The 122,453-nt window shown below is 39.9% G+C and overlaps 1 protein-coding gene across 1 annotated transcript; it reads right to left on the bottom strand.

Moving 5' to 3' along the window:
- Positions 1 to 1,214: 1,214 nt before the first annotated feature.
- On the bottom strand, positions 1,215 to 79,754 carry tmeff2a (transmembrane protein with EGF-like and two follistatin-like domains 2a). The gene is made up of 10 exons (XM_073046963.1): positions 79,127 to 79,754; positions 77,697 to 77,806; positions 77,406 to 77,535; positions 76,905 to 76,931; positions 22,913 to 23,009; positions 12,454 to 12,602; positions 8,547 to 8,606; positions 3,696 to 3,822; positions 3,447 to 3,605; positions 1,215 to 2,276 (listed from the first exon to the last, which is right to left on the bottom strand). The coding sequence occupies exons 1-10, from the start codon at positions 79,275 to 79,277 to the stop codon at positions 2,180 to 2,182; spliced, it is 1,107 nt and encodes a 368-aa protein (XP_072903064.1). The 5' UTR covers positions 79,278 to 79,754; the 3' UTR covers positions 1,215 to 2,179.
- Positions 79,755 to 122,453: the final 42,699 nt, after the last annotated feature.

The following is a 122,453-nucleotide window of genomic DNA, read 5'->3' as shown; positions in this document are numbered from 1 at the left end:
TGTTTTGGAGCAGCACTAGTAGTTTTTGAGAGATGAGATAGTGCGGAATGGAACTCCCTATCTGTTAAAAGTTGATTTTCAGTCTCAAAGAAGTTAGTTGCCTGGCAGCAATGAGAACATTGCACTATTTAGTTATAAATTGAGTCCTAACTTATTTCAATGGTTATTGTTTTTCTGTCGCTCAGTACAGAAATGCTGACTGAATGCTGTCACTTAATATTGTAATAGCAGAGCTTCTGGAAGAGCAGAGTATTTTGGTCAAACACTTTCAACTTCTGTGTTGAACAATTTGTATTTGAATCCTGGAAATGGTTGTTTTTAATGTAAACATTAATATCTGAGAGCATCATGATCATGGCTTACAGCAAAATCCAGTCCAAAAGTTTTAGTTAATTTGGACAAACAAAAATATTTTAAATTAACAGTATATGATACATCTCTTAAAAATCCAGAAGTCTGCAATGTGATCAACTGAAACCAGTGAAATTTCCTTTTCTCCATATAACTGACATGGGAGATATTGTTTGGTTCCCATTACTAAAGAGAGTGATCTGACCCACAAAGTTTTTGAGATTGTGCAGGGATTGTTAGGAATACACTATAGTATGTGGTTAAATTCTGTTTATGCCAACCCCACATTACAGGTTAGTCTAGTTGGCATAGCAGTTCAGTAATGATTTGTAATCCAGACTGCTACCTCTAAACGACAGAGTCAGGACCAGATGACCCTTATAGTGTGAGTAGCCAGGAGTTCCCGCGAGGTGTAGAATGGTCAAGGGATCAGTGATTGTAGAGTTGATTTGTATGGTAAGGTCATGAGTAGGGGGAAGCATCATTGATGCAGTTTGTATGAACATTGACCATCTTAAACAGAGACAGGAAAATTGCTATGTACAAGAGAGCAGAGACCCTTTCATTAATATTTCACTGCCAATACTTGTGAGTTGTTGCTTGTTTATTGGGAGTGATCAACAATGGTTGTAGCCTGCACCCCAAAGCATCAGCTTATGTCATGACAGTATAAAATTATCAGGCACAATAAAGAGAACTGTATTTAGGAATATCCATGACAATTTTCTGATGGGCTCAATTATACCCCAGAATTATAACCACAGGAAAATACTTAGATGTTTGACTTGTGAATGAAAATTGTGTACAAATAGATCCAATTTCAAGACTAGAATGATAGTAAACAGAGACAAACAATTCAGAGCTATCTATTGCTGCTGTAATATTTTTATTTTTGTCATCTTATTATGAAACGTTAGCACTGGAAATGTATATTTCAAATGAGGATCCTTAGCAGAGCTAAACAACGCTCTAACTATCCTTTGCATTATCAAAAAGTATGTGTGTGATCCTCTAATTTCTACCACTTTGGTCAATGCATCACATTTAAACCATTGTTTTTTGTTACGAACCAGGCTAGGTGACCTATAACCAAGCGATAAAATTGTTCATAATGAATGCTCTTGTATTCATGTAAAAGATACATTGAGTTATGCAAGTGCATAAGCGCACACACAATATAAAATAGGATACTTCACTAATGACACTTATGAAGGTTATTTGTTTAAACCGAGAGAGCCTTGTTGACAGATTTTTTTATGGCGTATTATACTGTCATGTATACATTACCACTGAATCCAAGTAAACAGCACGGCCATTATCATATAATGGAAGCTGTTAAATCTCACTGGCCTTCATAACAAGCGAGTAAAAAATTAAGGTCAAACCTCTGGTCTTTAACTCAGCTTCCCAAAATTAATTTTCAATTAACAGCATCGTAGATCCTCATTTTCTTTAGTTAACAAAGGCAAAACCTGACTGAACAATACAAATTGCTTGCTTTTAAAAAAAATCAATAGCACATTTCATCTTTAAAAAATTAAGAAACATCACAGAAGTAATTATTTTTCATTAGTCCAGCTTTATAGTACTTCATGTGCAAACTAAAGTGATATAAATTGTTAACCATTTATTTATTACAGAAAAACACATCAAGACATTATATACTATTTGAAATATATCCAGACATAATCAAATATAACCGTAGTATATGTATTCATTGGTGTAGTATAACACAAATGCAAGGCAACATGTGTTGTTCCATTTTGTATGATAATCAATAGTCCGAGCTTTGTGTAATTATTTTTGCAGCTGTACAATCATGCTTGCTTTAAATTAATCTTGTTGATGCTCTTGTTGTGTTGTCAGAACTGTAATGTGTTGCATTTTGCTTCTGTCTTTGAATCCTGTTGCCCCTAGGACATTTTCTGCAGATAAAAATAAAAATATTATGAATTCATAGGAAAATGATCTCTCACATTGAAGCAGTCTACACATTATTGTAATATTTCCAATCGAGAATAAATGGTTAGGAGACATGATGTATTTTGAAGAAAAGTTTGAATATTTTAAACCCTTAGCCACTGCAATAGACTTTCAATCTTTCATCCAATGAACACGGTCTAAATGAACACACTAAAGTCATAAATTGAACAATTGAAGCCCAAGTGAACAATCAAGAGTCATAAATGTAGGACACCATTATTTAGCTCTGTGGACATACATAATTCTCTGGAGTACATGCAGATGTTGATCCTTAACGTGTGTGTGTCAATGCCAAGTTTTAGACAAGATAATCGAGAAGGCCAATTATATTATTATTATCTACACAAAAAAGGAATCACAGAATGGTGATCAGAAGCATAAATCCTAAGTAATTATTTTATCCTGTAAGTCTGTTATATAAACTGGCAAGTACAGATTCAAATCAAATAATGGTCTTTTTCAAAACGACTCAGATCAAGAACAGGAGTCAGAAAAGACTGGGCCTGACACATACTTCTTGGACTGAACTATCACCAGTTGATATTTTCCAAATTGCTTCAGCATACATTTCAAGTTGAATTTAAGTATCATAAAATGACATCTTAATTTTCAACATTTTTGTTTATTTTAGGAGCAAATCCGAGTAAAGTTCCAATTTTAATCAAAGAACTGAGTATAATCAGGTCATCTGACAGGACCTACAACTGGTAGTTTTTTTCTTACCATCAAATCAGCAGTTCAATTTTCCAGTGCTCTGAGAAAGTGAGGGGAACTGCATGATTTTAATGTATGCAAGCACTGCTGCCTAAACACTGATAACTCCCTCAGGGCCTTTTCTTACCCATTGCTGCCGCTCTTGCTCATACAGCATTCTCAATTAAGGAGCCTACATGCCAAACCCATCCTATCTCAAATTAAGTTTAGCACTCAGAGCACTTGCTCTCCATTTGAGCTGGGGCCTGTGAGAATGCTTGATGCTGATCCCAGGTGTCTGAAATGAGGCAGTTTATTTCAGTGACTGACATTTCCCACTTAGATGGCACAAGATAATACAGTGGAAATCAGAGAAATGCCTATCAAGTGCACTTGTGACATTGCTTAATTAACATTACCTTGTTATGCAAAGAACTACAATCAAAATGATGGCCACCTGCACAGCTCCGATGATGGATGCTATTAAGACATACTGAAGTTTCCCTGCTCCAGGAACTACATATAAAACATTGAACTCCTTTTGTTCACAGCGTGGCCCTTTAAAACCGGCTTCACAGCTGTAAAAAGGAGGAAAAAAGGACAGAAAAATTAATTGATGCACCTGATATTTATAAAGAGATCATGAAACATTATTATTCTGGTGTTACCTGCAAGATGGTTCCTGTTTATTAATCGAGTATTCACATTTTCCATGTAGACAATGGTCCTCAAAGAGAGTAGGACACGGGACAAAAAATCCTTGGGCGGGTTTTTCTAATTTATTGGCATTTTTTTCTGTAACACAAAATGTAAATAAAAGCAAACATTAGACTAGACCTGGGTTTCTCAACTGGGGTTCCGCGAGAGATGGTGATTAAAAAATATATTGTTTTTTGAACTTCATACAGTGCGCAATGTTATCGCTAGCAGTGGTGGGCAGTGACCCTGTTATCAATCTCGCTAGAGGTCTCTCAGCCCATTATGGCAGTGTGCAGCAGGACCATTGTTTATTTGGTTGAGCCCATTCTCAGTTTTTGATGCAAAATAGGGGAGGCCATTGATAATTGGTGAGTGCTGTATTGCATGAAGGGGAGGCTGGAAGGCTGATGAGGATCCTGAAATGTGTTCTCCGAGTATTGAATAGCATTGCTTAACTTGGGCTGTGACATCAGCCTCTACCTCCTGAATTACCTCCTCCAACTTCCTCTTACACACTGCCGACTGACTCGTGGGAGTGAACAAATTCTACCAGTTTAGTAGAAAATTGAAGAGAAATTTTCATTCTAAAGACAGTCGAATGTGGTGATTTTTGAAGAGGAAATGTGAGGTGGAACAAAAGGATTCTAGGCCTAGGCCTACGGACCATTCTGATCAGCTTAATTATGAAAAATTACAAACTTCTGAGTCGTACAACAAAGGACACAAAAAAAGTCTGTCTTTACAATGAAAGCTATTTATCAATAGGTTTTACATGGACCGGGGATCAAAGTCGCGCTACCTTGTGGCAACAACTTAAAAATGCAACAATGACTCCAGCAAAATTGAAAAGACACTGCCGTCTTCACAGAGAGGTGCTGATGTCAAAAGCTCTTGGAGATGAACTGAAAAAGAGTTCTGGATGATGCTCCAAAAACGTTTAACTTAATTAAACAAAGACCAGTTCACTTGAGAATGTTTAAAAGAAACTGAAAAACTGGACAGAGAGTGTACCAATCTTCTGCCAGTCTCTGGTGGCTTAGCAGAGGAAGAGTTCTCAATAGGGTGTTTTGAGCTGAAAGGTGAATTACAGGAGTACTTTCAAGAAAATAGTAGGCCAGATTTTGCTGAGTGCTTTGAAGATGAAGAATGGCTGCAGAAACTAGCCTACTTAGCAGACATTTTTCATCATATGAACCAGTTGAAGAAGTCTCTGCAAGGCCCTGGAGAAACTGTTCTGACTTCATGATGCACCATCAATAACTCTCTCTGAGACGTGAAGGCGAGATATTGGCTTTCATTGACTGGAAGAAAGAACAAGCAGTAGTTGACCACCATACTACATCCTGGAGACTGAGGGCCGGGCTCAGGCCTCAATCGCCTTTATACAGGGGTATGTGGGAGGAGCCATGGTCAGTGGGAGGGGCCACAGGAGCAGTCAGCAGGGGGCGTGTCCAGACAGGTATATGTAGTTCACCACACTTCAATTGACACGAGTCTTAGATTTAAACGGAAACGGAATCTTTGGAAAAATTATGTTGCAAAAGGAATCTTGAAATGTTTCCACTGCTGCTTGGGTTTGACAGTGAGGAAGGATATCAAAAAAACTCAAGTCTTATTGAAAACCACCTGAAAGAACTGCAGAAAAAAATTGAACACTACTTCTCCTCCCTTTCAACACAAATGTATGACATTGTGAGGGACCTTTCTCTGAATCTTCCGGTTAGCCTGAGAACTTGACTTTGAGAGAAGAGGAAGAGCTTTGTGAGCTGCACTCTGATCGTGCACTCGAGATGAGATTTACTGACCTGCCCCTGGACATGTTCTGGATTTCTGAGAAAGAAGAGTATCCTGCCATTCATAGGAAAGCAATGAACATTTTGCTTCAGTTTTCATCTTCTTACATGTGTGAGCAAGCTTTTTCTTGTTTAACAAGCATCAAGACAAGAGCAGAAATCATCTCATTTCAGCAGAAGGTGAAATCTCTGTGTGCTTATCCCAAGTTCGACCCAGAATTAAGTATTTGTGCAGCAAAACACAAGCACGGTTTTCACATGCTAGGCCTATATTTGTGCCTAATAATATCACTTAGTAAGAAAATGTTTCTTTCAAAGTCTTGTATAAAATTCTGACAGGCTATATTTGTATTCATATTGCTTTGGTTTATGGTTTCTAGTAACTTTACTATTTAACATAGTCAATAAATTTTCATGCTGTAAATAGCATTAATTGAAATCAACTTACAACCTTTATTTGAATTAAATCTAATGAGCCTACCTTTAGAAAAATTAAATCACATTTTAGCTTAAGTTAGCTATTTAACAGAAATTTGCAATGTTTGCCTTATGAGATTTTAACATTTATGAAAGGGAAAGTAGCAGATTTATTTCAAGAAAGGTAAGCCAAACTTTATTACCTGTTTTTCTTTCAAGAAAGTTTGACTAAAAATTGATTCTCTACTCAAAAGGGCATTGACAATTATTTTTGGATTATTACATCTACAACTTACTGATCGTGAGCTGTAGATATAACAACTTCTGAGCAGGGGTTCCCTGAGACCTGAAAATTATTTCAAGGGTTCCTTCAGGGCAAAAAGTTTGAGAAAGGCTGGACTACACTGCATATGCAGCAGTTAACGATGGGTTTTCTATGAATCCACAACTTTAAATGGATCAGATCAAAGGAGAAATTAATTGCAGTGAAAACCTGAGGATCATACCGTTGATGTTCGGATTCCTGCAGTCGCAGTGATTGGCTAACTTATTTAATATTTCCACTGATGTGTATAGTTGCTCCAATTTCCACCCTAAAATGTTTCTCCTTTTCTTACATGCTAAACCACAGTCTCTCTGAAGATGCCCCTGAGGGCCTTTGAAGTGCCTTCTTTCTTCATAAACTGTATCCTCCCTGTAACAGAGTGAACAGATCTCAAGTGCATTTCATCTGCTACCTGCACTTTTGCTTGCGCTCTCTCTCCTCTTCTGATTAGAGCATGGGTAAGGTTAACCTGGTTTTCACCATCCACCTTACCATGCTCCACATTCAATGGATCATAATTCTAAACATCCACCAGCACCAACATGATTCCACCAGCAGACACCTACCCTTTCGGTATTTTGGAAGGCAGCTCCTCTGTTTTCCCTGCCCACTGTCCTCTCCCTGGCCTTCAGGACTTCCCTGGGCAACCACAGAGGCTGAAACATCTATCCTGTTGCCTGTTCATTTCAACCATACGGGATCCCAAACGTTGCTTTCACATGAGGCCGAGATTCTGGCGTTCGATGTTCACATTGTGGTTTCTTTCACACTGGAGAAACCAAGTGTAGAACGAGTAGCTGCCTCGTGGAGCACCTGTGTTCACTCTGCAGGGAGAAGCCTGAGCTTCCTATTACTGGCTACATCAATTCCCATTTACACTTTCACTCTGATCCATTTGCAGTTTTCTGCAGTGTTATTCCAGTGGTGGGCTTGCTGAAATCTGTGCTCGAGGACCAAGCCCTCATGTTGTGGCATTGCCTGTTACAACCACTCAGGGGAGGAGATACCAGAGGCAGTGTTGGAGAGAACGGAGGCGTGATGGGCATGCTGGAGTCCATTTTGGGTTGGCAGCTGGTCCTGCAGGCTGGCTGTCTTGTCAGTGCTACGTTTTAGTGTTTGCTCCCCGGAAGACGAGCTGGATTGCCGTCGTCTGCGGCTGCAGGACATGAAGAATGCTGAGTGCTTGTTCTTGCAGGAACATGGTTCCAGGACATCATCCCATGCACCATCAATCTTCAGACCACGCATCTCAGCAATTTCTGCTAATAGTATTTTGTGACTGAATGAGCTACGAGCTATATGTGTTGTGATGTGTGTGACCGTATGTACTGTATTTTGCACCTTGGCCCTGGAAGAACCTGTTTCATTTAACTCTACACATATGTATGTTGGAATAACAATAAAACTTGAACATGAACTTATAATGAACATCAGGGCCCATTCTTCCATCTGGGCATACTGCAGTATTCTGGAGTCTCTATCAAGTTCTCAACTTTTAATAGCTCTTCTTGTATAGTAAAATTAGCCATCTTTCCTCCAAGTTCTTCATTTCAGATTTTTAGCTCAGTATTTTTCCCCAATACATCACACTCTTTATCACCCTCTAATTGCCACAGTAGCAACCCACTGTCACAGCAACTCCGGCCCATTGCCCTATCCATCCCTCCCCTCCTCTCTTTCTGATAAGGATCTTAAGTCTGAAGCTGTATTTCTATTTCCTCAGATGCTGCCTGGCCTGTTGAGTATTTGCAGCACCTTATTTTTTCCCCAATTTCTAGCATCAGGAGTTTGGGTTTTCCTTCAAGTAATTCATCCAAAAGGCTAATCTTAATGTGTCAAAGTGGGGAGATTTAGCTGATGATAGGTCATCACATCAGAGTCCACTTAAGCCTCAATCCTCTGAGCAGATGTCTTTCAGAAAGACAGTTCTCCATCTGGAGCACCTTGTGGCTAATTGTCATGCTCTATTACCACTTCGATAGTGTGTGACAACTTAGGATTAATTATTTTAACAGAAAAAAATCTGTTTGTTGCAGGCTGGGGAAAATAATCTCTTGACTAATACAACCAAAACTACAAAGTGCTGAGCCATGGAAAAGTAAGCAATAAATTTGACAACCTGTAATATTTTTCACACTAGAGACCTCGAGTTGATGAAATGTAGCAAACTCAGATGTTTCTTGTTCCTATTATTAGAAAAAAAACTCAAACTTTCTATCAAAAGTTATGCTGCTGAAACAAAAACAAGCAGGACTCTCAAAAATGTTTGAAAATGAATTACGTACCTGTGTAATCAGTTCTTGCAAAAAGTCCATCTTCTGCTTTTGTACCTACGGTCACATTCTCTATTTGAATAAAGTTAGAAATTTGACTTAGCAATCATACAGTTACTCCTGACTAAGAAATGCTGACTGTATTATAATACAATGCATTTCTGTGCTAGAATGTTCCATGGGTTGTATCCAGAAGTAAACAATTGGAAAACAAACTCTCTTTAAATCAACTAGGGATGATCAGCATTAACTTCATATATGAAGGTATTTTATGAAGAACCTATTCCTAAACTAATTACTCTGATATGCAATGCACTATCCTCTGGTCTAGGTGCTTATCAGTAAAGGTAAAGATGCTGGTTTATGGTGGTTAACTTCGCTGGGCACCTTTCCCTGATAATAATGTGTCCTTAACTACAAACAAAACATACTGTGTGAGTTTGGAGGCTTGCAGTAAAATAAGCATTTGTAAACATTGTTATTTATTTCATTTGCAGGTCAGTTTCCGATTATTTTGGGGGGAAAAGTTATTGAGACTCTGGCATCACCATGGAAATAGTCAATAACAGATCTGTCAAGCAGCCAGGTCCTTTGCTTTCTATTTCAAGCAACAGTAAAAAGATAAATGATGCTAGCATCCACAGAAACCTTATGCCAATTGCACTTTTTTTGAAATAGCTGTTTTTTCTTTTTAATAAACAACACAGATATTGTTGATTGTTTCCATTAATTAAGAAAGCCATTCAATGCAATGTATCACATTGTGGTGACCAGGATTAATTGAATCACTGAGCCATGTTATGTATACTGTGCCTTAATTTCTCCTAGGATTCTCTCAAGAAAATAATTAGAGATAATAGGGTTTTGTTATTGTGAAAAACCTATAAATATTACCTTTTAACAAAATAATTAAACAATAAAAATTTAGTTTTTTTTATTATTCCCTAATTTCATATATTCAGTTCATATTAATCACTTTAATGATTGTTACTGTACTGAATGTTGTCAGGATTAATAATTTTGACAGAACTTTAAATTCAGTAGTAATTACTTTTTCATCCTCAGCTAAAATAAATCCCTCAAATCCCTCGTATCCTTGTTGGTTTACAGAAGACATCACAAAATAAAGTACCATTACATTCCTCAGTTTAGCTAGTGAAAGAGGAAGCATCCTTTAGTCCAAGCTGTAAATTATTTCCAGCCAAAAACCTAGTGGGTCTTCTAATCAGTAGTGGCAAAGACATAGCTGAGCAACAGAAATTAATCCCACTACTTAAATATTTTCCATTTCCTGTGTGCTTTTTAACACAATCAATGATCTCAAATTATCCAATATCTGAAATGGGACTTAAACTCATTGGTTCTAACTCAGAAAAATAAGAGTTACTAACAAAGCCACCGCTGACAAGTAGCAGCACATTCTCACACCCTTTTTCCTTGTCTGTCATATAGACTTTACCATTGTTACTTATGTTGTGTTTAGCCACAGTATGTGAACCCAGAACATTTTAAATTGAAGTCAAATTTACCAACATGGTATCATCCCTATCTGTCAGTATACTGCAAGGCTAGTGTAAAACTGTAACCTCCTTAGTTGTTCCATAATTTAACAAATAGACTATATTCTCTCTTCTTGCCAGATAAGAAGACCACACACTGCATTTTCTGGTTTGGAAAAAACATAAACAAAACTGACTGCTATAATAAGTTCAGTTTATAAACTTCCTGCTATTATGTGGAAATGCATTGAAAAGCCATGAACATACAGGTGTCCCCGGCTTTACGAGTGTTCGCTTTACACCACTTCGCTTTTACAAAAAACCTACATTAGTAACCTGTTTTTGCATTACAAAGAGGATTTTTGCTTTTACAAAACTTTTTCCCATATAAATTAATGGTTCTTTGCTTTACGCCATTTCGGCTTAAGAAAGGTTTCATAGGAACGCTTTGCCTTTGTAAAGGGCGGGGCAATTGTATAGAGAATAAAACAAAAGGAATGAAATGTATCACCAACAAAATTGAACTGAATTATTTCAGAAATTGGGAAATCACAGCATGAGCATAGAACCTCTGTTCTATAGTTTTTTGGTACAGATTAATTTACGCATCATTGTAGTTTAAGTTGTTCACTGATCCTTGCATGTCACTACATTTTGTATTGGATCCATATCTATCTTCTAGCACAATCTAAGAGATCCAATAAACCTTACAGCTTTCAGCTCAGGAGGATATTGGAGTCCAATATGTAGTTCTGGTCATTGAGTATGTTGCTTATGTGGGAATCAGTCAATAGTAAGAGTTAATTACATTATAGAATAACCAATGCTGCATTACCGGTATTTGTATGAAATAAGCAGCTGATACAGAAGAGAAGGCAAAGTCATGGATAATCAACTTTTAAGAGGTGATTAAAATAAGTTGTGTTGACAAGGACTTACAAGTTTAAATAGAAATGAGAACTATATATGTACATCAATGCTGCCACTGAGGAATGGCACTTGTGGGTAGCACACTGTGGGAAATGTGTGCATCTAGCCTATTATTTTTCATCCATTAAAATAGATGAATAGAAAAATCACAAGCTGTGCCTCTACAATTTCACTCCATTCACTCCCTGTCAGTATCAGCCCCTGCTGGGAGTGTGGAATCAATCTGATCCCGTATGACACGATGCTTGGTAATATTCTCACTGTTACAAAAGTAAATAACAAGATATTTTGAAATCAAAGCCATCAATGTGACTGTTAAAATATGCTTGGCTTCCAACTATTTGTTCATTGTGATTATTTTTGTTTTATTTCACCTTTCCACTCTCATCTTTTCCCTGAACTCTTCTTATCCTCTTAATCATACCCATTTTTCAAATTCCTTGCTCTCCCTCTTAACCTATTCCCTCTTTTCTGCATTACCTTTGTTTCCTGTTGCTTTATCGTCATTTTACTTCTTTGCTGGTTATTCTTCTTCCTTCTAATGTCCCTTCTCACTTTCCATTCATTATCTCCCCAATACTCTTCTGCTCTATTCTCTTCTTCCATTTCCTATCTTCTCACCGGGAGCACCATTTCCTCTTCAGTATATTAGATACTACTGAATTTTGGATAATGCAGTTAATTCATGCTCTGGTGTCACTGTGCTTCCATGCAACAGAGAAACAATTTTAGGCACGAGTTTTGTCCATGCTTTTTGAGAAACTAGGTAGACTATTCCTGTTTCATCTTTGTCTGTGTCTTCCTTCTTATCCTCAGTATTCAAGGACCCATCACATGGTGCCATTCATTGGAATTAGAATAAGTGGCACGATTTTATTTCAGCTTAACAATGTCAATTTCTGTCTGGTTTTTACTGAATAGCTGATATTCTGCTGAAAGTCTGTAGTTTGGTGGTAAAGTCTCTGTGGCTTGCTGTTCACTAAAGTACATGGAATATAGATACAGTAATGCAGAACAACCTGTATGCACTGTTGACTGCCTCTGATTTAGGTGGTCTCTCAATGATTAATTCTGATTTATAAAACTATTCAGAAATGCTTATAATACTTCTGGACTGCTATATAGATATATAGACTATATCAGGTATAAATATAAACTAAATATGGAGCATCATCTCAAGATTTAAACATCAGATTCACTAGAATAAAAATGAAGTGCTGTACATGCAGAAGTCAAACAATTAGCATGTAAATTTACTGAACTTACAATTTAAGTGACTAAGGATTATAGATAAAACTGACACTGTGACCCCCAATCCTGCAACCCATATCCTGCTCAAACGGTTTTGTATAGGATCAGTGAATTTTGCCCCCATGAGTCATTAAAACAACATAAATTTTGACAGATATTTATAGTGTTGTAAAAATAAAATCATGACCAAAATTACACAGTTTCAATGCCTAGAGGAGCAGTAAATCTGTTCAAGTTACCTGGACATCTTCCCAAATGTGATACTTCTATGAATTCTTGATTCTGACAGGATGCCTCTTTAACCTGACAAGGGTTATCATAGGATTTACCATCAGAAGCACACACAGGGTTGAAACTGATGCGGGAACAGTCAATGTTGCACACACACCTAGGCAAGAGAAAATGGGCATTATTCAAGGTACTATTAACCTGAGCTTCTGTAGGTTAGCAGGGATGACAGGTGGAAGAATTGACATTAAGGTACTTTTGGCCCTAACTGGCCACATATTCATGACTCAGTAAAGGAGATCAGAATCCGAAAATAGTATGCAATGCCAGTTGCTCCACTGCAGGAAGGATTTGGAAAGGATGCAGTAGGATGTTGCCTTGATTAAAGGGTTTGAAATATAAGGAGAGGTTGAACAAACTTGTGATATTTCCTTTCTCTGAAGCATTGGAAACTGAGGGGTACCTGACAGTAGTTCATAAAATTGTGAGAAACAACTATCAGAATCATTTTCCCAGGGGAGAAATGGCAAGTACCAAAGGACATGGATTTGAGCCAAGAGGGGGAAGCTTAAAAGGAGGTGAGCGGGGCAAACCTTTTTTATGTGTTCAATTTTTTACACAATAGATTAGTGCCTGGAATATGTAGAACAGGCTGCTGGGGGGAGTGGTGGAAGCAGATATGACAGTGGTGCTTAAAAAGCAGAGAATAGAGGAGTATGGGTCATATTCAGGCAGAAGGGATTTTGTTTAATTCAGCACAGACATTAATGGGTCACTGGGCCTGTTCCTGTTCTATATGATTCTATGTTCCAAAATAATCTCTTACCCATGAGCTCCAGATACAAAGCACAACTAAAATATCGTGTGTCAGTCTTCACTTAAGAAGACATCAGCAGCATGTCAGAAAGCTGAGTTGTCAGGGGGCAGAAGTGAGTGTAGTCGCTATTACTGATGAGAAGGTGTTTGGGATGCTGCAAGGTCTGAAGGTAGATAAATCACCTGGACCCAATAGACTACACCCCAGAGTTCAGAAAGAGGAAACTGTAGAGGTTGTGGAGGCACTAGTGGTCATCTTTTAAGAATCACTAGATTTTGGAATGGTTCTGGAAGGCTAGAAAACTGCAAATGTCACTCCACTTTTTAAGAAGGGAGGAGGCAAGAGACAGGAAATTATAGGCCAGTTGGCTTGACTTCAGTGGTTGGCAAAATGCCATTACCAGGAATGAGAAGGCACATGATAAAACAAGCCAAAGTCAGCATGGTTTCTTTAAGGGGAAATCTTGCCCAACAAATCTGTTGGAATTCTTTGAAGAAATAACAGTCAGGATAGACAAAGGAGAGTTGGTGGATATTGTCTACTTGGATTTTCAGAAGGCCTTTAACAAGGTGCCATGTGATGCTGCTAAACAAGAGCCTACGGTATTACAGGAAAGGAACCAGCATGGGACAGACGATTGGCTGACTGACAGGAATAAAGAGGGCCTTTCTATTTTGCTGTGTTGACTAGTGATGTTCTGCAGGTATTGGGTTCACTACTTTTCACAGTATATACTGTTGATCTGGATGACGGAATTGATGGCTTTGTGGCTAGATTAGTGGAAGATATAAAGATAGCTGGATGGTCAGGTGGTATGAGGAAGCGGGGAGTTTGCAGAAGGTCTTGGACAGGTTAGGAGAATGGGAAAGGAATTGCCAGATGGAATACAGTGTTGGGAAGTGTATCATCACACTTTGGTAGAAGGAATGGAAGTGTAGACTATTTTCTAAACTGGGTGTGCATTCAGAAATCGCAGTGCAAAAGGACTTGAGAGCTCCAGTGCAGGATTCCCTAAAGCTGAACTTGCAGTTTGAGTAGGTAGTAAGGACAGCAAAATGAAATGTTAAGATTCCAAGATTGTTTAATGTAATTTCTAGTATATCAGTGTAAAGGAGTCAAAATAATTGTTACTTCAGATATAGCAGGAAAAAACACAAGATAAAGAACATAATAAATAAGAAATATTACACAAGATAGCTTATATAGATAGATTGATTCTGTGTCCATAAAGTTACACTGGATGCAGCAGTGTCTGTACATGAGATGACTGACTGGAAATGATACAGAAATGGTGGTTGGGGGTGTGGAAGGGTGGGTTAATGGGTGGACGAGCTGATCAGCCTTAATGCTTAGGGAAAGTAACTGTTTTTTAATCTGGTGGTCTTGTCATGGATGCTAAATAGGTTCCTCCCTGATGCAAGAGGGACAAAGAGTCCAGAGCAGGGTGGGTGGGATCCTTCATGATGTTACTGGCCCTTTTCTGTATATGTGTTCTTGATGGAAGGTAGGCTGGTGCTGGTGATGCATTGGACAGTTTTGACTACCCGTTGTAGAGAACATCCTGTCCACCATAATTTCTGTACCAGGCAGTGATGCAGCATGTTAGGATGCTCTTTACTGCACATCTGTAGAATGACGTATGGATGTTCATAGTCCACCTCTCTTCAGCCTCCTCAGAAAGTAGAGGCATTGGTGTGCTCTCCTGATTGTGTAGAATGTATTTTGGGACCATGAGAAGTTGTGCAAGATGAGCACTCCCAGGAATTTGAAACCGCTCCCAGTTTTCACTGAGTGCCACCAAGGTAAAGAGGGGTTTCAGTGGTGCAAGTTCTCATTAAATCAATAACCATCTTCTTTATCTTGTTGACATTGAGGAAGAAATTATCTGCCTGGCACCAGGCCTCGATCCCTTCCACCTCCTCTCTGTAGGCCGTCTTGTTGTTGGTGATGAGCCCCTCTACTGTCGTGTCATTGATGCACTTGACCCTGTGATTACTTGGGTATTTAGCCGTGCAGTCCTGTGTGAGCAGAGCATATAGCAGTGGGCTCAGCACACAGCACACACCCGTGTTTAGGATGATGGGGAGTGAGAAGCAGTTGTGTATCCTGGCTATCTGAGGTCTGTTGGTTAGGACACCCAACACCAAGTTGGACAGTATTTAGACCGAGGAGTAGGAGTTTGTTCACCAAGGTCTGTGGGGCAATAGTGTTGAGTGTTGAACTGAAATCCAGGAACAGCATTCTGACATAAGTCTCCTTGTTTTCTAAGTGTGTCAGGGCCAGGTGCATGACAGATAAACCTGCCGTGCACTCATTTTGAGAGGATTTGAATATAAAAGCAAAGATGTAATGTTGAGGTTTTATTGGTCAGACCTCATCTGGAGTATTATGAGCAGGGTTTGGTCTTGTAACTAAAAGTATATGCTGGCATTGGAGAGGGTCCAGAGGAGGTTTATGAAAATGATCCTGAGAATGGAAGAGTTAATATATGAGGAGCATTTGATGAGTCTGGGCCTGTACTCGGAGCTTAGAATAATGAAGGGACAGGAATCTCATTGAATCCTACTGAATATTGAAAAGCCTAGATAGAATAGATGTGGAGAGCATGCTCCCATTAGTGAAAGAGTCTAGGATCAGAAGGCACAGCGTCAGAATAGAAGGATGCCCCTGTAGAAAAGAGATGAAGTGGAACTTCTTTAGCAAGAGGGTAATGAATCTGTGGAATGTATTGCCACATATGGCTATGGAGGCCATGTTATTGGGTGTGTTTAAGTTGTTGATGGTTCTTGATTACTGGGGCATCAATAGTTATGGGGAGAAGGCAGGAAAATTCAGTTAAGAGGGAAAATAAGACATGATTGAACGGTGGAACAGATTCAATAGGTGGTATGGCCTTATTCTGCTCCTATGCCTTATGGTCTTATTGTCTTATGGGCACCCAGCTGTAAACAAACAAAATAAAATCACATATGCCAATCACAGCTGTGTTCTACTGTTATTAGTTATTATTAATAATAATAACATTTCATTTATGGTTATGAAAACCATAACAAAATTTCATTTATTGTGATAGCTATTTTATGGAATGACATGAATTAAACATGTTATATGGTGGTCAGTATCTGCAGAACTCAATTATCACAGAGCTGGTTTTAAATTGAGGTGAAACTCCTGTGCCAGAGTTACTCTCAGCTTCTTGGCAGACTTTAAGACATGCTTGATGGTGACATTCATGATTTAAAGTCTGAAACCATGGATGTTCGCCAAGTGTTATGAAGGTGGAAGGGGGTAGTGACAGGGAGATTCTAAGGTGAATTAGGTTATGGCTTTCCAGTGGAACGCCTCTACATATTATAAATTACTGCTTGGCTAATAATTCCCTTCACTTCCTGTATGTAATCCAGAAGCAATGCCTTGATAATCTACTGCTTTTTTTTCTTGAGAGCTAAACAGCACAGGATTGCTACAGATCAGTAAGCAAACAACAGATAGATTACAAAATGTAAGCCTTAAAATGTGAAGAGCACAATTATACAACCCTGTAGCTGACGAACAGGCTAGAAAGCCCAATCATACAACTGCTGGAGTACAATACCATAGGAAACAAAGTCTCAGCCCTTAACGTTGACTGTTTATCCCCCTCCAAAGATGCTGCATGACTTGCGAAGTTCCTCCAGCATTGTGTGTTGTGTTGCACCTGGAAAAGGGTTTGCACATTGCAATATATTTGTGTGCTATGTGAATCTATTTGAATAAACAAATTATCAGTTAAGGAACAAACTTTGAGGTCTAAATATACTCTTTGTTCCATCAAGTGCTGGTCGCTCATTTGCTTGGAGAAGTGGTATTCAATATGGTGACATCTAGATGCTAATACTATGACTTTGATCGACTCATGATAAGGGCCTTTAGAGTACTTGTGAAGGATGGTTCTGCAACATAAACATGACCTACTGACAGGTGACAAGTTATGGAATTTGCAGTTGGGACATGCCTTTTCTAAGAGCTGTGCAAAAAACAAAACTTAGTCACCAATGGGAAGTGCACTGCCCCTCTTTCCTTCCTAGGTTCATTTTTATCTAAGACTTGACTAATCTATTACTTCTTCAGGCCAATATTTGCACGAACTCTTGCTTCCTAACTTTCCTTCATTAACCTCCAGACTGCTGTCCTCTGAAATTAAGATTGTACCCTACCCTCCTCACTGTTCTCTAGTGGATTTGCAAGCCACTGTCTATACAGCAGTCAATGAGCTGACTTCTCTGTCACTCCTAGCAGCTGACTGCAGCCTTCCATCTGATGGCCCAGCCTCTGACATCCCAAACACTGCACCCTCTGCTACTCAACTTCTCTCTACCATTATCTAGTCTTGCCATTCACCACCATTTTTATATATCTTTACTGGCATCAGGCAACCTCTCGACCAGAAGGTTTATGCACTTCAAAATTTCACCTAAACTTACTTAGGCAAACTCAAGTAGGCTGACTAATGGAATAACTTTCCATATTCAGGCACTTATCATTGGAAAATAAAAGCCAGGGTTATTCCATATATTGGGGCAGTAACAGCATAAATAATCTTTTAAATGCTTTTGACCAGAATACCAATGATTAAATTGCCGTAAGTAATACTTCTAGGAAATTTGAATCTCATCAGATTTAAACCGCTTCTCAAGGGATCAAACACGAGGAAATCTGCAGATGCTGGGAATTCAAACAACAACACACACAAAATGCTGGTGGAACACAGCAGGCCAGGCAGCATCTATAGGGAGAAGCGCTGTCGACGTTTCGGTTGACAGTGCTTCTCCTTATGGATGCTGCTTGGCCTGCTGTGTTCCACCAGCATTTTGTGTCTCAAGGTATCAGTTAGTTTACCGGAGAGAATAGCACTCCTACGTGTGAGGTGAAAACACAGTAAAATGTAGATGTCTAAATATGTGTCCTCATTTTCACCAATAATGTGTCCATTAATGCAGTAATGATAGATATCAGATCGATGTACAAGGTTATTTGCATTAGCAAATTATTATTCAAATAAATGATTACTGCTAGTGGAGGAAAACTGTTGAATCAAAATGGGTCTAGTGAGGTCATTTATTTTAAGTATTTGTTCCAATGGTATGATTCAATCAAGGAAAATGTGCAGATGTATGTTTTCAAATTTGAGGTCTTAAATATAAACACAGTAACCAACACTAAGCATATTTTTATGAGGTCCACAAATTGTAATGTGGAAAATATTTATGTAATTCAGAAACTAAGTGCTGAGATGGAATAATTGATTTGCATTCTCAGGAATGAAATTACATGGTTTAGGCCTACTCAATCCCAAGTTTGAAGAACAAAGTACTTTTATATCTTTTAAAAACATCACTCATTGATGAGATCACCCTTCATGCAGAACAAAAAGGTGCTGTTATCCACCTTGGTCGCAAAAATAACAGGCATGTGGGAGGGATTTATGGACGGAAAACTCAGAGGTATCGGATTCTGGTCCAAAGGTATTTACCTGCCCTTTACCTCCCTTCTTTTTCAGCTTTTCCAATTTCTGGAATTCCAAACAACAGGTTTTAATAAGAAGAATTACTTTACAAGGGAAGGACTTTCTCTCTAATTTGTGTAATTTTTTTGACAGTGGATTAGTCATCTGCTTGAAAGCGATTTCTACTTAAACTGGAGTTGGATGGGATGGAAGCAAATTGCCCTTTTTAAAGAATAATTTAATCCTATTTGCCCTGGAAAATGGAGGATTGATGAATATGGTGAGGGAGGAGATAAAATTACTTTCATTGATGCTGTATATTTACAACAGTTAATCTCCACAGGCTACATTTACTATCTATCCTATAGATCTAAAAGCCTTTGTAAATGCTGCAATCTTGATCAGTTTCATAATTGTGTCGAACAGGCACTGGTGTGTGCAATGCATGGAGTGATTATTTATAGTAACAGAGTGGTTGGATCAAGTCAAGCCGAATTAAGTTGTTTCCAAATGCACATCCTTTTGGTCAGCTAAGCTAATCATATTACCAGTTTCAAGTGCTTTGTGGGTAAACTTCAAAATAAAATATCGGATGTCAATAGTCATACAGGTTTTATACAAGACTCTGATGTAGCATTTGGTTTTACTATGCAATTTTGCATTCAAATGAAGATATTTTCTGAAAGGTATTATTTTTTCAATGGATTATTAAATGCTGATTTAAAACCATAATGTTGAAAACATTTTACAATAATGAACTGCATCTTATTGCAGGAAGGCATATTATTTTCTTTTTCTCAACTGCTGCAGATCACTTTGACCTTACTGCACAAAGCTACAGCAGCAGTCTTTGTGACTAGAACATAGTATCAAGCCAGCCGTCAGTTAGCTTTATGCAGACTTTCAGTAAGATTGGGGCAAACTCATTAATCAACTTCCAATTGAACACAATCTCATATTGGTAGCAGCTTGCTATAAGGACATGCTATAATTGAACTCTTGATCAATGTATCACTGATCAAGGCAACAGATGTTGATACTCGAAACAAAAATAACAACAAAATTTCTGTAATAAATACTGTATGGTCAAGTGCATATCAGGCTAGAAGCAGGATGAGGTCTCTGCTGGGTCACTAACATTTCAGAAGAGCATGTTTAAATACCAAAATTATATTTCCATTTCCTGTTTCTATTCTGTCAAACTTTGGTTAAATGAACTAGGATGCAGCTTATGACTTACTTTTGTGTTGACTCAAGCCTCCAATGAAGAATCAGCAAGCTATGAATGCTGTGAGTGTCAGAGACCTGGGTCCTGTCTGTATGGAAGGTTTTATCTGTGATCGTCAGCTTCCTCTCATATCCCATAGTCCACAGACAGGTATGTTAGCTGGCCACTGAGTATTGTTCCTAGCAGGCGGGTGAGGGGTAGAATTTGCAGGGGCTGAGTAGTCGCTCCTGAGAATGCAGGGAGAATAATAAATGGGATTTGTGCCAGGGTTAGTGCAAATGGATGGCTGATCGTTGGCCAAGATTAGGCTGAACGGCCTTTTTCTGTGCTGCATTACTCTATGCACCTCAAATTTCCTGTCAGGTCTTTGAGTTAGAGGGTATGCATCCTATTGGTTTATGAGGAATAACAGGAGTATTCATATTGCATCCCTGACCGTCCTTCTGCCTGCCAATCTTGTTATCAGCAGGAGGAAAGAGGAAAGCTTGGTGGACACAATGATATTGATTTGATAAGTGAATACTGAGCTGATTTGGTGGAAGGACACAAAGAGAAATATGACTGGGCCGGATTTAAATGGCCCTGATGTTAAAAGCTCCTATAATTTATTTTTAATCGAAGGCATGTCAGGACAGCAAACTACACATCTAAAAACAAGGTTGCCAGACTGATGAGGTTTCACAGGTTTACATACAGACAACAACATAGTGTGCAATAGGCAAAGCTATGATCTCACAACAAATGGCAGCAATCACAGAAATAAAAAAAGATCTGGAGGAATTCAAGAGGATCTGCATTACTTGTTGGGGGGTGGGGGAACAACTGTTCACATTTTAGCCCAAAATCTTGCATCAGGACCCCCACCAATCCTTCCCAACACCCAACAGGTGCTGTTCGATCCAATAAACAGATTCAGTTCCTCCAGCAGATTGTTTGTGGCCCTGGATTCCAGTATTTGCAATCTTGTGTTGCTGATCAAATCAAAGATCTGCACTTCTGTCATATCCAGTTGAGAGTAGAGGCTGACACTTAAAAAAAAGATATTTGGGGGAGATGGCTCCAAGAACTTAGCAACTCCCAATGATAATGGGGTCCAGATTTTGAGTGTCAAAAGCCAAAAATGACCAGGGGTTAATTCACCTCAGTCTCCATCGCTAAAACCAACTCTCATCCAATTTTATCTCAAACAGCAGCTGAAGGCAAAGGCAAGGGCTCCAGACACCATTGAAGATGTAATACTGCTGGGTGTTTAATATTGAAGCAATATTTGCATAATATTGTAAATATATTATTTGATCACGCATTCTTTGGTTTACATAATTCATTATGTGTATATGTAAAAGTACGTGAATGGCATATGTCATTACACCACCATGTCATGAATCTGTGCCTCCCTAAAGTAAAAATGAAGCAGACGTGCATCTCCCGGTTCCTGTGTTTTTTCCAATTAGTTTCCAGATTACAAAACATGACACACACAAAGCCCTGCACCCCAGAACAAACTGCAGCAGCAGCCAAGTTGTTCCAGTGCAGTTATAGCATTGACATTGACCCAACAAACCGGCAAATTGCTCCAGTATGCTCCGAGTATAAAATACAGGACATATCCAACCCAGTTAACAGGTACCAATCATATCTCAGTCATCAGAAAAATCATGGAAAGTGTTACTGGCATGCTTCACATGGCAGTCAGTCACCAAAAACAAAATCACTGATGCTCAGTTTAAGCTTCAGCAGGATCTTTTGACTCCAGACCTCCTAACAACTCTGCTTTAAACATGGGCCAGAAAGCTGGAGACCAAGTGTGACTGTTCTTGATGTTGAGGATTTTGGTAAAGTGAAGATAACGGACATCAGCATTCCAATAGTTGGAGCTGAACCTTTCACAGAGGAAGATTGTTGTGGTTGTTGGGGATCAATCATCTCAGCTCTAGACATCCCTGCAGAATTCCACTAGGGCAATTTCCTAGGCCCAGCCATTTTCAGCTGCTTCATTAAAGGTCTCCGTCCCGGAATAAAACAGCATCTGGACGTTCACTACTCAAATCAATTGGCAGCTCCTCAGAATATGAGGCAGGCCTTGGCTGCATACACCATGGCCCAGACAAGTTTCATCAAGTGTTGATGAGTGTCAAGTAACAATTGTGCCAAATATGTATTAGTTAATGACCATCACCTACACTTGAACCTAATAATCTCTTACTGGCAAGTCCCTTGACAACTTCTTAAGGGTAGCATTGGTCAGAGATTTGCTAAGCAATTTACACTGTTAATATGCCTACAATATTTGGTCAGTTGTTGAGCATTTGGTGATTGACCCACCTCCTGCTACCCTGAAGCTTTTAACAAGGCATAAATCAAGAATGTTATCAAATACTCTGTACCTACCCAGTGATGGAAGCACCTGAGTTTAAGAAGCTCAACATCATCAACCACAAAAGAGCTCACATGACTGACATTGATTCCACATACTAATTCCCTCCCACTGCCACATCACTACTGCACCATCTTTAGAATTCTCTGAAGTAAATTCGGCTAGGCTATCCCTACAGCACCTCACAATCCTGTGCCCTCTATCTCTGAGAAGCACAAGGGTTTCAGAAGTTGTGAACATCACCAGAAAGCTATGTTCCCTTATAGGTCATAAAGCATCCTGACTTCCAAATATTTCACTGGTTCTGAATCCCAACCCAAACGCATTGTCAGAATACCTTCACCAGAAGGATTGTCCTGGTCCCAAGAAGGCAACTTGCCAGCACCTTCTGAAAAGCATTTAGAAAAAAGGCAATAATTGCTGGCTTGGCTAGGGATGACCACATGCTAAAAATGTGGAAGGGCCTCTAATTAAAGCTTTGCTTCAGTGAAGAAGTTAAATATAAAGTTGAAGTGAAGAGTAGTGAGAAATAACATTTGTTCTTAATTTAACACGGGAACATTTACCATACATCTTCAGCATCTTCATCGCATTCTGCTCCAAACTGGCAGATATCGCATGAAGAGGTTTTCTTCAGAGTAGTTTCTCCAGAACCTTCATTCCCTGCAAGTGAATGAATCAGAAATAAAAATCATGCACAATGCTGCCAAGGAAACTGTATTTATATTCTCTCTCTCTCTCTCTCTCTCTCACACATACACACACACACACACCAAAATCAATGAATCGAGATTTAAAAATTGCCACGTCATTTTAATAAGGAATTATAAATCCATTAACAAAACACAAAAACTAGTTTTTTTTTCTCTGTAGTTGGAAATTGGGTTAAATCAGAGTCCAGTGTTTCTTACACAATATGGTGCAAATTAACAGCAGCTAAGAACATATCTCTTCAATTTTCTACAGGAATTTAATTTTTCCTAACACTATCCTTCCCACGTTAAACTTCTCCAAATTATATCAGTGGTAGTGCATCATGTAAATTCATATGCAGTGAGAGTTTGAATCTCACTGGTCCAGAAATGACAAATCTTATTTACTCACAAAATAACCAGGCTTTACTCACATCGTTTCCTCTGTAACTGCTATTTAAAATCTCAAGCTTTTGCATTCATTGTTGTCTCTGAGATCTCTGACTTCCACTGGCTTACCCTTGCAAGTCAATGTCATGATCACCCAGCTTCCTGGCTTTAGGATCATTCCAGACTGTTGATGTTTATTCCAGCCACATCACAGCTGCAGCAGGGACTTATCCAAACTTTATATTCTTTTTGTCCACTCATGCAGGCAGATAGGTGTTGGGCAATTGCCTACATCAGTGAGACTTAGGAAGGCCTCTGTGACCCTTGTGCTCAACCCTACAGAAAGAGCATACTTCTTGTGATCAGTGATCTTCATTGGCCTGTCCAGGTCTCACCAAACCCCTTGGGTGCCAACTGCTATGCAACCTCCAGAAGCCTTAGGTCTCACTCTACCAGGTTCAGTAAGTTTATTACCATGTAGCCGTCAGGCTCCTGAAACAGCGTGGATAACTTTACTCACAATCTATCTGAACTGATTTTATGACCTACAAACACACTTCCAAGAACTTTTTAAAAACTCTTTACTTTTTATTTGCAGTTTGTCTTCTTTTGGTTGTTTATCAATCTTTGTTTCATAAGAGTTCATAAATTCTATTGCTTTTCTTTTTCCTATAAATGCCCGGAAAAAATGAATCTACATATGTAGTTTGATAATAAATTTACGTTGAACTTTGAGCGTTTGAAACAGCTGGACTTAAGCAGTAAGTATACGAGTAGGGAATATGTCAGTGGAAACCCAACAATATGTTCTGTGAACTTGCTTTTGAATTTCTCACTCTTTATGTAACTCTCACAGATAGTTTAGGATGACTCAGAAGGCTGTTTTAACACCAAAAACAACTACATACAGGCCAAAAAACTGTTATTTCTAATCAGTTGTCTTGGACATGATTCAGAAGTCAGTGATGAAACATTGATCCATTTAACAGCTATAAATGTTTCATAGTCATTCATACCTTATTCCCTGGCCAGAACATACACAGAAACCATTGTTTTTGTTTTCTTACTACACAACGTGACTATGTAGTTCAAAATCTCCTTAAACCTTTTCTTCCTGCATATTATTTTCATTTAAATAATGAAGATAATTTCGAACAAAGCAGCTTTTGGAGTTGCAAAATATTCCAACAATTCTCTGCAGCAATGAAAACTCTTAAATATGTGAGCAAAGGATATTCTGACAAGAATAAGAAATAGCTGAGTAGCAGTCACAGTAATTACCTGGAGACAGAATGAATGCACCGCACTGCAGTATATTACAGCAATTGAAGGGCAAGGGAGGAATATGTAATTTAAAACTGTGTGAAAAAGAACTTAAAATGGAAGTCTTTTAAACTAAGCAGATTGTTCCACCCAAAATTCTGTTCTTTGTCAAAAATATGCATAGTAAAATGACATAAAACCAAGAGTTAATTTGTAATTATCGAATTCATAAAGGGTGTTGGGACTTTAAGCATATAACTGCACCTGGGATGACACATTGCTGATCCAAACTGTTCCAACTCATGCTATTATTGTGTGAACGTATCTGTGTGAACATCACTTTCACTTTACCTGCAAGGGGTCATGGTTGCTTGGGTGCTCCTATTCTTTGATACCCAAGGCTATGTTCTGAATTAACTTCAAGGGACAAAGTAGAAGGGTGCAGAAACTGTGGGACCTGGGAGGATGTGTGCAGAAATCACTGAAAGCACCAAGGCAGGTTGAGATAACATTTAACAAAGCATACACTATTCTGGCCTGTAATCAATATAGACACAGAATATTAAAGCAGGGAAGCCACGAGGACTGATATAAACCACTGGTGCGGCATCAGCTGGAGTATTGTGTTCACTTCAGACTGGCTCATCTCAGAGTTGTTGGAGAGAGTCCAGAGATTTACAAGAATGGTTCCTAAGATGAGTACTGTATTGTAAGGATAGAATGGAGAGGCTGGGAGTGCTTCCTTTGGAGAGGAGAAGGCTGAATAGAGATCTGATAGAAGTAGATATAATAATGAGGGGTCGGGGCAGAATTGATAGTGGATTGAGGGGTTGAGGTTTAACAAGGAACAGAATTAATAGTAACGTGAGAAAAAACTTCTTTTAATGCAGTGCATGGTTGAATCCAGAATACATTGTCTACAGATGTAGAGTAGGCAGGTTGCATTGTGTCCTCCATGAGGGAAATGGATAAATATATGGCACGGAAAAAAATCTGTGCACAATTACAGAGAGAAGACTAGTGAACAGGATGAGCCAAATAGCTTTCAACTATGCCATTCTATGATGTCATGAGTTTTTGATGATCCTTTTTAAAAAAATACTTTAGTCAAGTCAAAGTCACTTCTGCCAAATATTAAGAGGAGGGCACAATGGCCCCTTTGATCATTTGCCTAAGAACAGGCTTATACCAGTGTAAACTTCCAAGAACGGACAAGGATGTGGCAAGCTGGGATGGGGATATTGTGGAAGAAGACTGCTCAGAGACTGGGTGGGCAGGGGGAGGTGGGGTGCGCAGTCATTGCAATGCAGAAGAAGTTCTCCACCGTCCAGTGGTGGGAGTCTGTCATGTGTCCCATTCTGGAACCATGGGAGTAATTCAAATTGACTTGGAAATGCACAAAATCAAATGCCACCAGATCAACATGGTCTTGCTTTCTTTGCAATGTTCCAAAGCTACAGGGCGTGTTGAAGTGCAGCATTTGTATACAACTGACATGGAAGATATGTTAGCAGCACAGAGTGAAACTCTCAAACTTACAGAGTTATGTTAATTGACCAAGAAATGTAATTTATTACATAAAACATCCATTTTATTTGCATAATATTGAAAATAGGAAGTGAATCCAATAGAATGACAACAAGCTTGGGAAAACTATTATCATGAAGAGAAATTTACTCTTTTGAAACTATTTCCCAAGGAATAAAGGCTAACACGATAAAAGTCTTCTTTTGTAAAGTGATATTTATGATGGAATTTAACAGTGAATCAAGAAATGCCATTTTTTATTGGTTGGGGAATTAGTAAGAGAGTGAGTAAAACACTTAGAAATTTCTTTAAAGGTATGTAGTCAGAGCATGGCATTATTGCCACAGGGAATAGTTAAGACAGCATACCACTATATCTTTGAAAGGATGAGCTGATAAATGCGTGAAGCAGAGGGGATAAAGCACTAGGAGTGAGTGAGTACTTCAGTTTGCATTGTTTTAACACACGACTGGTACTGATACCAAGTTTTATTTATTTGTGATGGAGAAGCACAATTATGACAATATATCTGATCAGCTCAAACTAAAATAAAGCACAAAGAAGGGGGAAGAAAAAGTGTAACAGCCTGGCCACTCAATCTTGATTACTATCCAGTGAGAGGATGCTGAGCAAGACAACTCACTGCCTTGAATACTGCCTAAAAAAGTAATGGCTGATGGTTGGCCCTATTTTGTTTTATGTTATTCCTTGATTCAATTCTTGGTGGCCAAGAGGCCAATGTGGGAACTGCAGATTTAATCATTGGCTGACAAGGTGAGAGGGTGGATAATTTGTGAGATGGTCTGCTTCTCATACAGGATTTCTGTGTGCCCCTGATGTGAGTTTGAGGTTCTCAGTACCACTCTGACTGTTCCTCTCCTCTGAGTCACCATCAGCTAGACACTCCCAAGAGTCAAGCATTTTTAATCTCTTGATGACAGGATACAAGCCAGGAAAAAAAAAACAGAATTAGAAGTTGGCCATTCTGACCCTTGGACTTGCTCGACTGTTGCACAAGATCATAGCTGATTTGTTATCTCAAATATAACAATAATATCCAAAAATCCATTAATTTGTATCTTGCACACATTTGACAAAACCTGGATAAAGAAATTTCCTATCTCAGTTCCTTATTTTGAAACTGTGAATTTGTGCTAGACATTGCAGTCAAATGAAGTGTCATGCATGCATTGGCCTTGCCAAACCACAAAAGAATTATTTGTCTCATGTGAGCCTCAATCCAACTCCCAAATAATAACAGGCTAGAAATATTTCTGTGCACAGAGAGTGATGCCAAATGACTAGTGCTAAACCTCCATTTTCTGTGAGAAGCCATGACTGCAAAATTCCCCACCAGGCCACAGGCATTATGGATTCAATTGTGACATGAGGAGAGAAGGCATCACAAATGGCTGTTGCAAGACGGTTAGTGTCATGATTGAGTGGTAGTTATGACAGGGTGGAATAGGAGAGTAAAAACCAAGTCTAGAATGTAGTGATAGTGAGTTTGGAGAGAGCAGCAGAGGCTTGGGATATGTTGGGGCAAATCTAAGTAAGGGCCATAGCAAGGAGTCATTTCATAAGGTGCAGCAATCCCTTGCCAGGGATGTGTTCAGGCAGGTTCTGTGACTAACACAATATTTGTTGAACACTAATTTTAATGTGCAATAGATTATCCATAGGCTAAGCACCAATTTCCTGAAGTGATGTCCAAGTTAAGTGTGGCAAGCTAATGGACACCATTGTGCTTGTTTGGTTGCCTTCATACATTAACATGGTCCTTACAAAGGCAGTTTTGTAAGTTTTGTTAAAGACATAATAAGTATTAGATTTCTTAGCTAACAATTGGGTAACTGTTATTCACCTGGTTATAATTTTGTTCACTCCTTTGCACCGCTAATGCAAATAAAGTTAAATAACTGCATTTTCTTTTCAAGGTCGATGTGAGTAGGCAGTGTAAAGACTAGATGGGCTGAAGAGCCTGTTTCTGTGCCGTACTTTTCTATGACTCTACAACTCATTCTCAGTATTATTTATCTACTCATTTATTTTTATTATTATTATTATTATTATTGTTGCTTTTGTACTTGCCCAATTTGTCTTTGGTACATTGGTTGTCAGTCTTTGTGTGCAGATTTTCACTGATTCTATTGTACTTCTTTGGTCTAGTGTGAATGTCTGCATGAATGTGAATATGTAACATGATAATAAATTTATTTTGAACTTTTTCCCCATTTTCTGCACTCCTGTGAGTTTACACTTCTGTGACTTAGGAAATGTCTTGAAAACTGCAGCCTGACTGCAAGTGTAAACTTACCTTACATTCAATGGTTACAAGCTTTGCTCTATGTAGGAATCTAGATCAAAATCCAAATCAAATTTGTCCTGATTTTATTCTTACTTGTTTCATAAATTCTTCAACCTCAAGTGAAAATACCTTTGTTTGCTTGCGAACACTGCCCAGGGCATATTGAAAATTCTCAAGTCCTGCTATTTATAAGCTATCCATTTGATGTGCATAAATCTACTCCCAACCACCCATTCCCCAAATCAGATGTTTAATATTTTTAACAGGAAAAAGAACTATCTCACAACCCAGCGATCACCTTGGTTTTGGCTACACTAAATGAGGAATCCATTTTCCTGTGTACAAATATCAACAGTGGTGAATATAGCCCAGCCCATCCTAGGAAAAGTTATTTCTACTATTCAGCACATCCATGAGGAGTGGTGCCACAAGAAAGCAGCATCTTATCATCAAGGAACTCTACCATCCATGCCATACTCTTCTTGCTGCTGCCACCGGGGGAGGGGGGAACGTACAGGTATCTTATGTGCCCTAACCCCAGTTTCAGGGGCAGTTATTATCCTTCAACCATTAGGCTCCTGAACCATTGTGAATAACTTCATTCACTTCAACAGTGAACTAATTCCACAACCAATGAAAATTTCACTTTTAAGGACTCTGAAACTCATGTTCTCACAAACATTTATTTATTTATTTATTTATTTATTTATTATTGTGGGGTTTTTTTTGTATTTGTACAGTTCATCTTCTTTTGCACATCAGTTGTTTGTCAGTCTTTGTATAATGACTTTCATTGATTCTATTGTATTTCTTTGTTCTACTGTGAATGCCTGCAAGAAAATGAATCTCAGTATATGAGGCATTTATGTACTAAATTTACTTTGAACTTTGAGATAATTTAAAATTACTCAGTCTACGTGATAGCAAAACTTCAAGTTTACCACTTACAACAAGAAGCATACTGTACAAATGTCAGCATTGGGAAAAACGCAGGAGGATAGGTAACTCATTTGTTCTAAACCTCAGTAGCTAATTATGATGATGTACAGAGGATGTATAAATGCTGATTTTCCTTGAGCACTTTCTAATGATCATTAATTTAATGTTGATTAATATGGATTCTAAACGTCTGCCCTAATTGACACCAGAGACCAACAAGACTAATTGACCTCGAGATAAGAGCCCTTGCAAGTTTCAAGTTTTCTAAAATGTCAACTAATGCTATTTGTCAGGATAGGTTTAATGTTACCCAAACTTTTTCCATAATACTGAAAATACAAAGATTACAGTTCCCTGGATTATTGAAAAGTTAGACAATAACTATCACTGATAAATGTAAATGCGCAGATAAAACACAAATCCTGCAGTTACTGCTTTTCCATGTGCACTGTTACATTTCTGTATAATAGACTTAGTCATTGTAATGGCAGCAATGAATTGAACTTACTACATATGCCCTCTTGTTTCAGACTAAAACATCTGAAAGTCATAAGGCTTTTGTATTCTGGAGATAGCAAGCTTTTAAAATGGTGGAACAAATGATAATTGCTGAACTCTTCCAGACCCATTGTTATTAATTCTGAAGATGTGGAGACTCATCCTTCAAATTGTAACAATGCCTTGCAGATTTAAAAACATGTATAATCTTATTGTACAATTCTTTCATCACCGTTCCAATTACAAAGGGAGCAAAAGGAAAGTTTGGAGCGATATGGCATTTTATAATAATTCAGAGGCTTTATGCAGTAATGATGAAGTAGGTTATAGACCTGAATCCACATCAGTGTCGGGTTATCGGGATAAGACACATTGAGTGGATATACTTCCTTGGATGAGCGTAGCTTTGACAACACTGAAGCTAGAAAGAATCCAGGACTTAGCAACTTATTTGAAGGTACCCCATCCACCACCATTCACTCACTCTATTATTGACACAGAATTCTTGTAGACAGTATCTTCCAAATGTAAGACCTCATAGATAAAAGGACAAGGGCGCCAAACAGATGGGATCTCCACCACCCCCTAGCCACACATCGCCGTGTCTTCACTATTGTTAGCTCACATTCTTGGCAGTCTCCCGTGGACAGCACTGTGTGTACCTACTCCTCAAGCTTAAGGCAGCTCACCACCACTTTCTCAAGGGCAATTAGGATGGGCAACTAAATGCTGGCTCAGCCTTTGAAGTGAAGTAAGAAATAAATAGTTCTCAGTGCTCATAAAGAGGTAGACAGAAGCAGTCAGGATTCACATCTGGTTAACTGGGGTCTGCCAGCCAGGAAATCTAGGAGCCAGTAGCACAGGTAGGCTCCAAGGCCCAGGTTTTGGAGCTTAGAACTGAATGGAGGGAATGATGGTGTTGAATGCTGAGCTATACTCAAGGAAGAGCATCCTGATGTATGTATCTTCATTGTCCAGCTGTCACAGAGCTGAGCGAAGAGCCAATGCAATGGCATCTGCTGTTGACCTGTTGTGACAGTAGACAAACTGGAATGGTCCTCAGGTAGGAATTGATATGCTTTATGGCCAACATCTCGAAGTACGTTATCACAGTAGATGTCAGTGGATGAGGATGATAGTCATTAGGGCAGTTTACCATGTTCTGCCACATTCAATTTCTTACAATGTGAAGTTAGTAAAATCTGGAGATTTGATTCAGATCAGTATCATCAGCTTAGCAGCCATCTGCTGACAGCACAGGACCACATATCTTTTTAGAAAGTGTTGCTTCCTCACAATTTTTTTTTGTTTATAGGAGACCATTTGAAGCTGAACACTAATATAATTTTAGACTACTTGTATCACATAGGAATTTGGAGAGAAGAATTAACGTTTAATTGCATAATGGTGCTGATGCTTTGCAAGAGTTCAACTAAGCTAAAAACATCTTGTTGATAATTTTCATTTGTACTCAGTGTCTGAGGCTTTTTGCTTAAGTGTCCAATAATAATCAGCCAACATTGATGGATTCCAGTTGCCCCGATACTGTTTCTCCATGACTGCAATTTCCTGGTGAAACCTTTCACCATGCTTGTCTCTGACAGAGCCAAGATTTGCAGGAAAGTCTAAATGGGAATGCAGAAAATGAATCTTTAGTGACATGTTGCACTTCATGGTTTTGTATGCTTGAAGCATGTTGTCAAAACAGCTACATGTAGTTTGGTGTTCTGTAATTACCAAGAAAATTTTCAGCAACATCTTTGAATGCCTTCCATGCAATTTTCTCCTGTCCCAGTAGAAGTTCTTTGGATTGCCTGTCATTGATGACCTGTTTGATTTGTGGCCCAACAAAAATGCCTTCCTTAACCTTGGCATCAGTAACTCTGACTCAAATTATGAATTGAAATAACAAATATAGGCGAGTTCAAAACAATGGTGTGTGATACAGAAGTCTCATGTGATTTTCATGCTCAGCAGCTGAATATCCATAAGGTGCACCCAGAAGTATTCAGAAAGTAAAAGCTTTGTTGTCTAGTGTTGCAACTATGAAGTCTGATGAACTCCTGAAGGTGTTTTTATGTACATTTGAGTTTATTTTTCCACTGCTTCTCTACACCTGTGGCCTCCAGTGGGCCAGTTCAACTATCTTCTGGGAATCCACTTGGAAAACATATACCCTTCCCCATTCACCAAACTGGGCACTTGCAGCAAGATTACAGACACCATGTTTGGATAATGATTTAGTTCCCTTTTCTTTCATTAAAAATAATCACATTAGTAAAAGATCAGAGCAAGGCCCAAGAACAGATGCTGAGTTGACCCTGCACATTATAAGTACGGTACTTATATCATAATGGAGTCTGTTGAACAATTGAAATATTGATTTTGAATTAATTACAATTTTAATCAAACACCAATGTAGTTTTTGAATTAATTGATTATAGGTAAATTTTAATTGACTTTTTTTAGCTGCTTGTAGTGATTTTGCTATTTTTAATGATTTGAATGTTTTTGATTGTTTCTGAATCAGATAGGTTTTAGATATTTGTCAAATCTATCAGTTTTATTCCTACATTTTTGTATCTGGTTATAACCTCAATCCCCAGAGAAATCCCATCCTAACATATCAACATCAAAAAAGTAATTTACCCAAAAAATATGAGCTGCTATTAAATAACTTTACACAGAAGGCTTACCAAATGACCAGAATATCTGGGCCAATTTTTAAAACTGCATTAATTTGCCTTTGCGTTAGTCATGCATATTGACTGTGATTAATTTACTCCTCATGTTACAACAAAAGGTGACATCATGAAGCAAGGACAGGGATACATTTTACTGCCTGAACCCATTAAGGCCTACCATGTAAAGCAAAAATATCGGTGCAGATAAAGTAAGCTAAGTAGCATATTATCAACTGAATTAAAGGAAAAAAAAACATTTATGTAATCCCTTTCACAGTCCTTTCAGAAACCTCCAAAGAAAGCAATTAAAAGTTTTATGAAATACTTTTTGCTGGTTTGATATAAGAAACACATACCTAATTTTTATACAGCAAGATTGGATGAGCAAGAATGTGGCAGTGTCTAAATCATCTGATTTGGCAAAATATAGACTGACAATTTCATTTTTGACTTTGCCTTTTGAAAGTGCTGGACTCACACTTCAGGATTGTAAAAATACTTTGAGGTTGCTCTGGAGAGATTGAACCAGGAGAGGAGAATGTTCTTTCAGCTGGGTACATTAACTCAGGTCATTCACATCATCATTACGCTCAATAACTTCTCAATCCGAGCAATTTCATAAATGCTCATTAATATTTACTCTGATTTATTTTGTCTACTGTAAATGTTACTTGAAATAAAGAATTTTTTGATGAATTCTACCATCCCCTGAATTTATGGATATTCTAAAACTGAAAGGATGGGCTTAAACCTAAGATGCTTTCTTTTGCTCATTTTTTAATGACACATGGAAAATTTACTACTTTTAACTTAAAAGTTGCAAAGCATATGGTCAAATAGAATGATAGAAATAGATAGGAATTAGAATTTAAAATATTAATCATTATTGTTCATGACAGCAAGAGGAAAGAAAAAGAGTATGCCTTTAAACATTCCAAGTCTGTTCTGCAACTCAGCTATATTATGGTATATTATAACCAAGCACCCCACTGTGCTTCTGTGCCCATTGCCAGTGCTAACAAAGATCTCAGAATTTCAGTTTGACACTTTAACTTGACCCAGCCCTATCAGATTTAAATGGCGATAGTTTCTAATGTCAACCAACATGTTTTCTGATATTAGTCCAGAGAGTCCAGCTCTAATTTTAATGTAAGCCCTACTGGTTTTATTCTCGATGTTACTTCAATTCCTTTGAACATCTCAAATACCACAGACGAATACAATCATTATTTTGCTAATTCCTGGGAAGGCTGACCTAGTTTATTGGACCTGTATGCATTGTTTAATCCTTTAGTGTCATAGTGATTTAAAAAAATGATAAGTGAGGTCACAAACAAGAGAAAATCTGCAGATGCTGGAAATCCAAGCAACACACACAAATATGGCGGAGGAACACAGAAGGCCAGGCAGCACCTATGGAAAGGAGTACAGTCGATGTTTTGTGCCAAAACCCTTTGGACTGAAACGTCGCCTGTTTACTCTTTCCCATAGATGCTGCCTGACTTGCTGAGTTGCTCCAGCGTTTTTTGTGTGTTGCTTGATAAGGAAGGTGCATGTTTTAAGACCTATGTCTTGAAAACAGATTTTAGCCACCTTTGATGTGCTCGATGAGTCCTGTTTATAGTGCTACTCCACAAAAAACGATCATGACATTTGGACAGCCTTGCTTTAAAAAATCTTACCTGCTTTCCAGTGTCATTCATGCACTGACTTCAGGGAAATGTGTCTGTGATACTCCCACCCTGGCAGCCTCAGCCATGGATAAGGAAACAAATCATGGAGAAATTTGTGGGAAAGAGGGAGTAGAAAAACTGGGGTGGCAGCTGCAACAGTTCATGGATCACTCCCGACAGATGGAGCAGACTAAACTTGCTGCGGTTGTGGAAGAAAGGGGCTTCCCTTTCTCCACTATCAATGCTGCTCTCAACCGCTTCTCTTCCACTTCATACATGTCTGCTCTCACCCCATCCTCCCGCCACCCTGCCAGGGATGGGGCTCCTCTTGTCGTCACCTACCACCCCACCAGCCTCCACGCCTAGCACGTAATTCATTGCAACTTTCACCATCTTCAACAGGATCCCATCAACAAGCACATCTTTCCCACTGCCCCCCCCCACTTGATACTTTCCACAGGGATCACTCCCTATGCGACTTCCTTGTCTATTCGTCCCTCCCCGCTGATCTCTCTCCTGGCAGAATAAGTGCTGCACCTGCCCCTACACCTTCTCCCTCACTACCATTCAGGGCCCAAAACAGTTCTTCCAAGAGAGGCGATACTTCACCTGTGAGTCTGTTGGGTTCATATACTGTGTCCAGTGTTCCCGTTGTGGCCTTCTGTATATCAATGAGACCCAATGAAGATTGAGAGACAGCTTCATCAAGCACCTACACTTCGTTTGCCAGAAAAAGCAGGATGTCCCAGTGGCCATCCATTTTAATTTTACTTCCATTCCCAGTCCAATATGTCTGTCCATGGCCTCCTCCACTGTTGTGATGAGGCTACACTCAGGTTGGTGGAACAACTTATATTCCATCTGGGTAGCTTCCAAATTGACGGCATGAACATTGATTTCTCAAAACTTCAGGTAATGCCCCCCCTTCACCATTCCCCATCCCCTTTTCCCTCTCTCACCTCATCTCCTTGCCTGCCCATTGCCTCCCTCTGGTGCTCCCCCCACCTTTTTCTCTTCTGTGGACTTCTGTCCTCTCCTATCAGATTCCCCTTTCTCCAGCCCCGTGTCTCTTCCACCAATCAACTTTCCAGCTCTTTACTTCACCCCTCCCCCTCCCAATTTCACCTATCATCTTGTGTTTCTCCCTCCCCTACCTTTTAACTCTACCCCTCATCTTTTCTCCCCCAGTCCTGCTGAAGGGTTGTGGCCTGAAACGTCGTCTGTACTTTTTTCCATAGATGCTGCCTGGCCTGCTGAGTTCCTCCAGCTTTTTGTGTGTGTTGCTTGGATTTCCAGCATCTGCAGATTTTCTCTCGTTTGTGGTTGTGAATGGTCCTGTTTCCTTGTCAGTGCCAGCATTAGGCTTACTGTTTAAGGTGCAATCACTCAAGCCTTTGATCTTTAAAAAATGCTGCTCTCTGTGATCTTATTCAATAGAAATTACAAGAGTCTTTTGCAGGCATAAAACAACATCCGAGCAGTTATTTTAATCTAGTACTCCAGCATGATACTCTTCACTTGGGTCTTCACCAAAGGTTACAAATTATTTACAATATCATGATCACTTAATCCAGTTTCAAATTATCAACTAAAGCAGGTCTTAGGTTATAAAGTTATCACATGCAAGAAATACAAAGAAATGAAACCTTATGTTAAGACAAATTGCAACAAGAAATGCTTATTTTCCAAGGAGCATGACTTCAATAGGAAATGAGTGCAAATACTTAAAAACCTGAGTGGAATACATCTTTTAAATTAATGACTCACTCATTAAACACACATACAGATGTGTCCAATTTCTAGCCAGTGGGACATGTAGGACGTGGAAAACCGGTCAAATGTTGGAAGGATTTAACCAAATTTAAGGCTTGTTTGATAAACAAAAGGTCAGAATGGAAGGAACATGGAATTCATAAAGAAGGGGTGAAAGATGCTAAAGAGTCGAGGATGAGTATTTGGGTGGGGGGGGGGGTTTGAGCATTGTATCTATCAACAGCTGTAGATTCAGAAAGTGTAGAGATTCAATCTTATTTTGCAGATTATTAGCTGCTAATTAATTCTAAGTGTCTGTTATTGCTTTTCTCAGTGCACTATAAAATAGATTTAAGAGGATAGAAATTAAAAGATATGTTAGAATACAAATGGGTACAAAAAGAAGAGGGTTGGCCTGAAGCGTGCAATAAATAATTTCTCAATGCATGGAAACAGGAAGAATATCAATCACAAAAGCACAATATAATGATTTTGACTCTTGCTAATTACACTTTTAGCCTTTGTTCTAAGTGTCTGTGCTTCTTTTGTATTTGACTGTCACTGTCAACAATACACAGCTTGCATACAACAGCTGCAAACTACTTCTTTCCTCGCAGAGCTGGTAAACATAATCGGCATTCATACAGGATTCATGTTCTTTTCATGCCTAAAGCCTTCAAAATCAGTGCCTTCAAAATGTTAACAGAAAATAATGATGATTTTCCTTCAAGAGACACATTCTAAAGTCGCATTATATATCAGAATTGGATCCTCCCCCTCCTTCATCCAAGATTAGAAAAAATACATTTTATATTTAAAAAAACAGTAATAATTTATGTATAAGGGTTAAGATGATCAAAGACAAGCTCATAACTCTTATGAAATGAAATGGCTCTAGTCATTATGCTGTTGTAGTGCTGTTGCTGTACAGAACTTTTCCCATCCTGTGTAGCAATATCACTATGTCATTAATTTTGATTAGAAATGATCAGCGCAGCTGACGTTTAATTTCTTGCTTTTTTTCCTCAAGACTATATCTCAAGTTGTCTTCTTTCTAAAAATAACTTTGTATGCTCAATGACATGCAGCATTTTGTGGCTGAAAGCGTCCAGAAAAATTTGATGGTATACTTTTAATCCAATATTCTCCATGGAAGGGACACACAGCTCCTGCATATATCTGTAAGACAGCCTGATGGAAAAGGTTATCAATGCCTACTCCTAGGCAGAATTTTACCATAGCACTTTGTACAGATGAGATTATTTTATTTAAATGTGCAAGACAGTTCTTTATTTTGCAATGGGAAAAACACCAAATCTTAATTTTGTTAATCTGTGTTATTGAAAATTAATCTATCCTTTAGTAGTGAGTACCCCTGTTTTACAGTGAATTGGACAAGCAGAAATGATTGAAAACTGACTGGCCAGCTGTTGATAAAACCACTATAAATGGAATGAGTAGAAGAATTCTAGGTTATAAATATTTAATGTCCTCTTCTACCATGTGAAGTTTCATGACTCCAGTGTCACAACAACACGGATGCTTGTATTTCTCCTTAAGGCAGTTCTTTCTCATCCTTTAGAATAGATAATGATCCTCATTAAAATGATACAATATTGTCTCAAAATACAGTTGTTACTGAAACTAGTTGCAATATTGTGCACATTTTCAAGGAACTTTCAAGTTTGTACTGTTGTAATATTTGCACAAAATTCACAAATATTGATTGTAAAATTTTGAATCCTGTTTAAATTATGACAGCTGGGATTTGTTGATATTTTCTTGTTCTAGAGGATGAAGATAACCAGTAAGAAATGAAATGTGAATTCTTCAGAGATGCTGAAATCAAGCACTCTAAACCTGTGTGGGAAGAAAATGTTCTGGGCATATATATCCAGTTTTGATAAATTAAAATTCTGCTAAGTATAAAGTGTGGTATTTTATATAAATTGACATTTAATATTCCATTCCTTTGTGTTTTTCCCCTAAGCCTTCCTTCAAACTGCTGTCAGCTGTGGCTTGTTTGCTAGTGATCCTACCTCTGAATAAGATGATTGTTGATGCTGCCTTAGAAATTTATACAAAAAAATACCAAGCTGATATTTGAAAGTAATAATGAGCAAGTGTTGCTCTAGTATAAGTGATGTCTTTCAGATTAGACGCACCCTTTGAAGTGAACATTTAAAGAAAGAATCCTCTTTCTGAAGAGGAGCAGGGATGTTAACCCTGGTTTCCTGGTCAACACTTAAATGTAAATCAGCATTTCTAAAACTATCACAACGCCACCTGTGGGATGTTGGTATGTGCAAATTGACTCCCATGACTTTTTACGACAGCTATTGTTTCAGTTGCAGTAAAGTACTTTGGGGTTGGAGCAACATAAAGCTCATAGAACACTACAGGACCGTAAACTTGATTTTCTTCTTTTCGAGATACAGGTTCTTAAGTAATTTACCGAAGTCACTATTCTCCATGAGGGTTGACAATCATCAAGTTATTAAATCACAGGAACACCTCATTGCTGATACTATTTTTAAAATCATCTGACATGGCTAGAGAGGTCAATACATATGAATCAGGAAAGCGACCAGTCCTTGATTTTTCCACTTCTCCTTCACCATTAATTCACCAATATTTCTAGTAAATCCCTAGATAAGATGAGCTCACTCAACATAAGACAGCAGATCAAGACTGGGACATGGCTGCAAAATCTAATTTTGCATTGTGTAGCAAGCTTTTGCCAAGTCTTCCAAAAAAAAGGAACTAGTAATCACTTCACTAACCGAAAGCTGTGCTGCCAATTGATACAAAGGGGAGTAACATGGTGAATGGACATGCTATATATCTGATAAAGTAAAATGCATTTTCACAAATTCAGCATGTCGTAAAATACTTTACAGCTAATTAATTACAAAGGGACTGTAGCCACATATAATGGACACCCCCTGATGATGCTTCATATCTTTGTGGTATTAGAATGCATGAATAACATCTAATAATTAATGAACCACAATTTTCTCCAACTGAAAATTATAAAAACTGAAGCTATTACCTTTGGGTTTCACCACACTGTATGCCTGTGCTTCCAACTCCATCACACACCCTGAATCACAACATATATTGTTTCCCTTTGATTTGATCTAAAGCCATGATTTTGAACCTGTTACCTGTATCTTTGCTTACAAGAACATAAGAATTAGAAACAGGAGTTGGCCTCTCATAATCTATTGACAAAGATCATGATGATCGTTTATCTGGGCACCACTTTCCAACATGAAGCACCTTGTCACTAAATTTCCTTAACATCAAAAGATCTATCTATTGACCTTAGTTTTGATTATATTCAGCAACTGAATCATTAACTGCCTCTTAGGCAGTGAATTTCAAAGAGTCACCAACCTTTGGGTTAAAAACATTCTTCTTGTATCTGACCTGATTCTAATCACCCAGAGAGGAAGCATCATCTCACTATTGTCCTTATCAAGCTATATAAAGGTTATCCCTCAATTGGATAATTTTTGTTTATCTTTCTCAACTCAATACAGACCTATTCTGTTTAATCTTTCTTAATAACGTGAACCTAGTCAAATCTGTGCATTCTGCAATGCAATCTTTGGTGATTTCAGAACCCAGAGAACTGGATGGGAAACTACAACGGAATGTGTGGTGACATTTGTAGGGTGCCCCCAGCAGATCCTTGATTGATAATACCATCGATGCATTTCACTGTAGGTTTCGATGTGTATGTTATAAATCTGAATCTTTGATGTGTTTTCCCTCTGGTGGAGGAGTTGAAGCAGTGAGAATTAGAGTTAAGCAAATTTGGAACAAAACTAGAAGGTACTTTTATTCAAAGGAATGTTGTAAAACTAGAGATGCTCTCCAAAAAACTTGGGTTGCTGAATTAATTAAAATCAAGATATTTTTGTTAGCTAATGGTATAATAGACGTCTAAGCAATGAGAGTTACATAAAGTTTAAGATAGAGATATGGACTCACCTTATGAGCTTGAGAGTTGACTAACCTCAGTTTATCCTTCTGTTCAGGAGAATGTTTAAAAATAAGTTTTCATTACTCTTTGAAGGGAAGAGGAATATTTCAGGGAGGTCTAGTTACTAAATCTATTTTATGCTGTAAAATTATGAACAAGTTATTCATCTTCTGGGATGAGGGTATGGCTGAAAAATCCACCTATATCCATTCTTATGTGCGATATACAACTGCAGACACTGGATGTTTTCCCGGTAAGTCAATGATTTCAGTACTGCCAACACTACTTGATAACACACTGTCAAAATGCCACCTTTATGGCAAGGTCAATGGTTTTTCTCACTGGTTTTTAGCTGACCTTGGCTGTGAAGAGAGCTGATGATGATTTGGGCATTGGTGAACAAGCTATTTGGAGAATACGTATCATTTAGTTGTATTTTTGGTAGAACGTTCATTACTTTGATAATAATTATATCATACTGATTAGTATTACAATGCCAAATTAGATTTGTCCTGCTTTTTGTGGACAGGGCATATCTAGACAATGTCAGCAATGTGCCAGTGTTTAACTGTGCTAAAGCAAGCCAGCCAGAGGCAAAGCTAGTTCTGGAAGCAGGTCTTCATTACCACAGCTGGGAATGCTGTCTGATCCCGTAATATCTCTGATTTCAATTATCTCAGCCATTTTTTGATATTATACTGAATGACTTGAATTTTCTGAATAATGGTCCCAGAATGAAGCAGAGACTGACTGACCACTTGCCATTTCTGACTGAACATGTTGCCAAATGATTTAGATAGTCCTCACTGGAAGGATAAGTGAGCCATCATTCCAAGCGTCAAGGCCCTCTTTACTCCCAGCTACATGTCATTCAGCATGCCCAACACACGATTCCTGAAACGCAGGGGTCACCAACCTTATTTGCACCGCAGACTGGTTTAATATTGACAATATTCTTGCAGACCGGGTTGGGGGGGGGGGGGGGTGTTAATCACGACCGGAACACAGGTGGTAAGTCAACTACGAGTCACTTATAAGTGGCTAATACACTCAATTTTGTTTCTAAATGGGTTTATCTAACGAATTTAATATTAAACACACAGTGCATATTTTCCTCGCAAGAATATAGTGATAAGTCACTTATAACTCACTTATAAGTCAATAGCATCATAACATTTTAAGTAACGTTTGGATATTAAACACACAGCGCATATTTTCCTCATACGAACATATAAAATCAGTGCAGCAGTGAGAAGAGAGGTCCCCATACCGGGGCCGCAGCGGTTGCAGTCCAGAGAGAGCAGCTGACAAAGGTTTGGCTCGAGGGATGACTTACAGTAGATTGCAGCGAAGTAGCTGCTCTGCTACTTACAAAACCCTGAGCCTGAATTAGGTCGTCTGCGAATAGTTTAGCACCGGGTTCCCCACGAACATTTGGTGTGCTAAACAGGTTTAGAGGCGGCGCCCATCTATCCGTGCTCCAGGCCAGTAGTAATGGCACTTCTCGCCGGCCGCGCAAGGCGGCCAGTTACCCGAGACCAACCAGTGATCCCTGGCACGAGGATATCACTGCGTTTAGGTGACTGATGACCTCGCGTGCATTCAAGTTCAACAGTGGGCGTGACAGGGAATGAGGAAAGGTGCAGCTGACTCATATTGTTTTATATCACTAAATCATATCATTTCATCGCGGCCCGGTGATTGGGGACCACTGCTGAAATGGACATTCCATTCTGAGTTCTGTCTGGGGAGGTTTGGATTAGGTACATAGATAGGAGCTGTTTAAAAGAATATGGCCTGGGAGCAGGTAGAAGGGATTTTTTTCTTGATGGGAAGGCCCCAATGGAGTACCTAGTACAGCTCTGAAAACCTGTGCCAACCAACTAGCGGGAGTATTCAAAGACATTTTCAACCTCTCACTGCTACAGGCCGAAGTTCCCACTTACTTCAAAAAGGCAACTATACCAGTGCCTATGAAGAATAATGTGGGTTGCTTTAATGACTATTGCCTGGTAGCATTCACATCAACAGTGATGAAATGCTTTGAGAGGATGGTCATGACTAGACTGAACTCCTGCCTCAGCAAGGACCTGGACCCATTGCAGTTTGCCTGTCGCCACAATAGGTCAACAGCAGATGCAATCTCAATGGCTCTCCACACGGCTTTAAACCACCTGGACAACACAAACACCCACGTCAGGATGTTGTTCATTGACTGTAGCTCAGCATTTAATACCATCATTCCCACAATCCTGATTGAGAAGTTGCAGAACCTGGGCCTCTGTACCTCCCCCTGTAATTGGATCCTTGACTTCCTAACTGGAAAACTGCAATCTGTGCGAAATGGTGATAACATATCGTCCTCACTGATGATCAACACTTCAGTGGTGTGTGCTTAGCCCACTGCTCTACTCTCTGTATACCCATGACTGTGTGGCTAGGCATAGCTCAAATACCATCTATAAATTTGCTGATGATACAACCATTGTTGGTAGAATCTCAGGTGGTGAGGAGAGGGTGTACAGGAGTGAGATATGTCAACCAGTGGAGTGGTGCTGCAGCAACAACCCAGCACTCAACGTCAGTAAGACGAAAGAGCTGATTGTGGACTTCAGGAATGGTAAGATGAAGGAACACATACCAATCCTCATAGAGGGATCAGAAGTTGAGAGAGTGAGCAGCTTCAAGTTCCTGGGTGTCAAGATCTCTGAGAGTCTAACCTGGTCCCAACATATTGATGTAGTTATAAAGAAGGCAGGACAGCGGCGATATTTTATTAGGAGTTTGAAGAGATTTGGCATGTCAACAAATACACTCAAAAACTTCTATGGTTGTATCATGGAGAGCATTCTGACAGGCTGCATCACTGTCTGGTATGGAGGGGCTACTGCACAGGACCAAAAGAAGCTGCAGAGGTTGTAATCTAGTCAGCTCCATCTTGGGTACTAGCCTACAAAGTACCCAGGACATCTTTAGTGAGTGGTTTCTCAGAAAGGCAGCGTCCATTATTATGGATCTCTAGCACCCAGGGCCCTTTTCTCACTGTTACCATCAGGTAGGAGGTACAGAAGCCAGAAGGCACACACTCAGTGATTCAGGAACAGCTTCTTCCCCTCTGCCATCTGATTCCTAAATGGATATTAAACACTTGGACACTAATTCACTTAAAAAATAAAATACAGTATTTCTGTTTTTGCGCTTTTTTAATCTCTTCAATACAAGTAATTGATTTACTTGTCTATTTGTTATTATTATTTTATTTATTATGTATTTATTTTCTCTGCTAGATTATGTATTACATTGAACTGCAGCTGCTGCTAAGTTAACAAATTTCATGTCACATGCCGGTGATAATAAACTTGATTCTGATTAGATAGAAGAGTGGGTCAGTATGGACTAGATGGGCCTAAAGTCCTATTTCCCTACTCTAGTGGTCTTTGCTTCTGAGTATTTGGAATGGGATTAAGAACATCAAGGCTTTCTATAGGAGTTGCCCACCTTCCTACCCTGTCAGTCACCTGATGTCCCACTTGTAGAGATGATCTTAATCCCCTCATTGGCCTCATTAGCCACTGAAGAACCCAGGACATCTTAGTGGAAACAAGTCATCCTGGATCCAGATGGACTGCATAATGGTCTGTTACTGCTGTTGATGGCTCTTGCCTTTCAGAGATGCCCAACATTTGATCTGCCAAATCTGTTTTGAGACCTTCAGACTGAGAATGAAGAGCTTCAGTGTGGAACACAAAGGGTAAATTGTGTAGGAGGGAAGGACTTTATAATGCAATGGCCACATCTACCAATGTAAAGATAGGTATATGGATTTCTGACAATTATATTCTCATGGACAAGGTCAAGTAGATTTATCCCTAGATGATGGACATTATTCCTCCACCTTGAGTAGATTCTATTTTCAATGGTTCAAAGTGCTGGTTAACATACAGGACCACTGGTTCATCACCCCTCTGTAATTTATGTCAATTAAATGTTTATGCATCTACTTGTAACATTTCAAAGAGTTATTACTTGAGTTCTAGTACAATACATAGAATTATAGATTGATATGATTCAGATAAGCCATTCAGCCCACTGTGACTGTTGAGCTCCTTGTCAGATCTATATAATGTGCCCCTGCTTTTTCCTCCATAGACATTGTTTTTGTATTTCCTTACTGTTACCAGAAAAGTCATTTTGGAAATGCCTTGTACCATGCCTTGAAAAAGTATTCAGTTGCCAAAACCACTTTCACATTTTACTGTCTCATTTTCTAAATTTAAAATGTGTTGAAGCCAGGTTTTTTGAGTTAGCCTACAAAACATTGTGCATCATTTCAAATTAAGAGAAAATTTCCAAATCCTGCCAACAAATTACTAAATAAAAACCAAAATGGTGCGGCTGAAGATATATTCATCCCCTTTGTAATTACTATACTAACCTTCCTACCTGACCAACTCATCAAATTTGTTGTTATAGAAAATTTGGAGGATCACCTGTTTTAAATGAATTCATAAGATTAAATACCTCCTGTTTCTATAAGGTCCAACAATATGGTAAATTTTCAACAGGCCAAACCAAAATCAAGACAAATGTGCATTCAGGTCAAGTTATAATAGAGAAGTCTGGGGAAGTTCATGGCTTCACAATCTCTTAAGGCCTTGCACACAAAGGGTACTTATGGAAAAGTGACAAGGAAGAGCTTGTAAAAACTTTGCAAAGCATCACTTAGAAGACACTAAAGATGTAGAAGAAAATTTCATGGTCAGGTGAGACCAAAATGGAACTTTATTGTCTCAATACTAAATGTACATGTGGCATAAATCGAATAATGAGCATTAGCCATGTAAAGTATGGTGGGGGGGGGGGTCGCATCAGGCTATGGGGATACTTTTCAGTAGCGGGGGGAAATCTAGTCAAGATTGATAGGAAGATGAATAATGATAAATACAGAGATCTTGGACAAAAACCTGCTAGCTGCTGCCAGGAAGTTTAAACTGGGGAGGAAGTGCTTCTTTCAGCAGTACAGCAACCCAAAGCACACTGCCAGAGCAGCAATGGAGCAGCTTTAGATGAAGAAAATTGATGTCCTTGAGTGCCCCAGTTGGAGTCCTGACCTTAACCTGACCAAACATCCCTGGCAAGATCTCATCATTGCTTTTCACCACTGCTCCCCAATTAATCTGGCACAGCTTGAGCAATCTTGCAAAGAGGAATGGGAAGATCTTCCCATCACATTGTGCAAAGCCAATAGAGACTTAACCAAAAGGACTACTGGCTGATGAAGGATCTCAGTCCAAAACATCAACTGTTTACTCTTTTCCATAGATGCTGCCTGACCTGCTGAGTTCCTCCAGCATTTTGTGTGTTGCTTAGATTTCTAGCATCTACAGATTTTCTTGTTTGTGATTGGACTACTGGCTGTAATAGTTGCAAGAGATGGCTCAACTAAGTACTGAGGAAAGGGGGATGAATATATGTGAACTGCTGACATTTTAGTTTTTGAAACTTTAGATATACATGCTTTACAATTTTCCCTCTTTTGGGTTCTACTGTGAAAAAAGGAGCATGTGATTCACAAATAGGAATTCTCAGTTAAATTGATCAAAATCCCTGGTTGTAATACTTATTTATGTGGAAAAACAGGGTTGAGCGCTGAATACTTTTTCAAGGCACTATACATTTACACTGAAGAAGTTTACATAGGAAATGGAAGCAATATCACAGCTGGTGAGTAGGAATCAAATTTTTAAAAAAGATATCCAGGAAGCAATCGCTGCCAAAGTTAATAAATATTGATGGGAATGGTTAGAGGGTCAGCAACATCAGTGGCCCAAAGAGGAGATCACGTGTGAATTATTTTTTCCTCTCAATATATAAAAGAAAATCACATTACATATTCTTAACCTTTGCAAGTTCATATAAGCAGTTTGGACAACATTCAGGTTTTACGCATTCACTGTTGGGTGATGAACAGGTATGAGAGCATGACTTTCCCAATGAAATTAGGTCTTTCCCCTCTGGGGTAGCAGTCCTTGCAAGCTTGAATTTAGACAAGTTAAAATAGTGGGTCAGGGATGCAGTGGGATTAGAACTCTCTTCTATGTTTAGCTCACTAGAAGCAGTTCTAACCTGGAGCTAGATTTCTATGTTTATCCCTTCCATTTATGATGTTTCATTATATTTTGCCTTGTTTTAATACAACCCTAGAATTCCCATGTTTATTGATCTATTCTGTCAGATTAGAAATTTACAAACTCAATTAGTTCTGTTAAAAAGTTCACTGAGCTGAAACATTAGCCACGCCCCGACTTCCTCTGAAATGTGCCAGGAGTTATGGAACGGTAGCATCTCTCCCCATCCCTCTACCTGAAAAAGGATCCAGTGCTTTCCTAGCATATCTGATGAATAAACTCTTCTTGGGCTTCCAGTCACGCACAGGTATCAATTTTATCCTATGTTTTGATGATAAACTCTACCATCTTCATCAGGCTGATAAAGATGGCAGAGTTTGTCATTGAAACGTCAGTTAAAATTGATACCTGTACCCAGCCAGAAGCCAGAGTTCATTTGTCCCTCTACCTGTTCCCTTTACCACCCCACCCCCACTCCCCCCAGAGCTCCAGCAGAAGTATGTCCAAACATAAAAGTTATAAAGTTGTGTGGTATTCTCTGCAGTTTCCTAACACTGCATTCTTATGGAATCCAGTGGCAAAACATAAATTTCTGGGCAAACACGAGGAAACCTGCAGATGCCGGAAATTCAAGCAACACACACAAAATGCTGGTGGAACGCAGCAGGCCAGGCAGCATCCATAGGGAGAAGTACAGTCGACGTTTTGGGCCGAGACCCTTCGTCAGGCCTGATGAAGTCCTATAGAGGCTGCCTGGCCTTGCTGCGTTCCATAAATTTCTGGGCTTCGTGTCTGCAAGCCTTATGTCATTTTGCTCTGCCATGTGATGCACTGAGGCTGAGGCTGTGGGCCTGCTCCGGGCTTCAAGTCAATGGACTCACTTCTGTTTTGAATGCTGTTTGCTTACTTTTGTTGTTTGCACAATGTGTTATTTTACCTCTATACATTGGGTGTTTGTTGGATTTTTCTAATGGGTTCTTTTGGGTTTCTTGTTTTGTGGCTGCTTGTATGACATGAATCTTGCAAAGGTTGCTATCCCAGAGGGGGAAAGACCTAACAAGGTTGTATAATGTATACGTACTTCGATAATACATATACTTTGAACAACTATACCAACAAACCAGCTGTTGAATTGGCATCATGTCGTACCAGTTAAAAGATCGGCAACTTCATTCATATCAAAGGAAAGGAATGGCTACAAGCAGCATAGGCAAGTTCCAGATAATTCACAATTTTAAATTAATTGAATTAACTTAAGTGTATTTAATAATGTTAATTGTTGAACTATTTTAATTTTGTAATTAATTCACAAATTTTAACATTTATTTCATTGTTAATAGCTTTTGACTTTCTGTGACTGCCAGAGGCACTTAAATATACTAATAGTTAGAAAGCTTCAAGAACTGATCAATTTTAGTGCCACAGTTTGGCTGGATATTAATGCAATTTTCTGGACAGACATGATAAAATGCCATCACTTGAAGCTATTTATATCAAAAGCGACCTGCGCTATATTAGGTCTTACCAAAGTTGAAGTCAAGAAATAAAATCAGAAAATACTGGTAACACTGCGCTGCACACCCCGCTTTGATGAGGGGTCTTTGGACAAGAAACATTAACTCTATTTCTCTTTCCACAGATATTGCCTGACTTCCTGAGCATCTCCAGCATTTATCTTATTATAATAATTAGTTCACTTGAGTGGATTGCTGAACCCCAAACCCACTTTACCACTTATAATAGGAGAAGGGATACAAGCCAACATAATAAACAGCATTAGCTGTTAAATTTTAGGGCCCACATCTACAGCTGCTTCAATGACCTTTCTTTCCTCACAAGGGCAGAAGTAGGGATGTTCACCGATGACTGCTCAAGATGCAGTTCCATTTGCACATTCAACAGTATTGCCGTTACTACTCAGAAACACAACTCTACCAGCCACTTAGATACTGTGCTACAAGAACGGGTTAGAGGTTAGGTGCAGGGGTGATGGACTCATCTGGTATTTCCCCTGAATCTTTCCACTACATAGAAAGCACAAATTAGGAGTATGACTAAACAATCTTCACATGAATACTTGCATTTACAAGAACATTCAAGGGGTTTGCACTATCCTCTGGATTGGTATTCCATCCACACCTAATAATTCACTTCCTCCATACTGCACCACCTACAGAATACACTGCATTTATTCACTTTGGCTACTCCAATAGCAAACTCAATAGTGGCAAGGACAGAAATTTCAAGTGCCTGGGAGCATCATCACCTGCAGTTTCCCCTTCAAGTCACACACAATCCTGACCAGAGAATATATTCATTACTTTCATCATTACTAAGTCCAAATCCTGAAACTCTAACTAAAATATCACTGAAGGAGTAGCTTCACCATAAGGGTTACAGCTGCTCAAGAAGAATGAGCAATGAGCAATAAATGCTGTTTTTTAAGTAACCACTAGATTTCAGAGAAAAAAAAGACAAAAAATTATCTGCCTCTACTAGCTTAGTAGCGTTTGAAAGTGATATGTAGTGTTCAAGATCTCTGCCATTGATTTGACTTTATTAAATGACAGATATATAAATGACCCCATTTGTCAAAATGTGTACACAGGGTTTTTCCAGCTAAAATTAGATTCATTGTTCTCAAGAATCATTGGAATTACAGGGGTATACCCAGACCTGGCCTGAATTTCTCTGTTATACTTAATTTATTAAAATTGCTAAATTTGGCATGGTTACAATACCACACAGAAAGATGCGGCATTTTTGGTTCATAAAATCAGAAATTACATATCTATTGTAAATGACTGGTGCTGTAGAGTAACTGAATATGAAAAATGGTTCTGTGTTCAATGTTATCAAATGAGCCACCACTTCACTATTTTAATAGCCAATCACTCAATCAAGTTCAATGTCTGGTACAAGCTGATTCCTCCTGGAAGCATGAACAGAGACTGCGACTCTGCTGCCAGTCTACAAAATCTTGATTCAACAATATTAGTACCTGGTGCCAAATTATAATCATTCATTCCCATGAATAAACTTAGTCTAATATTGAAGTAGCATGTGTTGACAATTAATACCAAACACTTTATTTTTGTAATTCCATTTTGTAGCTTTGGAAATAAAGTAATCTTATATTGGACTGATGTGAAAAATCGATCAGTTCATCAAGCCAATTCTTCCTAAAATTTTACCAAGAATAGTTTAATCTAGGAGATAATTATGGCTTATGGGAAAACAGGTATTATCAATTAAAATGATAATTTAAGTAATTACTGCTTTCAACTGATCTAGACCAGGATACCTGATGATGATCCAACAGAGCTCTTACAAGTATCTTTTTGAATGTACAAAATAATAGAAAATACTTCAGAGCAGACAAACAGAACCACTTACAACTGTGCATTCAAAGTAAATTGATCCAATCCAATTTCCTTAAATAATTGGATAGGCATTTCTCATGATCAGCGCTCGTGCAGCTGGCAGATCTACTGAAAAGCAACTTAGTTGTCAGGTCTGTTTGCAGGTTTACTGCTTGTTTATTGTTTTCAGGTCTACTTAGAAGCAACGTGGTTGTCAGTTTCCATTCATTACAAACTACAGGGCTCCAACTAGTAATTAAATCGAATTGAGTTATAATCTCACACCTAATCTTTAATACATCACTTTTGATTAACACTGTTATAGATAATAAGATTTTAAGGTTAACACACAATCTTGTGCATGAAAATTATTCCAATTCACACTTAAAAATTAAAACAAAATCCAGTGAGATATGACCTGAGCTAATATAAAGCAGGTAATGAAACAATAAATCCATTAATTATGCTAGGGCAGCAAATGTAATTCCTAGATTATAAACTGTGTTGATAAATATTCTCTCTTGATTGATTCTTTATTCTGTTAAAAATTGATCTGCAGCTGATAAACCCTTGTATTTGGTTTTCTTCATTAAATTTCTCATGCCCAACAGAACAGAACATTTTTGCTCAAATACTCTTTCATATTCCAAATACATTACATTTATTCAGTTCATATCTTGCCAGCTTTATTACTAAATTGGTGTGTATTCTTCAGGATTATGAATTATTCTGTTTTCATAAAAGTTGTATTTGTTTAATTTTTGATGAAGTTTGACACAATCCATTTCCTGCCTGCTACTGTCATTCTTCAAAGCACCTTCTACTATGCCCATAAACCCTAAAATTAAGCTGATTGATAGCTCTTCAAATCTGACAATTCTCAAGAGTGCAATCATATTAGAACAGTTACTTTATGCATGATCAAATGGTAAGACCAGTGAAACACTGATCCCATGAGTTCCTGTTTGCTAGTGTTGCAGGACTGAAGAGGAGAACGAAGATTTCTAGTCTCTTCATTGCTTGTTTGAAAACAAGTGTATGCAGTGCTGAACAGGATAAGAACAAGCTCAAGTACAGCCTTGAGACCACCTACAGTTAGAAGAAATACTCAACAAATATAAATCTAGCTCCCTATATAAATCTGGAAAATTTAATTAGTAAAATGCTTTCAGGGTGAATCGTGTGGCTGTTAAGACTCTACTCCATGTCTCACCTTATCTCCTTGCCTGCCCAACGCCTCCTTCTGGTGCTCCTCCCCCCTTTCCTTTCTTGCATGGCCTTCTGTGTTCTCCTATCAGACGTCCCCTCCTCCAGCCCTGTATCTCTTTCACCAATCAATTTTCCAGCTCTTTACTTCATCCCTTCTCCTCCCAGTTTCACCTATCACGTTGTGCTTCTCTCCTCCCCCCACCTTTTAAATCTACACCTCATCCTTTTCTCTCCAGTCCCGCCAAGGGGTCTCAGCCCGAAAAGTCAACTGTACTTTTTTCCATTGATACTGCCTGGCCTGCTGAGTTCCTCCAGCATTTTGTGTGTGTTAGATTTTAAATAGTGTTAGTTGTGTGTGTTTGTATTCAAAAAGGACTGATTTATCGCTAATAGTTGGTGAGAAATAAGCAGTAAGATGATTCAGAGCTGTTTTGCTCACTGTGGTTTCAAGCATTTAGGCTTAAGGATGCCGGAAATAACTGGGAGTGAAAATGAAACAATTTCACTACTTTAACAAGTTAGGAACTATGAAGAATTTGAAGGTATCAACAATCAACTTGAATTTATTTCTGGACCGCACCGGACATTTAGCTCTCAACTAAATGGTTATGTTATAGATATAAGACCTTAGTTAGATTTCACAGAGTACTGTGTTCAGTTCTGGTCATCTCATTACAGGAAGAATGTGGATACAATAGAAAGAGTGCAGAGGAGATTTACAAGGATGTTGTCTGGATTGGAGAGTCTGCCTTATGAAAATAGGTTGAATGAACTTGGCCTTTTCTCCTTGGAGCGACGGAGGATGAGAGGTGACCTGATAGAGGTGTATAAGATGATGAGAGGCATTGATCGTGTGGATAGTCAGAGGCTTTTTCCCAGGGCTGAAATGGCTAACACAAGGGGGCATAGTTTTAAGGTGCTTAGAAGTAGGTACTAGGGGGATGTCAGAGGTAAGTTTTTCCCAGAGTGGTGGGTGTGTGGCATGCACTGCCAGCAAGGGTGGTAGAGGCGGATACAATAAGGTCTTTTAAGAGTCTCTTAGATAGGTACATGAAGCTTAGAAAAATAGAGGGCTATGTGCTGGAGAAATTCTAGGCAGTTTCTAGAGTAGGTTACATGGTCGGCACAACATTGTGGGCCAAAGGACCTTTAATGTGCTGTAGATTTCTATGTTTCTTGTATTATTTCTTCCCGATATTACTGTCATTTGGGATTGCCACATCTATTACTATTGCTTTCTTCTGTTCCTTGTCCAGTAATACTACGTCTGGTTGGTACCTGCTTATCAGTCTGCATTTGGAAGTCCCACAGGATCGTAGCTCTGTCATTCTTCACTACCTTCCCATTTGGACTTCAGAGTGTCCAATCTATACTCAGTACAGATGTTCCTGTACACAATTCCTGCATCCTGATTGTGCCTTTCTATCCCTGCCTGTATCTTGCACCCTACTACGATGTGGTGGATAGTTTCAGCAGATTCCTTGCACAATCTGCATCTTGGGTCTTGTCTGGTGTGATAAACCCCTGCTTCTATTGCTCTCATGCTCAGCACCTGATCTTGTGCAGCCACGAGCAGCGTCTCTGTGCTGTCCCTCAGCCCTGCCATTGGTAGCACTTTCTTATGTTGGCTATCTCTGATATCTGGCGATGGTACATCCCATGCAGTAGCTTGTCCTGTTATGGCCTCTGGTACTCTGACTCTGCTTCACTCACTTCCATTTCCATGTCCCCTGCCTGCTGTCTGAGGTTTTCTCCCAGCAGGCCATCCTTGGGGGCCATCTTCCTGACATACTCATGAACATTTTGCATTTCTTCCAGGATTGTGGCCTTGACACTTCCAAGTCCCCATCCTCCTTTATTCCAGAGGGTGTACAGTTGCTCTATATTGGACTTTGGGTAGAATACTCCATGTTTTGTTAGCTGTTTCCGAGTCTTGATGTCAACAGCTTCCAGTTTGTTCTGTGGCAGTAGCATTCCATTAATTCCATGTTGTCCTGTCTCGCCTACTTTTGGTTTGTTCTGGTAGCCAGATGATCCTGGTTCCCCACCTGGTGTGGACCTTGTTAATCCAGGCCACATCCAAGCCAGTATGACTCTTCTTGCTCGTTTTCACTCTGATCTGGAGGCTTACGAGGACAGATGTAGCACAAGCGTGAGGTATCCAGCCCAAAACCCATACTGCCACCATCAGGATCCCAACCCCGGATCTCCGTGCTATGGAGGGCAGTGGGTTGGAGTCCGGATGGTTCCCTGTGTCAGCCTGAGTTCCCGGTGGCCTCAGGCTCAGCCCGAGAGCTGGTGCCATCCTGCTGATTTATACACACAGTAGTTCTCATAGCCGACTGCGCCACCTGCTACACACAGACGCACACAGTACCGTGCAAAAGTATTAGGTACACATATGGTGCCTATAAAAGGAATGAACTCCCTGTTGATCAGTGTCAATAAAAAACAAATTAAATCCACTGTGATTCAATGTTGTAAAAGAATAAAACATAAAAACTTCTGGGGGGGGGATGGTGAATACTTTTATAGGGACTGCATATAGCTAGGATGCCTTACCTTTGCCAAGCTCTGTAGTAATTTTGTGTATTGCACTGTACTGCTGCCGCAAAAAAAACTTCATGGCATATGTGAGTGATGATAAATCTTGACTCTGATATGGGTCTCTGTTGTGGACTGGAAGTGGAAAGAGAGCAGGGAGAGGGGAATCATGGCTGGGGAAAGGGGAAGGGAGAGGGAAGGGAGCAGGAAGCACCAGAGGGACATTCTATAATGATCAGCAAACCAGTTGTTTGGAATCAAATATCCCTGTCTGGTGTCTCAGGGCTGGGTGTGTCTCTGCACCCACACCACTCCCTGCTCCGGCACTCCATCTCTGCCACCTGTCCCACAACCCTTCTGCGGCACCCCACCCTCACCATTCCCAACCTCCATTTCTCCTTCCAGATTTACAAACTCGCTCTTTGCTCCACGTTGACAAGTACAGCACTGTCCAATAGTCTTCAGCACATATGTATAGCTAGCGTGCCCAAGACTTCTACACAGTACTGTATATCGGTTAAAATAGGAAGGTGGTTAGGAAAGAAATAAAAGAATACTTCGTTTGTATTGGCTCAGTAGCACTGTGTTCTTTAGTAACTGGATGAACATAATATACAGTCTGTGCAAAAGTCTTAGGCATCCTATCTATACATATATTGGCCTAAGATTTTGCACAGTACTATACATTAGTACTGTACACATGTGAGCGTACACACACATACACACGCAAATATAAAAACACATATATATGACTCAAAATCCATTCCTCACCACCTAGATGTTTGCTACATAATACTGAAAGAAGCAAGACCCTCACCTGTATGTGCTAATGCTTACAACAACTTTGCCCATGACAGGTCACATTTTCCACTAACTAGAAACTGAAATATTATTTTCCTAGTTGTGTGGGATTTGCAATACGTTGGATTGTTCTTCCTTATGCATGGAAAATTGGAATTAGATCTCTAGTTCAAATTAACATTATTAAATCGTCAGTTCAGATTGAATGTAAATTCTGCCCATTCTGCAGCAAACGCCACGAAGCACTTTATTCCATTACCCATTATAGACCCAGAGAAATATGCAAGTTTGACTGGCATGAAGAGAAAATAATGACAAATGAAGATGAATAAGCATTTCATATACAAAGATCAATACTACTAAATTTGACAGCTACAAAATAAGAGGGTTTATTCAAATTACAGCAATATTATCTATTTACATAGCATCTGTAACATAGTAGATACATCTTGAATCAATACATAGACACATTATGAAACTAGAAATTGACACTGAGGTTATTAAATGAAATATTCAGGTAATACATGACACAAATGTTGGTAATAGCATTGGTTTCAAGGAATGCTTTAATAGGAGTAAAGGCGGGAGGGATAGGTTCGCCTTTGAGGAAAGACTGAATTTTTTAAATTAATTAGTGCCTGGTTCAAAATAACAGTAAATAAAATCCACCTCATATATCTTTAATGAACCAATTCTTTTCCATCTAATTCATTGTTTGCTATTTCTAAGTTTAAAGTATCACAGGAGATTTAAAATTGTGAATTCATTCATTATAATTTTGGTATTGAGAGTGCTAAATTCTATTTAAATTTAGAGAATGAGGCCAAATAAAAAAAAAATTAACACAGTTAACTACCTGGTAATTATGGATAAATAATTGTATAGCAAAGTCAATCAATATGTTGTGAATGCCCTGGAATTTTATTAGTCGGTGTCTAAATTTGTCGATATTTTGAAGCATACATTAGATTGTGTTAATGAGATTCTAATACATGTCATTACCTTTTCACTGCATTTTCAAAATTGTTTGATAATCTTTTTGCTTGTTTACAAACATATTAAATCATGTTGAAATTATTTATGTCAATTATGTTGTGCTGCATGAGATCGGCAGATAAATGCAACACCTTTACCATAATAACAGATAATTGATTTTGTACATTAATATGCACAACCCACCCCACACATAACCAGCCCAAGGCAGCACACCAACAAGTGTGAATTAAGATTTTTCCAGATGTCCTCCCTTCTCAATATAAATTCCAAACATTTTTTTTAAAAAATATTCTAAAGCAGCTTCAAAATTAGAAAATCTCCCAAGAATGTCTCCTCAATTTCATTACAGTATAGGTAAAAATATTATTTTATAATTTCTCTTTACTGTGCAAATTTCCTGCTGCTAATGATTTCAGATGCTTGCTTCTTAACAGTTCGAATGATGCGCTTCTTGAAGATTTTTTTGTTGGTAATCTATAATTGTTCCCTTTTGGACACCAGAGTCCAAATATTTAACCCATCCTCAATTTTCCTTCTTAAACTGCATTAAATGATCATTAATATTATTAACACTCTGCTTAAATATGTTTACCAAAAAATTGGACAAGCACCGCGAATAGACAATTGGCAGTTTCAGTTTGCTCACCCAATAAGGTAACATCCAAAAACAAAAGGTCCTCTCGGGTTTTGTCATTTAAATTAACATGCACAGATTAAGTTAACATTTACTGTTCTCCATATTACTTGCCTCACAATCCACTACACTATCAATCTACTAGGCATACAATGGGTCTAAGGGATGTGATCATATTCTACAGAGTTACTCTAGTTCTTTGTTACGGAAAATAACACTCAATCATTCCAACAGCAAAATAGTGCAGTAGCCTGAAGTCTGAAAATTCTAGAAATAGAGCTACATGGTAGCGTTTAGTGCAACAGAGTAGTGTAGCTGTTAGCATCATCAATCGGTGTCCAAAACCCACAGCTGTCAGTAAAGGGTTTGTATGTTCTCCCCGCGACCGCATGGGATTCATCTGGGTGCTCTGGTTTCCTCCCACATTCCAAAGATGTACGGGTTAGGATTAGTAAATTGTAGAAATGCTTTGTTGGCACAGGAAGTGAGGCAACACTTGCGGGCCGCTGCGGGTATACTCTTGGATTGAGTTAGTTGTTAAGCAATTGACACACTTTAATGCACAAAATAAAGCTAATCCTTGCTCAGTTCGAACGGCATTTGTGCAAGGAGGAAGAGCTAATGTTGATGGTTTTCCATTAACTTAGTTGTGCAGAGAAAAACTAAATATTTCCAACATTATCCTGACGAAGGGTCTTGGCCCGAAATGTCGACAGCGCTTCTCCCTATAGATGCTGCCTGCCCTGCTGTGTTCCACCAGCATTTTGTGTGTGTTGTTGTTTGTATTTCCAACATTTTCTGTTTTGAATTAAGTTATATAATTGCTCTACTATGTGCAGAAAAAAAGTGAATGTGTATACAGAACACGTGCATGGGTAGTAGCTTTTCACAAGCTCAAAGTAAATGGATGACTAATAACTTTTCATGAGAATTTTCACTAATTCAGTGCAGTTTCTTGAAGAAATTGATTGCGTTTTCTAAACAATCTTAACCGAGATAATCTTGACATGCAATTGAAATTGTTGGAAATGCTACTTTAAATATCTGCCGTTTGAAAGTTATTCTTTTCAATATGTCCAAGATGATTTCTCAGCCACTGTGGGTGCCTTACATTGATCTAGTCAACTACTGTCTTGACTGTCCATTCACTGTAAATTTCAAACTGTCATCAGTTCTTTTTTAAACATCTTGCTGTCACTTTCATGGATAGTGTGCAGTGTATACTATTGATATGCTCTACTGTGATTTCCTCTACTGTACTGACAGTATTTAATGCATTTTGCTAATAGCATTCACATTTTACATCACCCTATCGTTTGCCTCTGTCACAGCATATGCCATTTGTGAACTGCCATCAGCAGCCATCTCAGATAGCCCACTCTTAACTCCATGGTTCCATCTTCAAACTTCATTTTTTTTAGGTTCTGGAATCAGTTGTTGAAAGCATTTTTTAAAATTTGAAACGTTAAACTGACATCTACACAGAGGTAATACTTTAAAAAAAAAAATCGCCAAACCTCTGGAATAGTTAGCTGGGGGACCGTGGATTGTAATTTTCCCCAAGATGATCCTTCCAAAAAAATGTATACGTGGTGTACACAAGCCCATAGCAAGCTGCCTCACAAAGAGGCCTCCACTTCTATTTGCTCCAGACCCTGCTATAGCTTAACGTAACACTGTTTTTGTTCCGACAACAGCACGAAGGTTAAATGGTCAAATAAAAAAAACACAAAACCTCCTGTTACAGATAGAATCGAACCCTTGAACCATCCTTCTTACTATTAGATTGCAATGTAATTCCATTCTCCTCGAGTACATTCACACACCATTTGCCTTATTAAATAGTAATAACAACATTGTTCTCACGTGGCTTTGCTCACACGTTTCCACATCGTATACGTCAGCAGTTCATCTGCGGCCTTCTCCTCTTCCGTCCATCTAAATCATGTAAACTCTCTAAATTGGGGTACACAACATCATAACTCGTGGTGATTCCTTCCAGCCCACTTGGAAAAAGTGAGCACGATCACTGGAGATATGAAATGTGTTAAATGCATACACACTGGCAGATGTGCGAAGGTAGGTATTTCATCAGCCTTCATTTTGGTAGGTCAAATATGATGGCAGAATATAGTATTAATGGTAAGACTCTTGGCAGTGTGGAGGATCAGAGGGATCTTGGGGTCCGAGTCCATAGGTCGCTCAAAGCAGCTGTACAGGTTGACTCTGTGGTTAAGAAGGCATACGGTGCATTGGCCTTCATTAATCATGGAAATGAATTTAGGAGCTGAGGGGTAATGTTGCAGCTATATAGGACCCTGGTCAGACTCCACTTGAAGTACTGTGGTCAGTTCTGGTCGCCTCACTACAGGAAGGATGTGGAAATCATAGAAAGGGTGCAGAGGAGATTTACAAGGATGTTGCCTGGATTCGGGAACATGCCTTATGAAAACAGGTTGAGTGAACTCGGCCTTTTCTCCTTGGAGTGATGGAAGATGAGAGGTGACCTGATAGAGGTGTATAAGATGATGAGAGGCATTGATCATGTGGATAGTCAGAGACTTTTTCCCCAGGGCTGAAATGGTTGCCGCAAGAGGACACAGGTTTAATGTGCTGGGGAGTAGATACAGAGGAGATGTCAGGGATAAGGTTTTTTATTCAGAGAGTGGTGAGTGCGTGGAATGGGCTGCTGGCAACAGTGGTGGAGGCAGATATGATAGTGTCTTTTAAGAGACTTTTGGATAGGTACCTGGAGCTTAGAAAAATAGAGGGCTATGGGTAAGCCTAGTAATTTCTAAGGTAGGGACATGTTCGGCACACCTTTGTGGGCCAAAGGGCCTGTATTGTGCTGTAGGTTTTCTATGTTTCTTATTAGAAGCTCTCACTGCCGGGCACCCATAGATGTCTGAAGATAAAACTACTTGCATTTTTCAACGGTGCATTGTGTTCCTTGTTTGATTTGCTCTAAGTAGTATCGAAGTAATTGGGTACAGAGTGTACTTGTTTTTGTTAAACCAAGTGCGGAGTTGATATTAGGAAATCCACTCATTTTCAATTTGCTGAAAAATGGTCCTGATCCCTGTCTAAAAGTGAGCACCCTGAAAGGAATTTATCAACAACTATCCAGAAGCAAGACAATGTCAAGATAGGTCATAGAGTCGTAAAGGAATACAGCACAGATGAGTCCTTTGGCCAACTGAATCCAGCCTGACCACAGTGCCAATCCCAGCAAACCAGAGGCAACTTCCTTCACTCAGCCCATATCCCTCTAAGCCCTGCCACTCCTACACCCAAGTGGTTTTTAAAAATGCATTATTGTACCTGCCCAACCACTTCCTTTGGCAGCTTGATCCATATACTCACCCACCCCCCCCCCCACCAGTGTGAAAAGCTTTTAAATCGTACCCCTCTCAGCCTAAATCTATAGCCTCTCATTTCACACTCCCCTACTCTGTCAGTGTCGACCTTATCTATGCCACTCATAATATAAACCCTCTCTATAGAGAGTCTGCATCTCATTCTCCTATGTTCTACAGAATAAAGACCTGGGCTTGCCAACCGCTTCCTATATCTCAAGCCCTCTAGTCCTGACAACGTCCTGGCCAATCTTTTCTGCAATCTTTTCAGTTTAACAACATCTTTCCTATAACAGGGTGACCAAAACTGTACACAGTGCAAATACATCAACTGTTTATACAACTAATATAATGTCCCAGCTCCTATTCTCAACATCCTGACTTATGAAAGCCAGCATGCTAAATGCCTTTTTCACCATCCTGTCTACCTGTTATGTTGCTTTCAATAGACCGTGCACTTGTAGTCCCAAGTCCCTCTATTGCATTACATTCCGTGGTACCCTACCATCCATAGTATAAGCCCTACGCTGGTCTGACTTTTCAAAGTGCATCACCTCACACTTAATTGTACTGAAATCCACTTCAGCCCTCTTTCCTAACTGACCACGATCCCTTTGTATTCTGCAATCGACTTCTTTACTGTTAACAACACTTCCTGATTTGTGTCAGCCACAAACTCACTGAGCAAGCCTTGTGCATTTACACCACTAGTCACCAGCCTCCATTCCAAGACACAACGTTCAACCATCAGCCTGTACTTCTTATCTCAAAAGCAATCTTGAACCCACCTAATTAGCTCTTCCTGGATTCCATGGGACCCAGCATTCTAGACCAGGCTGCCATGTATGACTGTGAAGATTGCGCAAGTCTGAACAGACAACATCTACTACTGGCCTGTCTTTGTTACCCTGGCTTGTCTTTGTTACCCTTCTTAGGGACATAGAGTCACAGAAAACTACCGCACAGAAACTGGCCCTTTGGCCCATCTAGTTCACGCCGAACCATTTAAACTGCCTGGTCCCATTGACCTGCATCCAAACCATAGTCCTCCATATACCCCCATCCATGTATCTATTCCAAGCTTCTCTTAAATGTTGAAATCAAAGTTGCATCTATCACTTGTGCTGCCAGCTTATTCCCAACTCTCACCACCCTCTGAGTGGAGATGTTTCCCCTCGTTTCCCTTAAACTTTCACCTTAACCCATGACCTCTAGTTGTAATCTCACCCAACCCCAGTGCTTGCATTTGTCCCATCTAAAGTATACCCCTCAATTTTGTATATCTCTATTGAATCTCCCCTCAATCTTCAACATTCTAGGGAATACAGCTCTAACCCACTCAATCTTTCCTTATAACTCAGATAACTCCAGTCTCAGCAACATCCTGATAAATTTCCACTGTACTCTTTCAAACTTATTTGCATCTTTCCTGCAAATAAGTGTCCAAAACGGCACACAATCCTCCAAATTAGGCCTCACTGATGTCTTGTACAACTTCAAAATAACACTCCAACCCCTGTACTCAACACTTTGATCTATGAAGGCCAACGTGCCAAAAGCTTCTTTATGATTCTATCTACCTGTGACTCTGCATTCAATGAATTCCCTGATCCTTTTGTTCTACCACAGTCCATTTTTCCAGCTGGTGCAAATCTCGATGCCAGCTTGGATAACCTTCCTTGCTGTCCACTAATCCCTAAACTTGGTGTCATCTGAAAATCTGCTGATCCAGTTAACCACATTATCATCCCATTCAATGACATAGATGACAAACAACAATGGACCCAGCACCAATCCCTGCGGCACACTACTAGTTACAGGCCTCCAGACAGAGAGGCAACCATCTACTATCACTCTGTCCTTCTCCCCCAAAGCTAATGTCTAATCCAGTTTATGACCTCATCTTGAATGCCAAGCGACTGAACCTTCTTGACTGACCTCCGATGCAGGACCTTGTCAACTGCCTTGCTGAAGCCTATGTAGACAACATCCACTGCCTTGCCTTCATCAACTTTCCTCGTAACATCCTCAAAAAAACTCTAAGATTGTTTGGACATTACCGACCATGCACAAAGCTGTTCTGACCATCTCTAATCAATCCCTGTCTACCCAAAATTCCAGTCCTTCAGAATACATTCCAATAACTTTGCCACTACTAATGTCAAACTCACTAGCCTATAATTTCCTGGTTTGATTCTTAAAGCCTTTCTTTAAACAGAATGTTGAACAGTGGAGCATTAGCTATCCTCCAATCCTCCAGTACCTCACCTATCACTAAGGATGATATAAATAAATCTGTTAGAGAACATCGTATCAGACTCATGTCCTCACTTCTATAGACTCTGTCTGTCTTCCCAAGACAATACAGATGTAAAATATCAAGATCTCCCCCATCTCTTTTGCCTCCACTCATGGATTACCAAGCTGAACTTCCAGAGGACCAATTTTGTCACTTGCAATCCTTTTATCCTTAACATATCTGTAGAAGCCCTTAGGATTCTCCTCCTTGTCTGCTAGAGCAACCTCATGCCTTATTTTAGCCCCCCCCCCCCCCCCGATTTCTTTCTTAGGTGCTGTCTTGCATTTCTTATACTCAATTACCTCTTTGTTTCTATCTGTCTATACCTGTTAAGCACCTTTTTTTTCCTTAACTAGGGCCCCAGTATCTCTTGAAAATCAAAGTTCCCTAAACCTGTTATCCTTTCCTTTTATTCTGACTGGCACATACAAGCTTTGTACTCCCAAAGTTTCACTTTTGAAGGCCTCCCACTCACCTAATACACCTTTGCCAGAAAACAGCCTCTCCCAGTCCACACTTGCCAGATCCGTTCTGATACCATCAAATGTCTTTTCTCCAGTTTAGAATCTCAATCCATGCACCAGACTGATCCTTTTCCATAATTGCCGTGAAAATGGCATTCTGATCATGAGATGTAAAGCGTCCCCATACACAAACTGCCATCACCAGCCCTGTCTCATTCCCTGACAGGAGATCAAGTATTGCCCACTCTCTCACTGGGACTTGTGTACTGATTAAGGAAACTTTCCTGAACATATCTCACAGATTCTATCCCACCTAGTCCTTTTACAGTAAAGGAGTCAAAATCACTTACTATCAGAACCTTTCGTTTCTTGCAATAGTCAGTGCTCTCTCTACAAATTTGTTCCTCTAAATCCCACAGACTGTTGGGTGGTCTATAAAAGAGCCCCATTAATGAGGTCATACATTTCTTATTCCTCAGTTCCACCCATAAAGCCTCACTAGATTAATGTGTTCTGTTTGAGCACTGCCATAATACTTTCCCTAATAACACCACCCCTCCCTTTTAATCCCTCCCATTTTGTTGTGTGTGAAACAATGGAAATCCAGAATATTGAGCCACCATTCCTGCCTCTCCTGCCACCAAGTCTCACTAATGGTGACAATAATTCCATGTGTTGATTACACCCTGAGCTCATCTTCCTTTGCTACAATACCTCTTGCATTGAAATATACGCAGCTCAGAATGTTAGACCCACTATGCTCAACCTTTAGCTTCCTGACTTTGTCTGGGGTTTTAACAATATCCGTCTCCATAACAACCACTATCTGTTCTAGCACTCTGTTCCCATCTCCTTTGCAATTCTAGTTTAAGCACTCCCTTACCCTCGTGCAGTACTAGCAAATCTACCTGTTAAGATATTAGTCCCCCTCTAGTTTAGGTGCAAACAGTCCCTTCTGTACAGGTCCTGTCTTTCCTGGAACAGAGCCCAATGATCCAGAAATCTGAAGCCCTTCCTCCTGCACCAAGTCCTTAGCCACGTATTACACTGTATAATCTTCATATTTCTGGCCTTACTAGCACACGGCATGAGATCACAACTCTGGAGGTCCTGTCCTTTAACTTCACACCTAACTCCCTGAACTCACTTGGTGGAACCTTATCCCTCTTCATTTTTATGTCAACGGTATCTATAGGGACCACAATCTCTGGCTGCTCACTGTCCCACTTAAGAATGCTGGCACCCAGACAGAATCATACCATTCAGGAATCTCGTTCTCATCCACAGAACCTCGTTTAGATCCCCTGACTAATGGATCCTCATCACCACAACTCGCCTCTTCTCACCTATTCCCTTCTGAGCCACAGAGGCAGACTCAGTGCCAAAGACCTGACTGCTGTGATCTTCCCCTGCTATATCATACCGCATAGTGGTATACCTGCTGTTGAGGGGGATGGCCACAGGGGCACTCTGCACTGGCTGTTTAACCCTTTTCATCCTCCTGACTGTCATCCATTTTCTGATGTCCTGAATTTTAGGTGTAAGTATCTCTCCATAGGTCCTGTCTATCTTCCCCTCATCCTCGTGAATGATCCAGAGTTCACCCATTTCCAGCTTCAACTCCTCAACGTGGAGTGTTAGAAGCTGCAGCTGGATCCACTTTTTGCAGCTGAAGTCATCACGGACAGTGGAGGTCCACACCCCACAAGAGGAGCATTCACCTGTCCTGCCTGGCATCCCTACTGCTCTAACTGTGTAATTATAAAGAAGGAAACAATAAACAAACTGAAAAAAAATCTACCTACAGCCTTTCACCTTCTCTCACTCAAGTCCCTCCTTGCTAAAGCCTCAAAGAGCTAAAATCTCAAAATCCCTACTCTAACACTGTCCGCTCCAACAAAGGCCACTGCCTTATTTTAATTTGCACTTGCTAATGAATCTCAGTCTCTGACTGGCCACTGCTCAAATGCTAAAACTCCGGCAAAGCGCTGCTTTTTAATGCACAGTCGCTGAGCTGAGTGAGACACTCCTTCTCTCACTCCTGATCTCTGATTAGCCGCTGTTCAAACACTGTTCTTAAACCACCGAATGACATTAGCCACCTTTCTGCCATCAGCAGTGGTTAATGATCAAACAAGTTTCTCCACAAGAGACTCTGCAATTTCCTCTCTAGCCTTCTAGAGTCCGAGAATGTTCTCAGTCATGCACTCAAGAGTTATTTGTCTTAATTCACTGTAAGGCTGCAAATACATTCTCCCTGGCAATATTTGGATGCCCTCCAAAACATCTCCACATGTTCCTTTATCTCTTGAGCAACCACGACTTTCACAATAAACACAGAGGAAAAATATTCATTAAAAATTCCACCCATTTCCTGCAGCTCAAGTCCTGCTGATCTCCAAGGGTACCTATTTTGTCCCTAGCCACTCTTTTATTAATACAGGACAGTTGGCCCTCCTTATCCACGAGGGACTGATTCCGGGACCCTTCGCAGATACCAAAATTCGCGGATGCTCAAGTCCCTTATTCAACCTGTCTCAATATGGTGGACATTAGGACCCGGCGTCGGAGCTCTGAATTCGCAGTATTTCTGTTCACAAAAATAATCACGATCACCATTGAAAATAAAGTGGAAATAATAAAGCGATTGGAAAGAGGTGAAACGCCATCGGTCATTGGAAAAGTGTTCGGCTACAGTCGGTCAACGATCCGAACAATTTTAAAGGATAAAGTGAGAAAGGCTCTGCCTCGATGAAAGTTACAATTATTACTAAGCAACACAGTGGTTTAATTATTGGGTTTTGGGTTTTTGATCCTCCACATCAACCCGGCACGGTGGAGAGCACACTCGGGTGCCGTCTGTCACTGGATCGAACTCGGGAACTTTTCCCCGAGCCTGGCGCTGAAGCAGATGTTCTTAAGCGTTTTATATGCATAGAAAGGTAAAGTATATACTATTTACTAAGACAAACATTTGACTAACTGACGCTAAATAATACCAGATGTACCTGTTCCAACTTATGAGAACTTCCGATCCACGATAACCCACGAACATTCTCCCGTATACTTTAAATCATCTCTAGATTACTTATAATACCTAATACAGTGTAAATGCCATGTAAAATAGTTGTTATACTGCATTGTTTAGTGACAAATAATGACAAGAAAAAAAAGTCTGTACATGCTCGAACGACAAATGCTGGAAGAGCACTTCTGGGTTTTCGCGATTGGTTGAATTCGCGCATGTGGAATTCGCGGATAAGGAGGGCCGACTGTACTGCACAAAAATCTTAGGCGTATATATATACTGTATATCCAGGGCATCTCAGTCTTTGCACAGTACTGTAATATGTTTTGTGTATTACACTGTACTGCTGCCACAAAAAAAATCATGACATATATGAGTGATGATAAACCTGATTCTGATATGGGTCTCTTCTGTGGACTGAGAGTGAGAAAGGGGGCAGGGAGAGGGGAGGGAGGGGGAAGTACCAGAGGAATGTTCTGTAATGATCAATAATGCAATTGTTTGGAATCAAATTGTAGTGCTTATCACACTCATGGCAAGCCTTTCTAACTCTTAAAAGTCTCCCACTTGCCATTCATTCATTCTAGTTTGAAAGTGAAGGAAAGACAAAGCAATTAAAAGGTATGTGGAGTCTGTAGTGAAAATTGTAGTTTTTAAATTGGATGAAACCTTTTAATAGCAAGCATTCATGTCTTGGTGATAGGGTGAAGCTAGCCTGCTACTCACAGGACCTTATTTTAACCACTGATGGGGAATTGTATGTATACCGAAAAACAAAAAGCCTGCTGTCTGCATCTAAAGAACTACCAGGATGCAAAGACATATTTATTGCAACGACACTTCAGTGCAACTTTCAAAACCAGGAAAAAGCACCAGAAGTTACTTGGTGTTATATCATATAGATGTGATTTTACTTTTAAACACATTAGTTGCAATTAATGAAGGAAATATTTGAGCCTGTCACCATAGTTACTCAATGGATAGGAGAACATTAAGCAGCTACAATATATCCTCACAGATATTTTCCTAGCCTTGTTGACTCTTGCTTTCTGTGGATCTGGTCTGCTCCCAGGATTCCCCATAGAATTATATCTTTTTCCTTCATTTTCCACATCACTAATTTCCTGTCTCACTAACGTGAAAATGATATTTAGTGTGTCTCATTTCTACCTTGATCTTTAGAAGATGATGCATCAAGGTTGAATTCCTGTAGTTTAAGTAACACAAACACATATCCAAACATATTAGCTATAAGCAAGTTTCTATCATATGTTAGATATGGAAACAACACACACGAAATGCTGGTGGAACACAGCAGGTCAGGCAGCATCTATAAGGAGAAGAAATGTAAAATGAAATTTCCCCCTCCCCACTACTTTCAAATCTCTTAGTATCTTTCCCTTCAGTTAGTCCTGACGAAGAGTCTTGGCCCGAAACGTCGACTGTGCTTCTCCGTATAGATGCTGCCTGACCTGCTGTGTTTCACCAGCATTTTGTGTGTGTTGCTTGAATTTCCAGCATCTGCAGATTTCCTCATGTTTGCTTGTTAGATATGGATGTTAAGTTTTCTTTCTTGGGGGAATGACTGCAAAACTGAAATGTGTTTGTATATCATGATGATACTGGAATCTCATACAGAATTGGGACCAATTCAACTCAGTAATGCTACAGCCTGATTATGTCTTTAATCAACACCATTTCTGAGCCTCGGCTATGAATGGAAACGAAGGGAATGTCAGCAATGAGTATTGAATATGATATAAACAAGATGCTGCCTTCTGCCCCATCGATTGGTAAATTTTTGAGATCTGGCTATAAACGATGACAAACACAAGTGTGGTAAATGGAATTGAGATACAGGTAAACCATGATATTGCAACAGATAGTTGAAAAGTCTAAAGGATTGAAGATGCTAGCTATTTTCAGGAAGGCAATCTTTCTTATGAAGATCATTTGTGAATTAAAGAAGACACCAAGGCTGTGGAGGATCAGGTATTGTTTGAGATAGTGATCAATTTGTGGCAAGTTTACAAGTCTTGTCTAAATAGACAGAGGTAATTGCAGCTTAGCCAAAAATTATTGTATCATGCAATCTTATCAGTAGAGTGGCTCCGGTAGGAAAAATCTAAAACGGAAACTAGTTGAGCAAATTTGGGCATTTATACATTTATTTATATAACTAAAAATCAGCATCTGTTTATGTACGAGTAGAAGAAAACCCATTTCATGCTTATGCCCACTGAAAGAGACTCAGATTTTCAATTTGTTCCTTTCCCACAAGAAGATTGTGTCACTGCTGCAAAATCACAACGAGGGTGAGAAAACAAAGTAATATTTTTATCACTCGTCGCGGCTGATGAAGTCTTTAGAAATGCTTCCTGAAGGGAAATTGAGGCAATGTACAGCCGTGACTTAATGTTCAAATTGTGGAATTCTTTGAAATTCATTGTTTTTCCACCATTCTCCTTACCTTTGAAAAGATGGTAATACACGTCTGGAAGCATTTCCTTAAAACATTAATTTTCACACTGATTGGACTTAAAATGAAACTACATGTTCTACAAACAGAATCACAAATGAGACAATAGTGTATTAACTTGTTTAGTAACTGTAAAATAATTATGCAATCCAAGATGAAAATAGTCATTATTATTTTCTCAAGCAGTAACCCAGACTTCTTAATGTGGCCATAATGATGCAGTTCATGTCTCTCAGAATCCAAACTGATGATCTTCCTGATTACTTATCTTCTAATGAATACAATTATGGGAATAACTAATCAGGAGCATAATCATTTGAAATCAGTATACTGATTATATGTTCCTTTCTTTAGATTTTTATTTTATTTTCATGACCTGATAAACATTAATTTTCAATTAAAGATATATTAACCCAAAATTCAATCAAATAGCATTGCTTCATTCAGAGGTAGCAATGAATGGAAGCAATCCTCACCCAGACTGTATCCAATTCCAAAGCGACTTGCACCATTCCATAAATTCAAGTCATAAATAGTCATGAATCCCTTGTGTCAATGGCATGATCACCATATATCAAACAATATCATTCCCTAAACCAATCTCCTTAGAAGTGCTGCTTGGAAAATTAGGTTACATCATTCTGAACACTCCTGCTGCAACTCTTACTCTAACCCCCACCTGTTAATATCCCCCAACATAATACTTCCCCATTTCGTGATCATCGGCAGACCAGATGGTAGTCCAAGCCCCAATCTATTTTGCCCTCCCAGCCCTGATCAAACTTATGATCCCCAATTGTCACACTCCGGCAAGTCCTCTCCCATCCATTACTTCAGCTCCTCTACTTACCCAAGATTTTTCTATGAAGAAGAAAGTGTGCAAGGGGCTTTTCAGCAGCTCCTTGGGCTTCATGCATAATTGAACTTTAACAGGTCTGGGACCAAAAAAAAATCAAAGGCATGAGCACAGCAACTCTTTATCATTCATCAGTGTGAATAAATTACATGTGTGTTGTTGACACAATCTATACATCAGTTCTGCATAGACAAATGTTATTGTGTTTTTAGGCTATATTTATGTCTGCTGATCTTTTAAAAAAAGTACATGTTCAAATAGTGCAGCAATATCAATTTAAAATGTGAATACATCATTCCTCTTTGTTTACAACTGATCACAATATCATTAAATTTGAAGTGGTTATGGAAAGGGACAAGAAACAAAAGTGAAGGCACTCAAATGAAGGAGGCTTATATTTCTGTGAATGATTGACAAGCCAAACAGTAACTGAGCAATAGGAAGCCTTCAAGAAGATAGATCAGGTACCTAACAAAAACGTTCATGGAGGAAGAAATGGAGGGCATTCAAAGCCACAGCTCTCTGAAGGAGTAAAATTAAAACATTGAAAAGCAAAGCTCGTGACAAATATGATATTCACATACAGTTGAGAATTGAAGGAAGCTTAACTGCCAAAATAAACTGTAAATAAAATGAGAAGCACATAAAGTCAAAGTAAAATTTATTATCAAAGTATGTATATGTTACATAAACTACCTTGACATTAATTTTCTTGCAGGCATTTACAAGAAAATACATATGATAGTATTTATGCATTAAGTCTATACATAAACAACTTTATTTTATGTCATTTTAGATTAGCGGGCAACAACGAATGCTACAAATCTTGTATAAACATTTCAGTAAGTGGGTGTGAGATAAAATGCATCAAAAGTGACACCAGGCTGGAAAACAAAAGTCAATCAAGTTTCTACATTTAAATGCCTGTCTTACTGCAGAAATCTGCACAGTAGAGGAGGACAGGAACTTTCAAAACCGTCACTGCTCATAACAAGCAACATTCATATAAGAATGGGAAACACAGGTTGCCAGAAGATGCCTGAGCTCGCTGCAAAAAGGAAAATTAAAGGAGTCAGGCTAGGAGTGGAATAGCACACCTGCCAATAAACACTCTGCCATCACAGCTAACTTCTGCACGAACCCGTGAAGGCGATTCTAACAGATGTGTGGGGAAATTGTTCAGGATACCTGAAAAATGATCACTTAAGGCTTTGCTAACTTTCCTAACCTAGAATGTGCTCTCTCATCCATTTGTTTTGAATTTTCAACAGCCGCACCAGCTTGGGTGCTCTTAGGTGCATCCACAATAAACAGCATCAAGAGCCTCTGAAAGGGCAGCAGTAATCTACACAGGGAGAGAGGAGATCAATAGAGAAGTGGAGCTCACCAGACGTTATATCTCCCTCACAGGTTGTACAAACATAGGATGACCTTAAACACAAGAGATTTTGCAGATGCTGGAAATCCTGACAACACTCACATAAAATGCTAGAGGAACTCAGCAAGTCAGGTAGCATCTGTCATGGGAAACAGACAGTTGACGTTTTAGGCAGAGACCTATCATCAGGATTGGATCTAGTTACCCTCTCACCTCTTCGCCTAACCTGCCTATTACTTCCCTTTGGTTCCCCTCCTTCCCTTCTTCCATGAACACTGTCCTCTCCTATCAGATTCTTTCTTCAGCCCTTTAGCTCGTTCACCTATCACCTCCCAGCTTCTTACTTCAACCCCCCTCCTCCCTCACCTAGTCTCACTCATCAGCTGCTAGCTTGTACTCCTTTCCCTCCCCGAACATTTTTATTCCAGCTTCTGCCCCCACTTCCTTTCCAGTCTTGATGAAGGGTCTCAGCCTGAAATGGCAATTATTTATTCCCGTCCATAGGTGCTGCCTGACTTGCCGAGTTTCTCCGGCATTCAGCATTCTGTCTTAGCCAGCTTCAGCGTGCTACATCAAGTTATATTTGCAGCACATTAGAACATGACATTGGCACATTAGATGGGCACCCTGGCTGGCATAGACATGTTCGGCTTGTATCTGGCTCTGGATTACCAGGGAAAGCCATCATCAAGGTGTGACACACAAGCCATCTCGAGATGACCCATGAGATTTCCAATACTTGCAAGAGATCCCACTCCATAAATATATAGATGTTAACGTGGGCAATGCTCATGAAGCATTCCTTTTACATCTGTTCACTTTCCCAAATCCTTTCACCCTTCCAAATTGAAATGTCAACTGGTTGTTTGGAGAAAAGTGATACACCTTAAAGCATGATCAAGAATACCAATGTGCAGACCAACTAACAAAAAAGTCAAACTACATGACAGCTGCAAATCTTAGTGTATAATCCACTGACGTGCTGCTGCATCCTTGACAGATCTGGAGGCGTCTTAGTCTGCAAATGTCATGGATGTTAAAACAGTAAGGCATGCTGCACTTGTGTAACAAAGTGCTTAAGCAGAGGTTAGACGTACAGGAGACAAAAAGGAGAGGACAGATCCTCTTCAGACACAGAGGAAGGACGAAGGTGATGTAGGCAATGAAAGATAAGCAGGGCACATTCCAGTTTGGGTTTTACTGTTCAATACGTGCTTCGCATAAGCTCCATCATCCAAATGCTTCTTTCTCCTCCCACTAGGAGGAACTAGACATGCAAACATTAACTTTGCCTCATCCACCCTTTAACTTTCAGCTGTGTTCTGCCTCCCCTTACAAAAAATTTGCAAGGCAGGAACATGGTGTCAGCAAATATCTTTGAGAGGCTAAAGTTAACAATTTGAAATTCCCATATAAAAATCCTTGTACAGGAACTGATCCTTACATTCCATCCAGTCACCTCAGCACAGGTAGAAGCTTATTGCTCCAATCTGATCTGAAGCACAAAAAGAACTTGAATGAATTCCTCTGAACTTGAGTTTCTGAAGGCCTGACCGGCTATATTCTGATTGTACTTGTGCATGCACAGACTCTCATATTTTCCTGCAAACTATACGCTGAGCATCTTGTTATAAATCACTGGATGGGCAGTATGTATTACATTCAAGATGCATTTATTGAGTGCAAATCCTCACTATCTGCACACATTTACTCATGTCACAAGGTACTTCCTATTAGTTGCACTCTCTTCAGATGAAGTGCCGTTGCAAAAGCCTGAGACATCATGTGACTCACACTGAGAGAAATCACTCTGATCATTCCAAACATCCACAATACATCTGTGACACAACAAGAGCATGCCTACTAGGAGGAGCTCAAAATGTTAAGCCCTCCAAAGCATACTTTCAGCAACCGTCCCCGCCTTTAACATCTGCTTTTGCTCATTTCTGATATACAAGGCACCAAACATTCAGAATGCAAAACACAAATAATCAAGTTCAAGTATATAAGCCAGGACAGGAAAAGCACATTCTGAAAAACACCTTCAAAAATGAGTGATCTCCTCCTTTAAAGAGAAGTCACATTGTCCTGCCGAACGCCCTTTGAGCAAGGTGAATGCCCTGAATGAGATTACAGACATAAATTCAAACTGTCCAGATGAGAATATTCAAGGTTTCTGCACCTTATTCTATTTAGATACATTTTCTGGTTTTTTTTTTTGCATTGAGCTGACATCTCCAAATTCTATTAAATGTCATGCTTCCTATCTGCTGTTAAACAGTGAAGCTGAAACTGAGTTGTGTGTATTGCCATCATGCTCTGTCTACTTGGCCAGGAAACCCGGAAACATGTTAACACTTTAACTGAGCAAGGGAAAGCACTTACACTTATAAAATGCCTTTGTTCTTTTTGGATTTTTCAAGAGCAACGCAACAACTCATTTGCACACAAATACTAAAGGTGATAATGACCACGTAATCTGTTTTTGTGATACTGAGCGAGAGGTAAATATTGGCCAGGAAAACTCCTCTGCTCTTCTCCAAAATGGCAACATATTGTATGTCCACCTGCTACAGCAGACATGGTTTTGGCTTAATGCAGCACTCATTTAGTAACGTACCAGATTGCCAGCTTTTGTGTTTGTGCGCAAGTTGCTGAAGAGGGGCTTGAACACAACCTTCAGATTCAGAGGCAACAGTGGCAAGAAATGATTCACAATTGATCAGAATAAAGTGGCTCTAAAATATACACCACAAGTTTTAAAAAAAATCAGGTCTACTGGACGCTGACAATTCAATCCCGCACCCACCACAACCGCACCCCATCTTCTCCTCAGTGTAGGCGGTGCCCCAGGAAATTAAAACATTTTCTCAAAGGTTAAAGTCAAAAGACAGAAAGCAACATTTCTGTGGGGGGACATGGGTTGAGGTAGGAAATAGATACCCGAATATCTGACTTTACAAATAATGTGAGCATGTCAAATGAAAGAGGTAAAAAAAAAACCCAGTAGGAAACAAATAGTTAGAGGATATACTTAAAATGTTGGCAGTGCTTAAAAGTTGAAAAATCACCTGGTCCAGATGCATCCCAGGATTTTGAGGTAAGCAAGGGTAGATCTGGCCACAATTCTTCATTCCTACTTGGATGGACATGGGAGTGGTGCAAGAAGGCTGGAGGGTTGCACATGTTACACTCCTGTTTGAGAAAGGGGAGAGGGATGAACTAGAGCTCAGTTTGCCTAATATTAGTGTTAGAGAAAAATTAATACCCATTTGGCTTAATTAACAGCAGCCAGTATGGTTGTATTAAATCAGGACCAAAATCCTGCCCGTGTACTTTGAAGTGTTAATGGGTTGGGTTGATGAGTGTTGTGCATGTACTTTCCAAAGGCAGTGATATTAAAATTGGTATCTATGGGGTTAAAGAAGTAATGGTGCTACGGATACAAAATTGGTTCAGAAACAGAAGACAAAGTAGTAGTTAACACCCTTGTTTCATTCTGGAGGGAGAACGAATTACCCAAAGTCATTAGGCTCATCACACTTTTTGATTTATATTTATGACGTTAGGTTTGCCACAGACCTCAGCTGATTATATTAGTGATCACATGTCCTGTGGCAGACTTGTGAAGTTGGAATAGTGAGCAATTAAGTAACAGATTTCAGGAAGACACATTTGGATGGTGAAATGGGCAGACATACAATATGCAGATGAAATTTAATGCAGAGATATGTGAAGTGATGCACATTTTAGACAAGAATGAGGAGTGGCTAGATAACAAACTATTCAACTTAAAAGGTTTGAGAAATTGCATACATAAATATTAATGTGGTAGAACATTAATAAACTTGTTAAAATTAAACCATAATATATCTTTGGTTTTTCAGCATACATGAGGTGACTGAGTGACTGGAAAAGCCTTGGCTAGAGAATTGTGGTAAATTTCTGGATCACATTTTAAGACTGCAAAGCATGCAGAGAGCATTTACCAGGATAATATCAAGAATGAAGGACTGCAGTTGTACGAAAAACTAAAGAATCAAAGACAGGATCACAACAACAAAACAAAAATGAAGATATAATTTGTATTTTCCGAAGGTAACCAAAGAATCTAAGGATTTAAGATAATCAACAGAAGCAGGTGGGGGTGGAATTCTTTCAGTGCAATAAATTATCTGGAACACAATATCTAAGAGGGTAGGCAGCACATCCGATAGCATTTTACAAACAGGAAATTGTACGCATATAATTTGAAAGGAAGAAAATTTAGAATTATGGAGAAATTGTACTAGTGGAACAATTTAGCTCTTTCAAAGAGCTGTCACAGACACAACTGGCCATGAGATTTTACCCCCCCCCCCCCCCACCCCGGCTTTGCAGGATTCCATGAAAGACTTACTTGGTGAATAAAAATCACAGATAAAAGTAGATAAAAACAAAACGTGGATACTGAACAACAAGTGAAATTATCTTGTTATTCTTTGGTATTAAAATTCACTTTTCTCAGAAATAAAGGAATGATACATTACAAGACATTTAATTTGTTTTATTTGGTGATACAACGCAATGTGCTTGTGTGTGGTGATTGAATTGTGTTCTTTTGCAAGGTGTACATAGCTACTCAAATCTTCCAGTCAGTAACAATGCAATAATGTCATAGACAGTTAATATCCCAATTTCAGGATTTAGGAGTACTGCTCTGATCCCATAGTTTGAGGCAGTCACACCAGATCATAGAATTATTATGGAAAGAAGGAGATTGCCTATATTAGTTCTCTGAATAAGTTACCAACACATTCACTATTCTGGCTGCCTTGCATTTGCAGCCTTCAAGCTTTCAAATACTTATCCAAGGTCCCTTTGAAAGTTATTACTGGAATTTGCTTCCACCATCTCAAGGAGGAAAAGATAGTACATAACTCAGTGTACAAACTACCCTCGTCTCCTTGTCCTTTATCCTAAAAATATTTCAGGTTTTACTCTCCCAATAAAACTGATCTTTTTCATCTTCAAAGGGCAAAGTGATGGCACAGAACTAAGATAAATATTTGTGTTCCTGCCTCAATATTTCAAATGCTGAAAGGGTACCAAATGAATTGAAGCAGGCTATGACTATTTTTTGTAGCGTGGATGAAAAAAGACATTTTATCAACATTCAATGCTTCACAGGTGCAGCAAGTATGGGTCAGTGTTATTTGTGCTTTACAAACACTTAACTGATAAATAAATAAATATAGTTTCAGGACGATTAGCAGATTTGAGCTTTGTCCAAACATCAAGCCTTACCATGAATCTAAGTAAGGGTACAATCCAGAGTGACAAGTTAGTGGCAAAATGTCTGTGTGGGTAGGATAGCAACAAGGGAAAGTAGACTAAAAGAGGTGGAAAACTATCATTTAGAACTGTTCTCAGGAACTGCAAAAAGTGAATGACATTTGGTTGTTTTCCGGGTAGGATCCCAATACAAGACTGGTGGCAGACTTCAAAAGATGTTATTCTGCAGTTTTCCTGTTTGCAAGTCATGAACGTCACAAGTCACAAAATAGATGTGTTGTTATGCACAATAAATCATCTCATGAAACTACATTTATGTTTCGGGGATTACATTTTGTTTCCTATTATGCGAAGCATGAAGCTTGCTCCTGGATAGGACCCTATCACCTAATTTACTCAGCTATTTCACAACTGAGTTATTAACCTTTTTAAACACTTAATGATGACTGTGCTTCAACAGCTGCTTGGGAACTGTTAAAGGATTATTACAATTGCTTTTGCAATTTACTGATTTTACTGTTTCCGCTAATGAAAGAAAGTTATAGGAAATTTACTAAGTATTCATTTTTACATGGCATTTATAGTACAGAAAGAGACAAGATGACATAACTGGTCTTTGCAAGTTCCTGTATTGCAGGCAAACCACCCAACTATCTTTCCACACAACCTTTTAATCCTTTCTCCATAATATACTTTGAGTTTCCTCATAAATGCTTTTTACCTTCTTACAGTACCATGATTCACACTTAAACTACTCTTGGGACAAAGATGTTTCTTTTCAATCCCTATTTAGTAATGAACCCTAGCTTTGATTTCACTTGCAAAGTAAAACATTTTCACCATATCTACTACATCAAAAACCATGAATATTATTCATGAACATTATCATAAACTATTAGATTACAGTCTCATCTATATCTGAGAAAAAATAATTGAATCATGCAAAACTTTTAAATTATAAGCCCTTTTAGTAAGAAATTATGGTCAATGTCAGAAGTCAAGTAATTAAGCTTGTGTCATAACTGAAATGCTTATACAAAAGGTTGAGTCAATCTCCACTGACCTTGGAATGAATGTGTTGAGCAGAATTTGTTTGTTGATATCTTCTATCTGAACCTCTATAACTGAGCTTAGAGATGCATTTCTCATTTCAAATGCACGTGGATCTGCCCAGAAGCAGATGCTCAAAGTTCACATGAAAAACAAAGAGTTTCCTCAATGTTTGAGCCTGCAGGATGCTAGAAGGTTTTAAGTGTCCGAAGATGAGTGTAGATTGGTATCATTATGCTCTATACTTCAGTTAAATAGGAACGTTATGTATGCTCAAGTTCAGTGAGTGCTCAAACCGCTTGTCTACAGTTATAACTAGGTTATGTATTATCATTCCTTCAGGGAGACAAATTGTTAAAATGCCAACAAAGGAACAATGGATCAAACAGCTTTCTTTTATGCTGAAGAGTTCTATGAATGCACAGTCATATCACCACGGCATTGTTGCAAAGTAACTGTAAATAGAGGATATATTCCAACAAAAACAAAACAATACCAGTCAAATCTGAAACCATACTGTTTAGTATATACAGCAAGAGCAGTTTTATGTAGGATTTTGTCCACTTACTTAATGAAAGAAATTCACTGGAGAGTGACAAGATTGGTGAATTCTCTTCACCTCAACTAAAAAGCCACAGGTTAAAGCTCCAGTGTCTCTATCATCTGCACATCCTTCCTCCACTTCATTCTGGGTGCCTGACACCCAAGCACTGACGGCTAATCCCTGCCTTTCCAGTCCATTCCGAGCCACACATTATACAGCACCATTGTTGCAGATGAAAAACTGTAGTCTAAAATGATTGCGCCCGACAGCTAAAGGAGGCTGCCAAGAAACAAACAGGCTCCGTAGGAAAACAAAGAGGAGACTGTGTGGGAGGGAAAAACAACTTGAGATGCCTATATGGTATCTGCAGATGACATGGCAGCTTCTATAACCACAGTACTATGATTTGATTAAAAATACATTTGCAAAAGGCACTTACCTCCATCTCCAGAACCTGATCCCATATCTGTAGAAAGACAAGATCTCATTAGAAGGAAAAGTGATTTCTTTTTTTTTTAAAAAAAACTTGTCATCTTCTCAACACTGGCTGTGGTCTGTTGCTAAAATCTACGGATGCAGTTACTATCATGTCCGGAGGGACAATCATCAGACTGATGAAAAAATGTACAAGTAGGGCTATGGCACGAAGTAACACGAACTTATTTTCATTCTGGCTGTAACGGTGATTAAGTGTCCAGTATAGGGTGAACGCCGTTCTCATTTCCGTTCAATATGCTTCAATAATAGCTTTGAAATGTGATAAGGAGCAGTGCCTGTTGTCTGAGGCTGGCTTGGTTATAAACGCTTGCACACACACTCTCACCAGATAGTCTGTTTTATTTTCTGATGTGACAGACACGAGGTTAAAGGCGCTTTCAGGCTCGCTCGCTCTCTTTCACACGCTCGCACATCGCTCTCAAATTGCAGAACATGTTCATACCGTTCGAACAGGATCCTTCTCCGAGCACCTTTATTTCGCTCTGCTGTTTGCACGCAGCCTGCCGCAGGTAACACTCATTCTGGTAGGTATTGCCGTTGGAGCCGCACACTGGCAAATAGTCAGTGCTGCACTAAAAAGAAACGGAATCATTTCAGACATTCCAGACTTTCTGCAAGATCCCTCCACACTCTGCGTATCCCGAGCAACCACAGCCAGCAGCCTGACCCAGTTTGGGGACCATCAGAGCGCTAGCGCTAAGGAAACAGCAGCCCGGGGTTGCGCGTCCCTTACCTTCAACTGACAGTCGCACGTTATCGTCTCCCCGATTCGCAAGCACTCCCCGCCGAACTGACAGGTATTGACGTCGCACAGAAACAAGTCGTGCCCTCTGTCTTCGAAACCTTCGAGGGAGTAAGAGAGAGGGGCAGGTAAAAGAGGGAACTTGGCGGTGACCGAGCTGCTCCCGTGTCCATAGCAAGCGGGTCAGATATTGCGAAAAAAAAAGCTGGGACACGTGGGGAGATCGGGGCCCTACTCGGTAACAGCCGCGTTACTTCGGCACCCTGACTCGGACAAGTGTTGCAAAAAGAAATCATCAAGCAGCCTTGTTAAAAAAAAAAGCTCGCCCTGCCTCGCTCCATTTCAATGCAAAATCCCACTTTCGCCTTTTAAATGAAATTTCGCTATTTCACATCTGCTCCGCAGCGTGTCTCGTAATAGGACATACATTTAAAATATACACACATATACATTCTATATATAGATTACACGCTCTTGCATGCGCGTACATGCACACGCACTTATACATATTTATAAGTAAATAAAATATAGAAAAATAGATTCATGGTTAGCAACTTGGAGAATGACATGAAGTTACAACTGAAATAAAGGAGCTGTATTTTAGATGCGAGCTTGTCTCCTTCCAGTGAAGATTGATGCCCTGAATCTTTCTGTTGGTTAATCGCAAATCTAAACCTTCAGACGGAAATTGAAGGCAGAGGTGTGTGTGTGTGTGTGTGTGTGTGTGTGTGTGTGTGTGTGTGTGTGTGTGTGTGTGTGTGTGTGTGTGTGTGTGTGTGTGTGTGTGTGTGTGTGTGTGTGTGTGTGTATTGCGACATGGAAAAGCGAGGAGGAGAGGAAGAGGGAAGAGGTGCGGAGGTGCATTCGTTTTGCTATTGCAACCTGCAGGGGTAGCCCCGCCACCCCGCCCTCCATCCAAGTCTGGCTTCTCCACGGCACGGAGACTGCTGAAGATCTGGTAAGAGAGTACATGCCCGCCAAGAGCTCAGAGTGTTCGCTTCTGCATCTTCTACAACTCCGGGATAACGGTCAGCAAACGGAGGAAGAGCACGCAAGCTGCGGCAGACATTTCCATCTCCGCCCCATCCCATCCCCAGAATAAATCAAATCGACTGAGCGCAAGTGTTAAAATAAAAACAGAAATTGTTGAAAACAGTTCAGGCAGCATTGATAGAGGAACACAATGCACTTTCCCGAATTCGATCAGAAATCCACCCTCTGATTTTTAAAGTGCCCATCTTTGCAACGCTACACTTGGACCCATCATCGCCAACTTTTAGCACGAGTATCAGCATTCAATTGCAACCGTAAAAGGGAAAATCTTCAGCGCCCCCCACCCCCCCCAACCCAACCTCTCCCATTTTTCCATTCTCTCTGTCTCATCAGATACCCCTCTCTCGCAATTCGGACTCCTGCCTTACCGGAGCAGTTCCAGCCGGTGGGAGTCTGGCAGTCACTCAGAGAGGTAGGGTAGGCTGATAGATTAACAGGTAGTGTGCAGAGAGTCAGCGTCGCCAGCAGAAAGTCCAGAGGAAGAGCAAGTGTCCAGCCTCGCGGGTGGGACTCCACCATGACGACAGGCGGTGGATCGTGGACCTCGGCTCAATCCCAGGTTCTCCGACCCCACCATCTTACACAGGGCACATCACGCATCCTGCGCGCAGCAACACAGCCACATGTGTCCGCCGTGAGCTCCCAAGTCTGGCCGGCGGCTGCAACCCCCTCTACCTCTCCCGCAAGCTCCTGCAGCCCTCTGCCTGACAGTGGGGCTTGGGGCGGGTTGCTCGCCCTCTTGCACCGGCCGGGCTGGGTACTCCTGCAGCTCTCTCGCTCTCTGCTTGGCGTGCGCCGCACTGACTGGGCGGCTCGCTCGTCCTCTCACGCTGGAGGGGCTGGGCGCTCCTGCAGCTCCCTCTCACGCACCGACACTGGGCTGGAGCGGCTGGCCGGGCTGAATGCCTCTCCCGCCGGCAGTGTAGCTGGGGCGGCTCGCTCGCCCTCTCGCGCAAGGGAAACTTGTTATTGATGAGGCGCCCAGTGCGCTCCGGCTTTTTCTGATACATCCCTAGGCTGCGATTGGAGCGGCAGGGGGTTCTGCTCCGTCACGTGGGCGGCAGGACCCGCCTCTGATTGGCCCAGCGCGATATTGGCGGCTGGGACGCAGACAAGTGACCAGGAGAAGCAGAGGTTGGGTTTTGAGGGACCAGCATCAGCACCGAGTCGGAATGAGCAAGGCTCGGCTCGGCTCGGCTCAGTTTAGCGCAGGGCTCGATCTCTGGAACCACGGCAGGGCAGGATGTTCCAGCAGCAGAATCAGTTCTTGTCTGGCTTGGGTTTGAGAACATACCCTGTGGGATCACTGATCGGGCTCAGCTCAGTTTAGGGTGGGCAGGATAGCACGAAAGACCCGCAACAGCAGCAACGACTCGGTTCGGCTCGGGCTTTGGGACGGGACAGAACGGCTTCAACGTCAGCATAGATCTGGGCTCAACTCATCTCAGAGCTTGGGGACGCATCGGAGGATCAGAACGCCAGCGCCGATCCGGGCTCCGCTCGGGGTTTGCTGTCCGGAAAGGACGCAAGATTCCAAGACCAGGATCCAACCTGGTTCGGCTTGGGGCTTTGGGGTAGCTCGGCACGGGACAATCTAGCACCGGCATCCACCCCAGGTCGGCTCGGTTCGTCGGGGGCTGAGGGGCAGGGGGAACTGATCTCAATAAAGGATCCGGGATCGGAGTGGCTGAGAGCCGAGGGAGTGGGTTAGTGAGGGGTGGCTGCCGAGGACAGTGGGAGCGCGGCGGCTGTTGACAGCAGCGGGATCGGTTCTCAGGAACTGGCCGCCGCTCCAGTTTCATCGTAAATCGCTGCCAACAGGAATGGCAGCAGATTCAAGCTTCTTCTACCCGCCGGCTCAGGGTCGGCGGAACTGCACCCATTGCATTGTACTGAATTGCCATCGAAAGTCTCCCAGCTGCAGCTCAAACACTGTCAACTTTCCATTTTCAATAGCAGAACTTAAAACAAATTATGTATTATTTCTATCGTACTAGCGAAGAGACCTGATGTAATAAAAGCACACTCAATCTCGCTCCCACCGACGGACCTAGTAAAATGTTATTCATCTCGACATTGGCACAGTTACAGTTTCTCGCCGATAGCACGCATCAAACCTGTACAGTTTGTTTTATATATCTCGGAAGCTGGATGCAATGTTTAGTGCTGTGAAATTGCATTATATGACCAGAAACTTGTCGTCAATGTAGGCACCGAGGTGCACACGGGATGGGGTCCTGGGCACAGAAAACACAGGAAGTTAGATTAGAAACGAAGGAATAGTTAACAACTCTGCTAACTGTTCCAGGTAAAGGCTGGAAAAGATCATTACCGACTCCAACAAGGAAGGATTAGAAACAAAGGGATCAGTAAATTCTCAGAACCCGCTTTGGACACCAAGAACTGTAAATTTCAAGGCTATCGGATCAGATACCAGCCAACAGTATATTCTGAAGACATGGAACTGGATAACAGGGACTGTAAATTCTGAAGGCATAGCATTATAAACCAAAGGAGAGCAAGTTCTCAGGACATGGGATCAGATACCAGTGAGCAGTAAATTCTGAGAAACTGAAGCAGGATGCCAGGAGACAGTAAATTCTATGTACATGGGATCAGATACCAGAAGCAGTAAATTCTGAGGAAATAGAACTTGATACTGGGGGCAATGCATTCCAAGGACAGAAGATTAGATATAAGGATGACGCAAAGGACGTTTTATGTAGTTAATAAAATCGCAGACCCTGCAGGCTACATTATCAAATGCGAAAATACAGGAAATTTAAGGAACCTCCGACTGGATGAAAGGAAAAGAATTCTGAGGATGATGAATGATCCTCAGGATGATGAAAGGATAAGAGATGGGGTACTCTGGACAACAAATTCCTAAACACATGTGATTGACATCAGGGGATAATGCATTCTGGGATGCACCTCAATCAGAAATCCTGGACAAAAGAAAACCTTTTGAGCCTTTAGCTTGTTCTTTCTAGAGACCGGTCATAAAGTAGGATTCTGCTCAACCACTTTTATTCCTTGATGAAAGGTTTTGCAATCCTTTTCTCTCCGTGCAAACATTAATCAAATAAAGCACAGGAAATCTAGCCTGCATTACCCATTTATTCAAGTTTCAAAGACAATATATTATAATTTTGAATTTTCCATCTAATTATCTATCCTTGAATTATTTTTAAATACATATTTTATTTATGCAGCTGCATACTTCTCTATTATCTGCTAGTATAGTTCACAGGTAGCTTTGTGAAAGTTTTATATGCTTCATGAACTGACTTGCAAACCTGTCTTGTAATTTCATAGTTGGGACCTTGATTTTAGAAACTCACATTTTGTTAATTCATCTCCAGGAGCTTTGTTTTTTGATATTTCAGTAATGGTTCTAGTACCTTTCACCTTGATTAATTACACATAACCATGCATTCAAACAGCAAGACAAATGATCCAGTGTTTGGTGTCTTTTGTTCTGTAGTGCCTTGAGAACATGACCAGCCAGTCCAACCTTTGAGTTAATATCTCATCTGATCACCACAGAACATGCAACTCTCGCTCATCTTTACTCCGAAGCATTTAACTTAAGTATGTGCTTAGGTCCTGGAGTGAAATTTAAGCCATGAACCTCTAACTAAAAATTAAGTATGCTAAATCAAACCTTTGTACAACATCATAAACGTAAATTCACTTTCTAATGGGTATCATTTTGGAAGACTAAAGGAATGTAAAATAACTATTTCCATTATAAACCACCATTAAATGCCTTAATCCACAATCCTGATTCTGAGAAGCTAAAGAATTTCTTTTGTGCCAAAGAGGAGTCTTCCTATTTAACTATCTTAGTGTTCCACTACTATGTATTTTATTAATATCTCTATTCATCCTTCACATAATCTCAAACTCCACAATAGGACTTCAAGAAATGCTCAGCAACAGACAAAAAATACAGGAGGAACTCAGCAGGTCAGGCAGCATCTATGGAAATGGATAAACAGCAGCCGTTTCAGGTTGAGCCCGTTCTTCAGGGCTGGAAAGGAAGTGGGGGGGGGGGGGGTGGGGGGGACAATGTCAGAATAAAAAGGTGGGAGGAGGGGAAGGAGGATAGCTAGAAAGTAAAAGGTGAAACTAGGTGGGTTGGAATGTTAGAGGGCTGGAGATGAAGGAATCAGCTAGGAGAGGGAGTGGCCTGCTGAGTTCCTCCAGCACTTTATGTGTATGTTGCTTTGGATTTACAGACTTTCTCGTATTTTAAAATAATGCTTGTGCTTATGATGTGCACCTCTATTTTCTGGTATTGTGTAGCAGAAACATGGTCAAGTATTCATCCTAATAATTTTCTGTCCATTAATATTGTAACAGAACTAGACAGACTAGATGAAAGGAGGATGTTTCCAATGGCTAGCAAGTCTAGATCAGGGAGTCACAGCTTCAGAATATGTGGTATGCCATTTAGAACCAAGATCATGAGAAATTTCTTTAACAGAGGGTTGTGAATCTGTAGAGTCCTCTACCAAAGTAGACAGTGGAGACCAAGTCACTAATTGTATTCAGAAAAGGTATGGATATATTAATGATAAAGGAGCCAGGAATTTGGGGGAGAAGACAGGAGCAGGGTACTGAAGTGGGTCAACATCCCTGATCATGTTGAATGGTGGAGCTGGACTAAAGTACCCTGATGCTCCTGTTTTCTGTGATTCATTGCTTCTAAAATCCTCAGAGGTAGGCTATCAAATACAGCATTTTATGCATATATTGCTCTAAAGTCTACCCATACTATTCATTTTCATTATGAGACTAACATTTCCCTGGCAGGCAACACTACCCAGCTTTTCTCTCCTTTCCCCTACTATCTCAGTACCTTCTAACTTGGCAATTGTTCACTAAATTACCCCTCCTCAGCCCAACACTCATCCACAGCAACGTATTTTCTTCCGCTTCCTTTTAGAACTATGCCTATATAATGTCATCAATCCCTTTAAATACTGCACTTTCTGCAATCCCATTCTCGTTTTCATTTATTACATCACTATATAACCATGACTATCCATGCCATCATTTCCTGCTTAAGTCTCTTCTGACTGGCTTTTTCCTCATGCATGGTATTGGGAACCTGTAACTAAAACTTGGTGATAATGTTGCTTTGAGTAGGCTATGATTCACATAGATCTTGTTCTATCTTGACAAAGGCAATGGATTTTCCTTAGTTACCCATCTGGTTAAGTCATTCCCTGGCCACATCACTTTATCCTATATATTGATCTCTCCGACTTTATATACAAGCTTTGGTTAATCTGGACATTAATAACACCTTCATTGGAGTTAACTCCATTATTTCCACCATGCAGCATCACATTAGGGTCAAGAAATCTTGAACAACTCAACAATATCAATACTGAAGCTTTGTTCATAAATTGTACTTTATACCCAGATGCTAATCTATTTTGTTGATACTTTCTCAAGCTCATCTAAATAATTTACCAATTAACTATGGTATATCATTTTACCTTAGCTGAGCTATAAATCTTTCATCTAATTCATCACCATTTCCAAATTATTATCAACTAGTCTTCCTACCCAACTTTAGTCATTATGAATTCATAATTGTGCTTCCTGGGGCAAAATGGATCGAGGGAGATCTAATAGATATTTTAAAGAAATAATGAAGAGCTTACTTTCAATGAATATGAATTAAACTTAGGGAGTTGATATCAAAATATCAAAAGGGATGAGCAATCAGAAAATGTAAGAAAAGTATGTACATATTTTATAAAGAGAAATGTACAAAGGTATATAAAATACTTGTTTTGATTGTTTTAGTGATGAGCAGACACAGATAAAATGGGATGAACAGCCTCTTTCTAAGCAATAATTTATTGTTAATTATTTCTAAATTAATCTGATTCTGTATTATCTGACTCAGGCATCATCCTTAAGATGAGTTATTTTCCTTCATTGCAATAATGCCAAAATTCTCATTCATTCTTCAAATCCCTCTACAGCTTTGTGCACCGTTAAATAAGCAAGTCCTTCGAGGTATATCATTACTTGAACCTTTTACACACCGATGTCCACAGCATTTTCCTATATTAGTTCAATAGTGGAGAAATCTTTTTAGCATTTCACCCAAACACTACAATTTCTTTCTTTAAAATCCTTTTTCTGTTGCATCCCTGAGTTTCTTCAAAAAATATTGTTTCAGTTATGCTTTTTCACATTTACAGTATTCTTATACTTTCATTTGGTTTCCCAGCTTTATATTTTGAGTTGTACTGAGCCTGATTCTAAATTGTCTAATCTGTTTGCATGTGTATTATTCTTTAGCACTTGTCAGTCAAGCAACACTCAAAATGCTGGAGGAACTTAGTAGACCAGGCAGCATCTATAGAAAAGAGTAAACAGTCAATGTTTTGGACTGAGACTCTTCATCACGACTGGGTAAAGAAAAGGGGAGAAGTTAGAGCAAGAAGGTGGGGGAGAAGAGGAGGAAGTACAAGGTGGTAGGTGAAAGCTAAAACCGGGAGAGGAAGGGTGAAGCAAAGAGCTGGGAAGTTGATTGGTGAAAGAGATAAAGGGCTGGAGAAGGGGGTATCTGAGAGAAGAGGGTAGAAGATGATGGAAGAAAGGGGAAGGAGCGCCAGAGGGAGGTGATGGGCAGGTAAAGAGATAAGGTGAGAGAGGGAAACAGGAATGGGAATCTTGAAGGTGGGGGGGGGGGAGCAATTTCCAGAAGTTTGAGAAATTGATGTTCATGCCATCAGGTTGGATGCTGCCCAGATGGAATATAAGGTGTTGCTCCTCATCATATTTTGTGAACTCTAACTATAAATAACATACCCCAATTTAACTTAGAGTTCTAACACATATGGAATTGTTGCACTACAAGTGTCAGCTCAAGGTTGTTTCAAGTGAAACAGAGCCGGCAGATCTAAGTCACGCCAAAGGTTCAGCATTATACGTTAGGACAGCTGGCTCCTTATTAACATGAAACAGTATAAGAATGAAATGTAGAATGCTCATAACTGGGGCCTTTGACTAGCTGCACACTTCACATCACATCCATTACCATGACATTATTGTGGCGTGTGTAGAGCTAAAACAATAGAACATTATCTGATCAAGATGATCTCAGTCATCTTTACAAATTTCAGTGGGAACATCTTCTCTTATAAGGAAGCCAATGCAAGTAAAATTGCACACACTATTCTTGTTACGTCTTGGGTTATTGTTACTGCACAGTTAGAATTTATTTTGAATTTTTGGATGATCCGAGGTTTTGTTGGCAACATCTTTACATTGACTTCAACAGGGATTATATTTACAAAAAGACAAAGGCCTGTACTTTAATAGTACCTTTCATGTTCTGCTTTGTAAATTCACAACATCTTTTGCAGCCAGAACACCACGATGGCGTATTACTGGATTAGTAATGCAGAGGCCTTGAACAACACTCCTGAGATTTGAGTTCAAATCACAGCCTATTAGCTGTGGGATATAAATTCAGTTAATAATTTGAATTAAAAAATGAACCCAACATTTTTAATGTGGGTTCAATAAACCTCAGGGGATGAAATCAGCCCTCTTCTTTTGATCTGCCACTCAATTTAGGGGAATTTAGGAACAAGTTGGCTTTCCAGTGACATCCAGGTCCTGAGAAATGAAATACATTAAAACATATAGTTATAGTTCTAATGAGAAATCACAGCCGCCAATCTCACAACACTTTCTTTCTGCTGTTTTCACTGCTCTAAATAGCCACAAAGAAGGATTCGTTATCTCCACTCCTCTGAAACTAGGATTTGCCTCATCAAACCACAGCTGCAAAGTAGAACTTATATTGCAGGAGCTACATGCTTGACAATTATTTGCTATCGATAAAACTTACACTCATCCACAATCACATTCATCAACGCTTTTCCCATGATGGTAAGTACAATGTGACAAAGGAATTAAATAGTCGACAAGGGTTGTTGGGAAGGTAGTGGGGTTGCCTGCTCCGAACCAGTCCATCGTTGAGGGCAGAGTCGAGCTCCACTCCATGCCCAGTGAATGGAGAGGAAAGAGGAAAAGCTAACATCTGGATGAAAAATCACGCTAGAGCTAAATCCTTTCTCATCTCATTGGCGTGAAAAACTCCCGACTCGGAGCAAAGGAAAACCGTTACTAGTTCTATTCATTGCCCGCGAGTAGGGATATCCGACAGCAACTTACTGAGACACTGCGAGAGTGTGTACGAAGACCACGCAGCGCCTGCCTGTTGCGGAGCAAGGTTCATACATTGTAGATGCGAAAGAGAGTATCAAATCGGAATTATCGGATACGATTTTCTCATTACAACGTGTCAGGGACATTTGAGATCTGTACAACTTACAAGACGAAAAGGGTATATTTAAAACAAACAAAAACACTGCCGCTGTTTGAAAATTTTAACAGACAGGTAAAATTGCTGAAAGCAGTCAATTTAGTCAGTATCTGTAGAAACGGCACCATTCATTATTAAAAATCTTTTGGATGCAAATCAAGTCACACAGTAAATGATTTGTGTAGGCCATGCTTTAGATGAGAAACAATAAGTCATTTAAAATCCAGATAAAATATAGCATTTTGAGGACTGTTGTCGGTATTATGGGGAAAATAAAACATTACTGTTCGAAGGGAATCCTGAAAGTCAAACTGCACTGTTCGACAGTGTTAACCATAAAAGTTACCAGCAAGAGCCAGTTTGCTTTTAACAACTACAAAACGGACAGGTAACTAATAAAGGAAAATCTTGCATTTATATTATGCATCTTATAGATCCCGCCGCGTTTTGCGCTGTTTTCGCATTAGAGTCGTAAAGCAGGGTAAACGAAAGGGACATTCTACGGACAGGGCACCGGAGATGACAATCATTGACTGAGGGATCTTAGGAAGATAAGAAATACCCCTAGGAATACACCCCAACCACTGCTATGTCATTATTTGAGTAGAATCAGAAATATTTTTGGGAATGAGATGGCATCTCAGTTGAACCTCGGACAGTGTAGCGCCAATTCAGAGCTGCAATGAAGTAACCCCCCCAGAGGTATGTTTCAGTATTGAAATAATACTTGAATCCAACTCCGTATTATGCAGAAGCGAAGTTAAAAACATTAGTTTAATACACCTTTCAAAATATTAATCGAAATCTGGGTGCCTAATAGGTCGAAATAAGCGAATGAATTCGGTGAAAAAACTCGGGAAGTGAGAGTGAACCCCCTTATAGCCCCAATCCTCGGGAACCCCCTTATAGCCCCAGTCCTCGGGAACCCTCTTATAGCCCAAATCCTCGAGAACCCTCTTATAGCCCCAGTCCTCGGGAACCCTCTTATAGCCCCAATCCTCGGGAACCCTCATAGCCCCAGTCCTCGGGAACCCTCTTATAGCCCCAGTCCTCGGGAACCCTCTTATAGCCCCAATCTTCGGGAACCCTCTTATAGCCCCAGTCCTCGGGAACCCTCTTATAGCCCCAATCCTCGGGAACCCTCTTATAGCCCCAGTCCTCGGGAACCCTCTTATAACCCCAATCCTCTCAGTCCAAGGAACGAATGCTACAGCCTTTCTCATTCGAAGGATATAATTACAAACACGTTATCCACTCAGCCATTCCACGAAAGATAGCGATTATTTTCGCCAGCCTATACTTTAATCCTGCTAATTGTAAAGACTCAAGCACCGGTTCTACCTCCAGACCCCGAAAAAGCATCAACTTCCTTTAACATTCAGTTTCAATGCTCCAAGGCATTCAGTGACCATATGTGCAGCAAATGAGCTTTGTTTTCAGTACCTCGACACTTTGAAACATATCCAATTACAGAAAAAGACCGGCAACAATAAAGCGCTACAGATGTGTTTGATTTTTTAATGACGGAATTAACTTTTTTTTTTCTGTAGCTGTCTCTAGAGTTTTACAAGCGTTATTTTGGCTGACCTCATCAGCGCAGGAAAACATCAATTTATTTTCCACGTCGTCTTAGTTCAGTATCCGAAAACGTCTTTGGAAATCGTGAAGCCGAGCATTAGGAACTGCAACATTGTATATACCCTAAATCCAGCGAGCTTTGACGTGACTATCTGGAATATTGTCTGAGTGCAGACCTTGAGCTAGCGAGCTCTATCACGATGGAAATTGCTAACAAGATGATCAGGTCTGAACGTCAAAAAAAAAAAGGACGTTAAGTGACTTTAAACTGGTTTGCAATGCATATCACACATAAATCTCTAAAAAGATTTGTTAATCGGTAACTGAAGAGGTTTCCGTATCATGAGGCAATGTAGTTAATATATACACATATATATCAAATTATGGTCCAGAGAATATAAATATTTATGAATGTATGTGTATATCCAGAGGATTTTATTTTACTCATCTGCACCCGTTCAGCAGTACTGTTCAGTTACCAGATTCTACTTCGCCTAGACTTTTTTTTCTTGAAGTTGTTGCGCCGAAGTTGAATGCACCTGTAAATGAAGAACCAGGTCCATTTCAATCTTTGCACGTATTGAGCACCGGTTATCCCTGGATGAAATGCTACCTGGCTCGCACTCTTCTGCTGCGGGAAGAATGAAACACGAGACAGCCAGTCTTTAAAGTGATGAGGCCTGTCTTTGATTTGGGCCACTGGTTGCTGCGAGGTATTATGAAGCGCACGATTGCATGGCCTACAGTATAAACGCTGTAGGACATCTTTGGTTTGAAGAAGGAATCTAATGGTCTTCCGGATATCGTGTTTCCAGACGGCGAAGAAAGGACAACGGATGCTTCATTTTAAAATTTCCATTACCAACGTCACTATAATCATGAAAAATACAACTAAGTTTTATTTAACAGATATAATGTGCTGGAGGAACTATTGCCGTGATGTTTTTGAATTGAAGTGACTTTATTTCTTACATCCTTCACATACACGAGGAGTAAAAATCTTTACGTCTCCATCTAAACATGCAATGTGCAATCATAATAAATAACCAAGGTTTATTATAGAGATGTTTTCATATAATAGTGGAAGGAGACACCGACAGAGATGGAGGAAGATTGAATAAAAGTTAGTTCACAAAGGCTGTTAAGAAAGAAGTAGAGTGGGGGGAAAATTCCTGACTACTAAAGGCTTAGCCGAAGTGAAAGTGGAGAAAGCACAGGAAAGCAGAATTGGGATAATGGTAAGCTCTGGAAGATGCGTTCTCTTCTTGGGCTAACGACAAAACGTCACATGTCGTGGTAATAATGCGGTAAAGCTGTCACTACTAACTGTTACACCGTGAAACACACAATACTTTCTGGAAAACTAAAAAAGAACTTTGGGTGCTCCTCGTTTCCCCACTGGGTGCGCTGTTTGCAAGTTTTTAAAGGCAAACTAAATCATTAATACAGGCTAACAAACTTTCGGAACATCAGAAACATTTTGATACAAGCTAATTGTAATTTTTGGTTTGCAATATTTTCAAATAAATATTTGAACTTAATTAATCAATCTAAGGTGAATTTGAAAATAAAAAATTCTTTTATTATGGAACTTGGCTATGATATTTCAGCTTTACATTAATATTATGTATATATGTTCTTATCTTCATTTCACACTATAATTTTTATTAAAAGAGTTTTAGTGCTTGCATTTAAATTCTTGGCTTGCTGACTTTCTTACAATTGACTGCCTAGCGAGCTCAATTGCATCACTATGACTGGACATTATAATTATACACTCTCCTATTTTCATCCTGTCTAACTGTGTGGAGAGGAGTGTGGAATGAGCTGCCAGCACAAGTGGTCCATGAGAGCTCAATTACAACTTTTAAGAGAAGTTTCGATAGCTACATGGATGGTAGGAATATGTGGGGTGATGGTCTTGGTGTATGTCATTGGAGGTCGGCAATTTAAATAGTTTTGGCATGGACTAGAAGGGCCAAAGGGCCTGTTTCTGTGCTGTACTTCATTACAACTCCATGACTAACTACAACAAAATGGTTCCTTGTCCCATCTGATTCCACCTCCCTTTATCTTTCTCTTAATATCTTCTAATTAGATTCCAGCAGTGACAGCTTTGTACCCACTTATCATCCTCTATCAGGTATCTCCTTCCTGCCCTCCCGTCCCACCACCTAGCTCCATCTGCTTTTTTCCCTCATCTGTTAAATCCACCTTTTCACATCTGGCTCCATCTGCTCATTATCCCCTTCTCTCCCTGGATCCGCTTAGCACCTACCAGTCCCATTCTCATCTCTCCTTCTCACTTTTTTACACTGGCTATCTTCTCCTTATACTCTCAGTCATGACGCAGGGACTTGATCAAACATATCGATGATTCTTTTGCCTCCACAGGGTTGCTGGACTCCCATAGTTCCTCTGATTGTTTTCATTTTGCTCCCGATTCCAACATCAGTAGACAGGAACATCTATTGTTACTGGATGGCTAGTTGTTAGGGCTCTTCCTTGGACTCAAGGAGAATGTAGATGCTGTAATCTGGAGCAACAAACAATTTGCTGGAGGAACTCAGAAGGTTGAGGAAAGGTATTGCTGACAATTCAGGTTGAAACCCTGAACTAGGACTGAGAATGGACTGTCTTCTCTGTCCTAATATATGAAACGTCACCAATTCCTTTTCATCCACAGATATAGCTTGATCTATTGAGTTTCTTTAGCAGTTTGTTTCTTGCATGTTATTGGTATCAAAGCGAGAACTTTGTGGCAGTTGCTTGGATTTGGACTGTGGCTAGTCACCGAGTGGGATTCATTAGAAAGGGCAAATAAAAATAACACATGCACAAGCGGAGTGGCCATTATCATGAGTGGGTCAGCGCTTGGAGTGGCTTAGGCTCATCAGGTTTGGGCAGGGTAAAGTACTTGGCAAATCTCTCTTTTTGTTCTTAGTTCATTAGGGTATAGTCGCATAGTGAGAATGGTTCCAGGGGCAGTGTTTTGTTCTGTGCGTGGGTTGTGGGAAGTCTGGGAGACCTCCATTCTCCCTGATAAACACATCTGCACCAGGTACACTGGGATGCAGCTTGTCAGAGAACGTATTAAGGAACTGGAGCTGCAGCTTGATGATCTTGGCTCATACGGGAGAATGAGGAGGTGATGGACAGGGGCTACAGGGAGATAGTCAACCCTAGGCTGCAGGAGACAGGTAACTGGGTGACTGTCAGGGGAAGGAAGGAGAATACACAGCCAGTATGGGGTACACCTTTGGTTATTCCCCTCAATAATAATGATAACACAAGATACTGTTGAGAGGAATTACCTGCTAGGGGGAGCCATAGTGACCAGGTCTCTGGCACACTGTCTGAGCTGTGGCTCAGAAGATTAGTGAGGTGAAGTGAACTGCAGATGTGGCAAGAAGTTCCACAGTCAGAGGAACAGAGAAGAGATTCTGTGAGTATGATAGAGACAACAGGACATCTGCCTCCCTGGTGCTAGGGTCTCGGATGTTTTGAATTGGGTCCATGGCATTGCCAAGGGGACATCCAAGGTAGTAATCTCTGGATTGTTGCCTGTGCCACACGTCAGTGAAGGTAAGAATAGGATGAATTGGCAGGCGACTGCATGGCTGAGGAACTGGTGTAGGGGGCAGCGGTTCAGATTTTTGGATCATTGGGATTTCTTCTGGGGTAGGTACAACCTGTAAAAAGGGAAGGGTTACACATAAAGCTGAGGGAGACCAATATCCTTGTGGGCAGGTTTGCGAGAGTTGATCGGGAAGGTTTAAACTAATTTGGCAGGGGGAGTGGAGCCAGAGTGATAGTGCTGAGGATGAAATAGTTGTTTTACAAACAGAGGCAATGTGTAATGAGACTCTTAGCAAGCAGAGGCTGAAGATAAGGCAAAACTGCGGTCAACAGGATGAGTTGCAATGTAAAAGACAGACAAAATCAAAAAGGGTGAATATAGGACTGAAGGTGTTATATTTGAATGCATGCAGTATACAGAATAAGGTAGATGAATTTGTAGCACAGTTACAGATTGGCACATATGATGTTGTGGGTGTCACTGAATCATGGCTGAAAGAAGATTATAGCTGGGAGTTTTACATGCAAGGATACACATTATATTGAAAGGACAGGCAGGGTGGTGTGGCTCTGTTGGTAAAAATAAAATCAGATCTTTAGAAGGAGGTTAACCCATTGTGGACTTACATTAATATCTATATCTTGTGTCCAAAATATAGGGTCGGAAGGCATTGAATCACTATAGTTAGAACTAAGGAATTGTAAGGGTAAAGAGACCCTGATTGGAGTTACATACTGATTCCCCCCCCCCCCCCCACAACAGTTGTAATTATGTGTTCTACAAATTACAAACGGGAAATAGAAAATGCATGCCAAAAGGACAATATTACAATAGTCATGGGGAATTTTAGTATTTCATTATGCAGGTAGATTGGGAAAATTAGGCTGGTGCTCGATTTCAAGAGGGGGAATTTCTAGAATGCCTAAGGATGGCTTGTGGTTGAACCACTGGAGGATTATCTATTCTGGATTGGATGTTATGTAATGAACCAGAATTGATTAGAGAGTCTAAGGTAAATGAACACTTAGGGGAAAGTGATCATAATAAGACAGAATTCACCATGCAATTTGAAAAGGAGAAGCTAAAGTCAGTGGAACAGTATTACAGTAGAGTAAAAGAATTACAGAGACATGAGAGAAGAGTCAGCCAAAATTAATTGGTAAAGATGATGGCAGAGCACCAAAGGCTGGAATTTCTGGAAGCAATTCAGAAGCCACAGGATATATACATGCCAAAGAGGAAGAAGTATTCTAAAGGCAAGATGACACAACCATGGCTAACAAGATAATTCAAAGCCAACGTAAAAGCCAAAGAAAAGGCATATGATAGAGCAAAAATTAGCAGGCAGGTTTAGGACTGGGAAGCTTTTAAAAACCAACAGAAGGTATGTAACTAAAAATGGCATTAAGAAAGAAAAGATGGAATGCAACATATTAAAGATGATACCAAAAGTTACTTCAGAGATATAAAGTGTAAATGTGAGGCGAAAGTGGACTGCTGGAAAATGATGCTGGAGAGGTAGAAATGGGGGCAAGGAAATGGCAGATGAACTGAATACTTGATCCTTCAAGCATCACTACATTCTGGAATGGTTCTGGAAGACTGGAAAATTAGAAATGTCACTTCACACTTCAGGAAGGGAGAGAGGCAGAAGAAATTAAATTACTGCCCAGTTTATCTGACCTCAGTGGTTGAGAAAATGTTGGAGTCTATTGTAAAGATGTGGTTTGGGGGTACCTGGAGGTACATAATAAAATAGGCCATTTTCAGCATGATTTCCTCAGAGGAAAACCTTACCTGACAAATCTGTTGGAATTCTTTGAAGAAATAACAAGCAGGATAGACAAAGGGGAGTCAGTTTATGTTGTGTGCTTGTAGTTTTAGAAGGCCTTTGATAAGGTGCCAATCATGAGGCTGCTTAACAAGTTAAGAGCCCTTGCTGTTACAGGAAAGATACTAGTATAGATAAAGCAGTGGCTGATTGGCAGGAGGCAAAGAGTGGGAATAAAGGGAACCTTTTCTGGTTGGCTGTCAGTGATTAGTGGTATTCCACAGGGGTCTATGTTAGGACTACTTCTGTTTATGTTACATGCCAGTGACTTCGATGATGGAATTGATTGCTTTGTTACAAAGTTTGTGTATGATATGAAGTTTGAGGAAGTAGAAAGGCTACAGGAAGACCTAGACAGATTAGAAGAATGGACAAGGAAGTGTCAGATGGAATTATAGTGTTGGGAAGTGTATAGTCATGAACTTGTTGAAAGAAATAAAATAATAGATTATTTTCTAAATGGAGAGAAAAATCAAAAAAATATGTGGTGTAAAGGGACTTGGGAGTCTTTGTGTAGAATTTCCCGAAGGTTATTTTGCAGGCTGAGTCAGTGGTGAGGAAGGCAATGTGATGTTAGCATTCATTTCAAGAGAACTAAAATATAAAAGCAAGGATGTAATGTTGAAGCTTTATAAAACACTGGTGAGGTCTGCTTTGGAATATTGTGAGCAGTTTTGGGCCCCTTATCTTAGAAAGGATTTGCTGACATTGGAGAGTTGTCAGATGAGATTCACGGAAATGATTTCGGCATTGAAAGGTTTATCATATGAACAGCATTTGATGGCTCTGGGTCTGTACTATTGGAATTCAGAAGAATGAGGGGTGGCCTAATTGAAACATATTGGAAGGCCTTGATAGAGTGGAGATGGAGAGCATGTTTCCTTTGACAGGACAGTCTAAGACTAGAGGATGCAGCCTCAGAATAGAGGGGTGTCCTTTCGGAATGGACATGAGGAGAAATTTCTTTAGCCAGAGAGTGGTGTATCTGTGGAATTTATTGCCACAGGCAGATGTGAAGGTCAAGTCTTCAGGTATACTTGAGGCAGACATTGATAAGTCAGGCGTGAAGCGATATGGGGAGAAGGCAGGAGATATAAGCCGAGAGGGAAAATGGATCAGCCATGATGAAATGGTGGAGCAGACTCAATGGGCTGAATGGCCTAATTCTGCACCTGCTTCTTATGGTCTTATTAATGTCAGATCTATATTAGATTTGGATAGATGCAAGAGGAGCTAGCCAGAGATATGGGGATGGCTATAACAGATGTTGCAAGATACATATAGGATCTTTTGTGAGCATAATTGGGGAAGAGGTTCTGTTCATGAGGGAGACTACTGAAGATGTAAGGAGGTGATGCTACAGCCTAACATGGAGGGGTATAACCTATTCAGAGGAGGCTGTTGCAGATACTGAGGAAGGCTTTTACATTTACAGGTATTAGTGCACATCTGCAGATACAGTCAGTGGGTGTGGCAGATGCCGGTGGATACGGCTGTCAATACATAAGGGAAGGCTGCTGCAGGTGGAAAGGAAAATACATTCCGATTCGAAGGATAAAGACACTTATGAAAAGATTAATTTACTTAGGGTCATCTCTTAGATGGTGCAAGTAGAGTAATTTTGTTAGCTTTGCTAACCGGTTTCCAGATTAGAGAAGCATCAAATGTACATTATGATTCTATGGGATATGGGGTTAGGATCGGAAAATGGTGTTGAGATGAAAGATCATTCATGATCTTACTGTGCGACAGACCAGGCACAAGGAGCCAGATGGCTTACTCCTGCCCGCATTTCTTATATTCAAAGACAGGCTGGTTGGCTTCCTGTGTTGAAGCACCTTAGTCTCAGTGTGAGCAGTAGATAATAATCTACATGGGGTTAAAGCCTGTGATCTGGTGATAGTCTCTATCCTTTCCTTTCTGTTCCATACACTCCCTGAGGACTATGCCAAAGCCGCTGGTTTTGAAGAGAAGCATGTTAATCACCTGCATGATGTAAAGAGGCACCACAGGTTCGCTAATGTCACTAATTCTACCTTCCACAGAACAGGATGACCTAAAAATAAATTTCCAGAGCATCAGCCAAAGACTAGTGTGACCTGGCACTGGGCCACGATTGCTGCTCAAACAGATGATGGAAGTATGTGACACCTCACTAGTAAAGCCAATCATATCGCATATAGTTCCTCAGCAAACTTCAGGTGATATTTTGGCCGGTGGTAAACTGCACGTTCCCCTCTTTGTGTCAGAGAATGTGAGAGAGTTAGTGGGATGATGAAATAAGTGCAAATGTTCTATTTATTCTAATAAAAATCTTAACTATCAATTAAACCCATAGCCACAATTCCAAAGCCCAGAATTATATATTGATGGTACCCATGTTAACATTATGAGATCAAAAGCTGTCTATGAATATATCACAACATTAAATGAAAGCTGATCTCAGTGTAGCTGCAAAGATTAACTCAGGGAATATATTAATGCAGGAGCCTATTGTCCATTTACATTTTTGTGCATTAATTAGTAAATCTTCAATTCTCTTTCTAAGAAACATTAAGAAATATATTTAGCCACCTAAAATGGAGGTTTCAGCAGACAGCTATCACCAACCAATAAATGACAGCACAAGCACATTAAAGATAATGTTAAGTGACATTGATTCCTGGCACAACTAACCAAGTTATATGAACAAATAAATGTATTTTTTTAAAGCTTTAAATGTGAAGGACACAGAAACCATTCATAATTTTGGGTATTCAAAGTTCAAAGAACATTTATTATCAAAGTATACATATATTATACAACCTTGAAATTTGTCTCCTAACTGGCAGCCACAAAACAAAGACACCCAAATGCACCCATTAAAAAAGAAGACTGTCAAATACCTAATATGCAGAGAGAGAAAAAAAACAAATTGTGCAAACAATGAAAGTAGGCAAATAGCAATCAGAAGAAACATGAGCCCATAGACACGAAGGCTGGAGCAGTTGGAGCAGGCCACAACCTCAGCCTCAGTTCAAGCAGAGCCAAGTAAACGTCATGGAGCCCAGAGTAGCCAGCAAGCCACAGGCTCACCCTCAGTTCACCCTCTGTTAAGCCGAGTAAACTACACGGAGTAGTTAGGAGAACCAGTCTGACCCTCATCCCTGGTCCCAACACCCTGCCTTTTTAAATCTATCTGGCCTGGTATTTAAATCAATTAATAATGGTAACATCTAGGCCAGGGTTTCTCAAATGAAGAAGTCACTAGGGGTTCTGCGAGAGATTGTGATTAAAAAAAACATCGATTTTGAACTTCACGTGGTGCATGATGTTAGCGCTAGCAGTGGTGGGCAGTGACCACATTAGCAATCTTGTTAGTGATCTCTCAGCCATGGATGGCAGTGTGCAGCAGGACTGTATTTGTTTGGTTGGGTCCATTCTCAGTTTTTGATGCGAGGTAGTCCGGGCCGTTGATAATTGGTGAGAGTTGTATTGCATGGAGGGGAGGATGGTAGGCTAATGAGGAGTGTGAAGTGCGTTTTCTGAGCAATAAATGGACTCACCCAACTTGGGCTGTGATGTCAGCCTCTCCCTCTCAAATTTCCTCCCCCAACTTCTCCTTATGTGCCGCTGACTGACTTACAGGAGTGAACAAACCGTGACGATGTAGTAGAAAATTGCAGGGAAATTTTCATTCTAAAGATGGTCCACTGTGCTGACTTTTGAAGAGGAGGTGTAAGTTGAACAATGAGGATTCCAGCTCTAGGCCTACGGACAATTCTGATAAGGGTATTGATGAAGAATTATAATCTTCTGAGTCATTTCACTGCTCTAGTGTAACAATGGACACAAAAAAGTCCATCTTTACAATGAAAGCTACTTATTGATGGGTTTTACATGGACCACTGATCCATGTTGTTTATTCCATTGTTTCTAGTCTGTGGCAAGGAACAAGCCCAGGTTTCACGTGACAGGCCTATATTTGAGACTGACCATGTCATATAGTAGGAAAATGTTAGGTCTTGTGTAAGATTGTGTCTTGGGCTACATTTTCATTCATATTGCTTTGGCTTATGGTTTTTAGTAACTTTATTATTCAACATTGTCAATAAATTTTCATGTTGTAAATAGCATTACTTAAAATCAATTTACAGCCTTTATTTAAATTAAATCTACCGAGTCTACCTTTAGAAAAATTAAATCCCATTTTGGCTTAAGCCAGTTATTTAACAGAAGTTTATAATGCTTGCCTTATGAGTTTTTAAAATTTATGAAAGGGCAAGAAAGAGATTAATTTCCAGTAAGGTAAGCTAAGCTTAATTACCTGTTCTTTTCAAGAAGGGTTGGCTATAAATTCACTCTCTACTCAAAAGAGCATTGACAATTATTTTTGGATTATTATATCGACAACACTCTGATCATGCTAGCATACCATGAACTGTAGATATAATAATTTTTATGCAGGGGTTTCTGAAGACCTGAAAATATTTCAAGGATTCCTCCTGGGCTAAAAAGTTAAGATAGGCAGGTCTAGGCTATCAGTATCTCATACACTAAAGATCTTGGTGTTTTATTTTAAGTTGGAGTGCTCCATCTGCTCTGGGCTGCATGTCTATGTATTCACCTTTGTCTTGATTGTTATTTACTTACTTTTATCACTGGTAAGGTCAGTATTTATTTTTTAATCCCCAAAAAATAAAGAAGACAAAAACATGCCCTATGTGCCAGAAAACCTGTATTTTAATTCTCAGGCCTCAGTGCAGGATAAATATCAACCGATTCATACATCATTTAAGATACCTAACAAGAGAAAATCTGCAGGTGCTGGAAGTCTGAGCAAGACACATAAAATGCTGGAGGAACTAAGCAGGCCAGGCAGCATCTATGGAAAAAAGTACTGTTGACGTTTTGGGCCAAAACCCTTCTGCAGGGCTAGTGGAACAACACCTTATATTCTGTTTGGGTAGCCTCAAACCTGATGGCATGGACATCAATTTCTCAAACTTCCAGTAGTGCCTCCACCATTTCCCATCCCCTTCTCTCTCTCTCATGTTATCTTCTTGCCCACCCATCGCCTCCCTCTGGTGCTTTTCTCCCCCTTTCTTCTTTCTTCCATGGCCTTCTGTCTCTTTCACCAAGCTCTTTGCTTCATCCCTGCCCCTCCAAATTTCACCAATCACATGGTGTTTTCTTTCTCCTCCCCCACCTTTCAAATCTACTCCTCAGCTTTTTTTCTCCAGTCCTGCCAAAGGATTTCGGCCTGAAATGTCGACTGCTCATTTAAGATACCTGCTATTTTCAGAGTCCAGAGTCTAGTAGGTTAACCAGAGATCCACCTGTAGTGAGATGTTCACTCCTTGAGTCAATGCTATATTCTATTCTGGCTAAATTCTTGCCTTTGTGGTGGTCACTCAATCAATACAAGTCACGAGAAAGTTCTCAGGATCTGTCTTGTTTACTCATTGAGAACTAACCCCAACAATGGCAATAAGCTGTCAACGATAGTGCTGAGAATTATGGTGGTGTAGAAGTCAGAGTGAGAAGAACGGTTTCTTTTTTGCCATCAGGGCAGATGGATCCTGAAAACAAGTTGGCTTGCTAGGTAAGGAGAGGGATTGGCGAGTTTACCTGCATGAGCACCACTAACCACTTTTCTTGGATGTGGTGTAAGAAGTAAGGCCAGCTGGAAAAATGGTGTGGAAAAACAGCAGGACAGATGTAACCAAAGATCAACCCTTCCCTGTTCCAAATGTGGCCAAGACATACAAACTAAAAGAAAGAACTTAATAAGTTTGCCATTGTGTTTTTAAGAACTGTGTTCATGTGATGATCTGTCCTACTGTGGAATCACACACCATTGTTCAGCCAGCAGTGAAGTGTACATGGGCAGGTATTTCATATCACAACACAGAGAAGATAGAAGTCACAAGGCCCAGGGGAGCAGAAGGCACAGGAGACAGACTAATTACAGAGAAAAACACTGAAGAAATAGATTGACTTCATCGGAGTTTTCTAATCTGTTGTGATGGAGGGTCAATAAACAATGAAGCTTTGGCTGAGTAGCGAAGATTGACTGAGTTATACTGTCTGGCTCCTTTACCAACACAGATTTACACTGGACTAAAGCTGGCTGTGAACAGTCCAGAAACCCACAATCTTCTTATCCTTGAATCCCTATGTGTAGTTTGAAAAGGTATTCTATTTACTCACATTATATTAAATTCCTAAGTCAGTAATGCACTTTTTAGTGAAGTCACTAATACAGGTAAATCTTAATTGCCTCTATTCTTCATCATCAACAATAAAGAATAGAGGTAATTAATGTTTATTTGCATTGGTGATTTCAAGAAACAGTGAATCATTGATTTAGAAATAATGTATAACCTTTCCTTTATTTCTGATATCTTTCTTTGACAAACCACAAATGAATTGAATATTTATGTGGATAAAGCACAATCTTATTCCTTCAACATACAAATTGCATTCAACTTCCACCAGAAAATAATATGCATCAACACCTGCTTCCCAGGTAATTTAGTTTGAGATAATCAAACATGACGTGATTCTTTGAAGGAGAAAGAATGACAGATGGCAGACCCTCTGGAGATAAGGAATACGTGGTGAAACCACTGTAGATGACAAATCTTCGCAACAAAGAGCAACTACCACCAAGGATCACATTGAATGAAAGGAAGAGGATATCCATCGCTGTTTGACCCCATCTCCCAATGCTGGGATGATACTGAGCTTTCCTTTTGCTGCCTTGTCCCTCTTGTCCATCCCTTTGCCAGGTGTTTTCAGCGCATTCTGTCAACACTTTCTCTTCTCTTCAGAGTTTCCAATTAAACTGGGACCTTCCTAGTCTTCTACCGCCTGAGAGCTGACTCTTCCATCTCCATTTTCCCTCCTTGCTTATCTTTCTAATTTATTTCCCTCCAAACATATAGTGATCTAACCCCAACATTGTCACCAAACCTGCTGACAAGGGCAGTGCTATTCTTACATGACATACCATGGTTTCAAGCAAGTAGGGGCTCAGTGACACTTCCTTGTACCTCTCATTGGATTGTGAACTCACAATGAAACATATACCTTTTGTTTCTCACATCGTTGCTCATCTAATTTCCTATGGAGATTTTCTCTCCACAGTCTCCAATCTTATGATCCATCAACCACACAGAACCAACCCTACTTTTCCTCTAAAGTCTACTAGCAGTATTCTTCCACTAGACCCATCTTTTCAGTCTATTCTTGTCCCACCAAAATAGTTTCTTCACATTTTGATTGTATTCTTACACCTCCCACCCAGTCTCTTTGCACCTTCACCTATTAAACTTCTGATGCTCTTTGTCCCTTTAACAATCCCCAATGTTGAGGCTCCCACTGTTTCTTTTACACTATGGACATCCAATCCTTCTATATCTGCAACCTTCAAGATGCTAGCCTGTGAGAATTTTTGAGCAGTAGCCCAAATAGCTCCCAAACATGACCACCCCCCACCCCCACCACCCTCCTAAACTTGGCTGAACTTAAACCCACTGATTTCATCTGAATAGATGTGTTACTTTGGGAACTTCAGACTATGTCTGTTGTTTGATAGGATATTTAAAGCATTCTTGTATTTTTCTTTCAATCTATTCAAACCTTCTCTCTCACCACTTTCTTTGCTACTTTTTTTTTAAAGGGAGCTTCTCTGTAAAGTCGTTGACTTGAAACATTTGTTCTGCGTCCTTCTCCATGACGACTGCCTGACCTGAATATTCCCTGAATTTCTTCTGCTTATTTTCAGAATTTCAGCATCAGCAGCTTTTTGCTTTAGCCAAGAAGGAAAGGCCATAGCACTTCTCACAGAATCAAGATGTGCCAAAGCACTTTATATTGAATAGATTGATTTTGGAATATTTGATATTGAATTGTTGTTGAAATGTTGTGATTAAGACAATGAAGAATTAAAATTGCACAAAAGAAGATGCCATAAATTTCACAGTGAGAATAGATGGATAATGTGTTTATTTAATATTACTTGAGGGATTTGTTGGTAAGGACACCTTTTTTGAGTAACGCTGCATGATCTTCTTAATAGAATGGAGTACTGAACAGTATTAGTGTGATCAAGCTTGGAGCATCTAAAAATGCCTCAGCAAAGGTCAGGTAATTACACTAGCATGATGCATGGTGTCTCCTCATTCCACAGACTGAGGCTTTACTAAGCAATGAATAGCAGTAAGGCCTGGATATCAGGAAAACATATGAAGTGGCAAAGAGTTGAGAAGAAGAAAAGTCAATGCAACTTGAGAGACAGATATATATCAGATCCAAAGAACTCTGATATTTCTGTTACTTGTTTTGTCTATTGAACAGGCTTTATTTAATTTTGAACAACTTAATAAGAGATTACTTAAATATTTAATGTAACTTTATTTTATTGATTGCTAGTCCATGTGCAGTCTATGGTTTTGCTTCTACATCTTTTTCCATCTTTGGAAGCATTTTGTAATTCAATTTGTATTCTCTTTTAAAAGTCCCCCACTCCTCGGTGCTCTTTCAAGTGAGTGGTGTTGGGGCAACTCACTCCAATGCCTGAGGACATTTACAGAAAGTATTAGAATTAACCTTTTTACATCTAAGGAAATTAACTGGCGCCCTTTGAAGTATTGAAAGTTATTTAATTTACCTAGGAACTACCTTGCATGAATAAGTATTTCTGAATAATTTTTAAAATCATCTTCTGCTAATCTATATTAGGTTATACAACAGAGCAAGACTCGACACTCTGCTTATAAATGCTCTTTTTTTGCGTTAACCAAATGACACCAGCATTAAATATATTAAATATATTAAGAAAAATATTACATGCAAGATAAGCAAGAATTGCATTCCAAAATGTTGCTGATTGTGCTAGGTCATGGATGATTTTACATGTGGCCATCGACAAATGAGTTGGAGCAGAAACTTGAAGAAAAATATCACATTGGCTAATGTGCAATTTTGGTGCGCATTTTGCATTCAGGTTGTCACCTGAACACAATGCAATAACTATATACCAAATGGCATTTAACATTATATTTTTTATCAGACTATATTTAGAATTGTGCCTCCATATATGTGGTTGATTTGGAGCTAAGGGAACTTGAGATGAACTCTTGATTAAAAATTTACGTAACATTTTGTGAAAATAGATACGGGCAAGCAAACTAGTTTAGAGTGTAGCTTGGTTAGTTTTTGGCTGTAGCAGTGGTGACCACTTATGGAAGTGGTCCAAGTACAGTACATCAGGTTTTAGACACGTTATAGTGCTCCTCACTATCTAACTACAGAAAAGCTATAATATTTTGCACCATTGGGACTTCGGTAGAGCAGGATTAGCAGATTTTACATAAGCACATGATTTTTCCATATTAGTGGATGTTACTCGTATTAATATCCCAACATACTTCTATTCCACCTTTTTTATTAAACATTTTGCACAGGAGTACAATGCATTTTCCAGTAAACCCACTGAATTAAAAGGGAACTAGAAACATACAAGCATTTGGACATCAGCTTTGGCCGCAAGTGTACCCATGTTCCTGAGCCCTGGCATTCTAGCCCCCGATCCTGGCCCCAGCTGCGTTCCTCATACTTTCCTCTGGCAGTATATCCTGCTTCCACTCTGGACCCATGGCTCACATTCCAGACTAACAAGTGAGCCAGATGTTGGATTTTGAGTGTTATTCTGTTTATGATCCCATAACTACATTGGAATCATCTTGTGATTGGAAATAGACATTACAGAAGTCTTAACAAACCAGCAGCATCATTTTATGTCAAACTAATTTTCCTTCCTACTAACACTAACTGAAGACAAAGTCTACAGTTATACTAGGAGCTGCTGCTTGACAATGAGACAAAATTAGACTGCTGTAGGTAGTCCAAAACCTCTGAAGCATACAAGAGGACAGGGATCACTGTTAACTAGTAGACCTTCTCTGACCCACATATGTCACCAAATGCTTCAAGCCAGCCGAAAGCATCTGAACAGGACCATTAAGATTTTCTGCTTCTCATTGCTTTGATGCTTTGGGACTTTACTACAATAGCTGGTTTAGCTACCACTTTGCAAAAATGACCACGCTCCAAAAAGACTTCATTGATTACAAGTGCTTTTGAGCATACTAGTGTTATGGAAAATATGCATAAATGTTTGAACGTCAAGACTTCGAACTCAGCCCTAAGTTCATGGTCTGTTGGGCAACAATGATCTTTGTTCATATGACATAGGAACAGAATTGGGCTGTTTGGCCCATTGAGTCTGCTCTGCCATTCAATCATGGCTGATCCTTTATTTCCTCTCCTCAGCCTCACTCCTCAGCTTTCTCCCTGTAACCTTTGATGCTGTGGCCAATCAAGAACCTATTAACCTTTGCCTTAAATACATCCAATGAGACGGGCTCCACAGCTGCCTGTGGTACTAAATTCCACAAATTCACCACTCTTTCCACATCTCTGTTTTAAATGGACACCCCTCTATCCTTAGCCTATACGCTCTTGTCCTAGACTCCCCCACCACGGGAAAAATTCTTTCCTCATCTACTCTGTCCAAGTCTTTCAATATTTGAGTGGTTTCATGAGTTATCCTCTCATCCTTTTTGAATTTCAGCGAGTACACACCCAGAGCTATCAAACGCTCCTCATATGATAACACTTTCATTCCCAGAATCATCCTTGTGAACCTTCTCTTAACCATCTCCAATGCCAGCACATCTTTTCTTAGATAAGGAGCCCAAAACTGTTCACAATACTCAAGGTGAGTCCTCACCATTGCCTTATGAAGCCTCAGCATCACATACATGCTCTTGTATTCTAGATCAGTGGTCCCCAACCACTGGTCTGCAGCCTGGTGGTTGGGGAGCACTGTTCCAGATCTCTTGAAATTAATCCTAACATTCCACTTGCTTTCATCTCCACTGACTCAACCTGCAAGCTAATCAGTTCTGCACACAAACTCCCAAATCCCTTTACATCTCAGATTTTTGGATTTTCTCCCTGTTTAGAAAATTGTCTGCACATATATTTCTTCTACCAAAGTGCATGACAATGCATTTTCCAACACTGTATTTCATTTGCCACTCTCTTGCCCATTTCTCCTAATCTGTCTAAGTCCTTCTGCTGTCTTCCTGTTTCCTTCCCTTCCACCAATCTTTGTATCATTTGCAAACTTGGCAACAAAGCTATCTATTTCATCATCTAAATCATTGATACACAGCATAAAAAGAAGTGGTCCCAACACCGACCCCTGCAGAACCCACTATTCATTGGCAGCCAACCAGGAATGGATACTTTTATTCCTACTCTCTGTCTCCTACCAATCAGCCAGTGCTCTAACCATGCCAGTAACTTTCCTGTAATATCACTGGCTCTTAACTTGGTAAGGAGTCTCATGTGTGGTATCTTGTCAAAGACCTTCCGAGAATCCAAATATACTACATCCACTGCATCCCTTTTATCTATCCTACTTCTAATCTCTTCAAAGAATTCCAACAGGTTTGTCAGGCAAGATTTTCCCTTAAGGAAACCATGCTGATTTTGTCCTATCTTGTCCTGTGACACCAAGTACTCTATAACCTCATCCTTAACAATTGACTCCAACATCTTCCCAAGCACTGAGGTCAGGCTAATTGGTCTATAATTTCCTTTATGTTGCCTCACTCCTTTATCAAAGAGTGGAGTGACACCTGCAATTTTCCAGTCCTCCAGAACCATGCCAGAGTCCAATTATTCTTGAAGAATCATTACTAATGCCTCCACAATCTCTACCACTACCTCTTCCAGAACCCTAGGAGCAGTTCATCTGGTCTGGGTGACTTATGTACCTTTACGTCTTCCAGCTTTTTGAGCATCTTCTCCCTTGTAATAGTAACTACCCTCACTTCACTTTCCTCACACCCTTCAACCTCTGGTACACTGGTAGTGTTGTCCATAGTGAAGACTGATGCAAAATACTCATTTAGTTCATTTGCCATCTCCTTGTCCCCCATTATTATTTCTCCAATTTCATTTTTTAGCGGTCCTATATCCACTCTCATCTCTCTTTTATTTTTCTATATACTTGAAAAAGCTTTTTCTATCCACCTTGATATTGTCCTCTTGTATGCTTCAGAGTCACGGGCTACCTACAGCTGGCATCTCAAAGGACTGGAGCGACATGAACAACACTGCTTCCACAAAATCCTCCAAATCCACTGGGAGGAAAAGTGAAATTATATCAACATTTTTTCCCACGTCAAGATCCCAGGCACAGAGGCTGTAATTGTACTCAAACAGCTCTTTTGAGTAGGCCTAATTGTTCACATGCCCAAACACCATACTTCCAAAATAGGCACTCAATTCAGAGCTCTCTCATGACAGAAATTACTAGGAGGGCATTAAAAATGATTGAAAGATGTTTGAAAACAAAGATATTCTCATTGTTTGATGAGAAGGCCAGGCTAATTATTGCTCAAAATAGAGAAGGAGCAACGTGTCACCACACATATCAGAGTTCCTTACCAAGTGGACGCTCACTGAGTATAATAGTGACAGGTGGTGTGGAAGTTGCAGTAAGGCAAGAATTAAAACAACATCCATCCAAGGATGACTGCAGCAATCTGTAGTCAAACCCAGAAAAGGGAAGTTTGAAGTGAGACCGCTGGAGCCAACCTTGTCTATTGTAGACAGATAGGCTGGGATTACTGTGGCAATGTGTACTCAGGCCAGACGTGTGAGGCCTCTGCAGTGAGACTTTTCTAGAAATGTCTTCCTACAACATAGCATCCCTTTACACAGCAGGGTGCTGCAGACAGAGCAGATAGGAATGATGGAAGGATGTGAAATACATCCAACAACTAAAGGACAATTGCTTTACCAACTTCAAAATATCATCGGTTATCATCTTGAAGTTTCGGTTAACTTCTAACACCTAGCGTGAATGGCAATTGATCTTGAATTCAAACACAGACTATTTGCCAAATGGTCAATATCCATAACTGCTAAGCCAATTCTGTATAAAAATAGCAGTTTTCTGTTCAGATTTCAGAACAGTCTGGTTGCAGGGGACATGCTGTTCCCCTTGTGCACAAGTAAAATAAAAATACGTTTGAGTTATAAGAGTGCACGTGTTCTGAGCCCAGTTATTTTAGTTATGCTATTTGTTTTATTATCAGTGGCAACAATGTGAAGGCAACAACGCCTCCCAAACTACCCACCATTTACCTCATCGAACACCTCCATCCAGCATTTGCCTCACCTAACATATCCAGTGGAACATTCTGTGGGCCTCATCAGCCAACATAGAATAAGAGAGGAAACAAGCCATCCTTGACTTTGAAGGACTGCCTAAGAAGAAAATATAAATGAATGTTTTTGAATATCTCTTTAAGGTGTTTCATATTTCATGCAATGAACTATAGTCAAAGCATATTTCAACAAACCACTTTACTCTCTGCAAAAATGTGTGCAAAGGCAATAAACCACATAACTTACATATTTCATGGGCTGAATACTTTGTTTTTATCTTGTGTTACCTTTCTGAATCCCAATTCCGAATTCTCTGTATGCAGGTCAGCTTCATAGCTCAGCTTTGAAAACCCATTCTTGTTCTCTGGCTTTTCCCTCTCCCCTTGACTGTAAGGACTATGCCAATAAATTACACCTGTATGTGACTTGGCAGTATAGATTTAGCTACCACTGAGCAGTCCTAAAAGAAGTGTAACTTTACAAATATGTTACCACTCTCAAAATGAATGCGGCCATCCTCATTAATTGGTTTTGGATGAGACCATTAATTCCCATTGAATCAGTCGACAGTGGACAGCGAGCTGTGACAAACTGGCCCATCTGGTTTCATTACTCCTTTGTCCTTAGTTAAGCTTCTGTTTAATTTTAAATTTCCTTGTTTAAAAAGAAGACACAACACATAACTCAATTTCCAAACCCTTATGTAAAGAAAAACATGGATTCAGAATCCTGAACGACAATGCTCTGCTGCTCAGTTAACAAGCTGATGTTCTGGACCCCCTTACCAGCTGTATGCGTATTCTCCATTATGTCTCTTTGTTACATTACTGTACTATAAAAGCAAAAGAGAGGGCATATGATAAAGCAAAAATTAGTGGGAAGGTAGAGGATTGGGAAGCTTTTTAAAACCAACAGAAGGCAACTAGAAAAGTCATAAAGAGAGAAACGATGAAATATGAAGTTAAGATAGCCAATAACTTAAAGGAGGATACAAAACATATATAATTGTGTAAAAGAGAGACGAGAGTAGATATTAGACTGCTGGAATATGACGCTGGAGAGGTAGTAATGGGAGACAAAGAGATGCTGGAGGAACTTAAGTATTTAACGTCAGCCTTTGCTGTGGAAGACACCAGCAGAATGCCAGAAATGTGTTTGTCAGGGGACAGAAGTAAGTGTGGTTGCTATTTCTAAGGAGAAGGTGCTTAGGAAGCTCAAAAGTCTGAAGGGAGATAAGTTGCCAAGACCAGGTGGAATACAGAGTTCTGAAAGAGATAGCTGAAGAGTATGTGGAGGCATTAGTAATCACCTTTCAAGAATCACTTGCTTCTGGAATGGTTTTTGAGGACTGGAGAATCGCAAATGTTACTCTGCTCTTTAAGAAAGGAAGAAGGCAGAAATTATAGGCCAGTTAACCTGACTTCAATGGTTGGGAAGGTGTTGGAGTCTATAATTAAGCATGTGGTTTCAGGGTACTCAGAGGCACATGACAAAATAGGCCGAAGTCAGCATGGTTTCCTTCAGGGGAAATCTTGCCTGACAAATCTGTTGGAATTCTTTGAGGAAATAACAGGCAGGATAGACAAAGGAATGTCAGTGGATGTTGTTTATTTTGATTTTCAGAAGGCCTTTGGCAAGGTGCCACACATGAGGTTGCTTAACAGGAAAAGAGCCCATGGTATTACAGGAAAAATTACCAGCATGAATAGAGCACTTGCTGATTGGCAGGAGGCAAAGAGTGGGAATAAAGGTGGTCTTTTCTGGTTGGCTGCCAGTGACTAGTACTGCGCTAGAAGGCTCGGTGTTGTGACTGCTTCTTTTCACATTATATGTCAACAATTTGGATGAAGGAATTGATAGCTTTGTGGCAAAAATTGCAGACAATACAAAGATGGGCGGAATGAGAGGTGGTACTGAGGAAGCAGGATGTCTGGAGAAGGGCTTATATTGGGGGAATTGGCATAGAAGTAGCAGATGGAATATAATGTAGGGAAGTGCATCACCATGAACTTCGGCGGAAGGAATTAAGGTCTGAACTATTTTGTAAATGGGGAGAAAATTATAAAGTGCGTGGTGCAGAGGGACTTGGGAGTCTTTGTGCAGGATTGTCTTGCAGGTTGAGTTGATGGTGAGGAATGCAATACTAGCATTCATTTTGTGAGTACGGAATGCTGAGGCTTTATAAGGCATTGTTCAGACCACACTTGGAGTATTGTGAGCAGTTTTGGGCTCCTTTTCTAAGAAAAGGTGTACTGGCATTAGAGAGGGTTCAGAGGAGGCTCACGAGAATGATCCCCAGAATGAAAGGGTTAACCTATGAGGAGCATTTGATGGCTCTGGGTCAGTACTTGCTGAGTTTAGAAGGGGGGGGGGGAAGTCTAATCAAAGCCTATTGAATATTGAAAGTTTTGATAGAGTGGATGCAGAGAGAATGTTTCTAATAGTGGAGAGTCTAAGACCAGAGGGCACAGTTTCAGAATAGAGGGTCATCCGCTTAGAGCAGAGATAAGGAAAAATTTATTTTGCCAGAGGAAAGGTGAATCTGCGGATCTTTTGCCACAGATGGCTGTGCAGGCCAAGTCTTTGAGTATATTTCAGGCACAGGTTGATAGGGATAATAGATCAGCCGGGATGGAACAGTGGAGCAGACTTCATGGGACAAATGGTCTAATACTGTTCTTATGTCTTATGGTCTAATGCACTTTAAGACACAGAATTACGCAATTTAGGTCAGCGCTTTGGTTAGCACCAAACTTAATGACCTATCCGAGGTATTTTCTCACCATCCGTTCCATCCTTTCATTATGCTGTTTCATATCGGCATATTTATATTAAAAAGTGAGAATGGAGGTGATCTTCAACACAGCTTAATTTCAGTGCCACTTCTCACTGGCACCATTTATCCCAGCAACTTTTATCATGGAACTAAGTCAATTTAGGATTTCAGTTTGTACTTAGCAACCATCAGTCATTGTCTCTACCAACATCCGATCACGAGCCTGGCTGTCACCTGCTTCATTTTTTTCTTTATCTATTTCTATCTATTTCCATTTATCGCTCACCAGCATCTGTCTCTAATAGCTACTCCCTCCATCTGCCCGTTATCTCCCACTGTCTCACCTTTCTGTCTCATCTCTTTATACTGGCTACTTACCTTAACATGATCATTCCTGATGTATATCAATCATTCCTTTCCTTTCACGGATGCAGCCCGAGCCACTGAGTTCTCCAGCAGTCTGATTAATGCTGCAGATTCCATCTCTTGTGTCTTCATCAAGATTCAAGATTATTTGTCAAGTGTACATTGAAACATGCGGTGAAATGCATCATTTGCAATAACAACCAACACACTCGAGGGTGTGCATAGTGCATCCCGCAGTTGTTGTTGCACATTCCGGCACCAACGTAGCAGTCCCACAATGCTCGGCAGAACAACACAGAACACAACGAGCAAGAAACAAGCCCCATTCCTCCCTCCCATCTGCGCACATACACAGTCCTTTACCTCTAAGACAGGCCTTCAGCTCCAACCCCTAGCAGGCATGGACCTGGACTTACAAACACCGGCTTCAACCTTTCCACTTTCCACAGGTGGAGCCATACTTTATTTTAATTCATTTCTTTCTTTTCTTCTTCTGGCACTACCATTTTTATTATAGTGACAACTCTGGCCTTCACCATATCACTGACATCCCCTCTGTTCTTGTCACGCCTCCCCGCCACAAACCTGATACTTTTCTTGCCTTTCCTGTTCTGCTTTTGGATTCTTGGCCTGAAAGATTGATATTGAAATTGGTACTGTTTTATTATATTTATATATACCAAGATACGATGAAAAACTCGTCTTGCATTCTGTTTACATGGATTAAATCATTACACAGTGCATTGGGTTACAATACGGTAAAATAATAACAATGTGGAATAAAATGTAAAAGCTACCAAAAAGAGGCAGCATTGGGTAAATGATAAATTGCAAGATCGTACTGAGTTAGATCCTGAGGCCAAGAGTCTATCTGATTGTATGAAAGGTCTATTCAAATGTCAGATAACAGTGGGATAGAAGCAGACCTTGATCCTGGTGGTATGTGCTTTTAGGTTTTTTTTTTACCTTCTGCCTGATGGAGAGGAAAGAAGAAACATGCCCGGAGTGGGTGGCTGCTTTATGGAGGCAGCGAAAAATATAGACAGTCCATAGTAGGCAGGCAACACACACAAAATGCTGGTGGAACACAGCAGGCCAGGCAGCATCTATAGGAAGAAGCACTGTTGACGTTTCAGGCCAAGACCCTTCAGGACTGACAAAGGGTCTCGGCCATAAACGTCGACAGTGTTTCTTCCTATAGATGCTGCCTGGCCTGCAATTTGTGTGTGTTGCTTGAATTTCCAACATCTGCAGATTTCCTCGTGTTTGCCATAGTAGGCAAGCTAGTTTCTCTGATGTGCTGAGCTATGTCTAAAACTCTCTACAATTTCTTGCAGTCATGTGCAAAGTAGTTGCCATAACAAGCTGTTATACATCCAGACAGAATGTTTCTATGGTACATCAATACAAATTGGTAACAGTTGACAGAGATATGCTGAATTTTTTTAGCCTCCCAAGGAAGTAGAGTCATTGGTGAATTTGCTTGTGCATGGCATCAATGTGGTTAGACAAGGCAGGCATGTCCACACCTAGAAACTTGAAGTTCTCAACCCTCTCAAACTCAAAACCATTGATATAGACAGGAGCATGTGCACCACCCCCCTTCTGAAGTCAATGACCAACTCTTTTGCTTTGTTGACATTGAGAGAAAGATTGCTGTTGTGACACCAAGTCACTAACCTATCTACCTCCTCCCTTACTCCAACTAATCATTATTTGGGATGCAATATACTACAGTGGTATACAAGTTTGTACATTGAGTTAGAGTAGAAGTGGGCTATGCAGTTGTGAGTGAACAGGGAATCAAATAGGAAACTGAGGATGCAGCCTTGTGGAGTAGCAGTATTTAGATTAATTCTGATGGAAGTGTTGCTGCCTGCCCTTACTAATTATGTTTTTTTTTGGTCAGAAAGTCAAGAAAGGAGTTGCAGAAGGAGGCGTTGACTCTCTGGGTCTGGAAGTTGGTGATAAGTTTGCTGGGAATAACAGAACTGAAGGCAGAACTGTAGTCAATAAACAACAGCCTGATGTAATTGTCATTACTGTTCAGATGTTCCAGAGATGAGTGTAGGGCCGGCGAGATGGCATCCACTGTACACCTGCTGATTCCTCCTGACCTGCCGACTGTGCCAATGCTCCCTGTATATGTATTGGATTTCCAGTGTCTGTTTTTGTTCTGTTTCATTAATGATGCTGGCTTCATGTTCTTTTCAAAAGTCTTTGTGTAAAATCCATTTGATCTGTCTTCCTGAGTTCAGCAGGAGTTAAAATTCAGAGCAGTTTGGTGGAAACAGGTGCTTAGAATAGGGCCCTCAAGAGAGTTGTAAATGTAATGGGAATGGATCTCCTCAAATGATGGAGAGTCCTGAACTGTTCACATGGAAGAACAAATAGCTAGAGGACTGAGAATGTTTCCAGTGTTTTCTGATTTATGAACATTAACCCCTATTAACTGAGCAATTAATGTTAAATTTGCACACCATTTGTGCCACGAAGCCATAATTCTGTTAATCATATTAAACTGCTCTAATTTTGTTGCACTTATAGATTTGCCTTTGCATTAATGATGTTAAATGTGTTTATGGATGCTGATAATAATGTAAAGTTATGACCCAGTGACCTGATGATAGGAAATGTGGAAACATTCTAGGTCAGGAAATTCGAAATCACCAAAGCGAGCTTTGTGTGTGTGTGTAAATATGGCGATTGTATGTGAACAAGCACATGCTGAGTTGTAAGTGCCCCAGGTGCCAGGCTTATGTAGGCCTTAATAGAGGTTCCCAAGCTCAGATCTTCACCAGGAGCTGCTCTTTTGCATCTGGCTTCCTGCCATTTGATGCTGCTTTACCAAATCAGATTGGTCGTAATGAAACCATCTCTGGCCTGGCTATGTTTAAGAAACTGAGGTCTGTCTGTTGTATGCTAAGTGCCCTTTAATGGTGGGCTGATGGCAGTCAATATAAAATGCTACCCTTCTCTCTATCCTGACACAGTGATTATTCTTTTCACCCCATTTACACTGACAGTACACCTGTTAACCAATTTCTCAGATATACACTTCTGGAACTGGCTCTTAATATAAGATAGGACAAATATTTATTTGTCTCTTTACAATAAAAAGCACATAATGTCAACTTTTGGAAATTCCTCCCGCTTAAAACCATTTTGCCAAATCCCTATTCATGAATGCTGTGTCCCATTAATCACTAAGAGGACATTTTCTACATTTATTTAGATGTTTAATTTGTGGCTGATAATTTGTTTGATCTTGATGGAATTAAATTCCTGGCGTTTTATGCTGTTCTGGAGACGATATGAAATCTATCTCTTGCAAGCCTGGGCCAATAATTTGTTACTTTAAAAAGATTATTTAAATAACTTACAAATAAACACTTGTTGAGGGAGCAGTTCTGTACAACTGCATCCACGACCCAAGGAGGGAAGTCCAAGAAATGAGGACCAGAGGAAATTAAACAAATACGCTGTTGAAAGTAGATCAGCTACCCATTGACTGTGGTCATTTGAAAACATGATTCTTTTGAAGCTGAGGCACCACTGTGAAGAATTATTGTGATGTTTTCTGGTCTGACAAAGCATGGTTGTTTTTCAGGAAACTTAAGTGTTCTATTAATAACATAAGTTGAAATTTAACACGATATTTGAAGTTCCATTTGTAACTTCATGGTGTTCCAACTACAACCCTTAGATTGTCTCCGTTAAGAAAGCTGTTAGCACAATTTTTTTTAAACATTTATTTAAGACGTATCTTCCTGATTGGTATATGCCATTCACATCCTCGAGACATTGTAAAACTTTTTATTGGAGATTACATGCCTTTAAAATTGAGTTATCAAGATATTGATATCAAATATTGCATTCATTTTGTGGATTGGAAAGTGGAAGAACAGCAAGGAAAGTTCTGGAACTGTCACGTCTAGAGATAGCAAAGGCATTGATGGGGGAAGTTTTACTTCATGCCTCATCTGAAAGGTAACATGCCTTTCAAAATTTCACGGTGGATGTGAGGATGAATGCTGAGAACTGCTCTCACAGGTGCCAGCTGTCCTTTGGTTGATATTTTTCATGCATTATCTTGGAAGGTGTGTGCTGACAGGCAACTCTTTTGGGATGGCGAAGAAGCGTTGATCATGGTTGAATCCAAACTTCTGTTCATCACACCAGAGCAGTTCCCACCAATAGGCCTTGCCATCTGGAGCTACTTCACCATTGGGAAAAGTATATGTGTTACCACAAATGAGCATCTATAAGCAATTAATCATAAGTTGTAAGCTATCAACATGCATGAGATCAGTTCATGATGAAATGTAGATGAGAATAATTTCAGTATTTTTTTGATTTTTCATTAGTTATTTATTTGGTTATGGCTTTACTTTGTTGCTAAGCAGTTACGGATTCAGATTTCAAGGTTTTTATGTTTACAAGTCCCAGACAAATTATACTGGTTTATTTATAGAAGAGACAATATAAGCAATCTAGTAGGCTTTTTTATCCACTGACATGGCTGGCTGGCATTCTTTTTGGATCCCACTGATGTGAATGAAATTAGTTTAAAGGGAAGTACAATGCAGTCACACCCAGTAAGCCGGCAACTGTGAGATGGAGAAAGATAAATCAGCTGGAAATTTTCCATACGCACTCTGTGAGGTCATGATTATAATCATTGGGAATATTAAGCTTTCCTTTAATGTTACAGAATGAGCACTCCCATTATAATCTTCCAAATCCTTTTTACTCTGATCACCAGCCTTGAAAGAAATGATGCCTCAGCATTTCACTGTGCAAATATTATTAACACAATTGATAATGTTGAAACAGTAATTCCTTCTGTTTGAAAACCTTGTTCCAACTATTAGGTGGAAAACCACCGACACCAGCATCAATGAAAAGGTTTGGGTCATGATAAAGCATTCTGTGTTTAAAAATTAAAATAAAGCTCCTTTGTACTCACAGAAATGGGTTATTGTACTATTGCACAATATTACATCTGCATTTTTGGAACTCTGAGGTTTTCCACTGAAGTAGGAATTTAAAATCCTACAACCACTTTATTAGAGCTGCTAATGCACGGGAAAAAGCGAACTCATATGGGGAGAAAAGCACAGCCGTACTGAAGAGCAATCTTTTCACTTAATCCATGTCACTGCATGTTTAATGTGAATATGTCATTATATTAGGGACTGCAAATTTAAACAAGGAGATTGTGTTCAGTGATTAAATGGCAAAATACAAGAAACAGATGATGAGGCTTAGTTCCACCTAAAAATTCAATTGTGAATTTCAAACATAATTAACATCGATGTTTCTGTCGACTAAATAATTGAATTTTCTGCCATCGGAGTGTCATGCTCTCCATGTTACTTTCCAGTCTGGCTTGCTGGAATACAATTTGCATTTGAGCTTTAAAATTAGCTACAGTCATCCTGTATTTATGGACTAGCTATTATGTTTTCTTTGCTTTCTCTCTTGATTTTCCTTTCATCTCCTCCTCTCCCTGAGGGTGTGGTGATGGGATTCCAAAGCTACAGCCGCCCTCCAACCCTGACTGATTGTGTAACGTGTAGGGTCAAGGGCCTGGAATTGTCACAAGCTAGTCTGCTTCCACTCCCATCCAACCCCTGCACGTGCAAGGAACCAGGAGGGTTTTCTTTTGAACTGTTGCTGGAGGTGACCTGAATATTGCAAGGCCCTGCCTGAAGCAATGAAATGAATGATCAGACAGTTTGTTTGATGGTGTTATTTCATGAAGGAGTTCCTGCACTTCCAGTAGTTTTACAGGATCGGTTACAACAGCCGACAAGACATTAGTTCAAAGTGTCATCCAAAAGATATTTTAGTCCATCATTTTTGTCCTCTTTCAGTATTGCACCAAAACATTGACCTCTATCATGTAACACACACAAAAAGCTGGAGGAACTCAGCAGGTCATGCAGCATCTATGGAAAATAGTACAGTTGATGTTTCAGGCCAAGACCCTTCCATGAAGGGTTTTGGCCTGAAACATCAACTATATTCTTATCAATAGATGCTGCCTGGCCTGCTGAGTTCCTCCAGCATTTTCTGCGTGTTGCCTGGATTTCCAGCATCTGCAGGTTTTCTCTTGTTTGTGATTGAACCTCTATCTTGTGCTCATAGACTGGAGTTGTGTTGTAACCCTCAATATCAAAGATAAGTAAACTTTTACTTAGCTTTTACATGGCTATCGCTGTAGAGATCACTTAACCCAGTAGAGCGGGATTCAGTAGAAGATTATAGAAAATTTATGGTGAGTGGTAATGACCTCAGCTCTCTCTTCTGCTGAAGAGGTTAAAGCTTGAGTACTAAGAAAGTGTACCTGTGTCAGTGGGGTCATCAGCAAGATATATGACCTCTGTTCCCTGCTTGATTTGTGTCTTCCCTTCACTGAGATACTCAGTGTGCGGAGGGTCAAGGTTGGTCTACTTGAAGTATTTTGGTACTTTTTGTTCTGCTGCACTCCAAATATAACACTCAACTTGCTCTTGGACCAATAGGCAAATGTAATCCCAGTTAACACCTTGTGGCGAGTCCGCCTTCTTTTTACACGTGTTCAGCTCAATGGATGTGACAGTGTAAAGGTATCTTCCTAGGTCTCCTCTACAAATAAAATGTTGTGATTGGGGGTTGTTGGTTCCAATGGCGGGGTGGAAGGGGAATCTTATGGTGGCTTACCTGTGTTCTGAAGTGACGGCTGGGACAGGGCAGCCTCTTCTCAGTCCAGAGTTATCAGGAAAATGGCCCACGTCACAAAATATACCTAGGCCACATGTTTTACTTGTGATGGGTGTCACATCATAGATCTGTTTTCCTCTGGTAGATACAAAACCAGCAGAATGCTTTTCAATAGCCAACTAGTTTCTAGGTTTGGACCCCAACCCAATCTTCACTGTAGTATGTGAATGTTAAAAAAAACACTTTCTTTAGTTTCTAAGATCCGAAATGTTAACTGTTCCGCTTTCAACAGATGCTGCTTGACCTATCACGTGTTTTCAGCATTTTTTTTTTGCTTTATTTCAGGTTTCCAGCATCTGCAGCTTTTATTTTGATATCCATATTGTGCTTGTGCAAACTCACTCCAAGTCACGACATTTCGACACTGCAACCAAGGCGCTTCATCAGTAGCCAACTGCAACTGACTTTTGTGGAGAACAGGCATCAGATTGTGAACCACCCCCTGACCAAGTGGAGGTCGAGCTGCAGCATCCATTCACTGCCACCTCCACTGCCTACTAGCCACCTGCTTTCACGATAAGAAACACCATCTATTTGTTGAACATTAGGACCCTTTTTTCCATTCATTAAACTGTAATTTCCTCATTAGTGGATAACACTTTATAATAATAATTAATAGTTAATAATAAATAATTTCAAAGTAAATGACAAGAGATTTGTAGAACGGGACTTTGCCTCTGCTATATATTCTTTCATTTTATTGATCTTTGTATTCTGCCATTACTGCCTTGCATAAACTACCAACTTTACTTTAATGGCTTTCCTTTACTTACTTCAGTGTAACACTGTGCTATATGTGATAAGCAACTGTCCAAGAACCCATATAATTGCTTATTAACATACTATCTAATCAGTGCCAGCAGGCATATGATCAAAGACCTTCCAATAATGTTTACTTCAACACAACAAAAGCTGGCTTGAAGCTAATGAATTTTTTTGGTGCAGTCTGAATCCTAGAAATAACTGCAGTTTCATCTGGATGGCAACATATAAAGTTAGTCATGAAGCCTCCAGTTCCTGGGCAGCGAAAATCTTCATTAAGGTCAGCAGAAAGAGCACAGGTATTTGGCCAGAAATATGCAGCCCGTGAAGGGGCAAGCAAAAGTAATTGAATAGCACACATACAGTACTTGACCCTTGTGTTTGGCTGTGAGTGAGGAACATAATAATAGCTTGAAGATGGAAGTGCTTTTACTCGGATCATTTTGACAATGTCTTCAATGGTGGGGAAGCTGGTGCCCATGGTGGAGAAGACTGAGATCACAACCCTCTGCAGCTTTGCCACATCCTGTGCAGAGGTCCCTCCGTGCCAGACGACGATGCAACCAGTCAGAATACTGTACAGCTCTAGACATTTGTTTGGGTCCTTGATGACATACCGATTCTCCTCAAACTCCTAATGAAGTATAGCAGCCTTTTTCATAATTGCATCAATATCGAAGTTCAAAGTTCAAAGTAAAATTTATTATCAGAGTACATACATGTCACCATATACAACCCTGAGATTCTTTTTCTGCGGGCATACTTAGCAAATCTAACAGTAACTGTAAACTGTAAACATTAGGAACTATAAACTAAACAAACTGTGCAAATGCAGATAAAAAATAAATAGCAACAAATAATGAGCATGAAATAACAATATAACAGAGTCCTTAAATGAGTGTAGCTATTCCCTTTTCTTCAAGGGCCTGGTGTTTGAGAGGTAGCAACTATTCTTGAACCTGGTGATGTGAGTCCTGAGGCACCTGTATCAACTTGATAGCAGCAGCAAGAAAAGAGCATGGCCTGGGTGGTGAGGATCTTTGATGATGAATGCTGCTTTTCTGCAGCAATGTTTCATGTAGATGTGCTCAATGGTTGGGAGGGCTTTACCTGTGCTGTACTGGGATGAATCCACTACCTTCCGTAGGATTTTCCGCTCAAAGAGCCTGGTGTTCCAATGCCAAGCTGTAATGCAACCAGTCAGCACATTTCCCACTACACATCTAAAGAAGTTTGCCAAGGTTTTTGATGACATGCCAAACCTCCACAGGCTTTTGAGGAAGTAGAGGTGCTGTTGGCCTTTGGACGTAGCAGCAGCCAGAAATTTAAAGTTACTGACCCTCTCCACCTCTGATCCTCCAATGATTACTGGCTCTTGGACCTCTGGTTTCCCTCTCCTGATGTCAGTTCCTTGAGGAGAGTAAAATGTGTAAAGCAATATGTTGGGCCCAGGATAAATCTTTTGAAATGTTGACATGGAGGAACTTAAAACTGCTCACCCTTTCCACTGCTGATCCCTCATTGAGGACTGGTGTGTGTTCCCTCAGCTTCCCCTTCCTGAAGTCTACAATCAGTCCATTGCTCATACTGATGTTGAGTGCAAGGTTGTTATTGCCTGCTGATCCTTTTCGCCCTTTACACCTCGTCTTCACCTTCTAAGATTCTGCTGACTACAGTTGTGTCTTCAGTGAATACTATATATAGATGGTATTTGCACTATGTCTAGCCATACAGTCATGGGTGGTCCTTCCTTAAACTAAGTGGGTTGCTTGGCCATTTTGGAGCACTTTTCAGAGCTGACCATGTGAAATGAGTCATGACACGGGACAGATGAGTAAGGATGGAGATTTCCTCTCCTCAAGTAATTTGTGAACCAGATGAATTTTTACATAACGATCCAGTTTTTTTGTGGTTATTATTACCAATAGTTATTGTTTTTGAATTATTAATTGGATCGAAATTCCACAGTTGTCCTGGTGAGATTTGAATTTGGGGCTCTGGATTGCTAGTCTAGCCTCTAGGTTCACTACCAAATTCAAGGTTCAAAGTGACCTCCCAGAAAGGGAATAAATTATGTAATGTGAATACTGTAACAATGAGGGGTTGCAATGCAACTTCTAGACCCGCTTTTAAAGAACATAGCCTGCTATTCAGCATCCTATCACCCTTGATGTAGTCTTCACTTGCCTGGGACCAGTAGCAGCTTGATCTTCATCAATCCTTAGCATTTGAATGGTGTAAAGTGAAAGATGCCTCCAGTATGCCTTTCAGGTGTAAGGATCCCACTCTGTGCAGCTTGTTTATAGAAAAAAGATACATCTTAATCGTCAGCTGGATGTAGAATGACCCTTGTATATTAATGCTACTAATTTAAGCTAAACAATTGCTATTAACAATATAATGAAAGGTACATTGCAATAATATGAATCACTAAGCTTCATTAACCTATGCAGCTAGTAGACACTATAAAGATAATTCTAATAACACAGTCTCATTTATATTGCTTATTTATGCATACTGTACATAGCCTGGGTACAGAAGGCAACTCTTCAGTCAAATGTTTTTGTCATTCAGATATTTCACTGCAATAAAGTCACATCTAATGGGTCTACGTACCATGTAAAATTGTTGTTACGTATTACATGTGGAGATGTAATGTTTCTCTGGAATACTCAAGCTGACTGTATGCTTATTTACACAGTTGGTATTAAACATGCGCCAAGTAATAAACTAGTAGAGCAAACGGCTATAAAATTATTATACATTGAATTAATGAAATCTATTAACAGCAGTACATATTGCAGCCCTGCACAGCATGGAAACCACACATAAGAAGAAGTGACAAAGGAATACGTGACTGTGTAATTCATAACATGTTCTGCCTGGTCTTCGGGGATCAGTCTGCCAATTCTAACTATTAAAAAAAATCATGATTTACTTCTAAATGCCATGGCAGTGCTTTGAGACTGAACATTCTGTAAGGTCAAACTCAGCAGGGTTTCTTCTCCTAACAATTTCCTGTTCTAGGTTCTGAATGCTTTTGCATTTGAAGTTGATTGTGTTTCATTTCTGCAGCGGGTTTAATGTTACCATCGAGGGTTGGCCAAGTCGTGTAGTTCAGCCAAATTTGGAATTGCTCATATATTGCAATCCATGGATAAAAATTCAAAGCAAAATAAACATTAATTGAGCAAAATCATGCATATACATTAGCAAGCACCCATTGTATTTCACAGCTAAAACATGTGACTCTGAAATAAAAATGCAAGACACCAGAGTGTGAGGATAACCAGTGGCTGTTACTTTCAAATACTAGAGCTAGTAATGAAGAAAGACGCTCTTCCACTCCCACCTACTCCCACACATCACCCAGCCATTATTTCTTCTAGTACTCCGGCACAAAAATCTAAACTGATTCATAGCGCAGTGCTGTGGGAATCCTGTCCATTTAAGGATTCTGTAGTTCAGATCAGAGATTAAATCAGAGAACATTTTGCTCTCTGAAGTTGCATTTTGGAGACACATGCAGAGCTATCCCCTATATCCATGACTATATTTGTTCCTTAATCAGCATTAATGATATATTTGAGAAGTCCTTACCTTGAAACACAGACTCTGTTTCTTTCCTCGTGGAAGCTATGTGACCTTCTGAACACATCCGATGTTCTTTACTTCAATAAAATATTAATTATTTGTCTTTAACACATGGCTTCCTGTTCAGGTGATAAAGACCATGAATTGAAACTGTTACCTAGGCACTTTAAAGTTGGGATAAGAATAGCACCTGAATGTGGAAAATTTAATATTAATTTCCAGGTCTCCATCATGGGCAAAAGCCTCCCCACCATCGAGGACATCTTCAAAAGGTGGTGACTTGAAGAAGAAGAATCATTCATTAAAGACTCTCACCATTCAGGACATGCCCTCTTCTCATTACTACTTTCAGAAAAGAGGTTCAGGAACCCGTAGTTCCACTGTCAATATTTTAGGAACAGCTTCTTCCTCTCTGTCATCAGATTTCTAGGTCTTTTTTTAGGTCTTGCACTGTACTGCTAAGTAAAACAACAAATTTCATGACAAGTGGGTTAATTGGTCATTGTAAACCGTCCTGTGATTATGCCGTATTAATTAGATGCGTTGTTGGGCAGTGCAACTCATTGGGCTCGAAGTGCCTGTTCCCCGCCGAATCTCTAAGTAAATAAATAACTAAATAGCTAAAACTAACTCTGTTTCAGATTCAGAGGATGACGAAGAGCCTGGAGGAAGATAAGATGTTGTTCGTGTAGTTTACTGTGGGCCTCACTATGGCAGTGGAGGACACTGCAGGTCAGAATGACATTGGGATTGAGAATTAAAGTGGCGTGCATTAGGAATCTCAGGGACATCCCTGTGGACAGAGCACAGGAGCTACACAAAGCCATTGTCCGATC

The sequence above is a fragment of the Hemitrygon akajei genome, chromosome 5 (genome assembly GCF_048418815.1).
Source record: "Hemitrygon akajei chromosome 5, sHemAka1.3, whole genome shotgun sequence".
NCBI classification, from domain to species: Eukaryota; Metazoa; Chordata; class Chondrichthyes; order Myliobatiformes; family Dasyatidae; genus Hemitrygon; species Hemitrygon akajei.
This window is presented reverse-complemented; position numbering and strand designations above follow the sequence as displayed.

What these genes read in the sequence shown, in the direction of transcription:
- tmeff2a (XM_073046963.1), bottom strand. Translation starts at nt 79,277, where the DNA reads ATGGTGGAGTCCCACCCGCGAGGCTGGACACTTGCTCTTCCTCTGGAC. An exon ending in CGTGCGACTGTCAGTTGAAG is followed by an intron (nt 77,536 to 77,696) that starts GTAAGGGACGCG and finishes GTTTCTTTTTAG; the next exon opens with TGCAGCACTGACTATTTGCC. An exon ending in AAACAGGAACCATCTTGCAG is followed by an intron (nt 3,606 to 3,695) that starts GTAACACCAGAA and finishes TCCTTTTTACAG; the next exon opens with CTGTGAAGCCGGTTTTAAAG.